Genomic DNA, 128,049 nt, shown 5'->3' on the forward strand with positions numbered 1-128,049 from the left:
GATTGCCAGATGTAAATCCATTAAGTTACTTCCTTTGAGGTTACTTAAAAATGTGTACTAAAGAGAAATCATGAATAAAAAACTTCTAAGCTGTAAAGCTTGCTATTATAGCTTGTAAATCCTTTATACTGACAATGTTACCAAATGAGCAAGAAAATGTTTTTTACGGGTACGTTTCTGTATATCAGTTCGATTAAATTTTATGATTAAGTGACCTTTATTTCAAATTTATAAAATAGTTTATCATAATTATGTATTAGCTAATATTTCGTTTTATAAGGAAATGAATGTTCGACATAGTGTTTAGAGCATAAAGCTGCATTATCTTTCTTTTATTTTTTGCATATGAGTTAAATATTAGTTTCACATTTTTCAGTTGAATATTTAAATCTATGAAAAAAATTGCAATAATGTTTTTAATTTTGTCCAAACTTTTCAGTTTTTTTCTGAAATAAATTTATAAATTACCCCTAAACATTTTAAATAGTTATGACTCTATTGGCTTTAATCATAAAACAATGGAATTTTTGCTCAAATAAGACTCATACGACAGGGAAAAAGAACTTGTAAAAGATTTAGAATCATTATTTTTTTTCAACATAACATTTATTGAATCAAATAAATATTTACTTCTTTGACTTTAAGTTAGCAGTATCTCCCTGCTATTAATAGTATGGAAATTAGCTATTAGGATAAGATGGGAGTGGATACTCTATTGTCAAGTCTTATGACGTTAAACTAAAATTTTACATAACTTTTGAAAATAATTTTTATTAAAATCTTCCCATTTACATATATTTAGACATTACAATTTTCTAGGGGGGAGGAGAATCTGACTGAAAGTTTTAGATTTTAATAATGTATAAAAAGTATTATGAAAGAGAAAATATAAATAGTTATCCAGTATTTTTCAAACATAAATAAGGTAAAAACTACAAGAAAATTGCCAAATTTAGAGACTACTAATATACGTTTTCCAGGGGACAAAAAAAAAAAAAAAAAAAAAAAAAAAAAATGTAATAATTGTTTCAGGATTTCCGTAGCAGAAACTACTAAGATCCAATAGTACAATGAAAGCACATTAAATTATTTCATTACTTAATCCTCCAGATACCTACAAAGACTTCTTCAGTTTTATTGCAAACTCAAAAGCAGATTACTCTTATTTATTTGCATATCTAAAAAAAATAAAAATAAATTCTACGGGTAAAACATGCTAGAGATATTAGAATTTTTATGGCATATCAGAAAAACAATTTTTTATTTCAATGTTAAGCGAAGCTTAAAAAATTCTATCAAAATAATTAAATGCTAGAAGGGATAAGTTCCACATTTAGAGATTTGAAATCAAAAATTAATTGCAGTAAGCATAATACAATATATAAAAAATATTATATACTAATTCATTATATCATCTGAATAATTATTTTATTAACATTGACTACAGCATACTAAAAAGAAAAATTAATTCTTTGGTTTAGTATATTTTATTTTCTCTAGAGCAGTGCAACAATAAATTACATTAACAAAAATGAACAATATGATAAAAATTATTATAAATATGTTTTTCCAGAAGTTACATGAAAAAAAATTATGAATAATTTCACAAGTAAGATATAAGGATGAACAATTCTGTATGCATAATTTTAGTAGTTCTGTGTAAAATACTGTAATACAATTATAAGACATTACTTAACTTCAATAACCTGATTATAACATTTGTCACATTTAATAATCGAAAACATAAAAATAGGTTTCAGAGTTTTTCTTATTTTACTAATAATTTTTTTTTGTTTAATCATTATTCAAATTCAATAAAAATAAAGCATAATGTGTTTATCTAGAGTGATACATTATACAAGGCAAATAAAAATGAATGATTTCAACTAAAATATTAATATAAGACTTGTCAGCAATTTCTTTACTTATGTCACAATACATGAAATTCATAATTATAAAAATATTATATTTAAAAAAAACAACCCTTTTCTCTTTTAAATTCAATTTAATGTTTTTTACTCTATTTAATTTTCTAAACAGTACAAAAATTAAACTTTATATGATCAACTTTCATCACACATATAAAATCCTTTTCTTCTATTTATCTTCAGTATTAAATATAGTAGATTAGTTGCATTTTCTGGATATCAAAACTGAAATATTATGCATGAGAAAAAAATCCTGATTATTCAGAAGTTTAATCAATACATATATTTCGAAATCTAATCACATGGTCATGGAAATTATGTGAGACACATTAAAAAGAAATTAATACTAATATACACAAAATTGATGAAATTTTCAGAAATAAAAACAACATAACTATAAAGAGATTTATTTCTATTTGATATCTATCACCATTAAACACTAAATTTTTAATTACCTTATTTTTACATATTAAAAATATACCCTTAATGATTGCTTATTGAATATTGTTAAACAAAGTTAGGTTGATTTAATTTAATTTTATTAAATCATTCCCACATTAGAATTATATTGCAGTTATTAATTAAATTTGGTTCAGATATATAATAAAATAAATAATACAATTTTCATACCTTTCAAAACCCTATGAGACCAAGATCATTAGATTTATAATAAAAATTGCTTACTGAGCATTTGTTCAACATATATGCCAATCAAATAATTAAATCTAAAATAATATGCATCTAATATGTATTTTGTAGTTTATTCTTGAGAAACAAAATTATTTCCTATTGATTGAAAAAAACTAATTCAACAATTAAGGTAGATTTTAACTGTACAACTTAAGTATATTACTATATAACGTTACTAAATATCATTATTATAACACAAGAAATGATAATTTCTGATAAACTAGAGAATGTCTGTAATTGATCAGTACTTCTGTATCGATTGATATCTGTAAATATCTATATCTATTGATTTCAGTATTTTAGAACCACACATTGAAATCTAAACCTAAGCCACTTGATCATTGACAATATGTTACAGATCAATAGAAATGAAATTTTTTTCTATTCTGTTATGCAAATCAATTTTTCATGTGAATTCTACATTCTAACAAAATCTGATAAGTTTGCTTTGTAAATTAATTGATGTGATACAAAAATATTATATCTATTGATTGTTTTGCTAGAGATTTTACATTAGCTGCATCATTGTCTTCAATAAATATTACAGTCTGATATGCAACCATGCATTTTAGGAGCATTGAGCTTTTTTTATTATGCAATGGATTGCCAAAAATTTAATTACTAGCACGATTTTCCTTAAAATATTTATGTCACAAATATCTAACTATATACTTTTATGAAAGACCAGTGTCTTTAATTCATGATATGTACGACACATTTTAATCAAAGTATAATTTTTTAAACATAATTTTATAGATTTAACAGTTGTGGACGGCATACTTTTGTAAAGAACTTTTAAATATTTTTACTATAAGATATTAGTTTTCATCTTCTATTTAATATACCTATGCATTTCTTTGTACAAAACACAGTTTCTTGTAACAGCAACGTTTTTAAGAGATATTTTTTGTGTAAATGGATGTCGATTTTTTGATACTATGGTTATTTGTTTCTTAACTCACTTTTCTTAGCATTTCTATCATGTCAAACTAGAACTTTGTATGAATTTCCTATTTAATGAAACTATATGATATATTGTTATCAAAATGTTATTAACTAAGCATACTGCTTTTTCAAAGAAACAAACTTAAAAATGAACCAGTTTAATATAATGGTGTAGGAAAAATATCAATTTATTAAAAATTGTAGATTTTTTTATATTATTTAATTAACTCTCAGCTGCATATTAAAGGAAAGATCATGATGAATTACTAATTTTGTTGAAACACTAATTCAGATATAACATAAGTCACTGCTTTCCTTTGTAGTTAAATCATTGAGAAAGAGAATGGTTTATGAAAAAAATCATTATATAAAAAAACATATCTTTGTTTTATTTCAAACAACACAATTAGAGCAAAAAATGGAAGACTACCAGGCTTCAAAAGTATAGTATAATTAAAAACGATGACTGACTATCAAAGATGACATTTATTATGACTAACAAGCATATTTCTGTTCAATAAGCAGTTGAACGTAGTTTCAAAGTTTAAGCCACATATACAACACAATATAGTTTCTAACAAATATGTACAATGAAATATATATATATATAATTTAACCATTCAAGAATGATAATTGTCAGAAAATATAGTCACAAAATGTAAACTTTCAATAAAAATAAAATATCCAATCAATTAATAGAGAGCAGTTTTATAAACATGGAATGTGAGAATAGGATAGCATGAATAAAGAAATGGAAAACAAAACAGAAAGCTTATAGCTGTGAGGATGATGAAGCTTTAAAACAAAGTAAAAGTATATTTACAATTTGTACTTAAATATAAATGTCAAATCATAAATGCTTTTAGATAAGATGAAAGCTTACAGCTTATCAAATATTTGTAAGTCAAATTTGATCACAACTTCTCCACATTCTACTTCATATAAGGTTAACTTTCGAATGACTGGCTCATGTGTTTCTTTGGTTTCTTTACAAATATCTGATACTTTTATTTCTGTCCTTCCAAGGAATTCTAGACGGGGGAAAGTTATAAAACATTTGAAATAATAAAATAATCATATTATAGTTTTAATATTTAGAAAATAACAAATTAGAGACAACAACATCTAAAATCAGTAATAATAATACATAAAAAAAATCAATAGGAGTCTTTATTAGGATGCATTAAGATAATGTAGAGAATATCTTTTAATATAAAATAGTTAAAAATTCGCACAATCTAAAAGTCAATACTTATTATAATTTACAAACTGTAATATGATAGTCTTAGTGTAAATCTATCATATCTAAAATTTAAGAGTATGCTATTTAAGGGAGTTGTATGCTATTGCAGTAGAAAAACAATATTAAAATTGATGCAAAAGCTATTCAAAAACTATTAGATTAGCGATGAAAATATATAAATCAATGAAATTTTTTTTTTATAATTTGTAAATATTTGAAAACAACTTACAGAAAAATTTTATTTTCAATTTATTTAACATATTTTAGACAATAATTTTAAAAAAAAGAGTAAGTGGTAAATGAATCTAATGATTCATACCTTTTCAAAGAAGAACCATATGTAAATATAAGCTTACCATTAGGAGAAAACAAATCTCTATCAAAAACAGAAATACAAAGGACATCTTCATGTAGATTCTTAACCAAGAATTGCATAGATGCATTCCATCTTGGATTCAAGGTATTAGGAATCACTTTTGTCTTGTGTTCTTGTGATCCCATGCTAACTTCACAGTAAGGGTTACTTTGGCCTGCAGGCAACAATTTTTCAGTATAATAATCAAACTTTAAGAAAATAATTATGACTATATATTATATTCTATGATAAATTTAAAATTGTGAATTTAGTTTTATAACTTTAAAATAGAATATGACTTCTTAAACTAAGGGCTGAGGTCTCAAATGGTACTGTGTGGAGAAATATTAGGTCACAGAGTCATCTACAGTTTTTAAAAAAATATGTATAAGGGGGTGGGGGGTCCATCTTATAATAGTCTTATGTTAAAAGATTTCATCAAATTTTTCTAAATAATTATCTATTTTCAATAGAATTTCCTTTTTGTTATGGTTAATTTTCCTGTTTATTTTCCAATTTCAGGGTCCTGAATGATCTTTCCATTAAAAAAAAGTGATAATAAGATAAAGCTTATAACTAATTTTACTTTTTTTATAGACTTAAAATAAAAATTATGCAAATTTCAACTGGAAACATTTTTATCTTAACATACAGGAAAAAATGATTTAAAATAACTTTTAAATTTTACTTAAGTACAATCAATCGAAATTACTTTCTGGAAAAAAGATTCAATGTATAAATTTTAATATACACAAATACATGCTGCAATTTTTCGTATCATTTTCTTATTGAAAACAAATTTGATTAAAAAGAAGAAAAATCGAAAAATTATTTAGAAAGTAGAATAATAGTAAAAATTTTTTAAAAACCTTTCATTATTTTATTTGTTGAAATTTAATATTTTTTACCATGTTTTTATTTTCCATCTCTTTCAACGTTTATTTATTATTATTAAACTGAACTTCTCTAACAAATTTATAGATTTCTATTTAAAAGTAAAAATTTATTACAATAAGTCTAAAGTTAAGTTTAAGTCTAATCTGGCCCGTTGAGCACCAACACGCACAAAAGTATGTATGCCCCCTCCACACTTTTATTAATAGAGATAGAGAAATTATTTTCTATAGAAAAAATTTATAAAAAAATGCTAAATAAATAAAGTTTCCCATCACATTAAAGAAAATATTTATCTAATAAAAAAACGAGTAAATAAATTTTGAGAAATCGACAAAAGTAAAAGTAATAATATGTGAACAAACCATTAGAGCAAGCTTTCAAGTTTATGCCTTCAACAACAACAACTAGGAGACGTCCTACTCCCTGAATAGCTTGAGATCTTACTGCAAGGTAGAATTGAATTAAATTAAAAAATCAATTTTGTATTAAAATCAATAAAATTAAAATAAAGGGAAGAATAAAAAAAAACTTACACATTCTTTGATGGTTTAAATTTTTCTTTTCTAATTCACAATAATCTTTAGCAGCAGATTCAATTCTTTTCATCCACAGCAATCTGAAACACCAATTTTAATTAAATATAAATTCATATAACAAAAATATATAAGAACTAAGCCATTTTAAAATTTTAATTCTCTTTCAATTAATTCTTTGAAAAATATCCAACAAATAGCCTATATTAATAATCAAATAAACACTTTTTAAAATTAAATATAAATCAATTAATTGGTGGCTTGCTTCAAATTACATTCTTTTTTTGTAAAATATTTTTCTATTTATAAAAATTACTGTTCACATAAATAGTACCATAAGTAAAATATAGCATGCACATTTAAAACATGCAGCTTTGGAGAATTTATTCAATATAGGTAATTCCTAAGCTTTTTTCTTTTACAATATATTGCCATATTTCACTATATGTTCTTTTTGTTACATGAACCAACAGTACTAAAAATCAATCTACATGCACATTAGCACTGACTGTGAAAGAAACGATAAAGGAACATATATTAGGGCGAAATTTGAGTCATGTCTAATTGTAAATTTCATCTCATATCATCCTATGTAAATTATATATATATATATAAAGCTTTTGCGAGTATTAATATCTATGGTAGTTTTATGTCCCCCCCCACACACAGCAAATGAGTAATATATATATACAAAATTAGGAAGCAAATTGTTAAATTGTTTAGACAAATGGTAACCAGGGATAAAATTTTATATCATGAAAAGCATTTTAGTGTAAATCATACCTTTTATGCCAAGTAAATTAATAAAGCTTACTTTTCAGTAGCACTCATAGTTCTGAAATGAATCCTTTCGGTGTCAGAATAAAAAACAAAGAAAGTAGTATCATCTTGGTTGTTTTCAGTATCAGTGGTTTTTACAGTCACATTATTCAGGAACAGAGGCTGAAAAAAAAAATATTAGTCTTGAGTATAGATTAAGTTTAACTTAATCTATATTCAATGGCCTATATATGGCCATATCTATTTAAATGTATACATATATCATAAAATTTTTTTTTATAACCATTAATATTTTTTAAAATAATGCACTTCTTTGAAACAAATTTTGTTGTTCTGATGAGATGGAATAGTAATGATTCATAAATTTTTAACATTTCTGTAAAATTTAAATTCATCTGACACTTTAACTTGGAGTTATAATTCAATTAAAAAAAAATGGGGATGTAAATCAATTTTTTGGCATTTAGAAATTCTTAAATATTTTATATGCTCATAAATAATTATCATTGTAATATGTATTTACAACTTTAATGGACAATATATTGGGTAAAGTGTTGCAAATGCAATCATGTTTGCTTGATATTAAAATACAACAGTGTATATAAAATGTAGATACAAAATAGTCTTACTTTTTTAATTTTGAATTATGTAAAAAATGTTTTAAGAAATGCCAATTTGAAATGCATCCAGAAAATAATTTCTAAAGCAGGCAACTAAATTAATTAATAATACACCATGTTTGCTATCTAGTCAAAGGATGAGAAGAAGGAATCAAACTATTTTAATGTATGAGAATATGTATTTCATCAAGAAAACTTTGGAATAATCTTCCAAATCTCAAAGTTACAAGTTCAGATTAAAATATCTAAACAATTAGTTCAAATACATATAATGTGGCTTTTTCTTATGCTTTTCATTTCATTCTCTTTTCAACAAAATTTCATTTGCCATTCCGGTAACAGTTCTTTATGAATTATACAGAAATTATATCTACAGCATGAATCAAATGAATGCTTCGTTTTCAAAATTTTACTACCGAACAGTAATTGTTGTAATTATTTCAAAATTACTTGATTCAAGAAGTAAAAAATTCTGGTTTTGAATGCAATAACCACAATTATTCAATTCATCTTACTTTTGCCATACAGCTACATCGTCATGCAATTCTTATCAAATTTTCTGTAGCATGATGCTATAGCAGCTGTAAATAAGATTTTCAATTCAGTAGTGGCTTTCAACAAGGAACAGCATACATCCAATCTTGCACAAATTGCCACAAACAGAAATACGTGCATATTGTAAAAGTAAAGGTAACAGTTTTCTACTTCTGTCAGATGAATGACCCAACTGTGAGCCCAATTGATAAAATTCAGATATGGTTACTTTTACTAAAATTCTCTATCTCTATCAATTACAGTCAAACAAAGGATTGATTATATACTATTATATCTGTTCATTTGTGGATGTGATAATTAATAACCACAACAATTTAAGTAAGTGAAATTAAGTATATGATCTCTATTTTATAATTCTAGAATAAAGACGTAGAATTTTTTTACTACATCCACCAACTGGACCGACTATGTGTATTTAAACATGGTAATCCTTGCAGTACAGGCTGGATGCAAGAGTTATCAATAAACATATTAACAGATGCATTCTTTTAATATATTCATTGAGGATTCTTTGATAGAGTGGTCAGTAATATCTACAAAAAAATGAAATAATTCTGGATTTAACATATTATCATTAATTTTAAGGCATTTCTATATAGAAATTACACACATTTTTAAAGACAGCCAATTTGCACTGACTATTGACACAATCACATGAAATCGGTAATGACCACTTAAACAAATAACGACTTAACTCAAAACTTTAATATAATAATAGCCAAATAATTATAGTAATTTCTTGCTGAGCAGGAAAGTTCAGAAATTAATTCAGTCTCAATATTTTAACAAATCAGAATAGTAAATGTTTCGCAAATAAAGGGGGAAAAATAGTGCTACTTAAAAATATGTTTTAGGTTGTAAATTATGTACACTTTACTTACATGTTTGTACATTTTATACAAAGAATTCATTGCTTTCTCTGAAGTGAAAACATTTGTTATCTTTCCTAGTTCTTTGAAAGGTTGAGTCAGGAGAAGAAAATCATTGAAGAGAAAAGCCATGAGCTCCTTATTGCTTTTTGCCTGATAAATACAAAATAAATATATCAATTTAGAATTTTATTTATAAGGGTAAAAAAAACATGAAATAAGTCATAAATCAATTCTAAGTATACCACCTAAAAATTATTATATAAAATTTTATACATTATAAAAATCAATAAGAGCAATAATTAGTGTTATTGATAAAGTAGCTTTCTATAAACAGAAAAAGTAATCAATCAAACATATTTCGCTTTTTGAATAGAAATGATAAGAATAATACAAAAGTAGAAACTTAATACAAAAAGTAATACAAAAAAAAATAGAAAAGGTAGAAGAATGCAAAAAAAAAAAAAAAAAAAAGTAAGAATAAAAATTTTTTAATTTCTCAGTAATAAGAAATGATATAAGATGGAACTTACTTTATACAATATCCCTGCATGTAAAAGTTTTCTTGGTCCCAAGCAATTTGTTAATGAATTGAAAGTAATTTGCTACAGATTACAAGAAAAAAAATTAGGAAGATGAAAAAAGTAAAAGAATTTTTTAAATGTAATATTGCTGAACTTAGTTAAAAAAACAATATAACATCAAAATAAAGGAACAATATATAAGGAGGTTATAAAGATATATATAATTTTAAAACAAAAAATATCAGTCATAGAATCCTTCAAAATAAAAAGTATACAAAACTTGTTTAAATAAACGTATAAACAAATAAAACATAACAGATAAATTTACATAATCAGGTGACTTTCAACAACAATCAAATTCTGTTAATATTAGAAATGAAAATTTTTACACATTTTAAAATATGAATAGGAATTAGATAAGTATTCCTATTCATATTAATTCATTCTTTAATTCCAACAGAAACAGCAAATTCTTACAAATTATTTATTTAGATAATAATTGAAAGGTATTTCTTTCACTTCATATACTCACTTCTGGTAGTCCATCACATAGAACATGATTTTGTACCCATTCCAAGCGATCTGAATTTTCTCGTTCCCTTACACCTTCATTTACTTGGTTACAAAGTTGCTGAGCTAAGTTTAGGGCTTCTTTTAGATGAGGATAATCAGGGTGATCTTCTGAAGTATTTTCAAAAACCTGAAATGTTTTAAAAAGTGGGATGCTAATTTTGTAATACACACTGAAAATCCAAAAATATAATCGAGGGATCAGACATCATACAAGTCTATAATGGAAAGATGGTTATTTGTAGAAGAAAGTGTATGAAATTGACAGATACATGAGCTCACATGGAAGACTTCTGTTAAAATTTTAAATTTCTGATCATATATATATTTCACCACATTTTAAGTAATCATTAGTTTCTACTTTTAATAAAAATATTTTATCTGAATAAATAATACAAATATATATCACTATTATTAGAACAATTAAAAATAATTATACAACATTTTTCAAAAGCATGAAATGAAGGGAAAAAATCTGAAAAACTAATACGCTATAATCCAAGAAACCTTTACAATTCAAAAGAATGCATTAAACAAAATATTGATTAATACTTGATAAAAGAGTGAATAAACATCCTCTAAAATCTATTTATCTTCTCTCAGATGTTTTGTTTCATACTAAGTAGCAGAATTAATAAAACTGCTGGAAATGATTTCTAACATTATCAAGATTGAACGTCTAAAAGTTAAAAAAATAATAAATAAATAAATAAATAAAAATAAGCCCTTGTTTCCATAGAAAATTTAATCTTATCTGTAGCTTGCAGAAGTTTTTTTAAAATCTTTGAAAACTACGGAGAACCAGGAACTGCTAGCACATATGAAATTGCAAAAGCAAATAATACATGTAACAGTGACAGCCAATAAAACAATGATTATATTCTTAAATAGACACAAGATCATTTTCTTCTGCAGTACTTCTAAATGAATATATGTTCCAAATACATTTGTACCGAAACATACACAAAAATTACGCTTATGACAAGTTGATTTGATAATTAAAGAAACAATTCTTCATATAACATTAAGAATGAAAATATTACTTTTTAACTTTATCAAGATCTATCATACTGCCATAAGAGATTGTCTTGATGTGCTGTTACTTGCAACATTAAAATGATAAAATCATTTGCAATTATACGACTTTAAGATGGGATTTCTTCAACAAATAAAGTATGTAGAATATTCAAATGCACTGTAGCAAATATTTCAATTAACCTTCATTTTAAAATTTATTAAAATGATCATAAATCAAATATAAATATATATTCTCAGAATTATGATTTGAAAAGGTAACATCAACTTCCAAATAAAGATATGTTCATAAGCCATAGAATCATTTTTAGAAGATGAAACAGCGAATTTTAAAATAGTCCCCCCCCCATAATTTCTAACATGTGTTCTGTAAAAGAAGAGAAAATTAATGGAATCCATAACTGAATGTTTAAGGGAGTTTTCTTTGGATCGAAATTACTAAGGATATGTTTTTTGAAAAAAATGCTTATTCCTAATAATTTTGATTGAAAGCTTAGTTTTGAAATCAAAACTTTCAAATAACTGCTCATCTCTTTTTAAGAGACAAGATAATTATTTTTTACAGTCACTGTGATAAATCACTAAGTAAACAAGATCTGTGACTATCTTGGCATCTTATGTATAACTGAGTTTGGCATAATTTGAAAATTGCCAAATAAAAAGCAAAAATGATTTAAAAACTTATTTTATAGCTTACTTTTTGAATAAGAAGAGGATATTTAGTAATTCTTTGCATGGGTTTTAGCAGAAAGCTACTTAGAGGCATTCCCTTTGTACGAGGATCTGTTGTACAATGCTGAAAATAAATTGTAATTTTGAAAGTAAATATGCATATTCAATTTAGAATGAAAACTGCTCAATTTCATAAGCTAACAAAAGGTACTTACTTTAGTAACTTCTTTAAACTTAGGACAATTATCAGATTTATTTTGGATCAAAGCTGCTGCATTCAATTGACAGCTGCAAAATCTTATGTATGGTGTAAAATGTGGGAGCTAAAATAATAATAATAAATAAAAATTATTTTTTTTAAAAATATAAAAATACTAGAAACATTCACAATATGTAGAAAATATACAGAAATGAATGCAATAAAAAAAGTCACTTAAAAGAAAAACATTGTCAGATACAACAATGAAGGTTACTTACATTTTCACATAATAAGTCTCCAATTTTCTGTATTATGTTATTGGAACTCATTCTGCTTCTCACTCTCATTGCTCTGAAAAGGTTGAAGACATGAATAATACATGCTGAACAAAAATACTAAAAACTAAGTATTTTTCAGTTATTTATAAATTTAAAACCCACACATACAGGCCATGCATTAAGTAAATAATAATAAAAAAAATAATTTTTGTGAATAGAATCTTTTACCATAACTGTGACAAAATATTGAAATTTAAAATTTATTGCTGAGTTAGGGCATAGTTTCAGTTTTATGGTAATTTTAATTTTTAATCTGTTAAAGCATTATTTTTGAAAATAATTTTTGTAACCAACTTTTTTTTATTCGATGACAGTATGGTATATCTTTATTGTATCAATTCAACATTAGAATTCTATATCACAAAAGTGAAAAAACAGTTAGGATTAAAAAAAAAAGTAAAATATGTTTAAAGCATCAAAAAAAATAAATTATGTTAAAAATTGCACACATGTTAGAGCCAAAGGGTTGCTATTGTGACATTTAATTTCAACCTCTCCCTGTATTACTGAAGTTCTCACATTTTTTTAATATTTTGTACTATATAAAATAAGAATAATACACTATGTAAATAAGAACATTTATAATTAGAGAATAAAACATTTTCAACATATTATTCAATTACATTCATAAATAAAACCTTTTTATTATAAGATAACTATGTTATATTTTGTAGTAAATAGTGGGTAATGTACCTAATAATAAACAAGATTTATTATTTATGAGTATTAACGTAGAGAAAAAAACACCTTTTATTGAAATCAATTTTAATATGTTGGGCTTTTTCTTCGTTTGTTTTAAGCATAAAGCAGGTTAAAATTGCAATAGTATCTTATATTTGTTTTTAATTAATAACATGGCTGATAATCTAGTTTTGCAGAGACAGGATGTATTAGAAAACATTAAAAAAATGCAATCATTTTCTTAGCGATATGTTTATATTCATCTATTTTTTTAACCAAAATTTTGCATTTATATATTTAAAAAAAATGTATTCATGAGATTTCTAAAAGATATTTCTTCCTTGAACTGAAACATCATTTAACATAATGCTGAAAATAGGAAAAGGGTTTCTTATTCAGTTTTCATTTTCCAAATTTTCTGGAAAATAGTACAACAGAACTTTAATTTGCAGGGCTCAGTATGGACGGCCACAAAAAGCAACGATTTAAGGAAACATGAAAATTATGGGCAAACACAAGAAAAATATGTATTTGAAGATTAAAACAAAATGTCAAAAGAATTATTATTTCACATTTATTTAAATGTTCTATGTAAAGCTGTTAACAGTATATGCATAATTGTTTGAAGAACCTTGCTGTAATGCTTAATTTATTTTCTAAACTAGTGCATTTCAAATTAGTGATTTTTGCAATTTTTTAATGCCCCCCCCCCCCAAAGAAAAATCCTTCACAAGTAAAAAAAAAAAAAAAAAAAGCTTTAATGATACAATATGGAATAAACAATATATTTAATTAATTCAACTGCAAAATTTCACAATCAAAAATATGCAGGAGGATATATTACATTTCCACACATTTAACAATAATGCAGATTGCAGGAACAAACTTTGAATATTGAAAGAAATATTGTGTGCTGTGTAATTGATCTGCCACAGTTTACATCATAGACTTGTCATTTTTGTTTTTTTTGTTTTTGTTTAAAGCAAGTTATCAGCATATGAAGGGAAAAGACAAACCTCTATTTATGTTTATATATATATATTATATATATATATATAATAGTATAAACTATAATTCAAAATCTGAGCAGTAGCCTACTATTTACATCACACCGTCATAGATATTTGTATGCAGTGAATTATTTTCCTTTTAATGCCTACTGCTAGACCTGATGAAAATGTTGCACCACTATATGGGGAAAATTAAGAAGTAATGGATTACAAAGTGCACTGTATTTTTAAAATAATTGGGATTATGAAAAACATTAACTTCTTCAATTGAAGATATTATTATTTAAATAAATTATCAAATAGACCTCATTTTTAAAAAAAGTATGATCACCAATTAGATAATATATTTAAATGGCAAATTTTCAGATTAAGTAAATTTTTTTGAACAGCTATTCGTTGAAATGTTTATTTGCTAAATACCATAAATTTATTGAAATAATATATTCAAACTATATATTTGTCCAAAGCTATCCATTATACCTTAATAGCTTTGTATTGCAAACAATGAGTTCTTTCCAATTCACAAATATCGAGCGAAGTTCCTCTTTATTTAAAACAGCTGACTCTCGCAGTGGTTTTTGGAAAACCTAAAATAAAATATTTCAGTTTATTGCAAAACAGAAAATAAGATCCATACAGAAATTTCAAAACACAACTACTAACTAGAATGATCGTATGATTAAAAGTTTAGATTTAAACATAGTTAAATTTTAAAAAATATCATTAGTTGTTTATTAAATTCATAAAAGGAAATAGAATGAACAGCACTAAGGATCAGTTTCCCTTATCTGTCCAAATTAAAATGGGTAGATAAAAGAATTATAATAATATAAAATCTAAACACTTAATTTTAATTGGAGGATAAAAGGAATGAAATTAATTTGTATTATATTTTTATGCAAAAAAGAATAATTGTTCCCCCCTCAAAACAATACAATGTGAAGAAATTAGTTTGCTTTCAAAAATAAGGAAAAAAAGTTATTATTATTAAAAACTTTTACTCTCTGAAATACTACAATTTGATATAACTTCCAATTACAAAGTTTTATTAAATAAAGTAGTTACTAGTATAGAATTTTATTTCTGTAGAACTTGTAGTAAAAATTATGGAAAAATTAATTTTTTATATATCCCCACAGTGAAAAATATACCAATAAGAAAAATGTTTCTCTTATACTCATCATATAAGCACATAAAGTTTAATGCTTTTATTTGCAAAATTTGCCAAGATATTTAAAGACAAATTTATTGATTTAGATCACTTTTCAAAACCTCAGATTAGTGTTTGATCAAATCTTTCAGAGCAAATTTCAGGGATTATATTTATATGTAATGATATCTTTTAATCTAATTTAATTCTTAATTATTTTCAAAATTTTTATCTTACTTTAGCCCATATTAATTTCATTCTAAAAATGTTTTCTTATTTCCAGAGCCAATTCCAACTTTTTTATTTAATTAATTATACATGCGCTCTATAAAACTGCAAACTTCAGCATTCTCTCACGCTCCGAGTGAAGGGATAAAAATCTTTAATGCTTGCAACATTCTTTTAAAGATACCAAAATTTCCCTATCCTAAATCTACACGTGTCAAAGAAATCCCTATCAAAATTTCATTGTAAAAACTACCGAAGGGAAAATTTCGGTCTCTTTTGCTCTTGTGTCGCGATGTAAACCGACATATTTCTTCCCATGTATTCTTGTACATAAATTATGCCTCCCGGGTTGGAATAAATCAAAGTTTTAAAAGTTTCTTCTTCTCGGCCACGGAACTGCTAACTTAGGTTTACATATATATAACAAAGGGTTATCAAAGAACACAATTAGAAGATAATAATGCATTAATAATTTTTTAATGTTCATTTAATTAAAAAAGTAAAATAATACATTAAGTGAAATGTTTTCGCAATTTTTCTTAAATCAGCCCTTTTGACACCAATACAAAACTGCATCTGCTTTCATTTAACAATATTTTCACACACGCAATCCAATTCATTACTTGTTATATTAAAACAGGTTTCTTAAATTAGTGGACAAAAATCTGCCTCATCTATAGGAAGTGATTATAAACAGAAGAATATAAGTAATTCAAAAATAGGTCAATACATCGATCCCTATTCAGAGTAAAAAATAAGAAATTCCTGAAAATGGCGCCCCATACATTAATAAAACATTGCCACTGAAGATGAACCTCGTATACCAAGAGTAGACATTTATGGTTCCGAAACTGTTCGTTTTGGCGATTCATGTTTTTATCTAAGTTAAAGCAATACTTATCGATCCAAAATACATTTCTGAGCAAAGAAAGATTGGATTCTGACTGTAATTGGAACCAATTGCAAAACTCTAGATGCCAGGTATGATCAAATTTTGTAATCCATGGAGCCCTCGAATTCTGTATGGATGCCAGTAATTATATCGAAGAGCTCTTTATGCTGCCGTTTTAGAATGTTGAATTCTGAATTGATTGTTCGTACGCAAGTACGAGGACAACATGAAAAATAAGTGAAAATGTCAATTTCTGTGTCATATATCGTTTCATTAAATAAGGAACCTGTAGTTTAAACCGTTCTGTAAATACACTTCAAAGAGGGATGCTGGGAATTCGAAAATCGAAGTTTTTCTTCTGTAACTAGACTAGCATTACAATAACATCGAGTATTTCAAAACGTTCTTTACTGAAAAGAATGAAATAAGTCATTCTTTTTCAATGCTTAATATTACGCATAGAGCTGTGAGCAAAATTTATATATTTTTTTGTTCCGTATTTCACTAACGCTCTGAGATATCTTGAACAATAGAAATTTTTCATTATTAAATAGATTTGCATTTCTGAAATAAATAGTTTTATTTAGTTTGTAAAGCCCCTTAAAAATTTAAAAATAAGAATATCTCTATAAATTTTGCAGATAGAAGCGCACAATTATCAGGGAGATAAATGCTTATTCACTTTTTTGGAACGTGTAATGTAGAAAATAAATGGAGTTAGTGAATAAAATAATTGGGAATTTCGATTATTCTACAATTAGAATAATTTATAAAACATTAATTAATAAAAGAATAATAATATAAAATTATTTTGATAGTTTTGTATTCACTTACATCAAGAACAATAGACATATCTTCAACATAAGATTCCTCGGTAGAAATCAGTTCACGGATGTGTTGCTGCCTCTTCTTTTCTTTTGGAGAAAGTGATTCAAAAGCAGATGTATCAAAGGAATTTAAATTATCTAAAAATGTGAAAAAAAGAAACCCTTCCTTACATAAAAGAAATATTCTAAAATTTAAAAAAAAGTAATAAATGAGTATACTATCATTTGCCAAAATGATTTTAATCCTAGGAAACAGGATAAAAATGTGATTTAAAAATCATGTGCTGTATTTGTTTATAATTAACTCAAGAAACTGTAGCAAAGTAATGTAAGTTCATTGAAATAAAATTAACATTATAACATTTTTGAAGGAATAAATTTGAATATAAATTGGACTCATTTTATATCCGATTGAAATAAAATTTTATTCTTATAAAATCTCCATTCCAGCAACAAGGTCAAATAAATTAAATATCTATATAAAAAGTTAATAAACTCAAAATTAATTAATATCTACTCAAAAATAATTTGATGTTACGATCATTATAATGATTTTTCAATTCAATTCGGCAAGATTTTTTTAATGATTCTCATAACAAAATGATGACCATTTCCAAACAGTTATATTTAATTAAATTTCTTTTTGCTCTTAAGGTTGAATAAAAAATTTATTTTCATTTTTATATTACAGTTGTGGCAGCATAATTGAATTTACATACACATTTGGATTAAATTTTCTTTTGCTTTTAAGGTTGAATTCATAAATAGACTTAATTTTCACTTTTATATTACAGTTGTGGTAACATAATTGAATTTACATACATATTGAGATTAAATTTTTTGTTTTTGTTTTTAAGACTGAATTAATAAATGGAATTAATTTTCGCTTTTATATTACAGTTGCCGTAGCATAATTGAATTTACATACAAGTTGGGAATAGCTTAAAATGATATACAATTGTAAAATTATAAGTTAGTGTATCCTGTCTCTCATAATAAATCAATCTGTCAGTCCAAATCAATAATAATGTCTATTAATAATAAATTAGAATGTATGTGTAAGCATTCTACAAAATATAAAGTTTGATCTATTGCTTCTACTAAATTTTACACTGATATATCTGAGAAGTAGTAAATGCATATTTCGATGTAATTTTCAGAAATTTAATGAATTAAAAATTAAGCAAGACTGTGGCATTTTTCTGCGATAATTCCCTAAAATATAATCTCAAAAAACTGATTTTTACTCCATTTTAAAGTTCAAAGAATTGTATTTTCAATTATACCGATTTCATTGTTGTGTAAATGTTTCGTGGATTTGGCAATCTCTAAAAATATAAACATTTCCTACATAATTTTCAACAATAGATTTTATTGCTGAACTGAAATTCAAACCGTTTTCATTGTTTTATCAAATATTTAATCACGTGATTTTTGTTCTACTGTTAAAAAGCTAAGGAAGAATGATTTGATAAATATCTATGAAGTTTACATAAAGTTTAAGAAAGTAAAGTAACAATACCATGAAGGCTGGAAGATAGATGAATCGAACAAGTATATTTTAAATTATAATGTCATGGGACTTGACACCATTAAGAAGATTCAATACAAAATAAGTAACACGGTTCTAATGCATATTATTATTAGAACCGGAAACTGGAAAATAATGTCGTTTCTACGCACATCGATCTTCGCTAATCATTTATCAGCTCATTGTGTAATTTAAAGTTTTGCCAAAGACATTTTAAGGTTAGAGTGACTTGTTTACTTGCAAATAATTAATTCTTCTTATTATTATTATCTGTGCAAGTTATGATGAAATGTTCAGCCAAATACAAGAGGTACATATCTGTAGCTTTCTGGGTTTCTACAAGGATAATAATGTAACAGTTGCTACCAAAAACATTTGCGCTGTTTATCCAAACGCATTGGACATTTATAAATGCCAAAAGCGGTTTTCTCAGGTCAAATCCGGCAATTTCGATCTTTCCGACTCATATCGATCAGGATGACCAACAACTTTAGACAACGGCATGTTAAGCACGGAAATGGAAGCAAATCCGGATAAGAAGATCAGGGAACTGTCAAACACTCGTAACCAACATTAGTTGATCATCCAAGAACATTTGCAGCAGATTAGAAAAGTAAGCAAAGCAGGTGTTTGGGTCCCACATAATCTGTCCAAAGAAAATAAAGCTAATCGATCCACCGTATGCAACTTATTGTTTTAAGAACACAGTACAGAAGCGTTTTTTGATTGCTTTATCACTGGAGATAAAAAATGGGTCCGCTATGTTAATTCAAAACGCATTGGCTCTTTCCCCAAGAAGCTCTTTTGTATGCTTGGTGGAGTATTCGCGGGGTCGTTCACTTTGAAGTGCTGAAACCTGGTCAAACTGTGAATGCAGACCTTTACTGTGAACAATTGGATAGAGTAAATCAATCTTTAATAGAAAAGGCGCACAGCGACCATCAAGAGAAAAGGTGTTATTCTACAACACGATAATGCAAGACCGCACTGCGCAAGAATAACCCTGGATTAGAATGAAAGAATAGGGATAGGAAGTACTGTTCGTTTCAATATCCTGAGACAATATTTTCGACGATTCTATCTCACCAAGGGGTGAGACATGAATGGTTGAGCGCATTTCCAGAATTATTTTTCCTTCGTTGAATTTGATTTCAGCCATATTTACATACTTTTTCGTTCAATTTTTTTTTCACGTGTATGTGAGTGTCATTTATTTATTTTATTTCCCCGAGTAATCCGAGTTTACTGTTAAATGTAAAATCTCCTCTTTTCAACTTTACTCTCACCCCTATTTTGACGAATTAAACCAATCCCAACGAATGCGCAAAAGCGCAGAGGGTTTTAGAATCCGATGGCAAACAATATGTCTCACTCATCATATTCGATCGATATTGAGCCATCAGATTTACATTTATTCCTGCGCAGAGGGTTTTAGAATCCGATGGCAAACAATATGTCTCACCCACCATATTCGATGGATATTGAGCCATCCGATTTATTACTATCACTAAAACATTTTCCAAGTGGCAAAAAAATTAAAAAATTCGGATGATGTCCAAAATAGTATCTCTAGATATTTTGCTCAAAAACCAATTGATTTTTAACGAATTGGCTTTGAAATTTGTACATCAGATGCCAAAATATTCTAATTGCTGATAACGAGACAGATTACATTATTGATTAAAAATAAAAAACTTGGTAAAAATTTATCTGTTTGAAATTAATGTAGAAAAACGACATTACTTTCTGGTACCCTTAATAAATTGATGCACAAAAAATATTTTTTCACATGAATTTTATGGAACCTTTTTAACCACCTTCATCTAAATCAAAGACAACCAATATTCTCAGCAAACCAGCTCGTCATTATAAGTGATCCTGTCTGTGTTTTTATAAATCCAATCATATCAGACAAATGAGCAAATATGTTGAAAAATGAATGCAGTTTAAAATTTTTTCGTCATCATTTAATTCTGAAGTCAAATTTTAGTTGCAAATAAATTAGAAATTTAAAAAAAATATTTTAAAAGCATACATTATTTTTAAACCTACTCAACATGGAAAAATAAATTGTATCTTCATAACCTGATCATCAGCATTGTGGGAAAAATCCAGGATGAAATATTAATAGCAACAATTAAAATGATTTGAGTTTGTTTTACTACAACATTGAAATACACTGCTGTTAAACACATTGAAAATACTTTTTAAAAACAGGAAATTAAAAAAAAAAAAGATTTGCGATAATAAATGAATAAATAATGTACAGTAGACTCCCGATTATCCGCGCCTGGCGCACTAAGTTTTTTTTTTGCTTCCAAGCAAAGAGAAAATGCTTCCAAAGCAAGAAGCAAACACAAATGACTGATTTCTTCAAAAAGGTGTAGTTTTACAGTTATGCTTTTGTAATTACATAATACATTACAGCACATATGTATTAAATTTTCTGTGTATCCTTGACGCCTCTCGTAAGTACAAAGCACTTTTCTGTTTTCATTAACAAAATGCATTTTAGGCTAGTTTTGAGAGATATACTAAAATATTAAGCGTTAGTTAAACATTTCCTGCTGTTTATTTTACGTTTTATTGTATATAAAACAATTTTTCAAAGTTGGAATGACTGTTTTCTCTTTTGCTATACCCGATTTTAGTTTTTTTCGGATTATCCGCGATTTTTGTTATCCGCGGCGGCCGCGCCACCCAATTCCGCGGATAATCGGAAGTGTACTGTAATTTAAAATTAATATTTTCATTTTAAGATATACAAATCCTTTTTATTGACAATGAAATTTATGCATAAGAGATTTAATGGAAACTAAAGACAGCAATAAAGTATTATTTAAAAAAATACTAGAATTTTATTTAATTTTTAATTAATGAAAATTCTAATCACAATTTTAAGAAAATCTCTCCAAAGTACACATTTTCAACCTCCAAAGTGTGTACCTTGATGGTTATACTTAAAGTACATGGTGGTCATAATTAAAGTTCCACTTTCAAATGGTCATAAAAGGAAGACTACTGGAGCAAATATTATCAAACTTAGTAATAATTTAAAAGATGCCATAAAAATTTCTTTTCAGCCAAAAGAGTTCAAAAACTCACCACCAGGAGTGAAATAGTGTTATATCAATATTGCTAAGCAAAATTAGACACGAAGACACAGTTTTAAATCGTTTCTGAAACGTGTTACAAAGCATGTTCAATTAGTTCTTTCAAAAGCACTGTTTATGGTGATAATCTAAACAATTTGGCAGAACTGAAAGATGCGATACACCGACATGTGCGTAACATTGCTACAGATATGCTAAGAGCTACTGTTGAGAATGCAGTAATACGATTTAGCTTGCTTTCAGAAAATGGTGGATCAAATGCTGGAAAATGAAAAACAAATCATCAAAAGTTTTTCTTTTTTGAAAATTGATTGTTATAATGTCACCTGAAATGGTTGATTAACATTTTTTGAGCTGGATTTTTTTTTGCTCGGACAAACAGAATATATATATATATATATTTAGAATCATTTCTGGTAATTTTTTCTTTCTGACAAAATTGATTTTTTTCGAAAAATTATGTAGACATTTATCTGAAAATTTTCAAAGGTATTCCCTCTTGTACTACATATACTTAGGAGAAAATCACAAGAATTTCACTGAAATTAATTAAAAAATTATTCCAGAACTATTAATTTGTACTAAGAGTTTGATGATTGTTTATCTAGGTTTTCCTCTCGGAATAACAAGCTTTTCATTTAAATGTGGAAAAGTTATTACAACTTTTACATCTTTATCCTGCAGCTAATAGGATGGCTGATTCAACAAATTAAACCAATGAAGTAGCCATTATGTATTTCCCTCCCATATTTTGATAGTTTTCATGACAATTCAAATGGAATATTAAGTGATAAGGCAATAAAAGCTCTCTCTCTCTCACACACACACAAGAAAAAAAAAATCAAAGGAAATTATATAATTAAAAAAAAGTTGATTCTCACTGTAAATTAAAACAGTGTTTAGCACAATTAAATCCTGACAAAATAATCAATTTATTACTTAATTGCATTATTATTTAATAAATAATAATCAAACAAAAAAACATCAATTCAGAAAGTTTTAGTTGCTTTTTAAATTCAAATTTGTTAAAAACATCAACACATTTCCCATGAAAATAAACACTTTACAATGCATTTAAGAGTAAGATAAAAAGTCTTAGCATGGATCCAGATAGTTTGCTTTAATTATATTTCATAATTTTTTTTAGAAATTAAATAAGTGGTTGCTTATCAATAAATCAGTTTCATCCCTTTTCTCAGTATTAATATTTATTGTAGCTAAAGTGGTATAAAAAATTAACTAAAACTAGTCAATTTCTTTCAACTACAAACTACCATTCAAAAACATTTTTTTTTTTTTTGTCAAGTCACATGGTGTTACACGAGTGATAATAAAATAGAAATCAAGAAATAAGAATTTTTTAAACCATATTTTATGGTATGGTTTAAAAGATTCTTATTTCTTTTAATTCACGATGATTAATATAGTTCAATAAATTAAATCATAAGATTTTAATATTAGTTTTTCTTTGTATACATAATAAAGGGAAAATATGTAAAAATAAAATTCAGTCTTTCCAATATGCTACGCTCGCAAAGTAGTAAAATTAATTGGTGTAATTGTTGAGGCAGGGGGCTTTGTCAAAATTTACAGGGCTACAGGTAATGAGCTACCATAAGAAATAAAATTTGGCAAAATCAATATAGAGGTCCAGAGAATCTTTCATGGTTTTTCGTCATGAAGAATGTATAAAGAATTAGTGCTTGGGATATCTCACGAAATTGGACAGTAGATATCTCTCCAAACTCTTGAGACAAGAGATTATCTAATGATCGTGGTATTTTATATGAAGAACAAATCGGTAAAATTGAACCAATGATTTGGGCTCAAGTCCGATTCTTTAATTTTGTTTATTATTTTTAAAATATAGTTATATGCACATTTATTATACTAAGCTATTTCAAACTAAATTACAGATTCAAACTTTTATATAAATATCACTTATCTGCCTAAGCCTTACTAAGGAAGTAATACTTTATAAGAGATAAAATCAGAGATTTTGCTACTTTGCAAAACTATAAAGAACTTTACTTGCATACAGAAAGGAATTGAGTAATGAACTTTTTATGCTATTCATTGATGGATTGTATTGTTGTATGAATAAGCACAGAAATCTTATTATAATTTGAAAAATTTACCTTATAATTTCTAATGTAAAAAATTTTAAATTTATAAAACCACACATTAAATTTGATAAAAAATTATCTTCATAAAAAATTAACAGACTGCAGCCTGCCATTTTATATATAATGAGCAAATTAGTTTATGAAATTATGGAAATGTATAGCATATGAATTAAGAACGAAACTATCAGTGTAAAAGTTATAAAATCAAATTTCTCAAAAGGTAATTTCAACATTTGCCTTAAAAACATGCAATTTAAAAGGAAAAAGAATAAATTTATAACATAAATTAATAATCATTCATATTTAACACAATATTTGTCTAATATCTGATTCTTTTTATTCTTTTAATTATAAAATTTTTGTTTTTAATAATATTAAAAACAAAAGCTTCTACAGTTAGGTTTGTGGAAAAGAAATTTTCATTGCTTCGTTCTTCAATATTTGCTTGATTATGATTTTATTTTTTCAATTGGACTTGCATCTCTTTAAGTTTGAATTCTAGAATTTATTACTTGCACCTACATTCATAAAATTAAACAACTGTTTGCTGTTTCCATAGATAGGATAAAGATAAGTAAGAAATTAATAACATAATAATAATTAATAAAAATAATTTTTTTTTCTATATCTAGTGGGCCTCTTGCCTACTTGCTTTGTTCACCAACACTTGCAATTTACAAATATTTAGCGGAATATTAGGCATTTATTTCCTTTATTATACAATGAGGCTTAGTTAAGACAAAATTATGATGCCAAATTATGACAATTTTTAAAAAGATATTTATAAATTGTAACAAAATATTTGATTAAACATTTTATTAGTTTTTAAAAACTAAAAGAGGTTTAACTTTTGGAAATTTGTACACGTGATTAAAATGCACACGAATGAAAAATATCAATGTGATAGAAAAATATTCTATAAACTTTGTTAAAATATTATTTTAGCACTAAGATTATTTTAACATAATTTTCAGTTACAATGAAGAAGCCACTGCATTGAAATAGAGTTTTATAACAATAAAAAACTGTTTCAATTAAATTTTGGATCTTAAAATTATATGTCCTGGAAATAGTTAAAGCAAAAGTCATGAATTTTTAACAGGATTTTATTTGCAAGCTTCAAACTTTTCATTTTCATAAACTACTTTACACTGAACATTTTTGCAACATTAATTCTAATATTTCCTTTGACATTAAATATCAACATTCACTATTAAAATAAGCAAAATGAATGTACAATATTGATTTTAAATCCACAACAAATAACTTGATGTTTTGTTGACACAAATACACATTTATTTAACAATAAACTTTAATCTACAATCATTCTATTTTATCACTTGAATTTCATCTAAGCATTACATTTTAATTAAATATTAGTTTTTAATATTAAAAAACAATATCTAATATTAGTTCATAAAATATTACTCACAATATAGTTCAAAGATTATTTATAGTGCATCACAAAAATAGTAAATTGCAAATAATAAAGTAAAGAATCTTACTATATTAAATCTTTAGTACTTTCTCAATATTTATGCTTATGTTTAATGATTTATTTTTACATTCAGAAGAAACGATTAGGCACAGTTTCATTAACAAAGACTGACCTTTCCCAAAATTTTATTAAAAAAAACATACTTTGTCAACTGAACTTTATTCTTCAATCATGAATCAATGAAAAAAAAAAAAAAATGATACAGATGAATATATATATATCTGATGACTTCTCTCCTATCTTGGTTACATTAACTTATAAATGTTAAGATTTATCTTCTAAATAATACATTTATTTTAATTATCGCTGATGAAGTACTATAGCACAAATTAGTAATAATAAGAAATAAAACACATCTGTCAAGAATTCAGAAACAGAAAAAGAAATACTGTTTTCTAAAAAGTCAAAAGACCATTTTCAATACTATGCAGTCTTAAATGTATTTAAAATGCAAGTTTAAAAACTCATTGAAAAAAAAATCACTTAATAACAATGGAAAAATTAGAGAAGCACAAAAAGAAATGACATTAAGTATTTAGAACTCTTACAAAAATATCAAAGATGCAATTTTGATGAAAAAATTGATGTAAGAAAATTAAAGGCACTAAAAATGGAAGATGAATCCAAAAAGTTCCAATAAACAATCCTTTATACTGGGCCCACTACCTAATTCTAAATCAAAATACTGAAGTAGGAAAATACTAAAATCAGAAAATGCAAAGAGAATTATATATGTGAGCTAAATAAATAATATTTTTATATTGAACTAATACAAAGATTGAGCAATAGGCTCCACACACAATTAAAAGACACAAAATTTGAACAACAAAGATTTGTCGAAATATACAATATTGCATCAAAAAATAATTTGACTAAAATAATTAAATAACCAGTGTAAAAAGAACTAGTTTAAATAACAAAATAAAGGTAGATCTTTTTCTAAAATGTTGACTAAAAATTTCTGTTTAGAGACAAAATAAACAGAAAAGTCCAAGTAGCATGGTTGAGATTCGAAGAGAAGACAGAAATAGAGAGGGCTGGTCTCGCAGCAGAGCAGGTAGTGGGTTTTCCAGTGGGGACATCTCCTGCAAAGGACAGAGGAAGAAATATTCAGTGTTGTGTACACAACAAAATGAAAAATAAAAGAAAAACAAAGGATGTCCACTGAAATATGGATGAATAATTTTTTACAATGAAACTAATTAGAGGATAAGACAAAAGTCAAAATGAAAAACTACCACAAGAAAAATTGAGATACGAGAGTAAACAAAGATATCAAAATTTTTTTTAAAGAATCTTTTATCGCAAAGGAACAAAGTTGAGAAGCAACCAAAGTATGTATTGATTTTTCTTTTAAATTACAAATATTAAGTTATAAATATCATATATCTTATAACAGATTTGAAAAATGTGCAACTTTTCTAAGCTATAGATGCCAAGAAGCATAGTATTAAGATTGTATAGAGTTCCATTGGCAAAATTATATTCCAAACCTAGCACTATTCATCATATTTGAAAGGTCACAAAATCAAATTAAACGATCCAATTTGCTATATTTCCTATTTTTATTTTTAATTTCTATAAAAACAAATATGGTAAGAATTTTAATCTTCAATCTGAAATGGAAAAGAATAAAGAATACAAATAAATAAATTCTTTAAAACTATTTTCACACCCAGACATTCATTCTGTTTTCTTCAAACAAAAACATTAATTTTTATTAATAAAATGATATACTTGGATAAATTTTTAGATTGAAAAACTTTTTATTTTAATTTTACATTTATATACAATGATTTCTTTTGAAGGTACTTTTGAGCATTAAAGTTTAGATAGATCAATCATATATATTTCATTATTTACAAAAATATGGAATGAAATCATAACATATACACTTTTATATAAGATACTTATTTTCAGAAAAGCAAGCAAAACAAACAGTTTAACATAAATGTAGAGATTTAATTAGTGGCCATTACTATCCCACTGGTTTGCCGAACACACCCAGATTTCAATTTAGTTTTATTGTATTGTAATAGATGGCACCATGGATTCTACTAATTCAAAGTCGCATGACCATAAGTTTGAATTAAAAGCAAGCTGTTGGCATTTTCTCAAAGAGAGAGAAGAGAGTGTTCAATAATCTTACGCTAATGCGGCAGTTAGTCTTGCTATGTGCAGACATCTTGTTAGGCTTTTCCTTTGGTGACATCTAAGTATTTTAACGCCTAACTTTAATGCAATTTACCTTTCCTGTCTCAATTGTTAATGTTCCGTTAATTTTATTTACTCTAAATAAATTAACTGTTTTTCTTTAAATGTTACTTCTTTTCTTAATCAACACCCTAGACACTGATCCAAATGGGATTGAAAGGGCATTTTGTCCCACCCAATCCTACATAAATTTTATGAAATATAAATATATACTAAGAAATATATTTCACAATTTACAATTTAAAAGCCTAAAGATAAGATTTGCAATTTAGAAAAATCTACTTGATCATGATTACAAAATATAATTAATTTTAAAAAATAGCTGGATATTTATAAGTATTATATATATATATTTTCCTCTTTAGAGCATATTAAGGACAATAAATTTAGATAGCAATATTGAATTTTAATACATGCAATGAAAATTATTGAGTGAATATATATATATATATATTTAGTTATTCAACTACCATGAATTTTAAATACATCTCCACCAATAATACAGTTAAATGAGTGCTTTATAAGCTAGACCACTTGATCTGCAGCTACAAGTAAACTGTTAAAGGTAAAAATTAAAAAAAGCAATTTTTTTAATTTTAATCAAATAAGATGAATTTTAAAGTTTTCCCATGATAATTTCTGAAATTATTGATGCACAAAAATAAATTTTGTTTCAAATTAAAAACAAACAAACAAAAAACAAAAGCGAAGTTATTTTTTAAAAATTTATTTTATTATTATATCACTTTCATAATTGTGCAAATTATTTTTGAATTTTGACAATTTTTTTTGTTATATGTATAAATATATATATAACCTAGTTTTCAACAACAGATTATACTGCTGTCTTAAAATTCAAACCACAATCACAATGCTTTAAATATTTAATTGTGCGATCTTCCTCCTAAATAAAGCTAAAGGACTTTACAATCTGTGTAAATTACACAGAAAAAAGTTTAGTTACACCACACAATTTAAAAGACTGACGAACCATACATTTATGTTCATAACAGCACTACAAGATCATGAGACAAGTATCCAATAGAAAAGTTCACGCACGTAATGAATATAAAATAAGCAAGAAAATTAAAATAACTCAGTTTTAACACCTGACAATTTCAGGACATTATGGACATGAAGAAATATATAAAGATTCAACAGATATTAAATATAATCAAAGGCAACTAATCAATGAATGAAATTAATACAGAAATAATAATAATAAAAAAAAGGTACAACTTGCAAGTACCTATGAGTAATTACTTTTTCTCACAGAAATAAAAAAACTATGACCAGAAATTTTAAATAAGAATCAACAATAAAGCAACATTTAAATAGAAAGTTAAATCTTAGTGAAATAAAAATTAGTTTTAGCAACCAGAAACAAGTTTTACACCCTTTCAAAGAATATACTAAAGTACAATTTAAAAAATAATGACTCTGCCTCTTTTTAAAAATCTGCATACAAAATAATGTTAAAAAAAATGTAAGTAGCTAAAATATGAAGTTTACAGATATATTACACAAATTATTGATGATTTATTAAAAGCTTTTGAGAGGTTACATTTTATAACTATAATTATATCAAATTAAAATTTGGAATTTTAGAAGTATACTTACAGTTATTTTGCGCAGAGACAGCAGATTTATTCAACACTTCAACATAATTTGAAGGGAATAATCCAACAGCACCATTGAGCTCTCCTTTCCACCAGGAAGGATCATCTGCATTAACTAAAGTTATTATGTCTCCTTTTTGGAATGTCAGTTCATCTGAATGCTGACCAGTGAATGGATACAAAGCAACAACTTGATCTAAAAAGCAAAAGCAAAATAATTTTTATGTTTAAACTTTCCTATCACACACACTAGATGGAGGGAAAAAATATACACTAAACATAAAATCAATTTTATGTGCTATTAAAAAATATGTTCATGTATTTTTTTAGCCTCAAATATAATGGATCTAAGTTCATGTTTCAAATAATATTGAAGCAACTTCCAAATTATCTGAACTGTAAGAGAGTGCCTCATGTACGAATAGAAGCAATTAGGAAATATCAATAAGCTAGAAAACAACTTGACATTTTAAGTCTCATCTCATCTTACCTTGGGTTTTTAATTCCTTTATTGAGATTAGTCAAAGTGATTATTGGCCACGTAATTTCTTTTTTCTTTTTATCTAGGAATGCAGTATATCATAAAAATATTGTTTGACATATATAGCCTTGTGTTTTACATAAAAGGCTCTCCCCAACCCCACCTTTATTATTCAACATAGTTACTTAACACAAATGAAAACTCCCTAAGACTATTCTTCTTCTAATTGCATATTATCTTTTGTGGCAATATGTAAACTATGTAAACACTTCTTCAATATGTAAACTAAGAAAAAAATAATCCTTATTCTTTAACTTCTACCAATGAAAGAAAATCCCATTATTTAATACCTGATGAAAAAACAAAAAAGGCTTGAATTTCATTAAAAGAATGAAACCTATGGGAAACCTGATGAAAATTATTACAATACTTTTAAAAATCATAATTATCAAATTCAAGAAAAAATTGTATGACAATAAAATTGATACCATTAAAAAGAAATTTTTAAAATAAAATGCTGTAAAACTATTTGAGCAGTTAACATTTTTAGAAGTTTTTGAGGAGAAAAATAATCTCACTCAATTTTTAACAAGAAAAAAAAATTTATTCAGAAGTGCATAATATCACTTCTCAAAGTATATATGTAATAAATTTAGTTGATTTCAATCTAATGGTTTAATCTGTAGAGTGTCAATTCATATATATATATATATATTCTGCTTTATTACTAGTAAATATTCTTAATTCATTCAGAAATGCATTAGCTACAATGGAATGTCAGATAACAGAATGGCAGTACATGACAAAATAAAACCATTTTGAATTGTGTATAAATTCTTTAGATTTGATTGAATAAATATAAATATATTTTTTTAAAAGAAAGAATAATTTATCCCAAATTGTGAGTGTTATTTTATTTACAAATAATGGCTTAAAGCATTTTTACAAAATAACACACCTGATTGTTGCGGCCCTCCATTTAAGTTTTCATTAAACCTGGAATACAGCATTGGTTCAGGAGTACTACGATTACTGCTTGCTCGACTTCCACTTAGTTCTTTTACATATGATGCAGGGAACCAACCAATTTGCCTCTTTTTACCTTTAACCTGTTTATAGATATACAATTATTAGAAATAAATTGTAATCTTCAAAATTAATTTTCTTCATATCAAACATTTAGGATACGAACAAACTAATAGTTGGAAGGCAAACAATTTTTCTCATTTTATTTTTCTATAAAAATAAAGTATATATATATATATATATATATATAAAACTTACTTGAACTTCCCCTTCCCACCAGCCATTAGGTGCTTTTTTACGAACTTGGATTAGCTGACCTTTCTCTAAAGATATTTGTTCAGGCCCTGTAGCTTTGTAAGGTGCAAGAACAGTAACAATTTCACCTCTTTTGAAACCTTTCGCACCCTAGAAAATATATGTTTATAAGCACGGACTCATAAAAAAATGAGTTTTAAAATCATAATTAAAAAAAAATCAGAATAAAAACTATTTAAGAAGTCTTATATTTTATAAATGGACTGACTAGAAAAGAAAATGAAAAAATAAAGAATTTTCATCATGCAAATGATTAAAAAAATCATTTTAATCTCAACCAATTTTGAAGCTAATGACAAATTATGAAAATTCATTTTCTATAGAATAATAGAAATGAGGGGGGGGGCTTCTAAAGGAAAGTGTAATGTTCCCATTGCTAAAATTAATTGCAGTGCAATGTGACAGCAAACCACACAGTAGTTCAAAATGTTCTAAAATAATTCTTAGCATGCAACCAGTTTAGGGAGCTTTAGTGATCGAAACAGTTTTTAGGTAATATGGATGCAATTTAAAAATGCAGAAAAAAAAGGATGGAGATCTTGGAAAATTTGTGTTCATGCAAAGATTAGAGAACCCAAGCAACAATTTTTTTTACCTTTGGTTTTGGACTATACGCAGACATCTCATACTGTAAGCATGTATGACAATTCAAAAGGAAATTAATGGTCAGCATAAATTTAATTTATTAAAAATAACTTGGAATGAAAGATTAAATTGCTTATAAAATTTTTAATTTGTTTAGACACATAAAAAATTATAAAATATAATAGAATTTTATAAAAAAAAATTATTACTTTCACTGAATTAAATTTTTATTTTGCCATAAATTTAAAAGTTTCTATAAAAAAAAGCACTATTAATACTATAAAGAAATTTTCCGTATATATAATTAGCTTATTACATATCTTTCAAATCAAATACAATACAAACAATTCTGATTATATTCAACTTTAAAATATACACTTATTACATATGCATTTATTGTGTGGCTCTAATTGTAATTAAGATTTGAGTAGTTAAAACAAACAAAATGCTCTTTTAAGTAATCTTGAAAGTAAGAGAGAATATATATGACAATATATATTGACATATATATATATTGACAATATATATGAGAATATATATTTAATATATGACAATAAAGAATAAACATTTTATTCACAAATTTACTTCAATTGGATTTATAGAATTTTTAAAAGACATGTCCGCTTTGACAAGTTGTTATCCTATTAACAATTTTTCGGATATGATTGTCATAGCTTAATTAAAGTCGTAGTACAAAATCTCATGCATATTAGCAGAGTGCTTAAGAAATAAAATTAATATCTGTAATATACTTTAAATATATAGTTACATTAAAAGTTTAGATTAATGCAGTAGGAGCTTTCTGTATTCATAATATTTACAAAGACTCAATAATAAAAATTGCAAATCTCAGTTTATTTTTATGCTGACATGTTTGCTACATTTCAACATAAAAAAAATAAAATTTAAACATCATACAATTTTAAATCATGTTTAGCTTTATATGTACACTATTCACTAATCAATCATTTTAAACATTAACAAAAAATTAATCCAGTCTGCTGGATGATATATGAAACATACAATAATGATGCAGAAGAGTGGGGATAATTTTAAAATTTGCCCAATATAACAATGGTGTGGACAACTACAAATATTGATTATACATCAGAGTACTATTATCAATCCAAAACAAAAATAAAAATAAGATTTAGTAGCTTTCAATGAAAGGTGAACTTTGTAAATTGGAATTCCTTTTTCTTCATAATTTATAGATACTGTTCTTTTAAATATAAATTTTCAGAAGGAATAAGTTCAAAAATTTCAAAGATATTGGGGAAATTGAATCATGAAATTTTATGTAGAAATGATTGATCCATAATAAATTTTTTTTTAGAAATCGAAATTCTAAAGAATTGTTTTTTTATTTCACATATTAAAATTCTTGCTGAAAAATAATGTAAAGAATATGGATGACAATTTTCTATGAGATGATTTTAAGTTAAAACCATAAAACAAAAGCAAGAATGCAATTCAAGTACCTCTATAGACATTGACTGGAATGATACATCATTTTTGGTTTCATATTCACTGCTCACAGATCCCTAAATAAAAATATTAGGCAATTGAAAGAATGAGGATAACAATAGAGGTGTAAAAACAAAACTGAATGAATGTTAAAAGAATTTAAGTTGAAATAAAGACTGGGTAAGATTCAAGATTTCCTTGGAATAAAAAACTTCATAACATTGCATTTTTTTTCAATTGTAACAACAAATATTACAGAAAGTATTATTCATCAGTATGCAAACAAACTTTATCTAATATCCAACATATTAATATAAAATGAATTAACTCAAATAAATTTTTCTCCCCTTAAACACTTTCTTGAATTTGTTCAGAGCCATTAAGTTATGAACATCTAAACAAATATTTAGCATTTATATGATTTGTTCCAAATAACTGTAACTTATTAAAAATAATAAAGTAAATTAAAAAGTCAATTATTTATGTTTACACATTATATTCTTAAAATTGCAGGGATAAAACATTTAAAAAATTCATTAAGTATGTATATATAAAAAATCCCTTTATTTATTAGAAAACTAGTTCATCAGCTCTTAAACTTCTTATATAAAAAATAATGCAATTAGGGAGAACACTAAGTAAAACTATAAATTTGAAAATGCACTTATGAATAAATGTAAAATATGACGAACCTGGCCTTCAATTTTTCTAACGTAATTAGAAGGAAATATTCCTGTTCTGTTTCCTATAGTTCCTGTCCACCAATCTCCTTCTTTTTTTGTCACTAATATAGTTTCTCCCACTTGGAAACATAAATCTCCAGGTTCTTGGGACTGATAAGCATAATTAGCTATATAGTATTCAGGAATACCTTCTGAAATATAGTATTAAAGTAATAAAACTGTTAAAAAGGTTAAAATTATTTATAATCAACATATCTTTTAGTTTAATACTAAGTATACCTATCATTAAATTCAAAAGATACCTTATTTTTTTTAAGTGAACATTTATGTAAAGGAAGACGGACTAATTTAATTTTAAGGGGGGGGGAGGGATCTCATATTCAAACAGAAAAGACAAAAGTTACACTCACCCCCTTTTTTATTGATAAAGCTATGAAATAAGATTTTAAAAAATAAAAATACTTCCTTTTTCTTTTAATTTCAGAATTCAAGTTCTTGAGATTAAAAGAAAGGAAGAGAAAGAAATAAAACAAAATAATAATAAAAAAAAATCTCCCAGGAAGATAAATATTTTTTTTTTTAATATGAAAAATATACCAGGTGGTGATGTGTTCACTTCTGGAGGTTCCTGCAATTCTGTAGCATCAAAAGCAATGTCTTGAAAGCTAATATGGAGAGAATAAATTTTCAGACTCAATGTAATTAGACAAGAATTATCACAAATGTATATTAAATTCATGCTATTAAATGCTCTATTTTATCTTAGACCAATATTTCCTATTTTTAAATGTGTTTTTTTCAAAAAGAAGAGTTTAGAAGAAAGAAGAACCGAGATTCATTAAATACAATATTTAAAAAATAAATATAAAATTATCATTTGAAGAATTTTACTTACTTGTCATTTAGTTTCATAGGACCAGAAATTAACTTGACATATGATTTAGGGAACCATCCAAGCTGCAAGTAAGAAATAAATATTAAATTATCAAGAACTTGTTCTCAGTCATTTGTCTGACCATAGTTTAAGCTTTTGTTATTTGACATATACAAGTACTTACTTTACCCTGGAATTCACCATACCACCACATATCTTGCTGTTCCTTGACATTGATTATATCCCCTTTGTTGAAACTGAGATGGTTTTCCTTTTTTGCCTTCCAAGGGAACAATGCTTGGGCTTGTAGACCCTCAGGAGCTACTTGACCCTAAAAGGAAAATCACACATCACATAAAAAAAACTAGCACCTAACAACCACAAAGAGAAATTTATGATTTTATATCACTTAATTCTATTTTCTTGTAAGTGCAAATTAGGTATTTTTACAAGCTGGGAAGAGAAGTGATTATAGAATAATAGATTTGCAACTTTAAAGACACAGGCAGTAATTTGATAGATTTGAAAATCTCATTAAATATATAGCATTGTTTTTTTAAAAGATAATATAAACATCTGTCAGCAAAAGAACATGCCTGATCTAAAATAAAGGTTTAAATGCATTTATATTACTATAGTAAAGGTCTCAACCAATAAAGATAAAAATTCAATCTATAAAGGCATGCCAATGATCTGTATTTCTATTTATTGCTACCACTATTTTGAAATAATATATTACAAAATTTATATGCACACAGTTGAACATTTGCTCATTATCTAGCAAGCACAGACAATGATTAGCAATTCCAAACAAGGATCTTATTTGGAATTGCTAACACCTTCGAGTGTTTGAATTGTAATGAAATAAATGAAGGTTTGAGATTTAGATAGTACGAAATTAATATATAACACTCAAGTCAGGGAGAATTGATTACCTGATCAGGAATGGGAGAAATGGTCTCAATTGATTTTTGAGGTTGTGTGAAAGATGAGTTTTCAGAATGCTGAAGAACATTTTGAACTGTGTTACTCACGAATGCAGTATCAGCAATGGCATTCTCAGGGGCTTCAGATATGCCTCTAAAAAAATTGGAAAAAAGTTTGTTATAATGCAGGCCACATTATCTAATACATAAAGATGAAATCACTTTTCTAGTAAAACAAGACAGAAATAAGTTCTTTAAATCAAAGCTCCCTCCCCCATAATAATTAAGAAAATATTTCAATTTTCAGCACAAATAAGGATTTCTTTATTAAATTCATAACCAGGCAATGATATGTGGAAGGCAGAAAGAAGAAAAACCAGCACATGGAAATATATTTAGAGCTTACAAAGCTTTAAAAAGAAATTTCCTAGAATTAAGCTGAGATAAACCTATAACAGGGTACATAGTGAAAAATTGCACAAAAATTAAGCCACTTTTAAACATTTTTTAAGTACCTTAGCCAATAATCTTATGTAATTAACTTCAAAGTTTCTAAATTATGGAATTAGGAAGCATGAATGCTAAACCAAATCTCAATCATGACTTGATCTAAAAATGATGAATTAATAAATTATAATACTATCAGATTATCATTGTACTGCTATAAATTATGCAAGAAATCATAGTGAAAATTTTTTTTAAAAAAAACAAATTCATATACTCCTATTATATTTGATATAAAAACAAGACAAACAATGAACTGGTTAGTTGACTCAAAATAACCTGTACAATTTAAAGTAGTATCCCTCCTAAACTAGACACAAAACTATACTTCAAACTCAAAGGAATTTCTCAAATGATCAATGATCCTACTTAGCCAAAATTTGTTCTTCAAGAATTTAACTATAAACATCTTGTGATTTATGTTATTGTAATGATATGCCTATATTAAATTGTCCATATAAGAGGGAAAATGAGATTGTTCATAAATGGCTTCATAATGGAAATTCCCTGCCATCTATTCCAATACTATATTCTTGTATAATGAAAGAATCTTACAAAAATAGGAAGATATTATTTAATGAAATTCATTATTCCCATTAAAATTGGAACATATGTGCAGATTTTCTAGCAATTGTCATTTTCACCAGTATATAACAAGTCTATACAAAATGTTCCTGTTTCCTTGCAAGTGGATTAAGATGCAAAATATTATTATATCAAAAATAAGTGGCCAGGGTACAAAAATTTTACAGGTTAAAAAACATACCTCTAATTGATAAAAAGAAAGTTACCCCCCCCCCGCCCGTTTATACATAAAGTTGGAAAAAATGAATTTTATTAAAGCGGAAAAGGGGGGGAAGGGTTGGATTTCGATACTTGCAAAAACTGTTTAACTGTTCAGCGGTTTTTTGCAAAATTGCTAAGCAATGCAAAAATTAAGGAGGACATTTTTATTACTCCTTAAATTAGAAATCTTATGAAGAACAAAATTTTTTTGGATGCATTATTAAATGATTTAGAAGAAACAGCTTAGATTGATTTAAAAACTATTTTGACATATTTCTTAAGAAATAAAATCCTAAACATGAAAAATTAATAAAAAACATTAAAAAAAGTACCAAAAATTAAGGAAGTTCAGTGTCATTAAGCACTCATTTTTTTAACAGGAAATTTTTAATCAGGAAATATTAAAAGTGATGAGAGTGGAGCATACTTCCATGAGGATATTCCTATCATGGAAGGCTAATATCAAGGCAGATGGTCCTTTATTATACTTGGAAATAATAATTGGAGTCATATTAGAGAAGCCACTGATTGTGCATAAATTGCAGTATCCCCAGTTAAGGCATTTATAGCTGCGTTATCTTATGAATATCATTTCTTCTCACAAAAATTTGGAGCATTTTTTTTTAAAACTTCATAAATAATATAATTTTTCAGTGTTTTACATTAATTCGCAGTTTTATAAGTGTTAACTCTTTATTGGTACTAAAATGCTACAATTTACATCATTAAATAATATGAATAAATACTGTAAAATTAAGATTTTCAAGGTTTTAAATTCAGTATCTTTTTAAAACACTTCCTAAAATATAAAATAAACACCTACTTAATAAAGAATAAAAATCATGTTTACAAGGCAATTATTTGTACCGAACTTCAAAAAGAAAAAGTTGTTTGCATTTGATTAAAGAAAATTTAAAAATGAATCCTTGCTATAAAATAATTAAATACTTCAAATAAACCACCAACGGTACCTGATTAAAGTAAATTTATTGTTACCACTCAAGTCAACTAAACTCTTTGAGGGCAGGGAACACATACCCAAAGATGAAAAAACTAATTGTCAGTTTTAAAGAGTAATTTTATATTTAATAAAGTTTGATGAAAACTTCAGAATTATATATTTTTCAAAGTATGCCTTATTTCTTCAAACAAACCTCAATCAACCTTTATACACTTTAACCAAAAGCTAAAAAAAATATTAAAGAGTTATATTTTTATAGTAATTGGTTTTCAATCATGATATTTCATTTGATTAATTGTTCTTACTCCAGGGTTCTCTTCATTTCAGTCCCTACAATATGTACTGTTTCAGTAGGTGCACCTATTGCAGCAGCACTATTGATGAAGGCATTTTCAATTTCAGCAGTATCTTGTGAGGGTTCGATTTTTTCTGCATAAGCCTCTGGAAACCATCCCTTTTTACCATGCAGTTCACCACCAAGCCAGCCGGGCTCAGAACTCTGGCCATCGGGAACCTGGATGGAAATTTTTTTCATATTATGTAACATTATATAAAGAAATTCAACAACGTAATATAGTACCTTTTTAAATGATTCACAGTTGTAGATAATAGAAGTGGTTTTTATACTTGAAGTTCTCATATATATTTTTAATGATGAAAATTCACAGATTTTATTAATTCAGAAAAAGGTTACCTGCCTTTGGAAAGTGAAGTTAAATAGTTATTCTAAGCCAGTAAATTTAACTGGAATTTAGAGAAAATCAACTGGTGCACACATGCACACGTTTAAATGTTATTTCTTAAAGATGATGCCATATATGTGGAAAGGAACATCTCAACACAATAAGAACTAAAAATGAATGATTTTTTGTCAGAAACATTATAGACACAGTAGACTATATCATTCCTTGGAAATATTAACAATGGAAAGGTAACAATTAAACTGAATTAATAATGGGAAGAATAGAAAAAATATAACAGATTATTTTTTTTACTCAAATTTAATGTTTTCGTCATAATTAAGAACAAAATTTAAGTGGCTTACTGAAATGTCAATTTATTAAATACAATTTGTTTTCCTATATATTATAGATGAGTTTAAAATATTTTCTACATGTATCTTTTTTAAAGAAAGTCATTTATTCCATTAAACATTGAAAAGCATCTAGGTTCATAAGTCACATAGAAGTTTTCCAAATTCTTTCATCTAGACTGAATCATGAACTAGTCAGTTAAAAATGTTCTGTAGATAAATTACGGTAAGTAAATACAATGCCATCGAAAATATTTTGAATTAAATAAACTGTACTGCAAGTATGTTAAATTTCTCACCTATTTTCTCAATGGGAAATCCAATTTAACGTTTCACTAAGAACTACAAAAGGTATAAATGGTAATATACAAGAGATGCATCTTTTACTATATTTCCTACATTAAATTTCAGAATGATTAACTGCAATAAGCACTAAATAATATTTACAAAAAGAAAACCAGAAAAAAAAATACCAAAACTATGTCACCAGGCATCACAGATAACTCATCTTCATTTCTAGCCTCAAAAGCATAAAGTATTCGATATTTCACCACATTTTGGTTTACATCAGCTGCAGGAGCAGGAGTATCTACAGTGATTTAAGATACTCAAATTTAAAAATGATAGATGATGTGCCAAATTATTTTTTTTATTGTAAATAATAGCAAAGAACAAATGCACATATACCTTTAAAAATGGAAATTCATTCAAATGACAAAATTTCCAAATGAAATGATTTATAAAAAATAGCTATTTTATTTAATATATATATAAAAAGTAGTATTTGCAATTCAAAACAATTTCACTTATACAAAAAATTCATAATTAGGTATCAGATAATTTGCATCAGAATACATTTACATTAAAAAAAATAATCACAGGTTAAAAAAAAATTCTTTAGATTTGAAACACACACACACACATATTATATATAATTTATTTACTTAAGGGATAAAAAGAATTAAACATTTTTTTAAAATTAAAAGTATTTAAGATTAATATACATCTTGTTTAACTATAACAGATTTTTACCACAACAAATGGCAAAGGACACAATTATAATGGAACATATCTCGGATACTACTATTTACTATCTTGAAATAAAGGAATTTTATTAAAATAAAATTATACATTTGTTCTAAAATCACCATTAAATTGCAAAAATTAACAAATATTTTTTGTTGAAAACGAAATAATAATTTATATAATATTGTTTCCAAAATTACAATTATCCTATAAAAGCTATCACCACACACATTAAAGAAAATTATCAATTTAGAAATAATAATATTAGTTATTAAATAATAAGTTTAAAATTATATAGAAACTAAATTTACAATTGGATTATGGCAAGCATGCTAACGATTGTAAAATTTTACACAAAAATTTGCATATTACTCATCTACTGCATAAATAAGAAATTCTCTTAAGTTGTTATTAATTAATTAAAAAAGAAACATACCATTCCAGCCTTGAGTATCAGTTGGCCCCCATGCAGTATCAAAACCATCTGCAATATAATGTTTTATTAAACTCAGATTTTGGCAAATAATTCAAAACAATAGGAATTTTTTTACAAAATTAATTACCTGCTTGTTTTTCAATAAACCCATTTTTACTTTCAGCTGCCTTCTTTTCAGCTAAAAAGATTTCTTTTCTTTTTTCATATTGCTCAAACAGATTCTTATAATTTTCTGATATATCTTTCAATTTCTCTTTAAGCTCCTAAAGAGAAATACAATCTTGAAATATGTTATATTATTTAAAGAATCTTACTTATAGTACATAAGTGAGGAACAAGTAACTGGCAAAACACACACAAAAAAAAGTCCAGGAGAAATACAGCATAATTCAGATGCTTTAAAACTGATATTTCTTGATAAACAAAAATGATATAAATGAATGCTGCTTATGGCAATTATTAACAAAAAAAAAAAAAAAAAAAAAAAAAAAGAATTATGCATGAAACCAAAATATTTATGAGAAACTAAATGCAATAGAAATTTTTGGTTAACTTTTATTTAGCTTGAAGATTGCTTTTTTTTTCTTTCTGATACAGAATATGTAGGAGAGGATGAATAAAAGAAATCAAACACACATTTTCCTCTTTATTTCAAAATGAGGAATATTATCACATATTATTCAATAAGTTAAAAAAAATCAACTGAAAATATTAATAAAAGAAATTTAAATGTCAAAAGTAAAATACTGTAGTAATATAATTGAATATGTAGATTCTCTTTTTAATAAAATAAAAAAAAAAATAAATAAATAAACAATAGCATCTTTTAAACATACATTTTGAACTCACATTTTTTTAAGAGAATGAAAAGAATACATAAATCTATTTCAATGAGCTCATTTACATCACATTAAATAAATAGCATGATTAATGTAATAGATTTACTCAATGGAAGTGGATTAAAGACTTGTGAAAAGTAAGTCACATACCTGAATCTGACTGTTGTTGTTTTCAATATCCTTTTGTTTCTGTGCAGTTTCAGCTTCTATACTATTCACAGTGCTTCTCATTTGTTCTAAAGCTGCTTTTTTACTATCAAAACTATGCAAGACAGTACTATATTCAGCTAAAACATATAAAAGAAATTAAGATGAAAATACATTTACTTGCATAATTGAGGAAATTAAAAAAAATATATATATATTATGCAGAAACATAAAATGACTTAAATAACATTGTACCTCATATATAGAAAATATCAGAATGCACTTTTTTTTATCATATAAATTTATAAATCTGTAATGATAATTACAAGGTTGTTCAATTAAATTATTGTTCTTAATATTTTTATAGCATTTCGGGCAGATAAAAATATTAAAAAGATAATACTGCTTTATTTCTTTTTCTGTGTACAAAATAAACATAATAATTCCATTGTGCACCAAAATAGAAAATTCACAAGTCATACTAGTCGTCATATTAGAGTGCACATGCACACACAAAATAATGTAATTACATACTTTTTTCAAACTGTAACACACATAAAATAATAAAGCTGTGTAGTTACTTTGATGAGAATCATTATTGCTTTGAGATAAAGGACAGAAATTAGCTTTACTCTTTCTAGCATTCATAAAAAATGATATTAAGTATTTTCAATTCTTCAGTATGATCAAAACCATCATTTGATTAAAATGTGACATTATTCACACAAAATTCACAGGCAAACTAAATAATTCAGCAAGAAAGATTGTTTTAAATTTCTGTAAATGCTACTTTTCAGCCATAGTGTTTCTGGAATAATGGAAGATTTTTGGTCTACAAAATAATTACACAAGTAAACTAACAGTCAAGTGACTGTGTTACCAGCTAATTTTCATTACAAATAAATATAGACATGAGCAAAAAAAATTACAATGCTATCGCAGTCTATATAAAAACTCTAAAAAAGGTTTTAAGAACACATTAAAGTGACTGAATAAAAAACACTAAAAAAAAGCTGTAGAGCAAAATTAGAAAAAAAAAAAAAAATGATGCATTGATTTTGATTTGATAATCAAATGTTTGTTTAGAAAATGTAAATGTGAGTCTCAAGGTTTGGTTCTTGAGAAACACAAGAGATTTTTAGAAATTCAACCTCCTAGCCACTTTAGAATAAATATAAAAAGGCAGAAAACTGCTCTGGAGTTTTTGTTTTTAAAGCAGTGGTCCAAAGCAATAAATATGGCAAAGCCTGGAGAATTCTCAGATATCTGCTTGTTATATAGTTTTAGTTCAGGCTCAGTTGCTATTACATTATGCACACACATACACACACACTTGAATTTAAGACTCCACATTCATCAAATTATCTTAATCCTAGGAATTTACATCCCCATTTGCATTTTCTTTCACAAGTGAAAATTGGTATAGGGTGTAACAATTTTTTAAAATTTTATTTTTTTATAATTCCAACTATGGAGAAAATGTTGATCACTGGCAGAAATTCATGATGGTACTATGCAGTTTAGTTACTGCTTTCCATACCATGCAATGTTTTAGCACATTTCTACATGAAATAGGAAATATGTTGGTATTTACTTGTAATAAAATTGGCTAGGAAAAGTTCTTGCAAGTTTTTCTTATATTAAGCTTAAAAAAAAAATACTTAATAATTAAATCAGAGGATAAAAGTATACTTTGGATTTATTTAAATATACAATTGATGAACTTCTGAAACTAAAAAAAAAACAAGATACAGCTGTTTATTAATTTTAAAAATGAACATTTCAACAAATTAAGGATTGGTTTGTTTACTATTTTGATTTTCTGACTATTCTAACTTTTAGATTAATTATACATACATATGATAGCTGAAAGAAATATATTTCAGAAGGAATAATTATTAAAATCATAATCTCTTCAGTAGAAAACAAGACAATTCGATATCCTAAAATAAATTCTTTAAGCTAATGTGAAATAAGCACAGTTCAGTTATAAAGACAGGAAGCAAGAGTAAAGAACAGGAGGAGAAATAAATAAATGTATGACCAAAAAATAAATAAAAAAAAAATTAGATAAAATAAATGGTTAAGTTAATTTTGTAGTTTGAGTGGACTTTTTAATTTAACTAAAGAATACTTTTAGTTAATTATTAGTTCACTTCTTAAAATTTAATATGAAATAAAAAATTACAAGATAACGACCAATTTTTAAAAAAATTAAAGTTTTTGAAAATTATTAATTTGAGAGAAAAATAAAAAATTCATACAATCAAGAATTGATTTTTAGTTCTGGCTAAAAGAAGTAATAAATAAAATAATAACTTTCACAGAAGTTATAACTTCTAGTAAGAATAATGGTCTATTTATTAAATAATAATAATAAAACTTACTTGATGGATTAGTTTGAGAAACAGAACTAAGTTGAGCTCGCATGCTAATTTTTTCTTGCGATAAAATAAGGAGTCTATCATTCATTTCCTAATAAAATATACAAGCAAGGTTCATTTTTAAAATCATACCAAATAAAGTGTTTAACAGTAAAGAGAAATTTCCTGAAATCTTACTTTTATTTTTGCCTTAACATTATTCATTTCTTCTAATTTGGCATCTCTTTCTGTTCTCATATTATCTATGGATGTTTTGACATCTGTAACATTCTTCCTTGTAGCACTAATTGTTTCATTAATTTCATTGATTTTCTTAGACTGCAAATAATAAGCAAATCAAAAGATACATTATAAATAAATTAGTCTGACTCTAATATATTTAAATTTTGTTGTTCTTAATATCACTGTTAATAAGTTTAAATTATAATTGATTGTTTATTTGTTACTTCTAAATTACAATAACACTATAAGAATAAATACAAGCATAACAATTAAAATACAATTAACTACTTCAAATTAACAGCTTATATACAGATTACCTCTCCCCCCCCATTACATATTCAATCCACAATGAAAGGAGAGAGGGAATTTCATAGCTATCCTGTATCAGCTGTCCCTTTAGCCCATTTTAAACCTTCAAAGGCTATAACACTTTCCTTGTAATAAAAAACATTCCCTTGTATTAAAGGGAAATGACCCATTTGGCAACTTCTTTCTCCTTTTAATGGCATACTATTTTTGATAGTACAGCAGAAACATTCTGAAAATTTATTTACAAACAAAAAATTCAATTATGAATTTAAAACTATTAAAATTACCCCTTCTGTTGTTCCATTATTTCTTTTAAAAAGTTACATATACAGAATTTATATTGTTCATTTCCTACTATTTTAATTTTGAAGATAATCAAATGCTAACAAAGCTTTTTACTATCTCAGTATATATTAATTTCTTTTTAATGTAAATCTTTTTTTAAAGGAATTTATTAAATAAGGAGAAAGATAATAGAAATATGTTTAAATGTAGAATCAGCCTACTGCAAAAATGCTTAAGTTTTATTTTTAGCAGTTTTTTCTCACTTTTTCATATTAAACAATGGACATGCTAAGAGAGGAAAGATGTAAAATAGCTTCAAATCATATATATATATATTTTATTTTTATAGTTTATCCCTATAATACACAATGCTTCACAACTAATGACAACAAAGCTTTCTTAAAAATATAACTGGCTTTATAAAGATATTAACTGTTACTGATATGAAAAAATAATTAAACTGAATTTTATAATCAACATGAAATGCCATGGCTTACCAGTTGTTCTAGCTCAAAAGTGAGGTTTTTGTTCAAGTTCTTTAAATGACAAACTGCTTCCTGTTCCTTCTGCCTTTGTGATATCAACTCTTGACGACGTTGTTTTTCCCACTCCAACTGTCTTTGTCTCTCCATTTCTCTTCGAGCAGCCTAAGAATAAACAGTAATATTTTTATTTTTTTTTTGGTAAAAATAATTACAAAAAAAAAAAAAAAAAAAGAGATGACAGTTATTACATCTGTTCAGATTTCAGCTGAAAGCAGCATTCTTACATAATTAAAACTATTTCTAAAAAGATGTAATTAAGCAACACAACTTTTTTTTATATTAAATAAATTATTTAACTCATGTATGCTAAATATAAAATATTTAGAAACTTATTTGGCATAAAAATGGCCACTGTCAAAAAATATACAAAGCATACCTTTTTTACCTAACAGAAAATATATGACTAAATATTTTTAATTATGCCAATACATGATAACTAAGAGCTTATCAAACTTGTAAAACAATAAGTAATTAAAAATCTAGTTCAAGAAACATAATTTATAACTACTTCACGCTGCTCTAGAGCTTTACGTCTTTGCTCTTCTTTTTCTTGCTCAAGTTCTCTTTGCTTTGCAAGTTGCTTTTCCAACTCTAATTGCCGCCTTCTTTCTTGTTCTTGCCTAATTGGAGATAAATATTCCAATTAAAAATTGTTATTATCACAATATATATAAATATATAATAATGATGACAAAATTTGAAGCAATATTCAATGAAAGTTATATCAGGGCATTTTATAAATTATAACACTTTGACTCCATGAAGGCAGATAAAGCAAGAAAGAGTTCGTAATTTTCAATAATATTTATTAAGAATGCATACATAAGATTTATGATTTTTTAAGTATACAATAAAATATTATTTACAACTCTGAGTCTGATAACAGGCCGAATTTAAGTTCACAGAAAATACTGAAACTTTAAATTCATCACAAAAGCAGGAAAACAAATTCTACTGTCATTCCTGCTTGCATATTTTTTACATATATGCAACAAAAATAGAGAATAAATCCCTTTAAAAATCTCTTTAAAGTTAAAAAATTCTCCATTTTCCTTTAAAAAAAATTCAAATTAAATTAAGAATCACTCAAAAATTCTAATTTAACAGAATTTTTGATTACAAATATTTTTAAGTTTGTAAATGCACATATATTTAAGTTTACAAAGACGAAACTCAATTTCATGAACTAAAAACCAATTCATCTAACAAACTCAAAAGTTGAGAATCTTTTAGGATAATGTTACTTCTGAATTGTGATATGAATATGTTATATTTTTATAGATGCTTTTACTAAGTAGAGTTATAAAATGGGATACTTCAACATAAGCAGCCTAGTTTTAAACATACCTTATTCTCTCTCTTCGTTCATGCTCTTCCCTTTCTTTACGTTCTCTTTCTTCCTGTTCTTTTCTTTGAGCTTCTAGCAGAGCCAGACGCCGTTTCTCCAATTCAGCCTGTCCTTTTTCGAAATTTTCCCTTCGCTTATCTTCAAAAGTAGCTATTAAACAAAATTTATCACAAACTTTTGATACTATTAATAGCTACATGGTTAAAATTCAAAAGTTTTTGTGCTTCATGTTTCTTTTTTAAAATTAAGTTAAAGCTTAAAAAGAAAGGGAATTGCATAATAGGTAAATAAGAATAAAATAAGCACTGAAAGATTAGTTTGAAATTCTTTTGATATTCTGCATTAAAAATTGATTAAAATATACCCTATATAAAATTAAAATAAATTAAAAAGTATTTCAGTTACATTACTTAATTCCATATTAAAAACCATTTTTTAGCTCTGTGGCATGAAGGAAGTTCTTATTAGTAAGGATTATAATTATTATTTTTTACCAATATTTGAAATGTCAACTATAGTGGCCCTATCTACTATTTGCTTTCACATTTTTTAAAAGCAAATAATATTCTGTTTTGAAGCTACAAGTGAAAGGAGACAGCAGCAAAAGTTTGGAGACACTTTCAAGATGGGTTTAATTTGGTAATATAGTTCTCTCTCTCTCTCTCTCTCTCTCTCTTTTAAAATAATTTATTATAACTATTATACAGAAAATGGGTAATATAACATAATCTTACTTTGTTGCTGGAGTGTTTTTTCATCTTTGAAATCACCAAGTAAATTGATGTCACCAAGTGCATGACTAGATGTAGAACCAGCTGTAAAATAAAATAAAAAAATTAAAAAAAAAATGCAAAATCTAACAATTAAAATTATCAAAATCTCTAACCAGCATGTTATATATATATATATATAAAGGTAAATCTAAAATAATGCAATAATTTTATGATTGAAAAATTAACAATTCTTTATGGATTTGTTAATGCATATATATGATTTTCTTTGGAAGCCACTATCATTACAATTTAAATTTCAATAACTTAAAAAAAAAAGGTTTTATTAAATGAAATTTTAGATACCTAGATACTTTATTAGTGTCGATAATTCATTTTTTTGATTCAGAAATAAAATTTATAACTAAATGAAAAGACGCAAGATGAAAAGAAAGATGTAAGAATGAATACACCACACCATATCATTATTAAAGACACTTATTAGTTTGGTACATAATAATATTTCTAAACATATATTTATTTCTCTTTTTTGCAAGATGCTCTTATTCCTATAGTACTATAAACTTTCAAATAAAGAATTTTATAGATTAAATTTCTATGAATCTTAAAAAACAATCAGAAATGAAATGTTTTGTAAATAATTTGTACATTAATGGGAAAAAGAAAATTCAGTAATTTACATTAATGCCAAATTTTTGATACACTTTATGAATAAAATCTTACATAATTCCTAATTAATAACACACATGCCTAAACAATGGGAATTTTTTTCAAAAAAGTTAAATTTCAAATGCTATTAATCTTTTAAAAACCAACTTTAATTTTTAAAAAGTTTAAAACATACTTGATTGAATACTTGTTGACCGTTTTCTCCTGTGAGAAGGAGGAATGAGTTCAGGAGGTAAGAAACTTGGTAAGGCATCACCTGCCTTCACACTTTCAGCTAAATGCATTGCAAGAACAAATTCTTCACATGAAAGTCTTCCATCACTGTCTATGTCTGCTAAAGACCTAAAATCATTCATTATCATAATTAAAAATAATCACACTAATAAAAAATAATGTCAACTTTAAATATAAGAATCTGTTTCCAAATTAGTGTGCCTCTTTATCACTTAAATATTTCTTTTTTCAATCAAAAAGGGGGAAAAATTAATATTACAGTTATCCATACAATTTAGCTCTAGATAGCATTTTCTTTCACTCAAATTCCTACAGCTATAAAATTTAAAGATCTAGAGTAAGATTTTTTTAAAAGAGATCTTTTATAAAGTAATTATTATCACTGAAAATTAACAGTTATAATTAAACTTTGAACAGAAAGATAAAGAGAATTAGAAGAAAAAGAAGAAATATAAAGAAGAAAACTTATTTAAAATTATTAAGTTATTTAATATTTTAAACTTGCAAGCATTTTCTGACTCATTAGAGGTCTAATATTGACTATCATTAGAGACAGCTATTAACATCATCTAGGATAATTGGTTCAAAGGAATGCATTCTAAAAACAGTTATCAACTTATAAATAATCATACAATCCCTTACATATGTTTCATATGGCCAGAAAATCAGGTACATATTTTGCAAATGACATTGCCCAGTTTTTAAAAACCAGGGATACTACAATCTTGTTTTTAACTTTATTTCTAAATAACTAACTAAAAAAAAAGATAAAGGTAATTATAATGCACAAGATTTTTTTAGGCTGTATAATTTAAGCCAAGAAGTTAATTTATTAATAAACATCAAAAGTAAATATCCTTTACCAATTCAAAAAAGTTATTCAACTATTTATTAATTTATATTCCATTTATATAAATTATTGAACTATTGTGAATGCTACTTTATTAGACATCTCAAACTAAAAATCCTTAATCCCGTTTCTTTCCAAAACAAACAGATAAAAAAAAAAAAAAAAGATTGTAAAGTGCCCATGACAGCTTTTTGGTTGTCTAGAATATATGATGTTACTTAAATTCTGAATCTAAGAAACCTATGGATTTTCATTAACAGAAAAGATCAAAATTTCACTTTATAAACTGGATAAGGGAAATAACTTATAATTACTAATAATTCTGATTCCGAGAACTGGACAAATTATGCTGATATAAAGAAAGAACAAAAACCCAATTTATTATTGTATTAGGAATATAAATATTACTATTGTATTCAAAAATAAGTCATACATATACATACAAATCATAAAAATGACATATTTTCTAAAATTAAAAACTGTTAAAACATGAATCTGTAATATTCTTAAAATGTCAATTCTAATTACTTTAGAGTGTAAGAAAAGTAGTTCCTTTCTTACCATATTTGGGCTAAAATAGGTTGACTTAAGCCTGTGTTCACAAGAATATTTCTTGCTTGAGCACCAGTAAGAAAGCCTGTCCTAGTACGGTCATACGAGTTGAACATCTGTGTGAATTTTAATTTGGATTGCTGAGGCACAGCCCATTCTATTAAGGAAGACGGTGGCACACCACTAAAATTACAATATATATAAAAAGAAATATATAAGTAAAAAATTTAAGAGATAACCAATATATATATATAGTCAAATATGAAAATTTGACAGATAACAATTTTAAAGCACAGATATACTTTTTCATTATTTCCTTACTAAAAAGAATTAGGCATAGTTAATTAATTTTGTTTAAAAATGTTCAAACAACAACAATTTTTCAAAATATTTGATATAATTTCCTTTTTTTTTTGCACAATTATTTTACATTTTTTTTTTTGTTGTTGTTGTTGTTCTTAATAAGTTCTGAATTGAACTTTCACACTTAAAAGAATTATATTGAAAATTATTCTCGCAATAAGAAATTTGAAGTTAAACTGGAATTTAATTAAAAACCTTACTTCAAATTATAAAAGGGATTCATAGAAATCGTTGTTTTGGTAAGTGCTTACTGCTTTTATTTGTAAATGATTTTTTATGTTGATAATAATCAGGAAAATTTAATTCCTATTTAATTTATAGTTCTTATGAATGAAAACAATGGTTACTTTTTGATTGTAATAGATACACAAATAGGTGGCTTATTTTTTATACAAAACATTTTGTTTGATACGAAGGATTTCTAATTCAGCATAAGAGAATAATGCAAATAAAAATCAAAGATACAGAAAAGTTCTTTATATACAGATATACATAACATCTTATAATTAAAATTTAGTTCATTATTTCCATTAAACATTAGTACACAAATAACTAACCTTAGCTCGCTGAGACCCTACTTCAATTGCTCAAACCCCTGCAGGGATTCACCTTTTGAATACATTGGTGGTATCTGACTACCATAAGAAAATGTTATTAGCAGAAGTCTGCTTCAATGTTATTACATTATTATTTTTTCCCTCTTAATTACCAGTGATGGCATATAGTATAACCACCATGAGCTCATATTACTTCTAAATACTTAAAAAAGTGATAAATTAACCAAAAGTGATAACCAAGAATTATATAAAGTGAAATTAAATTTTAAATGATTGCATATGCAATAATAATGTCGAATACACACCATTATTACTGAATATTGTCGTATATATATATATATATACGTTTGGCACATGCAGGTTCCACTATGTATATTTTTTACTTCATGTATATGAATAAGAAGAGAAAATAGACCATATTTTCTTAGATTTTAGACCATATCAATTGATTTAGAAATCAAGAAATAATTACAAATTTAACATGATGCAAATTTTACAGTTAAAAAATATGCAGATAATTGAAAATTTCCTCTAGATTATCAGAGATATCCAAAGAACTTCAAAAGTGAAATATAACAAGCAGAGAAAATTACAGAAATAGCCTCTGATAGGAGATATCTACTAGAGACAGTGTTTGTGAAAGGAAGCAATTCTTAAATTGATAAATCATTTGAATATATGTACTATAACATTGATAAATCATTTGATTATATGTACTATAACTAAAATGTACCATCTTGTAATTGAAAATTTTTTCTTCTGTAATTTTTGAAATTATAACTCTCCATTGGCTGATATACAGGTGGTTATCAAAATAATAGAAAAACCTTAGATTTATAAAGAATCCTTTATTAGTATGGTGTAGGACTGCCTTTGGCATGTAATACAGCTTGAATTCGCTTAAGAATTGATTCATACAAGTGTTGAATAATGTTTAGAGGAATATTGTACCATTTTTCCTGGAGATATTGTGGCATTTCCGGGAGAGATACTGGTGGAGGATATCGATTCTGTATTGAACGCTCTAATATAGACCATAACGGTTCAATTATATTGAAGTTGGGTGACTATGCGGGCCAAAGCAGATGTTTAACTTCATTCTCGTGTTCATCAAACCATGATTGAACAAGTCTCACTGCATGGATAGGTGCATTATCATCCTGGAAAATTCTATATCTTGCAGGAAACAAAGTTTGCATCATAGGATGGACCTGATTAGTTAAAATTTCTCTATACTTCTCCCCAATGATCCTTCCTTTCAGGGTTGCAATTGGTTCAACAGAAAACCCCGAAATGGTTTACTTGATAATTGGAAGGAGAAAATCATGATCATATGCTTGTGCATGTGTCCTCCAAACATGCACCCGTCATGTTGTAGGAAAAAGTAGGAAACATGATTTGTCAGATTATATTCCTTTCTTCCACTTATCAGCTGACCAGGTTTTGCAGGTGTGACACCATTGTAGATGACGTTTACACCTGTGACAAAGGCTTGGGAATTGCAGCTCTGCCATAAATGTTCTGTTTATGAAGGTGTCCTCTAACTATAATCACTGACACTGGAGAATCCAGATGGGTATTGAGCTCTGCGGTCACTTTTGCTGCAGTTGTTTGTTTTTTAGACATTACAATCCACTTCAATGCTTGTCGGTCTCTTTCACTAAGCTTCTCTTTCTGCCTATTATTTTGCTTTGTCGAGTTTGTCTTGCCGAGCTGTGTGTATGCTGCCATGACTTTAGACACCGTACTTCTAGAAATGCCTAAAAGTTGGAATGTTTCGGTCACACTTGCTCCAGCTAGACGAGCTCCTACAATTTGGCCTCTGAAAATCTGAGGTCAGACATTTTATGCTTTTGAAAAAAATCCAAGAATTGCAGAGTTTTAATAAAGCTAACACATACTACCAGAATATATACATTGCTATTTATATATATATATATAAAAACCTGGTGGGTATTATTAGATTTTAATGCTTACGAAGCACATTCAAAAATGTCACTTTTATTCACAGGCATTTTCATTATTTTGATAACCACCTGTATTTATAAGATGATCATGTTATTTAAAGATATAGATGAAAAAAAAATCTATAAAGATATCTTCCAAAATAGATAAAAAGATATTACATAAGGAAAAAGTAGGAAACATGATTTGTCAGATTATATTCCTTTCTTCCACTTATCAGCTGACCAGGTTTTGCAGGTGTGACACCATTGTAGATGACGTTTACACCTGTGACAAAGGCTTGGGAATTGCAGCTCTGCCATAAATGTTCTGTTTATGAAGGTGTCCTCTAACTATAATCACTGACACTGGAGAATCCAGATGGGTATTGAGCTCTGCGGTCACTTTTGCTGCAGTTGTTTGTTTTTTAGACATTACAATCCACTTCAATGCTTGTCGGTCTCTTTCACTAAGCTTCTCTTTCTGCCTATTATTTTGCTTTGTCGAGTTTGTCTTGCCGAGCTGTGTGTATGCTGCCATGACTTTAGACACCGTACTTCTAGAAATGCCTAAAAGTTGGAATGTTTCGGTCACACTTGCTCCAGCTAGACGAGCTCCTACAATTTGGCCTCTGAAAATCTGAGGTCAGACATTTTATGCTTTTGAAAAAAATCCAAGAATTGCAGAGTTTTAATAAAGCTAACACATACTACCAGAATATATACATTGCTATTTATATATATATATATATATAAACCTGGTGGGTATTATTAGATTTTAATGCTTACGAAGCACATTCAAAAATGTCACTTTTATTCACAGGCATTTTCATTATTTTGATAACCACCTGTATTTATAAGATGATCATGTTATTTAAAGATATAGATGAAAAAAAAATCTATAAAGATATCTTCCAAAATAGATAAAAAGATATTACATATATCTGGAATCAATCTTTAACAATGTAATATTTATTAAATAACTGAATAATCATCAATAGTCTCAAAGCAAGAATAAAGTTAGTGGTCAGAATTGTATGGTCAAAAATGATTAATCAAAGACTTTTTACCAAATGCATTTAAAAACTTTATAACATACATTTTCAAATAACATGAGGATAACAAGTCTGAAATTATTCAAGAGTTCAGTCCACAAAGCTTTTCAAAATACTATAATATTTAAAGCAGTCCTTCCCCCCTTCCTAACTGAACAAGCATATCCAAAGTGAAAGCTATCGTATAGTATGGATGATAGCTTTAAAATTTTTTGAGCAATCATATATCCATTTATGAATAAGACAAAAGAATAATTACGTGGGTGAATCTTGACTACTGACTGATGTAGTACGCTGAGGTTTGTCCACAGGAGAAGCTGACCTTCCAAAACCTCCAACTAAGTTGCCAACCGTAGCAGGGGGAACAATAGGAACAGGAGCACCTTAGAAAAAGAAATAACTATGCAAAATTATGTTAATTAAAAATGTGATAAGATACAATTTAGAGAATCTAGATTTTACATATATTTATACATTTATTTTTTGAAGTCTAAGAGCATAATCTCAACTACTTTACCACTGCACATATTGTTGTTTGATATTCAGATGATTTATAAATCAGCTAAAAGTTGCTATTTTCTTAAGAATTCAAAACTAAAAGCACAATATCCTCAAATGCTCTTACTCAGATGAATTTTTATCACAATAGTTAAAACAGAAGGGGGGGAAAAATTAGATTTCTCTCAGAAATAACGAACATATTAATTTTCTTTTAAGTATTCAAATTTAAAACATCTAGATGTTTAATTCTCCCATGAATACAATTAACCCTGCTGTTCTGTTAATTAAATCCATAGAATAAATGCATTGTATGCAGAAATATCAAGCATGTTATAATATACTATCATGGGCCAACGATTTGTTTTTCTTTTACAAGTGTATGTGCTTAAAAGTTGATCAAGAATATCCACAGCCCCTTTAGTTGAATTATAATCTAAGATCATTAATGGTTTTTCTCTTGTCAGGTCTGTTGCTAATTTCTTTGTCATGATGCAAAGTGCTCATAAGAATAACATTCTTGTCTTTTTTTTTGGAATGCAGTTTACAACTGTTGTGTCTTCTGTAAAATAAATTAGGGAGCAGTGAATTACTTTGTTTAGCATTTGTTCAGGAAGTTCTGATTTATTTTTGCTAATGATGCTAAGCATAGTCATTTTCCATTTTAGAAGAAGTTGTCCTAAGTTGCAAGATGAGAAAATATCATCACATGTAATATTGTGCCCCAAATGCCCATAAGTAATATCACACACTACTCGCATTCCCTGATTTTAGTCTGTCTTTCACCTTTGTTCTTTTCTAGTGTAAATTTGTGTTTTCAGTGCATACGAAGTTTTACTGTCGCATAAAGTCTGTATTTTGATCCCATATTTAGATGGCTTACTTGGTATATACTGTTTGAAAGGACATCGGCCACGAAATCCTACTAATTGTTCACCGACAGTAATATTTTCATTCGGATTATATAATTTTGGTAGAATTTTTATCCACTTTTCCCTGATCTCCCACACTGCAGCTAATTTATCCAAATTTTTTTTCTTGACGAGTGGATTTATTATCAAAACGAATAGCTCTTGATATGGTGTAAAATATTTTTAGGGACATTGTCGCACGAAATATATTACTGCCACTTTCTTTATCCCATAAGCTTTTTGTTGATTCTCCATATGATTTATAAGCAACAGTAATAATCCAATATATGCTTGAAAAGTTTTACATTCAATATTTTCCCATAAACCCTCTTTCAATTGAATACTATCTTAAATGCACTTTTTACGTCTGATATCCTTGACGCTGCATATCTTTTGACCTCTGAAGTAGTTTTTATAATATTAGCAATGGTTGATTGAGAAGAATGTGGCAGTGGATCACATTTCCACTTTATTTCAAGATTCTTGGTCTGAATACTCACTTTATAGTTCATTTTTTGAATATTGGTATCAAAATCGTTGTCAGAATTTTCATGCTCAATTTCATCACCTGTATGATTTTCATACTCCGATATTTCTTTGCTGTCAGAAGCTTCTATTAGTTTAGCTATATCAGCGTGACTCAAATTTCTACGATTCACCATTTTTTCTCTCACATTCGCAGGCACAATTATTTTAGTGTATCAGAAAGTGAAATACAGCAAAAATAGAAACGTTGTAATAAGAGCAAAGTGATTGGCCCTCTGCCAATCGTATCAACTTTTGGACCTTGCAAGCGCTTTCTTGTCATGTGACAAAACACATACGTCGATGAAACAGGTTTCAAAAATGGATAAATTACAAAAACTATTGTTATTCTTTTATTTTGAGTTATTCCAAATGAAATTGAACATATATGATTAAAAATAAATGTTTTTTTAATTTTTTACATTGGGTCATATTGACCCGAACGATACATTAGGTATAAATTGAAAAATATTCCTTCGAAATAAGAATAAACTTAAATCCCTCTAGGAGTTCGTATTTATATTATTTACCAAAGATGTCAAGAAGATTCATGAAAATATCCTTGTATTATATATTTTTACGAAGGTATAAATTTTATTTCGGGTCATTTAGACCCGAACAGAATAGTAGGGTCAAAAGAAAGCAAATCAATTTGTGAATTAATGTTTAGCTACAATGTTAATGTTAGCTACAGAATTAATGTATACCTCCAAGAGAGACTGGTGGGCGATATGCAGGCGCATTAGGAATTATAGCTGGAGCTGGCATTGCCATAGATGGTGGTAATGTTTTAGGTAATTCAAATCCTTTGAGTTTCATCTCAATGAGATGCATGGCAACTGCAAACTCACTGGCATCCATTTTTCCATCAGCATCCCTATCTGCCAAAGCCCTAGAAAGGAACTGTATACTTAAAGTATGGACAAAAAGTTTGATATGGTAGCAACTTTTTTAAAAAAAATCTTCAATGCTAAAAGATTATGATACACATTACATTAAGAATTCAATATATCTTAAGATAGTTAGAGAATCAATATATCTTATAACAGTTAAAGGATTGAATTCTTTTTTTTAAATGCATATTTTATGGCTGTATATCAATTTGTGTAAATTAAAATAATCTTAGCCAAGAGTTATTAGTTCAATTAGATAATCAAAATAATATTTTGAATAATAACATTTTTAAAATTTTTTTTATTTATAGCTAATTAAAAAAACAAATTGAGTAATGAAAGTTCTACTGATAAGAATGTTCACATAGTAATTTCAACAACACCTTACCCCTTTCATTACAATTTTTTAAATACTACAAACATGCTACAAAAATCTCCTACTGTAATTATGATTTTTAAGCTCATTAATTACAATCCAAATTATCAATTCTTTTGTCCGTTTAATATATCAGATTATTGCATGTTTAAAAAACACTAAAGCATACTACAAAAATCTCCTATTGTAATTATTATGATTTCTAAGCTCATTAATTACAAACCAAATTATCAATTCTTTTAATATATCTGATTATATCTGATAAGTCAAAACACCTACAATTTGTTATATGGTTGTACAAAACCACAATTTTAATTGATGCCAAAAGAAAAATCATATTGACTTGTATTGTTATTTATGATTAAAAATATCAATATTAAATATGACTAAAATATTTCAACCACATTAGTAATAAGTTAATTTAAAATTAAAGACTTCTGTTTTTAAATGACAATTTTTTTTAGGGAATATAGCATATTCTAAATTTAAATTTGGCAATAAAAAAGAAAATTTACCAAATATGAGCCAAAATTTGGGGAGGTAATCCAGACATGAGGAATAAATTCTTTGCTTGTTCACCTAAAATGTACCAAAATAAAATAAATGAATTTCCATATAAAAAAAAACATATAAAAACCAGGGGAAAGCTTTTATTAATGCAAACTCAGATACATACCTTTTCTAATTTAATAGAAAATATATACTACTTCATAAGAAAGAAATACTTTATGTGGATTTATATGGGAGCTCTAAAGAGATTGGTTGCATGCAGTAATGGAATGCTAAATAATACAAAATAAGAATGGAAGATTTTCCATATTTTAATTAGTTTCATAAATGCCTTTAAATTGATCTTCAGTTGAAAAGAATTTATTTTTAAAATCATAAAAGACGTAGCTAATTGTATATTGAATGTAATAAATAAATTTTAACTATTATAATAAAATAAAGAAATTAGTTTGCAATTTTACATTTAATGAGGAAGTTTCTTAAACTATATAAATATAAGGTTATTTTATAATATTTTATTTAATATTAGATACAGGGTGATCATATTAACAAAGTTGCCACTCAAATGTGGGGAAAAAAAATCCCTGTGTTTTTCCTGTATGTATATTCAAGATAGGAGGAAATGTGCGAATAGCAGTTGTGCTAGTTATAATGGAATATGGTTTTAAGATGCAGAAAAAGCAAGGAAAGGAAGCAACAATTTAACATTATTCAAGACGGCATATTAAAAGAAGGTTTATATTTGTATACAGAAAAAATAAAATTATCTTTATTATCCAGAATTAACAAGAAAAAATTTATATATTAAGGGACAGACATTATCTCTCATGCTCTTAAACTGTCATACAAAATTAAGGACTTGGGTGAAATAAAACATATTTGTTATCATGACATAAAACATTTTTGTCATAGTGATACAAATAATTTAATGATTACTTAACCCAAAGCCTTACGAAACAAGACTACTTTTTTTAAAAAATTATTTTCACTAATTCAAGTATTTGGGCATCAATTTCTGCAGATTTTTCAGCCATCAGTGTCGTGGAATAATCCTTAATAAATAAGATATGATATTTCTGCATGGTAACATAAAACTATTTCACTTTAAGTGAACATATTTGAAAATATTTCTGATATATCATTAAATACATTAAAGGATGAATGTGACACAACTGCTATTTTAATGCCCATAAAAATTCAGCTATAAATTATTGTTCTTGAACGAGAAAGTTCAAAATAAGTTTATTTTCAGACATTATAGGACTTGTCATATCACCTTCTCCTTCATTCCTTTAGATAAAAAGTCTAGTATTAAATATGGCTTTTTTTACCTGACATGGCAATTTTGTTTCCCATTTTTATCATGACTAATAAGTGCCTTTTTTTCTATATTACTTAGACTTATCAAGTAGATGCACCAAATGGATTTTACAGAACTTATCAAACCTATTCAGAAAAATCAGAATTGATTTGTTTTATTCATCCAATTCCTATTAAATAAATTTTGAGAAGCTCATTGTTGAAAAAAATTCTTAATCTACTCTGAATAAGCTCACGATGTCTTAAAAGATAAGGACACCATTCAATAAACTTATGTATGAATGACTACATACCACCATTATGCATCTGCAGATTGAATGTTGCTATTCCCATCAGAGAGATGTATTATAATGTTTCACATAATTACAGAACTCTCATGCATGCTCATTAGCTGCAATTTGGGAATCTTAAAGAGAAAAAATACCTGCCTCATAAATCGAAACTGGGAAAAGGGGGAGAGAGTAGAAACGTTGCGAGTTACTGCATTACACAATCGTTAATAGTACTGTTTTGTTTCAGAAAGCGATGACCACAATCTTGAGAGATCAGCATGCTTTAGATGAGGAAAAAAATAAGAAATTTAACGTTCCCTGTTTTTATGAAAATTTTAAATATTCCCTGCATTTTCCCAGTTTTTTTTAGAAGATTTTTCAATTCCTTGTGTTTTCTCAGTTTTCCAGTGGTGTGGCAACCTTATATTAAACAATTGAACGGTTTATTCTTCAATAAAATATGCATACAAGCGAAAGCTTAAAGCAAGTAACTATAATATTTTTAAGGTGCGTATGTGTGTGTGTGGGTCTACCTGTAATGTATCCATTGATAGGCTTCAGTTGAAAGAACTTTTCATCATATTTTAATTTTGCTTCTGGACGAATCTTCCAGATGTCTCCTGATGCAAGATGCATTTTGATGAGATGATAGTACTACGACATAATCTAAATTCTTAACACAGCAAAATCAAAGCTGTAAAAAACAGTCTTGTTAGAAAAAAATTACATGATGGAGAGAGAGAGAGAGAAAAAAAAAAAAAAAAAAAAAATCCACTGATTTTTAAGTATGATAAAACAACTTATATATACTCATATTTTATGGATAAAAACACAGATTTCTGTTCTTAAAACACTTGCATTTTCAGTAATATAGTATGCTTTTGAAACGAAATTTTGAAAACTACTAATTTATATCATATGTAGGCGATTGATTTATTTTGATTGTTTACAAATCTAGCAACTATACTTGATAAGTTTACTGTTGCCTACAAAAATGACAACTTTAAAAAACACAATTCATACTTTAAATCAGTTCTTAAGAAAAAAGTCAACTTTAACATTTTTTAACCAGTTTCATAAAAGACATATATTCAAACATAAAAAAGAAATATTATACATGAGTAAAAAAGAAAAAGTTAAAGAAAAAATGCAGTACACAAAACACATCTTCAAACCCAATTTTAAATGGGTCTTGTAAATACATAATTTGATGAAAATATTGACTACATGATATAAGCATTATGCAATAATAATTTATAGATAAAGAATAGCAGAATTCAATAAATGAATTACAAAAAATATATATTTATATATAAAGCACTGCTTTTCTTTAATATTTCATCCAATTTTTGTTGAATGAACTGAATTGCTCATGCCTGAAAGCAATTGTTTAAATTTTGTAAGTAAAAATGAATTTGTAGTTTGATTTTATTTAAGAAAGTGGAATTGGAATGAAATAGAAATCAATACATTTCCCTTGATATTTATATTGCATTTGTAATGACATTCCATTAAAAAGCAGATATCAATACTTTGCTTTAGTACAAATATGAAAACCATTTGCTTAATAAAATGAAATAATTTATTTTTGGGTTTATATACTACATGAATGTTGTTTCATGAAAGAATAAAAATAGAAATTAGTAACATTAACTTTTAACTACATAGGTTAGAAAATGATTAGCACTTATAGGTTAACTGTTATAATATATTATGTTAGGACATTACATCTTATGAATAAATCTGAATTCTGATAATAAACGGAAGTGAAATATAAATTAAGAGGTAACTTATACTATATCAATGTGAAGATACACCAACTTAAAATTCTACATCATGCAACAATTTCTGTAAACTTTCAAGTAATCTTGAATAGTTTAGTGTTAGTTAGTAAACAAACTTGAAGTAAATTACTAATTTTTAATTAATTTTATAAAGGATTTAACTTAAAATTAATTTTTTCTATTATATTTGTTACAACCCATATTTTCATTCACAAAAATTTAGATAATTATAATAGAACACACACGCTTAAATTTATCGAAAGTCAAATTAAAAAATGAGTGATTAATGATATTTATTGGAATGAAATAAAACTAGTTAAAAAGAAATATTCATTTTAGGTTTTATTTTGAGCAAAGAAGATCAGTTTTTTATTTTTTTATATGTTTGTATATTATTAACTAAAGCAAAGATGAGATGGGCAGAATTCCCTTTTGATAGGTTGAATTCAAAATCTGATACAAATCCACTTTTTCAGGGTCAAGATTTCACATTAATTTTAACCTCCTAACTATTTTGATTTTTGAATTATGTTCATGTACACACTTATAGGGACATAGTTTCCAACAAATTTTTGAAAGAAATGAATGAAGAAATTGGGAAATCTTACAAAAAAAAAAAAAAAAAAATTGATTATTAGAGTTCTTTCTTATTTAATATGAATTCTTGGAGGAAAGAAAAATGATCAATATACTACTTAAAAGTACTATATATACCTAAAAGTGTACTGAGGTGTTTTTCTTTGTGAATATACTAGCCAAAGCTTTTTAAGAACTCCCATTCAAATCTTTTACATTTTATTTTTAATGGATAATACAACATTAGGGAATGGATCAGCTTATTTGATAAACATCAAAACTATTTATGTCTACATCTCCCAGCTCTAGCTACAGCTATTTCTTCATTGCCTTAAATAAAACTGTAGAGACAAAAATTGGGATTGTGGAAATTTTTTAAGTAATTCTTTTAAGAATTCAAAAAGTTTGTAATAATAACATGTTTAAAAAAATCAATTTGAATGGAGAGAAAAGATATTTGAAATTTATCTGCCATAATTTTTTTTATCTATCATTAATCATATTTCTTTATTAGTTATTTTCAAATTTCATCTCGAAAAAAATCTGCCAAAAAAGAAAAGTTTTAACTGCCAAAAACAAAAATGTAGAGCATTTTATTTCTTACAGTTCTTTTCTCATTAGATGCTTTACTGGTGGGGAAAAGAGAGAGAGAGAGAGAGAGAGAAAAAAAAAAAAAAAGGAAGATAAGATTGCTTTATAAATAAGAGCACACCTCAATAGTAGCAACTGGGAAAAACAGAAATACTTGGAAGGAGATAAATTTTCTCAGGTTAGAAAAAGGCAATGGGAAAGGAAAATTTATTCAGTGGGTTTTCAGGCATCTATTACGAATGCCATTCATTCAACTTATAGTTTCCACTATATTTAGCTGAATCAATAAACTGTTAAGTGAATAAGACATCACATTTTTGTAGACTTTTCTTTATCTTTAGGCTAAGATGGTATCATGGTTTATATTAAAAAAAAATGCATTCACTATTTTAATCACTCATTGGTGGAATTAATAGGAAAATTGAAGCTTTTCTATTATAAATGAATAGGGCAATGAATAGTTCTGAAAAGAATCATCTCTTATTGTTACTTCCTTGATAATAAATATCGAAGTTCATTTAGCTTATTTCGCTATGAGAATTCTCTGACTAAATGGTAAAAATTGGTTATGGGTAAACCAAATTCAATAAAACACAGTTTTCTCTCAACACTCTTGTACAATATGCATGATAAGAAGAATTGCTTTGATGTAACTAAATTATGCAAACCCACTATAAATCAGCGGAATAGGTAAATTATATAATTGTAAATTAAATTTATTTAAAAGTAAAATAACTGAATTTTACAATCAACTTTATTAAGCTACAATTATTTCAATAATAAAATATTACCAATCACAATTGATGAAAAGAAATAATAAACATATGCGATATAGTATTCATGTAATATATTTAGCTACTCTAGAAGAACTTATCAAATGTGCCCTAAACTTTTAAATAAATTGGTACCAAAATTTTTCAGATTCTACCTTCAGTACTATGCAATCGGGAAACATATATATAAATATTTTATTTTCTTCATTTTTTTTTCTTTCACCTGCTTTTCACAGTAAAAATAATTTAATTTCAAAAGCTTCTCAATTTGTAATAGTTTTTGGATAAAAAAGTCGTGAAAAAATATTGATTAAAATAGTTATTCAAAGAGTATTCATATATTATATTACATCAACCCCTTGACATATGAATTTACTTAACTTTCTAATTAGATGAAACTTCCTATTTGGCACTATTATTTAAATCTTTAGAATAACGCAAAGAATGGTTCCACATAACATCCACGGTTGTTGCATGTTATACAGACATATTGATATTTTTTACAGACATATTTCAACATTTCAATGAATTGAACATAAAGCATCAAGATACAAATAAAACAATTATCGTCATGATGGATCTCATTCACGCTTTTGAAGCTGGATTGCATGTTTTAAGAACGATATTATTAAAAAAAAAAAAAAAAAAAATTCAATTACAAGTAAGATTTAGATGTAGATAAGAAATCAGGCGAAGGAAAAGTTATTGAAGAATTTATTTCCATAATTGATTTGTCAATCTAGGAAATTTCATCCAGATTTTCTCAGTTCAAAGATATATCAGAAACGCTCAAGTTTATTATGTACCCAGCCTGATGTGACTTCATTTGATAAACTGAACTTGTCTCAATTCAATTAGTTGGAAATTGAAGAATTTAAAATGCAACAGATTGATTTCCAGTCTAGTTGAATATAGATTCAAAAATTTATTGAAACAAGAAAAAAGTTGGAATGGATTGAAACAGAAAGATTAACAAGTAATATATGTAAAATTGCCAGTAATGAAATTTTGGAAACATGGAATTTGATTCCAGAGACATTTAACAGTTTAGAGAAGCTGGTCATGCTATTTTGACCATATTTTCATCTAACTATGCCTGTGAGTCATTATTTTCAGGGATGAATAACATTAAGACCATTTGGCTTAGAAACTGTTTGGCAGATGACTCAAATTCAGCATGTATTCTATGAAAAGTAACATCTTGCAATCCTAATATAAGTTGTCTGCAACAAAAGAAGTCACACTAATGTTACTTTAATTTGAATTACACATATAATTAAAATCTTTATTACTATACAGTGCAAAATGCAATTTTTTGTAGTAAATAAAGAGTTGTTAGTATTTAGTTTTACTATTTTCCCAATAATCACGTCAAAATTATTTGATGGCACATCTGTACCTCACTAAACATTTTTTTAGAATATATGGCATGCTGATCCATAAAAGTTCACCACCCCTGCTATAGTTCAAACAGTCAGCTTGCACTCTTTAAAAGCAACCTGCTTGACTTGGCACATACAGTGGCTCAAAAAATTGAGAGTACAGGTTACTTTTACTTCATAAATCCGACTTTCAATATAAATAACACATTACCGGGAAGTGCAAACATGTTTTTATTTTTACAGATAACAAATGGTTTAATTTAGAGTAAAAATAAAAAAAAAATCAACGAAAAATTTCTAAATTGAAAATTTTCAGAAGCTTTTTAAATAAACCTACGCAGAATTTTGCCTCAAAAAATTGAGAATACACCAATGAAATTTTTACAATATCACGCATAGAAATAAAGTGTCACTATTAAATTGCATGTCTTTTGGCTCTTATAATGGCCTCTAAACGTCATGGTACCGATTTGACCAATTTTTGGTAGTATTTGATGATATTTTATCCCATTCTTCTTGTACCACTTGTTTTAAATGGGTTTTGTTTCTAATTTTGTGTTTTTGAACCACTTTTTCGAATATGGCCCACGAATATTCAATGGCATTGATGTCGGGGTACTGTGGTGGTGTGTGTAACTGCTATTTATGATGAAAAAGACACCATATTTTGAAATTACGTGTATTCTGTTTGGGGTCGTTGTCTTACTGAAAAATGAAATTTCCATCTAAACCCAAATTTTTAGCACTTTTCTTTAGATTGCTGCGAAGTATATCCAAGTAAACCGTATCATTTATAATGACATCTATAAAAAATAAATTTCCTACCCCGGATGAAGCCATGTAACCTCAAATCATCACGGAGTCACCATCATGTTTAACTGTAGGACGTAAATGTTTTGGATACAAAGCAGCATTAGGCTTTCTCCATACAGTAAGATGGTTGTCGCTGCCAAAAATGTTGAGGTTTCTTTCATTACTAAATATAGATTTCTTCTAAAGGTTATTGGTCTTCAATTGATGAGTTTTTGCAAACTTCCAATGCTTTTACTGAATTTACAGGTTGATGAATGGTTTCTCTCTAACAATGCTACTTTTATATCCAGCTTGTCTAATGGCATTTAGCACAGTTTCAGGACTTACACTTCTGACTATGATTTGAAAAGTTTCTGCAACAAGTTGGATGAACCATATGGTAGCAGCAATCTAAAAGAAAGTGTTAAAAATTTGGGTTTAGATGGAAATTCCATTTTCCAGCAGGACAACGACCCCAAACAGAATGCACGTAATGTCAAAATATGATGTCTTTTTCATTGTAAACAGTTACACACACCACCACAGTACTCTGACATCAATGCCATAGAATATTCGTAGGCCATACTCGAAAAAATGATTCAAAAATATAAAATTAGAAACAAAACCCATTTAAAACAAGTGGTGCAAGAAGAATGGGGGAAAATATCTTCAGACACCACCAAAAATGGGTTGAATCGGTACCATGACGTTTAGAGGCCATTATAAGAGCCAAAAGACATGCAAGTTAACAGTGACACTTTGTTTCTATGCTTGATATTGCAAAAATTTTATTGGTGTATTCTCAATTTTTTGAGGCAAAATTCTGCGTATGTTTATTTAAAATGCTTCTGAAAATTTTCAATTTAGAAGATTTTCCTTGGTTTTTCTTTATTTTTACTCTAAATTAAACCATTTGTTATGTATAAAAATAAGTTTGCACTTCCCGGTAATGTGTTATTTATATTGAAAGTCGCATTTATCAAGTAAACGTAAGGTGTACTCTCAATTTTTTGAGTCACTGTATATAGTTTCAAAGATGAGAACATGCATCTAGAAGCAAATTAAAAATTTATTGACAAATTAAAACTAAAGAGAAATTTTGATGTTTTAACAGAACAAATCCTGAAAACATTATAGCACAAAATTGAATTTCATATAATTTTACAAATTAAGTCCTTCAAGATGCTAATTTAGTTACAATGCAATTTTTCTAAATTTTAGCATTTTTTTAAAGATATTTTGTAACAAATTCTGTTGATGCAAAGAAATTCAAACCATTTTCTTCAAATATTTAATCACTTGATATATTTTTCATTATTCAAAGTAATTCTGTTTATCAACCGCACAATTTAGAAAAAGGAGAAAAATGTGAAATTAAATTATGGAAAAAGCAGCTTACAATTAGAAACAGATAAGTCAAACACTTATTTTTAACAACACAATGCCATGGGACTATTTCATTGGGAAAGTTTATATACACAATAAATTGAGCAAAAGTACGACTATTAAAATTTAACAACAATTTAATGTTTACCACAATTATGATCATAAAAGATCTTGATGAGGGAATCCCAAAAGTTTTATGCAAGCAATTGAATTGAAATTAAGTCCAGTGATTCACAACAAAACAATCAGCTGATTGCAAAGGCCACTAGTCATTAATATTTTAAGAACCAGCCTAAATAATACTATATAAAATAGATAAAACTTTTCCAGTGTTCAAATATGTATTAACAACAACAAATAATTAAATGAGATAATCATTAAGAAAAGTTAATATAAAATAATGCTGATTTTTTTAAAACTAAATTTCAATTCTCCAAAAATTTAAGCATTTTCGCATAAGGAAAAGTGAAACAAAAATAAAAACAACACAATTCATATAAAAATACTACTGAACTTGCATCTTCAGAGAAGTGAAAATGATTGTTTTCAACTAAGAATAAAATTTTTTTATAAATCGCAATCCCATAGAGAAAGTAACTGAAATTTTCTCTTAGCTAAGGACTTGATTTCAAAAATACAAAATTCAGGTTTAATACCAGACAGAAGGAAGATATTTACACTGAGAGGAACAAACGATAATAATTTTACAGATCAGTTGTTTTCAACAATCTATTCAAACAATTAATTTAAACGAGACTTCGAAACAAACAAAAAAAAAATATGGTCAAGTCCCAATTAAACGAATAAGTAATTATTCGACACTTTATATATAACAAAACTTATACTAAAACACAAATAAAAATATTTTATTAAAAAAAAGATGGGAGGAACACTTTCATTTACCTACAAAATATCCACAATTACAATGCGAAGAAAAATTTTCGCATATTTAGTTAACTTTTCATCGAAAGGATTAAAACGAACTACTTGAAATCATTCCAAAATAAAATATAAGCACAATAAATCAAACCGAAGATTCAGACAGAAACTTCAACCATCCACCTGAAGGATTTAAGCGGACCATGTTTGCAACTTGATCAGTATTAAGAAATTTTCACGGTTGCAGGTTTTGCACGTATAGGTCTTTCACATTCTTTTTTATTGATCGCCATTGGTTTTTCATTCTTTTTATTACTCAAGTTACGGTATTTTTAATATTAAGTTTATAAAGAAGTAAAATTATCAGATATAGAAAATAGAATAAATTGTTGCGTCTTTAAAATTGTTTTATTCAAAAGAATATTTTCTTCAAGAGGTGGCAACATCTAATTAGAATTGCCAGCCAGCTGTAGTTTGTTTGGATACTACACAATCATGGTGATTTTGTTCAAAATTTGAATTGAATGTTAGGAAGACCTCGGGATTCTGTAAGTTCGACTTTTGTGGAAAGTTTAAGGTATTAAAATTTGTCTTCTCGCCTGTTATTCTTTTTAGGATACATTTCTGGAAGATTTTATTGTTTGCTTTCTAATGATTTCTTTTAAAATTCTATTTGCATGTGGCTTTTTCTTTATTTTCCGGAGTCGATCTCTAATCAAATGAATATGATTTTTTTTTGCGACCTATTTTTAAAGTAAAATATTTAAATGTAATCTCTTTTGATTGGTCTTAAATAATCCGGTATAATTTTGTGTATTTATAATGATTTCTTTACGAGATTAGCTAAACAATCGGTAATGCGTTTGTGGTGTAAAATTTGCAAATCTCATTCTCAATTTATATTAATAATTTTTGAATTCATCTGAAAAAATAGTATTTTCGTACTTTGAAATTATTTTTAGACCAATAATTTTAAGATTATTTCAAAATCAGCGTTTTAATTAGTCTTGTATATATGTACTCAGTGGCTTATCACACTTTTAGCAGTAAGCAGTGGCTTGAATTTTTGAAATATTTCACTAATTCTCCGTATTGTTTTACCTGTCATATTTCTTCTTGAACAGAAATATCATTAAGCATATTTCATATATGTAAAATTTATATTTCATTTATGCTCTAAAAATTCCTATATACTTAATATTTAAGTTGTTTTCCTAAATTTTTTTTCAAGTATGATTGCATCTTATTGACTAAGTTAAAAATTATCTCTTGCCTCCTACAATATTGCTTATTTTTTATTTTATTTTGATTTTTAGATTGAATATGTATTTGACTGTAAAATGAATTTTGAATAAAGCAGCAACTGACATGTCAGCCAAATGCATCCATGCATAAAATTTTTAATTTTTTCTTTTATATTGTAATTTTGCTGTCTTCATTTGAGTTACTTCATATATTCAATAAATTTGTATACTTTGTGACAATTGCAGCCTGCTTTTAAAAAACTAATACCTTACCTTAATAAAAGAAACTGTTATTTCCAGTTGGGCATTTTATCCAAATTAAATTATGGGTAATTTATAGTTTAAATTATAATGAGTTTCTATGTACATTCACTTATGAGCTGTTCATAATGCATAATTTGTTTATTTATCTTTTTATTATCTTTTTTTAAAATTAATTATTACATATGCCTTCTTTTCATTCATGCAGGAATTACATTTCTGAAACATATTTGAAGCAATTATGAATAAAATTTGAATCTTAGAATTTATTTTAGCATGACTACAAATTGAATTGTTAATTTATGACTGATGATAGAAAAATCAAATGAAGTTGAGCATATTTTATTAGATAAAGAATAATTCAAGTTGACTCATACCGGCTGACAAAGAATAGACTTGCCAGCATAGAAGAAAAGTGTTGTTGGGTTAGAAATATTCCTTTATTATGTAATAAGTATTTTAAAATATACTTCTGATATAGAGGCCTATTTTTTATATGAAACTGTACATTTGTTTTGAAGTTTGTGTGTTATATTGTTTAGTTATGAATATTGTGTATGATAAAACAAAAATCAAGAAATGAAAGCATTTGTAAACATTGACCTTATACATCATAATTTTTTAGGAAACTTAAAAATTCTTAGGAAATCTTTTCTGTTTGATAGTATTTTAGTCAAAAATCAGCACAAATCAATGTTAAATTAAAAGTTATATATATATGTATAAAGTTAGAGAAAAAATTTAAAATATGAAAGAAATGAAAACAATTATGGTTTATAAAATGGTTGCTACTGATTATTTTCTCTACTAATATTGAAAAAAGAAATTCAAATCTATGCTGTTAATAGTTAAGTTAATAGTTATGCTGTTATAGAAAAGTTAAAATTCTTCTAATTAATAAATTTAGGTTGGTATCACAGTTGGGTAACTTTGTATAAAATATATTGACAAATAGTTTAAAGCAGTGCTTTGCTATTTATGTGTTTCTGAAAATTTTCTTCTTCTTTTTCTAGGTGTCAAACTGTAATCTCAGATTCATTTTTATTGTAAAAGAATGCTTGCTTGGATTTTCTTCAATAAAACAAAATGACAAAAAAGAAAAATAATAGACAGAAACGTCAAAAGGATGTGAATGATACTTCTGAAGAAGAACTTAATGAAACTCCTTTTCAAGGTATAGTACTTAATGAACATGTTTAAATTCATTCCATTATTTTAAACAGATATATAAATTTTGCATTTTAAATTATTTGTCACCTTTTGCTGATGTTATAGTAAAATAACATTAAGATCTTTTAAGTTTTTTCCCTCCTATAATTTAGAGATAATTTTCTTATTTAATATTACATATATGAAATTAAAAAAAATTTGAAATAAGAATGTTGGCACCTGAATTGTTAATTTCTTAATGAAGTTAACAATTCATAGATCATTCATTTAACAATCAAGGTTAATTTCTTAATTAAATTAACAATTCATAGATCATTCATTTAACAATCAATGTTAATTTCTTAATTAAATTAACAATTCATAGATCATTCATTTAACAATCAATGTTAATTTCTTAATGAAATTAACAATTCACAGATATATGTTTTATATGAATTAAAAATTTAATATGTACCAGCTTGTATTTCCTGCATATTTACTATGGATGGTCTGATTTCTTTATCTTGGATACCAGCACATATCAAATCTGAAGGCTGAGACATGTTAATTTTATTATTATATTATATATTAATACTATTATTATAGTAATAATTATACAATTATTAACAAGTATTATTGATAATTCTACCATTCCTGTATATGTGATGATGGTGCACTATTTTGTAGCATTTTATTGTTCACATAAAACTCTTAATAAATTATGAGAAGAAAGGATACTATCCAATTAAGTGGCTGCAGTCGAAATGAATTCCAGAATTACCAAATTTTGTTGCAAAATATGAAATTTTTTCCCACTCCAATTTTTCAATTTAATATAGAAATTACACTGAGCATGTTTAAACATATTTTGGTAACTACCAAGAAAAGTGAGCATTAGGTACCAATATTTTAACTTATTGAGAGTTTCTCGGAAGGTTATAATGAAGCATTTAGAAGTTATTAAAACTATTAATAAAGCTTTATTATTTTGATTTTTGTTATCTTCAATGAAGAGGAAACTTTAATTTGTTATGACTTATAGTCTATCTTTAAATATTTTGATTTTATGTGCAATTGTATTTGTTTTTTTATTGTGTATCTGTAACAAATATTACTTTTATAATGAATTTAGAAATAAGAATTGATAAATAAAGAATAATAAGTTCATTAAAAGATGCAGGGATCCCTTATTCAATATATAGGATAAAAGACTCAAGTATTAATTACTTTGATCATTATATATTGACTACATGCCAGAGATTAATTGCCAAAAATTGCATGTTAAAAGGTTTTTTTTTTTTTTTTTTTTTTGTAATTAAAATTTGCTTGTGTTTCCAATGTCATATGATTAAATTTAAAGTTTATCATTGGCTTGCAGATTAACATGCATATACTATTTCTTCTGCTAAATTTATTTTTGTTAATTTTGAATTTAGTTTAATGCTTGCTGTATTTTTAATAAATTTTTTTATCAAATTATTTAATACAATTTTGATTTCAAACCACCTAAAATTTTAAATATAGAAGAATGAAACCAAAGTTTCATGAAAAATTTATCTGCAAAGGTTATAATTATAGGGCTTAAATTTACTATGGATTGGAAAGCTTTGGAGCTATGAAAATAAAAGTACATAAAAAATATGTTTTTGCAAAAGTCCCCATCTGCTCTTTTCATTAGACCAGACTCGCATCAATAAGTTGTTCAATCCTCTGTTGGAGTTATATCATTATTATAAGTTTTCATTTTTTGCCTTTATTGAACAGTACAGTTTTATTAGTAATGTAAAACTTCAAAATGATTGTTTATGAATTATGTGATTCCTGTATAATATAATGTATTAGTTTATGTGAACTGTATGAAAAAGTCTTTACTTTCTTCCCATTTCATGTGAAACATTTGGTCATGCAAGTCTCATTCTTTTATACAAATAATCAATATTGTTGAACTGGCAAAGCTAATGCTGATTTTTATAATGGCTCAATCCATTTGTTACATCATTTTTTTTTTTTTTTCCCAACATGCTCACTGCATTACAACAAATAACGGAAATTTTCAATTTTCTTAAACTTAAAGCACCAAAATAATTTAGATTGTAAGTTACTATTATGAAAAGTACTGTGAGAAAATAAATCTTTTTATTTTCTTTTAATATAAAAATGAATTTGCACTCTTATCTATTTCATGAGAAAAGGTGAAAGTATGAAAATGAAATTTAAACATTTGATACTTCACTTCTCAATTAGCATTGAAGAGTACGATTTATATTTTGAAAGTTATATCATTTGAAAATGCACTAATTGTATTCTAATTTCCTTCCATTATTGTTTTGAAACTTTTAATCAAATAAAAATACTCCAGCTATATCCATGTTATTTTCTTTTCCGTTAGTGATAATTTTACTATGTTGAGGCATAATGTATCTTGTTTTGTGAATAAATATTCATTCATTCAATATTTTTATAGGAAAAATTTGTCCTCATATTCCTAGAGCTGTCAATTTGGGTCGTGTTAAGCGAGTTTTGAAGAATGCTGGAAATCTTTCTGTTTGCAGTGTATGTAAACACATTTTAATCATTATGCTTTTTTGGTGTAGAAATATGAATGAATATTTTTTACATTACTTATAATATTCTAGGGCTGTTTACAAAATGAACCATCTGAGGAAGCCCATGTAGAAGTGTGGTTATGTCTTCAGTGTGGATATCGAGGATGTGGACGTTTGTCACCTGCGAAACATGGCCTCCAACATTATAAAACAATTCATTCAGATTGTCATTCCTTAGTTTTAAGTTCTTCATCTGGCATTGTGTGGTAAGTTTTTATATATGCTTTTTTTTAAAGAAAAATATTGTATTTTTCTAAAATAAAATTTAATTAAATACTCTGATTGTTTCCACATTAAATTATAATTTAGAAATCTGAGATGCTCTCTATAAAAATAGTTTATTTAGGGAAAAGAGGCCATTAAAAAGAACACTGCCTTTAAAGGTTTTATTAGGACAATAGCCCTTATATATTTGAGATTTTCAATCTTTTTTTCTTTGATGATTTAAAATTTATGATTTTGAATCTAATACTAAAATTTGGGTTTTAGGAGTTTTTACATTTCAGATCATAAAAATATTCATTCTCCTAACCCTTATTCATTTGTACATAAAATAAATTACTGAATGCTTATTGCTGAATACTTATGCTTATTCCATTAATTCTTTTAGTAGTTGCATATATTAATATAAGCTCAGAAATTATATTAATATATATTTAAAGTTTTATATATTACATTAAAATAAATTTTAAGAGACTATTATTTTGTAGGTGCTATGACTGTGATGATGAGATACAGCTTGAATCTTCTCGCAACCTGAAGCAGAGTGTAGAGTTTATTTTAAAAATGAACACAAATAACAGCAATGTTGTAGTTGCCAAAAGTTAGTATCCTTTAATAATTTTATATTTTATGCATTTTAAATTTCATATCCATATATTCTTATTTATTTTATTTATTATAGATGAAAAGAAAATCTCTTCAAATCAACCGAGCTTAGTAGAGACTGTTCTGAAAGAGCAGAATAATATAAAAAATAATGAAGTTGAGGCTTCACCCAAACAACCTGAACCAAAAACAGAAAACAAAAATAAAAAAAGTGTAGTTCCTACTAAAAATTGTGTAAAGGTGAGAAATGTTTACAAATTTTAAAATGTTTTTTTTAAAAACTGAATTGAAAAATGTACTCTGTATTATGAAATCTATAATTCAAAATACTAAAGGCAACTCAAGCTTTTAATCTGAAACAACCTACTATATTAATGTTTAAGGCTTGATTAGTTATTCTTTATTTTATTTTTAAAAATTTACTCATCTTTACAATGATCCTTCTGCATAAAAAATTAGTGAAATTCATATTGTTTATATATATATATGTAAATATTGTAAATAATATAGTGAATAGTGTGTTATAAAAATATTTTTTGAATTATTAGAATCTATAATAATGTAAAATATTAACATACATGGCATAGAAATTGCACATATTACTTATTGCCAAATGACAACTGTCTGCAGTTTCTTCGAACAGATCTCATTGAATGTTTTTACAGCTGCATTATATCCAATGCTTTGCTTAGTCAATGAAGGGGGCTTTGCAAAATATTATTTAAAATGTACTGGAGTAATTCCCCATATTATCAAAAAGTACATTTAACAAGAGGAGCAAAAATATTTTTTTAAAAAAAATCAAGAAATAGGCTTTAAATAAAACCAAGCACAAAGGGATACTGCACTAGAGGAATAATTGTTATGACTTGCCTGCGGGAAATGATGTTCACATCTTCCAAAACAATCCTCTTACAATAATAGTCTTTGCATTATCCTCAGACTCAAAAATTTATATTTTTAATGATATCATTTCATTTCTGCACAATACCCCTTGTAATTTTAATAATATTTTTAATTTAATTTGATAGGCTATCTCTAACTGTTTTTAAATGCTATGTATTAATTCAAACTCATTCATCATAACAATCATTTGCATGTTTTTACTAGTGTCATTAAATTCCTAGCGAGATTTTCATTTCCACTTAATTTTTTAGAAATGTGTAATTAAATGATTCAGTTAAATTTCTGTTTTTCAGTCATATCAAATAGCGAGGCGGGATGTTTATAATTTTTAAACACATTCCATAATTATTTACCAATTATTAAAATTAATAATGTATACAAACAAATTTGTTACTAAGGGCAGCTAGTTAGAAATAAAATTATATTCATATAAAAATCACTATTACTAAGAAAGTAAATGTCTTTAATTTTAAACTAGTTTTGTTTTCTTTTTTGTAATACTCAGAAGTTGTTGAGAAAAAATGCTAGAATTTCAATTAATTTTTAATTAAAATTTAAAAAAAACCCCATTTATTAGAGAATATCCAGGAGTAGCTGCATGTCAAATTCCAAAGTTGTGTATCCAATAGTGTGTTCTTTTAGCCATTTCAAAAGAATTTTAAATTACTTATGTCACATAATGGTTTGCACAATTTATAGATCATATCCAACCTATAAGATTTATCATGTTAACAAAGCAAAGTATGTTTATCAGGAGGGCGTTGCCAAAAAATTTTATTAGAGTTTTCAAATTGATGCATAAATAAGATACGTTCAAAATGAATGTATTTTTTTTTAAACCTTTGACTTATTTTTAATTAAAATGGTACTCAATTTCATAAGCAAAATGTTGATGTTATTTTATTATTAATTTTTTATCTGAAAATTTTTTATTTAAGAAATTTTTATGAAACATGCAAACGTGAAAGTATTAATAGATTAAATTTTTCAGCATTGTTAGAATTTAAACCATGATGTTCTTTATATTTCCTCTGAAAATCATTTGATCAAATTTTGCTTTTGAAAAATCATTTAAATTAAGAATTAGTAATGACATGAAACTTTTATACTTATTAGTTGTTAAGCATAATTGTTTTATTTTGCCATATAATTTGATGGTAAAGTATGCTATCACTCTCTTTAAAATTTTATTTATTAATATGCGCAATTTTTTTTTTACTAAGTCACTGAATAAAATCTCATATAAATTATGAAATATCTTCTGCAATACACAGACGTACATCTGTAACTCTGAATTATTTTATTTATTTATTTTTATTTAGCTTCCATTTTATTGAATTATTTGTTAAATTTTCATCATATATATTTTTTTCATATATATTCCCAAACTTTATTTGATTTCAGACTCATAATACAAGGAATGTACATTAAGGTGATGGGAAAAACAATAATTTCTTTTAGATTTATGTTATCTTAATAAGGTTCAAAAGTTGCATCTTTGCATATCAATTAACTGAAAAATACTGATAAAAGATATGCCTTGAATCTACAGATCTGAGAAAGGGCTTAGTATCTAAAAAGAAATATACAACCCTCTCTCCCTCCTTCACACACATTCTACCATTATTCCACAAATTTGTTGATTTTGTATTTTAATATCTACTAAGTATTTAGTTTTAGCTGCCTGCTGGCAGAAAAATTATATTTAAAGATTATGCACTACATTTTAAGTTTGTGCTTTATTGATAAAATTTTCAAACTTTTGTGAAAATTAGAATTTTACTAATATAAATAAGTAAGATTCTGGTACTATTTTATTAAGCAGGCTGCAAGGTACGATATAAACTGGCATGTATTAAAAAGCACAAGAAATGCATTAGTGGTAGAAAAGATACTGAAGGAGGAAGAATATAAGTTAAAATGTACCGAATAGATTGATAGGCAATTTGTTAGTCATATCACAGTAAGTAATAAAATTGGTATTAAAATTGCTAAGTGCAATGAAAGCAACTTTGATTCATTACCTGAAGCTCTTAATTATGAAAGCCTAATATTAATCAAAGGGTGGAAAAATGTTACTATCTGCAAAGGGAATATTTAGCAACCATTGCAGTAGTTGCTGAATTAGCACTCAATCTTTTATGTGAATACTTGAAAGGAGAGATGATAAAATCAGCATCATTCTCTAGGAAATTGTGCAAAGAACCATTTAATTGTGAGAAAGTACCTGTTTTTAATTTTGATTAAAATTTAACAAAAAAAAATGATCTTAGTAAAGACCTTTAGTGCCTTTTAAATGTTATCAAAGTGTGATCATCATATCACCATAACAAAAGATATTGTGAACCTTTTAGTCATTTTTGATGGTTGACTTGGGCAAATCTTATCGGTCAGTTACTCATTTCCATAATGAATCCTATATGCAAACTGATGGTGATTCTAAATTACAGTGTGTTGGTTGTCTGAAAGATATCAGTCTGAAAAATAAGATTTTGAATATATTTTGATAGCTGCTTTAGAAGCAAAGTAATAGTTAAACTGATAAAAAAAATCTAAGTAAAATAAGTTTTCTGTCAGTCAGAAAACATATTTTTATTCATGATAGCAGATAAAAGATGACATATGAGTTACAAGAAAGTACTAAAAAAAAAAAAAAAAATTGCAAATCTGAAGTCTATAAGAGCTCCTTTAAAAAATTGTTATATTACAGGCTACGTTGAGTTGCTAAATTGGATAAAATGTAAGCTGTCGCCCTCTCCAGTGATGGAAAATTTAACATATGATACTATTTTGTTGGTTTTGCAAAATTGCTGAGTTAGATTTTCTTTCTTTCTTTCTTTTTCTTTCCTTTTCTTTATTTTTTTCCTTGTTTTCCCCCCCCCCCCCCTCCTTGTATGAAATAAGTAGCTGCAATCAATTTGTTCTTCTAATTTAAGATCGTATATTTGATTAAATAAACATAATCTAATACAGTCTGAAGATAGATTTGCATAAGTTAATTGTTGTACAATAGTTGTCTTTCTGTTATTTTCCCGATATTGTCCTAATATGAACAATTGAGATATAGCCAGGAAAATGGCAAATAATTGTCTCAGTGGGACAGTATCTACCATTATCTCATCAGGATCACATAATTTTCTTGAAGTAGATGCAACCTTTTATTACATTGCTGTTTCACTACATGTGAATGATGCTTAATTTATTAGATAGGGTATGGATAGAAATTAAATTGCAGTGACCACCTAGTTCTGAGTAATGGGTCATTCATGAAAAGATTATGAAATCAACTAAGAACTGCAAAAAAATGCATTCTAATCACAATAAAAATCTATAAAATTACTTACATTAATGAATTCCCCAAATGCTAGTATCTGTACTACAGTACTAAAAATATCAAATTTAAGTACTGTAGTACAGATGTTCTTAAAATAATCAAAACATGAAATAGCCATTTAAATTTTAAAACTTAAGAGCTATTGTGTAAATTTAAAATATCACACACACAGTTTATATATTAATAGTAATTTTTCTGTTTCAAGACAACTAAAATAAAATATGTAGTAGCTTATATAAACAATATATATATATATATATTTAATATAATTGGATAATTTTTAGGATAGTTTTTTAAGTCATATTTTCCAAAGTGAATTAAAGATTTAAAATGCAATTCCCCCTTCCCCTCCATATCTTTATATCAGTTAGCATGTAAAATACATCTTTTGAGTCTTTTAAAAATTTTATACTCTTTTTTTTTTTTTTTTTTGCATTATCTTTATGTACATGGGCATTGCTAATAATAACTAGAACACACATGTAATAAAGAGAATATATCTAAGGTCTCTAAAATAGAAACATTAAAATGTCTATTATAGTTTAAATGCAAAGCTATGAATAAAAGAATGATTTTATATTAAACATAACCAATATTCTTAAAGAATGAGCTAAACTCCAAAGTATTAAATTAAATATTCTCTATATATTCTCTTATTGCATTTTTCTCTGCATTAAGAATTTAACTGTTCCTTTGTTGTTGTATGAATAATTTTACTATTTGATTTTTTTATGTGTAATGATACATTGTGAAGTTTACAGATATTTATCATAAATCATGAAGTTTATTTTTAAATGCATAAAAATTGTCTTTCAGGGTCTTAAAAACTTAGGACATACATGTTACTTCAATGCTGTTATGCAGGTAATTTTTTAAAAATATCTTTTTATTCGTTATCTGTATTCAGAGTTGAATTAAAAATTTTGGCTATTAGTTTTTTTTTTCTTTTTTTTTTTCTGTGGCTATCTATTGAAAAAAATAAATGCCCCATTTTTTCTATATTTCTGTGTCTGTATTTTTTAAAAAAAAGTCTACCATGTTTTGCTTTTTCCTCCTTATGATAATTTTTTTTAAATTGAATTTAATACTTTGCATTATATATAATAAATCAACGGCACTTAAAAATTTTAATTTTTTTTTTAAAGTTTCTGTTGATTATTTGGAAAACTGGAACTATGAAAATAAAAGTTCAAATTAAAAAAAAATGTTGGTTTAATCATTGGATTATTTATAAATTAAAAGAAATATGATATATTCTTGTACTGAAGTTCTGAAGATATATTTGTCACAGTCTGAATGGAATATTGCTTAATCATTAACCATATTTGTATATTTGCAGTGAATAGAATATTTTGATTACAATTTTTCATTATATCTGGACTTGCAAATGAGTTTTATTTATTTATTTGTTAATTCCAGTAATGCATTGGAATTTCAGTCAGCTCCTTACTTGTTTTATTTCATACTACAGGGTGCTAATGTGAAATTATAATGCACTATTTAGTTTAGCCCATGCATAAATCTAGTTGGTAAAGGATTTAATATCCAATCTGATATTTAATATTCAGTAGAAAATCAAAATATTTCTATTCTGAAATTTGATCTGTTCTTGGGTCATGTTTATAATTTAAGAACAGGTTCTTTAACTTTGCAATATTTAAAATATATTTGATTGATGAAATCTGTTAAGATATGCAATGTAATAAAAACACATATGCAGATTGTTGTGTGGAGAAGCGAGGATAAGAAGATTATTTTTTGTTTCCAATCATGCACATAAAAAAAATTTGGGCATTTTAAACAGTTTTGTTTGTAATGAGCATAGTCAAGATGCCAAGATTAACAAATTATTGGGCGAAAATCATAACTATAGACGATGAGAAAGTGAAAAAATATGATGGAAAAACATAAGTTTCTGAAAATTAAAGCTTTATTTTTACATATTTGATAGAGAATCAGAACTTAAGAAAGATAAAAATAGTTTCACTTTCTCTATTTAAAAAAAAAAAAAAAAAAAGAATCTTTACAAAATTACTTTCAATAAAGGTTTGGACTGATACAATTTTTTTGATGAAATTAAAAAGTCTGATAAAAATATTAAGTCAACAGCAGAAGCTTCAATGAAGGAAGCTCTTGTGAAATTTAAAGATCACTTGGGAATAGTTCAATACATAGCTCTGAAATTAGCATAATGAAGTATAAAAATATAGTTGTATAGTTTAATCTAAGAGATACCTTGAATTTAGAACTGTAAAGTAAAAATTCCTAAAACAATGAAGAGTTTTAGATATGATATGGTGATTCACCTTGCAAAAGGTTTAGAAAATAAAAATCATGTAATATATTTTGATCAATTTTGAAGTGTAAATTTATAGCTGGATTTGTGTGTAAAATTTCATCCACTAACATAGTGGTGAAAATTGTTTACATAAAAAATCGGGTATGAACTTCTTAATGAATTTCAGAATGAAGATTTTATTTTTAAATACATATTAATATAAAGCAACATATTGGCAACTATGTAAAAATATTAAATTAAAAATAAGTAAAATAATTTTTTTTGTTTTGAAAAACTGTGATTATTTTAATGTTAAGTATTTTTCAAGAATTTTGTATTAAGTATTTTGCTTGCAGTACTTTTCTGTTTCATTTTAAATTCTGAAATTTGTAATAAATTTTAGCTGTTTTGTTTGGAATTTTTAAAATTTTTTTTTATCTTAATAAGTTTTCTTATATTTAATTTTTTTTATATCTTAAATTTTTTTATATCTTAATAAGCTTCTACATATATCTTAATAAGTTTTCACCTTTGGAACATTATTCTCTTTTGATGTTAATAAATAAATATAAACAATTCCTTTGGAAATAAATTTGTTTATATTTAAATAAAAAAGTTCTTTTAAATTTCACTAATATATTAAAATTTTTACTGTAAGTTATCTTGATTGATAATTCTTAAAATGAAAAAATGGGAGTACTTGAATGATTAAATTTATGATGCAGAATTGATTTTAAAATTTAATTAACATACAGCTTACCTTTTTATAGTTATGTTTCAATATCAAATTTGGCTTTTGGTAATTAACAAGTTATCTTATCTGGTGGTAAAAAATGAAACTTTTAAAAAATTATTTGGTACTATTTGATTTTAATAGTACATAAAGTACTATTAAAATTTGTACATGATTTTTCATTAGTTAACAATAATTTGTATGTTGGAAATATGGAGATAAAAGAAAATGAACAATTATTTGAAAAAAGAGGAATAAAAATATTTAACTTATATTGCATTTACTTGGGATTGTTTTAGATTTTAAAAAAAAAAATACGTTTCAGAAAGCACAGGAATTAAAAGGGTTAATAGTTCTGGTCCTAACTGTAATTTTATTCTAAATTGAACTTCATTATGTATATTTTCAAAAAGGCATACATAAACATTTTTATGTACTGTATTTATTATTATATATTCTCTTTATTTTAATTATTAACTAATTTTTTTGGTATAAGACAGAAATTTTATTGAAATTTTTTCATAGTTATATTTTTATAAGATAGATTATGATTTAAATTACATATTTATAATTATTATAAGTTATTTTATAATTTCATTTTATGAACAGAGGTGTAATTTTAACATACTTTAAATTCTTTTCAGAATTTAAGCCAAACAAAACTTCTCTATCATGCATTAGAAGAATCATGTTCACCTTCTTATAAATGGGAAATACCTGAATTAGTGGTTGAAGATGATATTGTAGTAGAAAATCCAAAGGTTGTATATTGAGAAATTTTTCACTCTGCTTTGTACTTTCTTTTGAGCTATCATATTAGTATAATTTTAATAAAGTTAATTAAAGTTTTCTAAATAGTTTGCATAATTATAGAAAGTGAAAAAAATATTTATCCAACCACTGTGAATATTTAATTCTGTAGTATAAACTAACATTTTTATTATTAAATTGTCACAATTTTGAATAACTTAGGATAGGTTATGATCTTAACATGCATCTTACAAGCATATATTGTTTAATATAATGATAATCTTATCAGGAACAATGATGATGTTTAAATTTCTCTTCTGAAATTATATAATCAGAAAGTAAAAGTCTTATTGTAGTAATTTAGATTAAAAAAATATTTGACTCTTGTGTTTTATATACTTTTTATTAAGAGAAATGTAATATTATTTACAAAGATACAGTAATAATTAGATTCTTTTTCGAAATAAAAAAATGACGATAAATAGTATTAAGACAGTAAGCTGTACATGTATTAGAAAAACCGTGTGTGTGTGATGTTTGTCTCTGGTCATGTAATATGTATAGATACTTTAACTGACAGGACACTCTTTATCTTAATTAACTCTTAATTTATATTTATATACAAACAAAAGAAAAGGAAGGAGAGACAAATTAATAGAAATTATTATATTTATACTGTAATCAAAATAAAGTTCTTTGAAAAATGTTAAAATCTTGATGGTTCTGGTATTTTATAAAAAATGAAGTCATCTTCGGCTAGCTTAATTTTATTTTAAAGCACATTTAAGTGATGATGCATTAATAAATTTTTCAGTAATTAATAATTTAGTAAGGAACTTATATTGTTTGTATGGCTTGAATATCTTTCAAGTACGTGTTTTTTAATTATTAAGTACGTGTTTTTTTTTGTAATTATTAATTTTCCCTTTTGCAGTAATTTTTTTATATTATAACTTCTTTCTATAAAAACATTTATTTCTTTATATTGATAGGAAATTCTGAAGATATCATTACCAAAAGAATTCCAGTTTGTCCATACTTTTGCAGAATTTTTAAAGAGAATGAATACACATTGTCAAAAATCTGAAACCATTAATCCAGATGACCTTTTTCGTGATTTACAAAAAAAGTAAGTTTCTTTTTTTCCTCCTTCTGTTTTCTGGGTTTTTATTTTAAATGATTTATAGGTAAAACTATAAGAACATATCAGGTTAAATCAGGTTCCTCATAATGTGATTACAAAAGTTAAGCAGAAAATTCCTTCCATTTGAGATTCACTCACAAAGTAAACATTTATTATTAATTTTTATAAATGTAATACACCTTATTTGTTACTATTGTTTCTTCTTTATTATTATTATTATTATTATATAGATGACTTATTCCTAAAATATTTTTTTCGCATTTATTTTGTTGGTAAAATTCGGTTACTTTTTAGTTTGCTGCATTTTTTTTTGAATTTTTAAATCACTAATTACATTAACATTTGAGAATTATGTACTTGTATTTATTTGTAGGTCTCCCCAGTTTCAATATTTTATACAACAAGATAGTCATGAATTATTAAGACAGTTCTTAGATGGTATAAGACAAGATGAAGTAAAGGTAATTTTGTTTCTGTAGTTTTACTCTGAAGCATTGATTTAATAAATTATTTTAAAAAAAATGTTTTAAAGATCTTACTTACGAAGTAAATGAAAAAGAGTTGGATATTCATTAGAACTTTTCTTAGTAAAAAACCTTTTTCTGTATTTACTTTCTTGAACTTTTAATTAGTTTGTTCCAAAGTTTGATTTATCCATTTTGCTAATTATTTTTATCTTGATTTTAAGTAACAGCTATCATTTTAAAAATGTATCCAAATTATATGCACATTTAAATTGTAGTAAAGGTTTTTTCTTTTATAATTGTAGTATTAATAGATTTATTTTTCTATAATCATGCACTTATTTTTAAATGTATTTATAAATTGTATGATTTTTCCTATGAGTTAATAAATTGCTTAAGTTTGGTAAGAAAAAGTGATATTATTGGATTTTTTCATTATTTTATATAGATTTGAACTATTGTTATTAGTATAGTTATTAACCATTTCATGACACAGAATGTTTATGTTTCTCTTTTTTAAGTATAGCAGATTCTTGTTACTAATTTTTTATGATATTTACAATGCATTTACAGATGTGACATAAAATCTATTACTTTAAAGTTATTATTTTTTTGTAGTGATTTTGTTAATTCAAACAAGTTAATGTCTTTAATTTATCCAATAGTGCTCCACATCTAATTGTTATTTTATTTTGTGAAGCCATTTTGTAATGAAATAAAAATGCTTGAAATTTTTTTTTTTTATATATAGAGGCAAAAGAAGGCAATTTTGAGATATTTTAATATTGTCAACGTGAATCCTGAAGAAATTGACGAAGATACAAAAAAATTGGTAAAAGGTAAAAAAGAGCCTCTCTCTTTTTTTGTAAAGACATCAGTTTAATGAACAGTTTATGTTTAAGCAAAAGTAATTGCATTTGATTTTATTCATATTTAGTAACTTAATTAGCACATTTTTATTGGTCAAGGGTATTTAATATTTTATGAGTGTTTGTGTGCTATGGAAAAAAGAATTATGCATATATTTTATCAATATATGCAATATATACATGTATAGTTGTAAAAATTAAATTAAAATACATCTATCTATCTATTTTTGTATATATAATGTTAACGTACATGGCACATAGATCACCCTTATTGTTATTGAATGGCAAATAGTCAAATATAAGCTAAACATGGATTTCATTGCGGCATTGAATTCAATGCTTTGCTTAGTTAATTAAACTCCAAAATATTATTGGAAATATTCTGAAGTTGATTCAGCATGTCACCAAAAAGTACATTCAGTCAGAGGAAAGAAAATATGAAAAAGAATCTAGAAATAGGCTTCAAGTAAAAAGTTTAATCAAGCACAAAAATAGATGATTGCTGCCAGATGGGTAATTGTTATAACTTGCCTATGGAAATTTATGTTCACATCTTTCAAAATGATTATCTTACAAAAATAGATTTTGAATTATCTTGACTCAAAAAATTACCTTTTTACTGAAAGAAATTTTTTTTTCCCATAAAATCGATTATAATTTCAATACATTATCTGATAAAGTGTTTTTAAATATTATGATAGAATTCAAACTTATCCAACAAAGCATTCATTCGCATTTTTTTAATAATCATTAAGTTCATATTAAATTTTTCGCATCTGCTTTTATTTCAAAACATATAAACTTTTTCATATGTATTAAACTGATTCAAATTCTTTTAAGGGTTTTAATCATATATAACAAAGTATTTTTTTTTAAATTTTATATGTGCATTTCATATTAATCATTTAATGCCTAAAAAGTCAATAATTTGAGCAAAGAAACAGGTCATTAAATGTGGCTAGTATATTAAACAGTAGTGTATGGGCAACCAAATGCAACCAAACCAGAGCATTTTATTTGCATTGAAGCACATTCTGTATAATTAGACCTAAAGGGGTCAGTATAGTTTAAACTATGTTTCAAATTTTATTTAATGTCTCTTGGCTTTGTCTTTGCCCTCCAGCATGTAATTCTCCCTCTATTTAATCTTTGTTTTCTTGCAATAGAATCTTCTCCATCTGTAATATTAAAAAAATGCTCAAATCAAAATTAATTACTGAAATCAGATAAAAAATAATAGTGATACACTAATATAAAAACATGTGATGTCAAAATTTTTTTTTAAAAAAATTATTAGTAATAATCTCCAATTTGTCTCCGAGATGAGAATATAACGAATCAGCATAAATGTCACATAATAAAAATTGGAGATCTCAGGTTACTGACCTTTGCTGCAATGGCACATTTAAAAAAAAAATGTAAATGAAATGTGAAATGTGCAATATTATAATTACTTTTTATTTCATGAAAAGTAATTAGACTCTAAGCCTTAGGTAAACACTAATAAATCTATCTAAATATCTTTATATATAAAAACATAATGTTTGGTATTATACCTCACTCATTAAATTATATTAAAACACTAATGTCTGGCATTAAATCATACTTATGCCAAATTACAGTAATCAAATATAAACAAATCATTATGGGTCCATTTTATACCAGTTTATTGAATGTTTTTACAGCTGTACTTTATTAAATATTTCACTCAATTAATTAATGGAGCTGCAAAATATTATTTGAATCTAGCTGATCATCTGCAAAATAGATTGCATATAACTGGTATAGATTATCAAATACTAGCTATTCATTGAACCTTTAAACTGTGTATTATAAAATTTTATTGTTGAAGTGTAAAGTGGAATCCCTGAATATAAAAGTATTTTTAAAGCTTACATATATTGAATTTTTTTTTTCTTCTTATGCGTGTGATTTTAAACTTACAATGTTTATTTTAGGATTTAATTTGTAATATGAAATACATAATGTATGCATGAGCAGTATTGTTAATAACTTCTAACTAAATTAAATGGTTAGCCAAATAGATGCCAGATGTCTGTGTTGCTTGAATGCTAAAACAGAATGGATTTTGTGTCAATGAAGGCAGGGTATTTTTAATTCTTTCCCGTGTTACAGATTTCACTGAGATGCTTTACTCAATATAGATTTAATATCTATACCAGCCTTATATTGAATGTTTCATATTCTGTATAAGATGGGATTTTGGAAATAAATTTGTAGATAATTTTATTCTTGTCCTCTGGCAATCTTCTTTTTACATGCAAACATTTTAAGAGGCCTTTTTATGCCTTTGACGTTTCTAACAGTTTCTGAGTGTCTAGTGTTTCTCAAAATATATGAATTCCATAATTAATAAATAATTTAAAATAATGTTGTATAACTGACAGAAAAGAAACTTAAATTAATTTCATAGCATTTTTTTTCTTTTTTAGCTTATGGATCTTATGCTTCTCATACAATTGTTGATAAAATTTTTGGTGGTCTTCTTATAAGTACAGTTTTGTGTGAAGAATGTAAAATGGTAAGTTCTGCTTTAATTTGAAGGATTTCTCTTAAAAATATTTTTTTAATTGCATGTTTATTGTGATGGCTTGATGTGTTTCATATTTGTGAAGCACAATGGAATTATTTTCTTATCGATGTAAAATAATTTACTTAAATTAAAAATAATTCTTTTTTGTTATTCTAATGCATAAATTGGGAAATTTTAGATTTGTGACACCCTAGTAATTGATACAGATTTTGTTTTTCCTTAAAATCTGACATGCAAAATAAACTTAGTCTACATAAAATCTGAATGTTGATAAAGCTTCAATATATAGTTCAGATATTTGGGGAGTGAAATCCCATTAAAAAATGTCATTTGTGTATGGTTCAGAAATATGAAGCTTATTCTAGCCAATATGTTTTTTAACATGGAACTTATATATATATATATATATATATATATATATATATATATATATATATATATATATATATATATATATATATATATATATATATATATATATATATATATATATTGCAGTATATGTATATACTTCTATGCCAAGTTTTTGTTAGGTTTTGAAAAATTATGTATTAATTAAATTTGCTATAGATATTTTTGAAAGGATTATTATTATTTTTCTTATAATGTTATTTTCACTCTAAATTGTATTATTGACCAGACTAACATTTCTTAATTTATTTTTCTCACACTAATTAGTAAAATTAAATTAATAATTTAGATGTGATTTTCTTTTTTAGTCATCTCAAGTATTTGAACCGTTTATGGATATGTCATTACCATTGTTTGAAGAAAAGGTAAGAAGTTTTTTATTCTAAATGTGCTACTTTTGAAGACAAACCTTTGTGCTTTTATCTTTCTTCTTTTAACAAAGGCTTAAGCTAATTTGTTCTATATTCAATATATGCTTTTAAATATTTTTTTTTCTTACTAATTATTGAAAATACTATCAATATAAAAAATGCTGGTTAAAAAAAAAATGTTTATCAAACACTATGAATAAGCAAAAAAAAAAAAAAAAAGGCTTTGATGAATAAAATAAGATTTATATATTTATGCATCTGACCATTTTTTGTTAAAGTTTAATGAAATAGAACTTTAATGTTTGAAATTGTAGAATTCTTAAATCTGTGAGGTATATTTATAAAAATATATTGGATGATGGATATTGTTTGATTTTGAATCTTTTTAAATAACTATTATTGCTATGACTAGATTTATTTTTATTTGGCAGCGAAGTGATGGGAGGAAGGACATGTTACTTCAGAATAATAAATGTCTTCTCCCTTCAAATAATTTTTATGGGCAATTTAAATAATAACTTACGATAAATAGTATAACAATATATAAAATCAGAAAATAGATTTATTGCAATTAAGTATGAAAAGAGGGATTTTTTAAAAACTTTTTAAATTTAGAAATGCTATTGAAAATCAATACTTTTACCCAATTCTCCTGCGAATGAGTTCCATGAACTAAATTTAGCGTCATTTTTCAACAGCAAGAAAGTTGCGACCTACCTGCATTACTTGATGGAGGAAAGCAAGCAGATCTCAAGGTAATTCTATAGAGCATCTTAAGGAATGATGAAGATTTAATTTTTTGTTTCTATTCGAAAGCTGTGAACATTAGTGGTATTTTCTAATATGCTGTAATGAAAGGCACAAATGGATTATTAATTAAATTATATTGCCTGTTGCACACAATAATTTTTATTGTAAAATAATTTAGTTTTTTTGTTTCTTTAAATATTTTTTTTTTATAATTTTGTTAATAAAAATACATATTAATGAAACTGGAAAAATCTGGTCCATTTTTCTAGTTGTATTATAAATGTTTAAAGAAAATTATCACTCTTCACTTCAGTAACATTTTGAGAACATTTAAGAAATAATGTTCAGTGTGTTTGTTATTTTTGAACTTTGAGCTGAACTTTTTGCAACTATCATCTAAAATCATATGTTTTGATTATTTATCTGCAGGAAAGTTATGCGTATCTTGTAGCATTCCTTTTGTCTTGTGTTTTGATATGTCCATTACTTGAAATAGAAAACTTATTCTTTTGAATTTTTTCTTAGTAAAAATATAAAGAAAAGAAACTCAGTTTCTTTTTTAATATTTTATCTGTACTTACAAAAGGAGATATTAATATTGTTCAGACAAATCTTTTGCACTTATAGTCATGAAATTATATATACAATTGTAATATTGACTCAAAGTACTGTGAAGCTTGGATTTTAAAATTTAATATACAAAATTTTTATTCTTTCTGCTTATAATTTTTTTTTGTTCTTTTATATTTTGTGTTCTAAAGGAGGATTTTTCATTCATATTTACCCATATTATTTCTAATGATTACTGGCAATAAAAGAAAATTAGTGCACTATCAAATATATATATATAAAAAAATAGTTGGTTTTTAAGAAACTTGTTTTACGCTTCTGATGTAATTTACTGAATATAGAGAAATTAAAAAAAAAAAAAAAAAAAAAAAAAAAAAATATTATTTTTACCAAAAATTTTAAGATTTGAAACTTAAATTTTTGTATCCAAAACTCCTGCTACATTTTGTATTTACAAATCTGCTAGTATAAGACTGCTATTAGAAGTACAAATTAGCTACTAGAAGTTTTGCTTCTTTACTGATTTGGTTAGGACCCAAGTGAGCTAAGAATCATAATAATTATTATCATATAATTTTAATTTTATTGATATCATTTATAAAAAACTGTAATTGAGCTTATTATCTCTCACTTTTTCTTAAGTACATTTTCAACTATTTTTTGCACTTTGTATCAATTATTGTTCAGAAAATAAATATGCTATATATATATATATATATATATATATATATATATATATATATATATATATATACACTCTTTATAATTTTTTTTCATGTTCTTGTAATGCAGTTACAGTCTTTTATTAAAATTAAAATCATCACATGTCTGTCACCTGAATTGAAATGAGCATTAAATAAAACATATTTTATAACTTCTTCTCATACAGATTTTCAAGCAGTTTGTTCATAAATAAAAATTCAGAAGAAAATTGAATTTCCAAAGAGTATTTTTATAGGTAATCGCCTAATTTTGAAGCATATTGATACATTGTTGTAAATTTTCTTAGAATTTAGAAGAGGTAATCGTGTGTCTTGAAGAGTGATGATAATTGTTATTAGCAGTCAATCAAAAGCTGGAACAAAAATTAAGGATTGAACTCAGTGATACTATGTGTAAATTTCATGGAATAATTGCAATCATTGTATCTACATAATGTTTATAATTTTCTGAAATCTTATTCCTTCTTTAAAAAATCACATACAGTTATAAAGAATAGCAGAAGCATTGAAATATGGAATATGCAAATAAAGCCATAAAATGTGAAAGTTTAATTGAAATCTTATAATTTTGAATGGTTTTGTATTTGCTGTTGCTTGTAGTGGTTTATCCATACAGTGAGGAAAAATTACTAGGATGTAAAAATATTACTGATAAAATTATGTTTGAATTTATTACACTATTCAATTAAAGTATTGAGATTAACTGAATGACAATCAGTATGAATAGTATAAAAGCAGAGCTAAGGTCGACTTGTGAGGGCTATCATAGACTAGGGTGCAAACTTCTCTTATAAAAATTGCATTTCATCATTATGATGGAGGCACCCACAATGACAATATTGCTTTTATTCTTTAAAGAAGAAACAGACTATTTACTTATCCAGTAGCATCTCATCCATGTACTTGATTGTGTAATAATATCAAGCCCCCATCTCTATTTAGACCTATGGTTTAGGTGTAATATAATTATGTACTCTAGTCATTTAAAAAAACTTGAAGAAATAAGTTGTGATAATTCATCTAAAATATTAAAATACAATACATATCAGCAATGCTTTATGCTCAAACTATTTTTTTTGAAATAAGTGTTACACCTGTTTTCATAAAGCTAACAGTGACCAAATCAAAAGAAAAGGGCATTATTATGTTTTTATTATTTTAAAATACTGCAAGAAGATTTCTAGAGATTGGTAAAAAGTAAAATTGCAATTTTTAAATGTTTTATATTAAGGCTATATATTACATAATAATACTTTATGTAAACAATAATAAATCATTCCTTGCTTTGCATTTTGCATTCTAAAGCATTCCATTTTCTTGACAATATGCTGAACTTTATTATAATCTAAAGCAAAATTAGACATATTCATTAAATTAGAGATTTTTATTTTAGCCCATTCGAGGTCGGAAATCGGATCAAGATGAAAATGAGGAGCAGGTACTCAACAGGACTAAAAAAGATTACTCAAAACCTAGCAAACATCAAGAAAAGAAGATGAAGCAAATGGAAAAGAAAGAAAAGGTCTCTATGTTGATTACTCAGCATAGTATCTCTTTGTTAAAGGTTGCAGAAGCTTTTGTATTCTTATGCAGATTCATTTATCAACTTTTCTTTACATCACAAGTAATCTAAGTATTTTTCCCTTTCATTAAAAAATATATATAACTATATCTTTTTAAAAAATCATATGCTGTTATTGTAATTATACTAAAAAAGAAAAAATTATTTCTCCTAGTGTGTATAAAAATGAAGTAGCTGATCATTCATTAAATGGAAGGATACTTTTTGAAAGAAAAATTAGTCTTTTCAGAACAAGACACACCCATTTTTTTAAATAAATTGTATCTTTGAATTTCTGCATATAATAAATATTTTTATATAATTTTTATGATTATAAAGAAATTTAATGTGAAAAATCAATTTCATAATTATAGTTTCAGCCATTTTACAATACTTAATGAAAAAGTTTTTGATTTTTTGATGTATTTTTTTTCTTCTATTTATGTCATCAGAAACCTTATGTCCATTAAGTATTAAAATAAATATTCGTAGAATATGGCAGAAACCCATCCAGAATTATTTTACTTTTCCATGAGTTCAGATTGTTTTAATAAACAATCTGTTATAATGATAATTCCTTTCTCCTTATCATTTTAAGCAAGTTTTTGCATGATGAACTTAAATGCAATTCAATATAAAATTGGAGTTGTGTGTTTTTGAAAAAATTAAATATGTGAAATCTATCTCTCTAGAATTGTAAAATAAATAGATATGTTTTTAAAATTTATTTTACAGATAGTAAACAATTTAAATATTTACTATCAAAGATAGTAAATGATTAAAAAAATTAACTAATTAAAATTTTTTCTAAAATATTACCAGCATTAAGGTTAATTTTCTTCTTATTTCTAGAAATTTAGAGTTATAATTTGCATCTAAAGAGTAATGCTAAAATATAATCTTTCTTATTTTAGAAAAAACTGAAAAGGGTACAGATAAAAAAACCAGTTGAATTAAATGGAAATTCGCCAGAAGAAGTTGACACTTCTAACTTACCTGATACTGCAGTTGACAATGAAGAGGAAATTGACGAAAATGCTGAGATTGATGTTGAAAGTGATGAGCCAAGTCAATTAAATAATGAATCCACAGTACTGCCACTATTGAAGGAAACATTACCAAATGGGGACATATTAAGTGATGATGATTCAGATTCTGAGAAAATGGAATTATTAGAAAAAACTTGTGAAATAAGTCATACAATTGACAAAGAGACTGGTGAGAGCATTCCTGTGCATAAGAATTTTTCCCCAGTGAAATCTGGCCAAGTTGAATCTATATTATTATTTGACGATATTGAACTATTTTTGAGTGATGAAGAAGATATTGATGGTCCAGTTGAGCATTCTGAAGGTAATTAATTTTGAAGTAATTTTTAAAGGTTTTAATATATTTTTGGTCTCCATTTTAATACTATTGAGATACTAAAAGATACCAAATGATTTAATGCAATTTTAGCAACAACTACAGATATAAATATTTTTATTGTGTAAATAAATGAAACATCCCATAATTTTTGTGTGAACTCTTAATATAGCAGAAGGTTAACATATTATGACTTTTATGTCTTTCAGTTGCTCTAATTATTAAATTAACTGATGCATTTATTTTATGTAGTTTTAAATAGTTCCCACAATCCTTGAAAATTCTTAAAATCTTCTTGATTTATATTTTTATACTTGGAACTCTTGGAAAAGTACTTGATTTTGTTTCCGGGTCCTTTTAGAATCCCTGAAAAATTGTTGAATTGTGTATCTATTATTTGTAGGAGAGAATGGGAGAAACAGTTTGTAACATTGGTTTTGAATATTTTATTAACAACTATTGGGTATTGAAATGAGAATACTGCCATTATAAATCATTTCTCTTAGGATATTAAGAGAGGAGGGAGCAAGCAGGATCATCTCCAAAACTGTCAAGGAATCTTTAAAAAGCTCAGTGAATGATTGTCCTTTCATGGAGTGATTTATTCCATACATTATGTTTTCACACAATGGATGGTGTAATCCAATGTGTCATCATACAATATGTGGATACAAAACGTAAATGGTCTTTGAAGTGTGGGAAGGAGTTATTTGTATAGTTTACTAGGAGATTTCAAACTTATTCCAAGAAATATTTCAAAATTGTTGAAAAGTTTTCCTTAAGGCTAACAAAATGTTCTTACTTTATTTCATGTAGCATAACTTCATGATAAAATAAATTAATAAATTTCTGGCTAAACTTTATGTGGATAGCCTATTTGACGAAACATTCAATAAATTGTTACTAATGGATTTGCGAATTTGACTTGAAAGGGGAAACAAACAAACAAACAACAACAATAATAATAAAACGAAGAAAGAAAGAAATTGAAACCAGATATGTGAGTCATTCCGTGGACAAAGATATTTTGCAGGAGTTTCATAATTCTGTAGAAAACTGGATTTGAGAAAGGTTTCCATATATTTTGATATATAGATAATCAATAATTTGGAAGTTGATTTCATTTGTTGAATGATAAAAAAAATGCAAAATAGAATTTTTGATATTGCTCATAAATGTAGGCAGTTATGGCATGTTATAGCTCATTTTGACATAATGAAATAATATCCACATGAAATATGGATCTATTTTTATCTTAATATTATTTATTCAAAGATTCACCAGCAATAAGGGTAGTTTTTGTAATGTTTTTAGAAAATACTTGCTCAATCTTTGTAGAACTAGAAGGTTTTTGAATGCTGCTGCTGCTGAACATCATCAACTAACTATTCCAACCTACCAGTAGGCATATGGAAAAACATGAATGAACGGACCGCTGCAACAACAACCTTGTTGGGAGCCATGGTTGAGTCCTTAGGACCATCACCGGCCGCAGTACAACTTTTGCCTAAGGAAGTACATTCGGACATTGATGGGAGATAGCTACTCCCACCCTTTTGTATACTCTCAAGGGTGGCGAGAACCAAACACCATACCAGAAGCTTCTCACCCACAAGTACAAAGTGCCCTCCCCCCCCATGCTTTGAACATGTAATTAAAGTGTGGATTGACTTGGTGTTATATATTAAAACGGAGAATTTACTATATTAACATTTAAAACTATATAAATTTGTTGCAAAATGTAGGATTTTCCTGTCAGTGACCAAAATTATCACCTTAAAAAAACTATCCACCTAAACCATTTTTGGTGAAAGAAATAAAAATAATTTTTTACCAGCTGTTTGAAAACTTTTAAATGCTGTGAAAAATATTATTCTTGAAAGCATAGCAGTTGTAAATACCACTTTCATGTTTTGTTTACCAAAGTTCCGATTAGGAGCTGAGAAGGGATGCAAGCACATTGCATAAAAAAAACTTCCTAGTTTCCAAACAAATACATATGTAACTGATACAAATTCTTTGAATGATAAAATATTAGGATTATATTAACATTTTATAAAGCATATTTGGACAAGTGTGTAGAGTTTAAAGAGGAATGTGATTTTAATTATTTTGAATTTGATGCAGTTCTTAATATTCTGGATCTTTGTTTTAATACTTATAAAATGTTTTTGTTTCAACAAAAATAAATTAAACTGAACTACAATAATTTATAAATGCGTAATATTGGATAATGATAACATAAGCAAAATAGTACTTCATAAAATGAAATGATCAAATCTAAAAATTCATAAAACATTTCCTTGGTTGATTACTTTTCTTGAAAATGAACAATATATAATTATATGAAATATATAATTATATGAAAAGTATTAATACATAAGATACTATCAATGGAAGGGAAAACATGAAAAAAAATTAATTGTAAGTTTTTTCTTATAAACTCCTTCCAATTCTGAAAGAAAGAAAAAAATTATTTATCTTTGACAGCGGTACTCTGAAGAATATTAGAACTCCCATCATTTCAAGGTAGGAACTTTAGATGGAATAATTTCCCATTGATTCTTTCTTTTTTTTTTTCACTCTTCTTCTAAGACTGGAGCTACCTGAATCCTATCAATTCTTTCTTTTTTTCACTCCTGCTTCTAAGACTGGAGCTACCTGAATCCCATTGATTCTTTCTTTTTTTCACTCCTACTCCTAAGACTGGAGCTACCTGAATCCCATTGATTCTTTTTTTTTTCACTCCTACTTTTAAGATTGAAGCTACCTGTCCTACCTTGAAATTATATAGTTTTTGCAGAGTAATTGAAGTAATTAAAAGAAGAAAAAAAAGGAAGAGGAAAAGAAATATATATATATATTCTCTAATTGCATATTTATAATACTGAAGATAGAATCTGAAAACTTTTGATGCTAATTTATTTAAAAGGTTTAGTACACATTTAATAAGCTTTTAGTGTTGTTAAAACAGTACCATATCACAAATATTTAAATTTTGTCGTCAGTTGCAGTCGGTATATTTCATTAACAATTGCAGCCTAATAAATTAGAATACAAAAGACAGAGATTTTATTGGTGAATAAACTTAATTTATAATTATGCAGTTCACTTACTCTGCTGATGTATAGTAAATTCACATAATTTGGCTACATCTAAGTAACTCTTCTTTGCATTACATATTGCATAAGAGTGGTGAGAGAAAAAGATTTTTTATTAAATATAGTTTATCTATAAACCAGATTTTAGTCAGATAATTATCATATTGAAATAAACTTACAAATTCATTAGCAAGAAAGTAACAATTGAATGAATAAAATGACAATTCTTTTCTGAACCATTCATAGCCCTATTCGTGTATAATAAAAAAAGCTTCTATTTTCCTAATAATTCCATTGACAAGAAATCGAAATAGTGGATGCAAACAATTTTTGTTCCATAAACAATGATGTCATTTTAGTCGAGAGACAAAGAACAGGAGACAAAAATGTGACATCTTATTCACTTACCAGTTTGTTGATTATTCTGCTAAATGTAGTGAGAATTATAAGCTGAATGGCATGTGAGTCAGATGTCGGAAAATTCACAAACTTTAACGTCTTTGCAAAAAGACTTTAACGTCAACATTTATTGCATTTTCTTAGTCGGCTGACCAATAATTGTCGTCAAAATGCGATATCTTATTCACCAGCCACCTTGTCAAAAGTAGTGCAAGTTATTAGCTGAATGAATGTCATTTGAATCTGGTGTCTGTAAATTTGCGGACTTAACATTCGACATTCGATAAAAATTATCGGCAACATGTGACTTATAGACTTGCCACCTTATTGATTATTTTGCTAAATGTAATCAAACTGTTTAAACCTTTACTTGGACATTTCGACTGTTTACAGTATATTAACTTTAAGAGGGGTTTCAAATTATCATATTCGTTAATACCCAGCTCTCTATAACCATCTTGAAGTGGTAAAAACTTTGCCAACGGAACTCTCAATCTCTCACTGATGGGAGGGGGAGGGGCGCTAGCGGTTGCCGACAGGGAGGCAATTGCCCCGCTGCTAACGCCGCCTCTATTGCTATTAGAAGAAGAAAGCCATTCTTTCTGTATACGTGAGTATAAGAAAGAAGAAAAAATGTTATTTGAATAGAATTTTACAACTTTTTATGGCGTGCAATTCAATAAAATTTTAGGAGTTTTAATCCCATTAATCAAATTGATAAGTTTTTATCAAAATATTTTAAAAGCCAAAGGTCGTGTCAGATGATTAAGCCATAGTTAAAGGGGAATTTCCCTTAAATAAAAATATTGAAGTTGAAAATCTTAAAAAAGAAACAGATATCGCAAAATGTTTGATTTTAAATGAATTGAAAAGAAAGAAAAAAAATATGTTAAAATAGATAATGTCTGCATTATAAAAGAATTCAGGTCATCTGCAAAAAGTCTGCTCAAAAAATATCAAAAACTTAGATGAGCAATAATTGCAATTTCAAAATTTTGAAAGGAATAGGGAAACACATTGCTGGTGAACTAAATGATTTAAAATAAAAAAGAGTGAGAATTTAAAAGACTTTCTTCTTAAAAGTCTGTGTGCAAACCAATTGAAAAGGCAAAAAGAAAGAAAGAGATTTTCAGTGCATAGGAGAATCAAATAGTTTAGGAAAGGAGGTTTTAATGAATTATTTTAATATTAAAATTTAAAATGTTTTAGTGGCAAAGTGTTTCCAGTTTCTTAATTTTAAATGTAGATAATGGTTTGCTGTTTTGTATTTATATTTCTCTTATGTTTTTCTCTTTATTCTGTCTAGTACTTTTAAAAATAATGAATGAATATTAGAAATTCTTGTAGGATTAATATTTTTGATGAATTTTGTTTCAGTTAAAGTATGAATAAGTTTGTGATAAAAACAGTAATACTTTGTATAAAATAGTATCTAGTGGCTTTAGATGACTTTATATGAGATGTACTTATCTTGAAATTCATATTGAATTTTAGTAGTGGTAAGATGAAGGTTGCTTGCTTATTATTTCAAATGCAGTTAGATAGACATAACAAATCTCTTTAGTGTTCTTCATTTGAGCATTTAGAAGTAAGCAAAAAAGTAATGGCAAATTTTTATTTTTAAAATGCATAGTTTTCCCATTTTTGAATTTTTTTAAAAAACTGCCCAAGTCTGTCCTCTCCCCCCTACCGTTAATAAGAGTGCATATCTCATGTTGACATTTAAAAATTAAAATGCTTTAAGATTTAGCTTCTGTCTTTTCAAGAATCAAGTTATTATTTATCTGATTGTTCATATAATTTCTATTATAGCTTTAATTTTGTTATTAAAAATTTTTTTCTTGAATGCAACAAACAGATACTTACATGAAAATTTTTTTAATAGATTTATAACTGTTTTTATCTAATTATTTTTATATTTTTTAAAATCATATATGTTAATTTAATTGGATTTTTATTTCTTATTGCTGTAGATGCTTCAAACTCTTTGGAAACAAATAATTCAAATGTTGCTATTGAGGTTGAAAGCCTCGATGATTCGGCGGTGGCTGATCTATCAAACAGCATTGAAACTGTTACTATATCTGAAGTAAATTCTGGATTGGATGAAAGAATACATGCACTTTCTATGCAAGTAAAGGAAGTCAGAATAAGGCGAGATAGTGATAGACAGGAAAGTATCCTGTCCTCTTCGCCAAATGCAGATGATTTTGAAAGTTCCAAAACTGTTCCTGGATCAGATGACAGTCCAGATGAAAAAAGTACTAATGACCAGGAGGGGGATCTTTCACACAATCTGACTGAGAGTGAGACAAAGGAATGGATATTGAAGTCTTTGTCAACACTAAAGCCACGAAAGCATATGGCTGCCCTAGAATGCTCAATTGATACTTGTCTCAGCCATTTTACAAAACCAGAACTTCTGACTGGAAACAATAAGTTTAGATGCGAAAATTGTAGTGAAATAAAGCGTAAAAAATCAGGTGAGTATTTTGTCTGCAGTTATGTTAATTCAAATTTCGATATCTCCTGTCTTTATTGATATAATGTACATGGATGGTAATTCTATAGGTCTTTTTTCCATTTTAGGAAAAGTGTGCAGATATTGGAAAATTTTTCATTATGCCTAACTTTCTGAGATTATTCAATGCTTGTAGAAAAAAATTGTTAATAAATTAGCATAATTTAAAATATTATAATAATTTTTAGGAAAATGAATAAAAATAGATAGTTAGGTCATTGTTGTTTTAAATTAGGGAGAAATGGTTCAGTCATTTTCTCAAATTCAATTCATTTATTGGATGTGGTAATTTTATTTTTAATTCCTACAGTTTATGACAAAACTGATTAGATTTTGAAAATTTTGCAAAATTCAATAAAATATGGAGATAAAAAAATTCATTATAATAACAACTGATGCAATTATCAGAAATGATATTTTGACCAAATACTGTCAGACATTGTCTCAAACAACATGAAATATTGAATAAAAATTTTAAAAATTATATTTGAATATTTTGGTTTTAAGTGTATTGAGTCATCTTTGTAACTAGTATGTATGCTAGATTTCATGGCTGTAAGTGCCATAAATTCACCTGGATGATGCTTAGATGCTCATAAATTTCTCTGAATATACATAATGAAATTTAGATATATTTCCAATTTCATTTTGATATATTTGCAATTATTATTATTTTTAAAATATTGGCATCAAGTATAGGCAATTTAATGTTCTTTTTTAATTACTAAAGTTATTGTGATCTTCTAAACATTTCATGAACCAAGAAATTAATTTTTGAATCAGCTCATAAATTTATAGAAAAGAAATATGACTGTAAATTATATTTTGAGCATATTGTTATGTATGTATGCTAGTCTGAACCTTATTTATCACATGAACTGTTTCTTTTCAAACATTTTAATTTCCACTTTCTTACAAACATATAAATTATTAAAACAATTTTATGAGGAAGATTTTCATTATGGTAGAAAATATCAGACAAAAAAGAAATAAAGAGAGTAAAAAATTATAAGTAATTTTTTTAAAACAAGAGTAATATAATAATACAGGTTACTAGTGAAATAATAAGTTCTTGGGTTCATGAAAATAAGACATTTCAGAAATAAATGATTTTATGTTAACATTTCAGAAGGATACTTATTTACACAAGAGACTTATTTATTTATTTAGTTTAAGATTAGTAAAAAAGTTGTGGAAATTAAGTATATAATAGCTAAATAAAAATAAGGGTTCTATTATTCTTTTCATGGCTATCCATTGTGCTTGATGCTAATATATTTAGAAAGAAACATATAGAAGTTTCAAATTGTTTATATTATAAAAATTTCAGCAAACTTTTTAAAATTTGAAATGCATGAATTTAATAAATGTAAACTCGCTTTATTTTGAATAATATGAACAAATTATTTTGAATATTCTATCATTAGATTGTCTTAATCTAAATCCTTTTTTTTTCTTCTTCCCCCTATAATCCTATTAAGAACCATGTGAACTGATTGTTTTTGGTATTATTACATACATCATACAACTTGTAAAGTGTTTTACATTAAAAAATTATTTGTCAGGATTATTTTAATCTCAAGACTTAAAGTGAAAGGATGTGATCTTTAAATGTTTTTGTAGATTTTTTTGAGAATTTATTTCTTTATTAGTGTAGAATTCTTTTATACCATTAAAAATAATAGTACATCTTAGATTGGTATTCTTAGAAAATTTTCTTTTGCTATTGCAATGTACACACATTCATTATGTTTATTTTTAATATATCTTTTATTTATTAAAAGTATTTAATATTTATTTTTTAGAAAATTTAACTTTTTAATTTGTTATGTAGGTGATAAAAAGGCTGTTGTTTATAGCAATGCTAGTAAACAACTCTTAGTATTCAGTCCTCCTGCAGTATTGACTTTGCATTTGAAAAGATTTCAACAGGTATGTGAAATATTCATTTAGCTGCCCTTGGGGACCAATTAATTTGAGATTAATGGTTGCTAAAATTTTCCATTAATTATTTAATGCAACTTCTTCTAATAGCCCGCATAGCGAAATATTTTTAGTCTTCAAATTTTAGTAATCTTATAACTTTTACTATTTTAGAAGTTTTACACTATTATACTTTACATCTTCTAATATTTCTATCATCTTCCCTTAAATATGAACTTTAATTTGAAACAAAAGTGATTAAAGTTCAACCAAATCAAAAATATTTTCACTGAAACCAAAAATATTTATTAAAAAATATGTGTACAGAAAGAAAAATCGTTCAGTATTGGAAGCTGTATGTGTATTGTAGAATATATTATATAATATTTGCAATATCTCAGGGGACATTTTAAAAGAAATTTCTCTGATTCTATGTAAAATGCAGTTTGTCGCATTAAGAAAGAATTTATTGAATATATCTCATAGTATCAAATGTTCTGGATAAAAATTAATTATTCATCAGATCATTATTGACAACTGCATAAAATATAATTTGTTTAGACTATTTTCCCTATTATACCAGTTGCTAATGGCTTAGAAATTAGTTTGCCCCTCGATTTGAGTAGATATCTTGTTTGTATGAACTATGTTGCCTTAAATACAGAATTATTAGATCAATATATAGATATTTTAAAAGGCCACAAAAAATTTCTTTTGCTTTTGTTTTTTTTTAGAAAATTTTATTTTTATTTCATTTTATTCAGAAATTGAAATAAATATACATGCTTTTTTATGGCTAATTTGCAATGAGAATTTTATCTTTTAATTGAGCTTTTGTCAGTATGACAGCAACATGTTGATGAAAATGCATTTTTTTTTCACGTGTGTTTAATATGCTTATGTAGGTAAATAGCAACACACCAAATACCAATGAAAAACGTTTATTTAGCAATTTGCAAATTTGGCTCAAGGTGACCATCAACTTGATGTTTCAATAATTGCATGTGGTACACGAGGTTTTCGACGGTAGCATATCGGCATTTATTCGTCTGACATGTAACGTTATTTGATCTTTTAAAGTAGGAATGCCAGGAACATGTCCTTGACACACAACGCCTTTCAAGTGAACCAGAACTGTCTCACAACCAGAAATTGCCAACATACAGATCAGTGTCATCAGTTAATGGGTGTTATCTTATATGGATAAAATTTCAGAATCTTACGCAATATCTTCTGCATCATCGAGAATGGGGTATCTGTTTGTTTCGATATTAAATGTGCACTGCTGATAGCCTGCTTATCAGCTATCGCCTGATCCATAACGGTAGTTGCAACTTCTTCAACTTGTTCCTGCTTGATAACTTTACGTCCTCGGTCTGGTTGCACATAAAAAATTCCTGTTTCAAATTTTTCAACATAACTGTTTTAACCGCCGGTATTCACGAAGAGCAGCACTGGCATTTTCATCTTGTTGATAAAACAGCTTGAATAATAAGACACGTTCTCGTAGTAACAACGCAATCGACGGGCGAATACTGTCAGAATGACATAAATTCCTGCAACCCTTCCCTTTATCTTCGATGTCATGTCACAAAGTACCGTATAAGCAAATTACATAATAAAGTTTTTGATTGCAGCGCCAGGATTTCCCCTATTGGCGTTTTTTGGTACTAATTTTTTTTTTTCTTGATAAATTGAAACCACATACTTTAATGTGTATGGTGGTCAAATTTTGTTATATTTTATCATGTGCATAACACGCTACAAGGCTCTGAACACCTCCTGTTATTTCTTGATCACTCTGTATATAATATATAGAGTGGCAACAGACGCAGATATATATATATATATATGTTAATTTTTATTATTAGCATAGATAATTTACAGACATGACCCATTTCTGCAGAAATGTGAAATTTAGTAATTTTGGAACCAAATTTCATTATTCTTGAGATCGATTAATTTTCTTTTGTGTAAAAATTCTATATTTTTAATATGCTATGCATTTTTTTTTATATTGATATATTCATTTTATTGCTCAGTTAATCATTTTTTTCTTAATGTTTATGTTTGGTATAATTCATTATTTTTTTATGAAGTTCATTTTTTTTTCGTTTCGGGCATTTGTTATATGAATTTATCAATGTTAGATCCGTTTTGATTTCAATTTGATATTGTTGTATGAATTCATAATTTCATGTTTAGTTGTGTTAAAAAAATTTTAGATAATTATCAACTTTACAGATTTAAAATTGAATTTCTTTTATTGTGTTATGACAGAATTCAATTATTCTGATATTAATGAATTTTGATTTCATTATTGAGTTTTCTAAAATTATTTAGAGACATTGAAAAAATCTATTGTTATGGAGTGCTGAGAAATTGTATTATTAACTGTAAAGTATAAAAGTTAACAAATTATACAGTTACAGAGCTTTCAATTTATAAAAAGAAATTGAAATATATTCTAAAACATTTGAAATTGATATGCTGTAAACTTTAATGGGATGAAAATAGATTATAAATGTTCTTTAACATTCTTTAAAAATTTTTCTATTATTTCAATTTGTGTTTATCAAATTCTCCTCTTCCAAATTGTTTCTTCATTTGTACTAAATATTTTAAATTTTACTTTCTTCTTCCTTGTGATTATATATATCTAATAAATTACATATGAATCTGCATAATAATTTATTTTTGTTGTCATTTTTAGATTGGATTCAGTTTAAGGAAAGTGAATAGATTTGTGGAATTTCCTTTAACGCTTGATTTAACTCCTTATTGCAGTTCTGCTTGTTTGGTATGTATTGAAATTAATTTATGTTTAATTTAATGTTACTGTGCTCAAAAATAAACTTAAAGTATTTAGCATCTTTTTAATACATTTTTATTTAAAAATATTGACAAAATCGTATGTGAATCATCAAAAGATATAAGATAAAGTAACAATTGTCAGTTGATAATAAAATAATTGTCAGTTGAAAAATAAATCTAAATTGTATCTTTCTGTAAAAAGAAGGACGTTTTATTTTCATAATAACATTTTGTTTTCTTTTACCAATGTGTTCAGTTTTACTAAATATTTATTACTATTTTTTTTATTTAACATATGAAATATAAAAAAAAGACTTTGTAAATCTTTTAATATATATATATATATATATATATATATATATATATATATATATATATATTAGTGATACATATGCATGCCATTTTCTTGATGTTCAATAATTTCTAGATAGAATTTATTTGCATTTATAAATATTTCTAAAATTTATTTTTGATGAAATGTATTCTTTATTATCATTTGGATTACTGTTAAATAATTTGTTAGTATTCTGTGAATTAAGTAATAAAGAAAATTTAATTATTTGCATTATTTATTATTATTTTTTTAAATTTAAGGTTTACTTTTTAAGGTTTCATTTTCATTTAATCAAAACTAAGTAAAAAATCTCGAAATATCTTATTTTTCTTTATTCTATATGTGTAAATCAATTAAAAAGTTAGTTGCATTTTTTTTATTAAAAAATATTGGTAAAATGATATTTTATTAAAACTTTATGGGAACACTGTAAATATTTATTCTTTACTCAGGACATAATGGGTTAAGTGTGACAAAGTTAATTTTCTTTCTAATTGGTTATGAATATATCTCATCAGCAGCTGGTGGCATTCAGATTCAAATATGTGCTGTGATTTTTTTTTTCGGCATAAAAAGGCTAGACCATGCAGAAATTTATCAATAGTTATTTAGAGAGTATGATGAAAATGCAATATTGTGTGAAGCTATTGCTAAGTATTGCAACATATTTGAGAACAAACATATTGATATTGATGATGCTTATCATAATAAAAACTATTAACTGTGACAAATGCTAGGATTATAATAAGGAAACATTCTTGTTAACAGACATATAATGCTAATTAATTGGATGTTTGAAATGAAAGTAAGCATAAAATTATATTAAATAATAATAACCTGAATTCTCTGAAGTTTATGTTCAATGGGTGCCTCATCAATCCGGGAAAAAGAACCATTTTGAAAGCATTTTTCCATTTTTTTTTTATCAACTGAAGGGAAATAAGTTTTTGGATAAAATTATGATTATGAACTATAATAACATTATTGTATAGTTATTATAGTTCATAATCATAATCATTCATGTCTGTTTTGATTTCTGAAGTTCTGCAATTAACTTTTTAATTGTTTCTGATATTTGATAGTATTTTAAGCTGTGTTTTAATTTGCTTGATTTTTTAAAAAAATATTTTTATACACTGTTCTAAATAAATCTTATATATTGTAATTATTTCCAATATTTTTTTTTTCTTCTTCAGATACTACCTCACATGGCCACAGTGAAGGATGAGATCTTGTATTCATTATATGGAATTGTTGAACATAGTGGTCATCTACGAAGTGGACACTATACGGCTTATGTGAAAGTTTCAAAACGACAATTAAATCAGTCATTTATGTGCAACTTGCCATTAGCTCAATGCAATTTAGAGCAATTGTTGCGCAAATTTTCCAAAACAAACTCCTCTTGGGAAAATAATTCTGGAGAAGAATTGAATGATGAAAGACGATGGTATTACATTAGTGACTCTGTTGTTAGGGAAGCATCTGAATCTGTTGTTTTAAAATGCCAAGCATATCTGTTGTTTTATGAGAGGATAAAATAATTAGTTCAAACTTTAGCTATGTGTAATTTTTTTTTGTATTTGTGTGTGTGTGTTTTATTGTTGATAATAAGTTTGTGCTACAATGACGATATTTTCCAATTACTCTAAGTAATAAAAACTAATTCTGTAGTTAATTTATTTATTTTACTTTTGCAGGTATTGTTTAATAACTGTATTACTGCTGTCGTGTGACAACAAGTAACTGTACAGTGAAACTCTAATTATTATTATTTATTGAAACCTGAACTGATTTAAATAATTGAATATTTGATTAATTGATGAAAAACAAATCATTTCTAAGAAAAAATAGAATTTTCTTATATCAATAAATTTGTGTACTTACATGGCCTTTTAAGGTATCACTATCTTTTCTAATTTTTACCTAGGAAAATTTTGTTTGTCTATTTATTTTTCCCAAGGTTATCTAAATAATTGGTCCTCCAAATAATTGAATTTCTACTGTAAATCTTTCATGTGTGTAATAAAAAAAATGCATATGTTTTAAAATATTAGGTAATATTTTAACAAAACCTTGTGCATAACTGAGTGTAATCAATAGATACTTATCATTCATTGAAATATTATTAAAATTTATAATTAGATGAAAATGATAAACTATAGTACTGCATACATATTGGCGTTTTTAAACACTTAATAAGTAAAATTTTAAAGATATATTTTTTAAACATGTGTATAAAACATAGTTTTCAAATAGGTTTTTATTTTGTTATTGTAAAATTATTCTTTTCAAACTTGACACTTTCCTAAAATATTTTTAAATAAAAAAAAGAAAGAAATTTGTCAAGCTTACTATATGGTAATAGAAGCTACTTTTAGTAAATTTTTAGCTTCAGGCTTTGGATTTGAAGAAAACATGTTAGTAAGAGTGGCCTCTTTTTATTTTCAAGTTGACTGACTTCCAAATTCTTCACTTTTAGATTTCCCATGGTAATTCTAGAATTATCTTATTGATGAAAAAATTGTTTTACTTATTATAACTGTTGCTAGAGAATACATTTTTAACTGGGTTGGGGAATGAATGTTAGATGCAGTTCTTTGAGGTTTTGAAAAAGAAGGGAGGGGGGGGGTGGGATTGGTAGTAGCAAATAAATATCTAATGATGCATAATTTTTGTTACTTTTACCCTGTGTCCCTTAAGCAATAATGATATTAAAAAAATCTGTATGTTCTTCAGTTAAATTTATGATTTACATTCTTTTTAAGTGACAGAAAGTGTAATAATTGAGTATTACTTTTGGAAATATCATTTTTTTGATGTTAACTTTCAGCCAATAGCTAATTACTTTATTTTTTAACCATAAAAGACTTTAACAACCAAAAAATACATATATAAGTAATTGTGTTTTTTCACATCCATTTTGATCCAAGCAAGAATTTTAATCCCCCCCCCACCCCACCTATTCTTTTATTATGGTAAAAAATATAAAAGTATTTATTATATCAATGATATTACATTTAATAATTGTTGTTTTATCTCTAATTTAGTCTATTATTTAAATAATCATTCTAAATATGTTTTTCATAATCTTATTACTTTATTCTATCAATAAAGTAATAAAAATAGAATAGCTTATTAATCTGTAAATGTATTTAAAATGACAATCTACAATCATGAAGAATGTTTTAGCATATTTATTAATGGGAATATTGTTGTTAATATATATGTTATTTTGGCAGCATTTTAGGCAATTACTATTTTTTATTGCAGCTTTTAATGTTAGTTTACTATGCAATTCCTTCAGAAATCAGTACTGAATTTTGGCTACTTCCTTATGAGTTTTAGCCATTCTAAAGTGAGAGAGAGAAAGATATATATTGGGAAATTTTATTGATTTAAATAAGTATAAAAGTATATATAATGGTGGTAGTCAACTGATAGTTGAAATGTGAAGTAAATTACATTTTACCTGCAAAAGTATCGTAATTTGTTAACTATTAATCAGAATTCATTTTTTGAAAGAGAGGATACAAATTTTGAAATATAATTTTATGCAAAAAGGGCAAATAAGAAATAATTCTATCTTATTTTAAATATTTACTCAATAACTTTTCTTTAATAATTACAAATTCCTTAGAGAATGATCAAAAGTACACATTCATTAAATTCGATCTGTTTCTTTTTATATTCTTTAAAAAAAATAATTGCTTATGTGAAAAAGATTTAATATGTTTATGCTGCATATATATGATGATATATGCAGTGATATGGTATTAACAAATCTCTTTATGTTTGACATTACATGAAATAAGAAAATTTGAGCATGTTAATCGTTCTTCACTTAAAGTAATGTATGCATATGAGATGGAGCTTGACATTATCTTGCCCAACTTCTTTAAAATGAACTCTGATTAATAATTATTCCTAAAATGATATTTCTTTTTGAAGTACATAAATCTTTTATTAATTTTCAGAGTATAAATTTTCATTTTCATAATTGCAGAACACATTTTTAAACTGTGTACTGAATATCATTGTTATAGCTCAAGAAATGTATTTTGATACATTAGTGTTTGCATTGCACATTGATTGTATAATAGATTTTTCAAGTGTGATTCATAATTTTTTTGATTTTTTTTATATTTGGGAAAACAGAATTTTGTAATCAATTTTTAGCTCACTTCCTGATGTAGTAAAATCTTGAAATTTTGAATTATGAGTTCTCAATGACAGTTTACTATTTTAATTTGTTCTGAATTAAATTATTTTATAATCATTAAAATAATTAAATTTTAATTCTGTATCAGTAGCAATATTTGTTTGCTAGTTTTAAAAAAATTTAATCTCGTACTTAATGCATTGTTGATTCCCAATGAGATGCTGCAGTTGTGAAAACACAAGTTAAATCTTGATTGATCAATAATGTGTTAAAAAATAGAAACTAATTAAAATATTTCTGCTATTTAATTCATTTATAAAATTGTGTTTTTAATTATTTTTTTAATATCTAGATTCTTGCATTATAAGTTTTTATTATTTAAAATGCCTAGTAATCAATTAGTTTACTATGTCACATATCATAACTAACTTTCTTATACTTACTTTGATAAGATTGAATAAACTTTTAAATGTCGGTTATATGTGTGAGACTGCATAAAATGAAAGCATCATTCTTTTAAATTTTGGAATGTTCCTGATTATGATGTTTATTATTTTTCTTAATAAATGAACTAATGCATTGAATTTCAAATTTCATCAGTAGATAAAAGTAACATTCATTCAGTTTCATATTCTGTGTTTATTATTATTTTAGTGATATTTTTTTTATTGATTTTTAGTCATTTATAGAAGTACAGTAAAATTAGTTTACAAAACTGGTTTGTATTTTCATTTATTTTTTCTTTCAAAAGAATGTTTAATTAATGCTCGCAAAGCAATAAAAACTAAAAAAAATAGTCGTAAAAGGTTCCTTTATCTGTTAAATTGTACAAAATATTCTTTGTAGTATATTAATTTATTTTATATGTGAAATATCTACGTATATCTTGCATGGTTTTTCTTTATAATAAAATCCATGCTTACACCATCTCATCATGTGTCACATTGGTTTAAGTTTTGTAATTCATTGGCCAATTATGCTTGGAAGAAGAAAATAAAGTTATAATACTTCAGTAGACTGAATGGCAATTAGATATTTAATGATGGGTATATGGTTATGTTTATCATTTGACTTCACATGAATTTATATCTTTGTAATTCCATTTAATTATTTGTGTAGTTTACTAATACTGATGGTCACAAAATATTTACTTATCTACTTTTTATGAAGGATTCTCTATTTTTTTTCTCCCATTTTTGTTATTAATGTTTATAGACAAAATATCTTGAATTGATGTTAAAAGAAACGATATAGCAAGAATGGTAACAAAAAATATCAGATATTCTTAAACCGTCTAGTTGGGAAAGTTAAATTTTGATTACATCATTATGACATGCCATTCCATTCGAATGATTTGATATTTGCTTTGAGATATTAAATACAGTAAAACAATTGTTCATGATGGATCAAGGGAATGATTTCAATCTGGGCATATAAAAAGATATTTAATTGAAATTTTAATAAACAATTTTCATTATTACAAATTCAATACAAATTTATTTAAAAGTAATAATTTTAAAGCAGCTTTAGTATATTGCTACATAGTTTTGAAATCAATGATAAAATTTTGAAATTAAGTATCAATCATAAATTTAAAATTCATTCGTTTATTGTATATTTGGTACTAATTATACATTTTTTTATATGATTTATGTTTGCGCACATTGACATTCAGTTAAAAAAAATTCTTTAATCATCATCTTAGGTGCTAATTGTCTGTAAGATTTAAGTTCATTATTATAAATCCAGTTTAGTTCATTGAATGTTTTTACCATTAGAATACTGACAAATAAAATAACTCAAAAATAAAATAATTTTTCGGTAGAATCCAGAAAGATGAAATAATTTTTTCTACTACGAAATTATAATATCGGCTCGCAAATCAATACTCTTTGAAGAGGATTTCTGATCTCGGGAGATTCAAGCCTTCATCAACTCTGAAAACAACGTATTACCTTGCTTTTACATCGTATAAATTAAATCATAATCATTATAATGGTTATTAATGAATTGGGATTGTGATGAAGCGATGTATAACTGATAAATGTATAAACGGTGCTTTACGAACTATATTTATTTATCTTTTGCTCTTCCCACAATTTTTGGTTATTAAGTTTCTGAGGCAAATCTACTTCGTGATTAGATTGAATGCTTAAGTTTGTTGATGTGATGAATTTTATAATTTGATACTGTTTTGTTATTGACTCTGGATATTTCTTTTTTAGTAGTTTGTAAAATGTATTTTAGGGAATCATTTTGTAAAATTTGCATAACATATTTCATAATAAAGTTGAGTTTGTCTTGGATAATTCATTTAATGATATATGTCATTTCTTCGTGTTTATATATATATATATATATATATATATATATATATATATATATATATATATATATATATATATATATAAAATCAAATCTGTTTGTTTGAATCTTTTACAATTCCATATCCCTTGACAGATTCAAACGAAATGTATTTCGTTCCATAACTAAAACACATTCCTTACCGCCAAGAAGGAAACGATGTTGTTAAAAGGTTTCTGGAGTTTCTAAAGGAGGTGAAATGGGAGTTGAAAGATAATATATTTTCTGTTATTACTTTAGAATAAATAATCATATAAGAATATTTTTACACCATAAAATTTAAAAATTAGCTATATATCAACAGTTTCATATCCTTACTATTTTGATCTAATTTTTAATTTTTTTTCAGTGTTAATTTAAACATAACTTTAATCAGATTCGTTTTTTGTCGAAATATTAAACCTATTTCACAGTATAATCACTTGTATCATTCGTGCTCTTCTGCCATTATTCATGTTGAAGTGCTATATTTGATATTTTTATTTTTACTTTTAATACGTAGAGTAAAAGCAGTAATAATTAAGCACTCTCGTTTAAAATTGTTGCAATTTCTTTAACGCTTTGCACAAATATGAAACAAAATTAAATCATGTTAAACATTTTTAGTGCGTTCAGTTGATTTATCATCGGCGTAAACGTAGTAAATATAGAAATCGTTAAAAAATTCGAACTCTAGATTTTGAAGAATCCACTTTTTAGACATCCCTGAATTCGAAAACACATTTTTGGAAAATGTCCATCTGTCTGTGACAAAGATAACTCGAAAATCCTTTGTCTAGAAGGATCAAATTTGGTTTACGGTCTTCATACCAAATTTGTAAATTTTTATCAAATTGTGAGCAAACTTGGCTTGGAGGAAGGAAGGCTGTCTGTCCGGTGTTCGAATACAAGTTAACACGATAACTACATAATGAAGAGAACTAGATAGATGGAATTCTGTATGCAGAATCAGCATCTATACTCTAGATACCTTTCAAATTTTGAGCCAAATTCAACGAGGGATTGACTTCTGGTGGATTGTACTTTCACAGATATGGAAATGTGGTAATTCAAAAACGCAATGACAAATATATCGAATTTGGTATAGAATGTTGTGATTACAATTATAGTTCCTTGACAAATTATTGTTTCAATAGGTTGGGAAAAACGAGTCTAAAACACAAATTCGTTTTTCATATTTTATGAACTTTATGCCAGGGATTAAACGCCAAATAACTCGCCAAGGATTACACAATAGATTCAGTAAAAATGCTATATTCATGCCAAAAGTTAATATTTCTTAACTATTGTATGCCAATGTCACGCAAGGCGTTCTCTGGGCTAACACATTTATTAGAAAGTATGTGAGAAGATTTTGGGAAAATTTATTTTTTAAAAAACTTTTTAGCTTAAGTTCACTGAATAATATTTTAATTACTTGATGATTTTATTTTTATTGCATTATTAGGTGACAAATGGCGAAACTAAAACTGCGGTTTATTTATTCCAAAATTTTGTGTTCTAATTAATTTTTTAATTATGATTCAGAGTCCTATAAATTCTTTAAAGAAATGAATATAAGAAATCGAAAATTGTAAGACGTAAAAGTATATATTTTTTCTAATTTAAAAACAAACAAACAAATCGAACAATAATAATTAAAAAAATAATCGATGCTGATTGTCCACTGGCTGATATTTTTATAATAGATAAATGAATTCCATTTAATTACTCCTATTCAATTCTGGATCCTTTTGTGAGAAAAATGAAATTTGTTTACTTATGCGCAATTCATTGCGTCAATTTTATCTTCAAATTAGCTTTAAAATGTTTTTTAATATTTTACTTAATGTTGCTTAATAAAATCAGCAGGAGCTTTCTGCTTGACTTTCTCGTACACTTCCACAACATCCACGTTCCCTGTTACTTTTTATAGCACAGTAGAGAATCGAGTATACATCAAAATCTCGAATTTGAAATTTTCTATGATCGATAGTTGTTTGTTGTTATATTTTGCATGGCAGAAAGTAAAGATATATAGTTACTAGCCGCCATTGGCAACCAGCTGGTTCGACGGAATTATTGAATGTGAAAATTTATAAAAAATATCTTTAAGCCTTATTTGGCTTACTCAGGAAAATATCTTTAACTTTTACTTACTTATTAATCTGGCACAGTCATGTTCATTGTCCTGTGTGCTTTTTTAATTTACTATTCTTTTTATTTAAAATACGAACTTTAATTTTAAATTGGGGAGCAATTAAACCACAAAAATCCAGTTGCTTGCTGGAATGAATTGCCTCATAAAAAAATGCAATTCCTCACTTCTGAAATTGTGTGTGTATTACAGAATATATTTCACTAGTTGCCTTTGGCGACTAGTTGATTCGCCCTGATTATTAATTTTTTAGGCTGCCAAACGATTAGTATGGGAAGCATTTTTTTTAAAAAAATTTCTTGTTATTTTATATGAACTGAAAAATAAGAATTGGATCTATCTGTTGCAAATTACTACGCAAATTAAAAAGTGTATATAATATAAAATAAAAGCGAAAGGGAAAATTCTATTTCGGAAATAAAATGCAAAATAAATAAATAAATCTTAATTCTAGCATATGCAAAAGTATGTGAGTGAATGTCTTGAAGGGATGAATTTATATTTTATCATATTAGAAATATTGTCACAGTCTATACATTAAATAAAATTTTAAAAAATTCGCCAGAAATTAAAAAAAAAATTACACAGAAATGAAATTTATATCATTAAAAAGGCAATTTTTGGGGGGTGGGTGGGGGGGCAGGTTAAGAAATTGTAAAAAACCATTTTTGTGAGAAAATAATTTTGGAAGATATGATCATCAATTTCTATAGATAAGACATATTGAATGCTCATCTGGGGATAGATAAACCTATTTTCACGCTCGATTGATCTTTCTGCTTGACATCTATTCCTGAATTCTTTTATATCTTCTTTCCTTTGACAAAATGGAGCTCTGGGAACCCGGCGAGCCTCTCTAGAACATTTCTAATAATCTTTTGCAACTCCGTTAATTTACGAGGCGTTGAAGCAAGTACATACGTAAAAACGTTCAATCAATGAAGCAATCTGAAGCGTTTGTATAGCGATTTTTGTACATTTGACTTTTGCTATTTGCCAATAAGTAATAAAAACGATTTTTATAACCCATATGTTAACATTTTATATATGTATAATTTATGAAATATCTCAGAAGATGATTTAATAAAAAAAAATCAATGTACCACAATAAGAAGGGGGGGGGGAATGCCATTGAATTAGGTTAGATAAAAAAAAGTTTATTGAATGATTAGATGAATTGTTTGAAAATAGATGAATTTAAAAATGTTTTCACCATTACTTATCTTTGAAGTTAAGCTTAGCTGTATTATATCCATGAAATTAAAATATTCTAAATCTTTGTTAAAAGCTTTAAACAGAAATCTAAATAGTATTGAAAAATAAACCGAATTTTCATTCCAAATATCATTTATAATAGGAAAAAAAAAATTAGGGTAAAAAATATTTATACTTATAAAGTAAATAATTAAAGTTTTATTTTATCAATGAAAATATTTTTGTAAAATATACTTAAAAGCATCTTAAAAATTAATTTTAAGAGTGTTGAATATTAAGTTTAAAATGACTGAAAAAAAATTTGTTGTTTAAGACAAGCTATGTGTTCGGTATTTATAACGGGAAAAAAAAGAAGCAAAGTACCACTTAATTTAATTAAATAAGATTTTAAAAAAATCGGGTTACATATTTCCATTTGTTAAAGTATATTTTTTAAATCTAGTAGCTCTAGGTTAATAGATTTATCCTGTAGAACATAACGCGCTCGTATACACTATCGCACATGCACGCACGCACACACACACATACACACTCATATAATCGTCCTGCCTTTGAGGTTTAGATAGTAGGAACGCCATCTATTAATAGATAAATTAATCTTTCTTCAGCCTAATTGATGTATGAGTATGCTCTGTGAATAAAAATCGGTTAAGTATTTTATATTTTAAGTTGCTGGTAAGCTAAAAAAAATTAAGAAAAACTAGAAATGCACGCAAACTGAATAAAAGCACAGTAGATTCAATTACTTTTTGATCACTTTAATCTAGTATACGCTGTACATTAATTTTCGAACTTCTTTTAGGGCTTCCAGCTCTTCTTCTGTTGGGGAGTAGTGTTCCTTCTCTCCATTTTTGTGCACATAAACGCCTGGTTCGAAAGTGCTGAGGAAACGAGAAGTCTTATCTTTAAATCGGAGAACATCGCAGAAATCACAGAAAAGTCGAAATATCACTCGTTTGGCTGTTCGAGGAAAAATAAATATATTAAATACTTACTCAAATCATTTACTGAATATTATTATATTAAGCACGGTTAATAAATATCGAGGCAGGTGATATTTCATAGTCATTGATTACTTAACGAAATTTAGAAGCGTTGTTCTGAATTGCTTTAAATTAGTATTTATCTATTCCCCTTATGTTATAGAAGAGTCAATATTAAACAAAATTGTGGTGGAATGAAGATCATTATGATCCGTGCAGTGGAAGCAAGAGGGCCCATCTTTTCGGGAACAATTGATTTAATGATTACATTACTTTAATGATTACATTTCATAAAAAACAAACACAAAACACGAAGACAAAAAAAAAAAAAAAACATTAACGCACTTACACCTCTTCAGAACAACATTACATCTCATTATTTATAATCGCAATGCAATGTGGGATGCATACCTAATCAGGCAACGCCATCTATTATCCAAAAGAGAAAATAGAGTAATGCAACTGGTACAAAATCAGATTGCATTACTTTTCGAAGAAAGACTAATTGGAAATGTCTGTAAATACCTTTTTTTGTCTATTGGAGGAAAAAAATATCTATTATGAAAGTATTTTACAATTTTAGATGGTTTTTATATATTAAATTTCCGAAAATCAGCGGGAGTAGTCTCCTTACAAATTTCTCGCATATACTCTAATAAAGGTGTTACCTCCCCACATAAAAAAGGGGGTGGGATTATTTAAAAAAATCGAAATAGATATTGAAAGTATCAAAATACTATTATATAACTTTTCTTGCTTTTAACTGAGAGAATTCGATACTAAATTTTTCATAATTCAATTCCTGTACTATGAAATTTTCAAGAAATGAAAAAGACAGTTCTTTAAAGTACATTTGACTCATACTATTTTGCAAGCAGTTCTTGATGTAAATTAGAGCGGGAAAAAATATCTGCTTGCATTACAGGTTGGAATAAATTTCTGCTAGATTTCAGTTTGGAAAAGCAAAATGTAATTAATGAATTTTCATTCAAATATTCAATCACGATATGCAATTTACTTCATTTAGAAGTTTTCGCTGATTTAGAAACATGTTAATTTAAGTGACTTGACGTTATTAAAAACTGAAATACTCCCTCTAATCGCTATGACACCTTTGAGAAAAACAGAATACCTCCAATATCGTAAATAGTGATTTTAGAAGAAAATCAGGCTCCGTTTACCGGAAACCAATGATTGATGAAGTCATTCTACTTTAAATTTATCCTTCATATTGGATAAATAAGAAACTGACATTGCTTTTTTAGCTTTAGTCTAAAAGATGTTGCTGATTTAATAATACCGGTTTTTGTTATTTCGTATAATTGTTAAATTTTAAGTATTTCTTGAATATCATTGCTTTTGAAATAACTACCCCCCCTTGTGTTTACCCCTCTGTTTCCTTTTTGCTTATTTACTTTCTCTTTATGTTTAGCCCTTTTCGCTCATTTTCTTCCTTTCTTCCTTTTTTATTTTTATTTTAAGAAAAAAACAAGGAGGGGGGGGATTTTCTGTGAATATAGGTAGTAGGAATCATAGTAGCAAGTTTTCTGTCAACTGCGATATATGTCAAATAGATTCTAATACCCCCCCCCCCCACACACACACACACATCAAGACTAGAGGCTTCCAACGCCTGTATGGACAAATGACAGTCAACGTAACCGAAATGAAGGTACAGAATCAAAATATTCTAAAGATGTCACAAAGTCATGGTTTTCTACAAAATTTTGATGTATTTCTATAATTCTATAGTAGAACATGAAATTCTAACGTATAAGTCTATAATAAATAAGTATATTAACTAATTCTAAACAGTGGGGGGTAGTCACCCCAAAACTTTCATGCATATTCTCCAATACAGATCCTAACCCCTTCTTCCACATAAAATTGTGTACCTTGGGTAAGGCAGCTAATATCTGCATGGCAATGATGAACGATAATTACGAAATATACATCTTTGGCTCGAATCTAGAATGTCTACTGAATCTATTGCGAGAATATGTATTTTGAACGTCTTTTTGCCGGTCGAATGACACCAAAATCTGGCACAAAACTATAGTTATAGCCTTTTTGTTGTGTGACTATTTTAAACCAAATTTTGCGCAGTAGCTTCTGAGGGTAAAAACCCCTGAGCACTCGAGGGTAGAAGTCTGACATCTAGCTCAAATGAAGATAGCACAAATACACTCGCTTGCACAACCCCTTTTTACAAGGGGTCTCATTCAAGCACCTCACAGAGAGAATAACCATGCCCGAAAGAGGACTCGAACCCGGAACGCCTAGATAACGGGGAATACGCGCTACCCCTTGGCCAGGATGCTGACTTTAGTTGTAAGTCATAGGATAATATAATAAATTTCGATGATATAAGTCGCTGTGTTTATGAGTTATAGCGTTTACATTCATGCGAAAGTATATACAGATAGACGGTCACCCGTTTAAGGAAATTGGTTAAAAATTTGATAACTATCTACATTTTAGATACTAAATCTGTGTACGAAATTTTACCTTCCTAGTTTTTTATGTCTTGTAGTTATCGAGGTTACATGTATGCGAGCAGCCATACAGACGGACTTCCTAAGAATGCATTTCGTTCTAAATTTGACAGAAATATATAAATTTAGTCGTAATTTTATATACCTAATTTCAGCTATCTAACTCAAAGTGCTTTTGAATTATCGCATTCGCAACAGATAAACATAATGCCAAAAATTTGCTTTTCGAACTTAGAGAGGTATAAAATGTGATTTCGTGGAAATCGTGAGTTCGAATTTTTTTACTATTACAATATTTTCTGTATATTTCATCTACGAGTAAGTAAAAATGTTACTTCCCTCACTTAAGTCAGACTAAAATGTAAAGATATTATATTAACTAAGCCCAATTTTATGACAATTTCAATACTTTCTCCTTATATGCTTCATACATGAAATAATAAAAAAGGGTTTGAAGGCATATTTGAAAGTTTCCATAAACTAATTAGTAAGAGATCTTTTAGGACCAATAAACCGGCGTCCTAACATAGGGGTAGCGCGTCTTCCCCTTGATCTGGGCATCCCGATTCGGGCATGGCTGTTCTTCGTCTTCTGTGTTCTATCTGTGAGGTGTGTGAATATGCCGCCCTGTAAAAAGAGGTCGTGCAAGCGAATGTTATGAAATGAAGCAGCTAAGTCGTACTCTTGGCCCTAGTTGGCGCTATTGAAAAAACAAGAGAGTTCACTCGGCTTATCTGTCAGTGGGCTTGTAAAGTGCCGTAAGTCACACTCACAGGATCAATAAACTCAACGACAACGTCAGTGCATACACACACAAAAGGAAAAGTCACAGTTAGTACTTGATTTTTTTAATACTCTGATTTCTCTTTTTCCATCTAATAAGGTTTCCTATATTAATAGAATGTGAAAAAAGCATGCATCACTTAATGCAATTGTGTACTTTTATTTCTTTATTGATTTTTCCAGTGGCTGCTTTTATCCCTATTTTTTGAAAAACGTGTTTATTTTAATGCTATCTTTTTACTATACTGAGTTGTATCAAAAACGCATTTCATATTTTTAATGGGGATTGCATTGAAGCAAAGTGTTACACTCTAGTATTTTGTGCTGATATTGGCCAATATTTTGATATATTCTTATTCAAATAAAAAATCCCGCCATTATTTGAATTTTCTAGTAAGTAGTTCTTTCATGAAATTTTAGGATAATAACCAACTGCAGAAAGTCTATCATAGCATTCATGAGAGATGCCAGAACAAGAAAAATGTCTGTTGTCGATTATTAGCACTTAACATTAAAGATTTAAAAATATTTTTATCTTTATACATAATCGCCGTTAATCTTTTAACATACTACTTCTGAAAAAGATATTAATACTTTCACCTTTTCTCTAATAAGCAATTTGATTAGATTTTATTTTATTATATTGCTCACAATAATTTGAATCTAATTCAAACAAAATGATCTTACCAATAAGTATGAAAGTGAAACAGGTTGCACTGCTTTTGAAAATAAATATGACTTTTCAAATTATTCCATATAAATTTTTAATCTGTGCAAATATTCGAGTATTTTGTGTTATATATAATGCAACGAGGTACATAAAGAGAAAATAAATATGGCCTTTTTAATCGTTCCATATAAATTTTTAATCTGTGCAAATATTCCAGTATTTTGTGTTATATATAATGCAGAGAGCGACATAAAGAGAAAATAAATATGGCTGCTTTAATATTAATAGTGTTGCATTAAAAAATTGATTTTATGTTATGGCATTCATGTAGATCGATTTATTATTATTATTATTATTATTACCTAATACGTAGACGACGCAGGTTACGACAAGAATTCCAACGATCCACGTTCCAATGATGAGTCCAGTTTCGAGAGCTGCTTTCTTTTTCTTGTCAGATTCGCGTTTAAGCAATTCTTCTTCAGTTTTGTTTGGGGTTTTACTTAGAAGCTGTAAGGAATAAGTTTTTAACAATTTAAATAATTAATAATATTTAAAAATGTACAAAAATTTGCAGTAGGTTGTAAAGATCAATAAGTTTAATAGGGATTATCCAATAACTATCTTAAGTTCAATGAAATTTGAAATTTTAAGGTCTTTGAAGAAATTATTCTAAAAACCAAATATATTTTTTGAATTAATTCTTATACAACTAAGAGTAAAATTGGTTATAAGCAATAATGGTTTTCGAGGTCCCAATTTCTAATTTATATCACTTATATTACATATGTTGAGATCCGCAATAAATTTTTCTCTATAATATTATTAACCGTTGAATACCTCTATTTATTTCATTATGTAAAACGTTTCATTCCTAATTATCACAGAGAAAATTTCTATTTAAATTCTTCTAACTGTGTCCAACCCGTTTCTGTGGCTTTATAACGCCTGATGTTAATTTTTTTGGATCACTTATGATTTAAATTTGAAATCAGAACATAAATTTTTAGCAACAATTGAAATAAAGTTTTCACAATAAGAAAAAGAATTCCATTTTAAATATATTTCTATTTTAGCTGATTTATATTACATTATAAAATATTCAAATGTTGGATTTCTTAAGGAAAAACAAAAAAAAAAAAAAAAAAAAAAAACTAAAACAAGTGACTAGCGAACCTTAAAAAATATATGTCACATATTTATTCTGGAATTAGTTGCCCTTGGAGATCAACTAATTCACTGGAGTTATTGGTTATCTTTAATTTCAATCAAATTGTTTAGATATAACTTCGTGTCCATGATTCTGTCAAACATTTCAATTGTCTTGCATTGGCTTCATTATGTACATGAACCTTTCTGATAGAGAAGACCAGTCTCATAATATCATAACGTTATTATGCCTAGTTCATCTATTTTCAGTTTTCACTGCATTGTAACATATTAACATTACTGATTTTTTCGTCTTGTAAAATCCACACTCTTTAAATAGAAGCCTTCTTCTTAAGTTTTCACCAATGAAAGAAAATCGCATCATTAAATTTTTGACAAAACTATCAAAATGATTTGAATCTCAGAGCATGAATACAATCTGATATTGAAATAAAAGATTACTGAAAATTAAACAAAAAAACATTTTAAAAATTACCAAAATGAAGAAGAAATTTTCACATACATCAAATTAATACCACTGAATCTTTTAAAAAGAATTTATGATGATGTAAAAAAAACATTTTTGCCCTGTAATAATATCTGAAGTTATGATGGGAAAACATCAAATTTTTGGTGATTTTTTATTGATTAAAATTTTTAAAAAATCCCTCCGAGGTATACATTTCCATTCTTCAAAGCATGTGTGTGCAAAATAGTCTGGGTTGTAGAACGCCACACACACACGCACGCACACACACGCACATGCACACACACACGCAATCTTTATCATTAATGGAGATGAAGAAATAAATTTTCACTAAGAATGATGAATTTTCGTAACAATATTTACTTGATCGATTATATCTCCTTTGGGTACACGATCTCCTGCGATACTCAGTTCTGCTGATTCATATTGTGCATAGTATTCCTCTGCCCATTGACCATACAGATCGTAGTCCGGAGACCATTTCGCTTCCCGCTTTTTACGGATGTGACTATTTCCTTTTGTATTAGGATGATCATCTGAAAAAAGGTGAAACTGGTGAGGATTAGAATATTGTTTGCATTTGCAAAGGAACATACATTATATTATGATACGTTTTGAATTCAATTGCTAGTTGTGATTCAAATATAATTCCTTTTGTGTTTGGTGATTCCCGTCACGATTCGTTCTTGAAGCTACATATTAATCCGCAGCAATATATCGTTGCTGTATCGAATCTGTAATATAATTTCCTTGCGCATGTCTCGTAGCAAGGGAGAGAGTTTTAAAGATGCTTAAATGGATGCCAGGTCAATGTCCTTCAGTTTTGATGATAAACTTGGAGACTACTTGATGACAAAAATGAAGGTTCTAGAAAATATAAGAATTATAGCGATATCTCTATTTAAAAACTGAGTCACAGAGTCCCGTATTTCTGGCTGAATTTTCGAATAACTAGTAAGTGAAAGGATAAAGAAAATCAAGAGAATTTTCTCTTTGGTGTTGATTTAGGCGTTAGTTCTGTAGTGCACTCTGAGAGTTTTGTGCCGTTGCAGTTGTTTAATGACGATTGCTGCTTTCTCATGTATCGTTGATTTCTGCAAGTGATATTTCATAGTGTATGCTGAGTATAGTTCGGCTGAGATTTCTGTCTGTGTTATGTGTTTCATGTGGAATAAATATTATCTTTTACCGAACTTGTTGGATTCATGTTTATCCACTGAAAACTTTCCATACCAATGTCTACATATTGCTTTCGATTTCTTTAAAATAAGTATCAGATGGTACTACTCTAAAATAAATTTATGAATACTTATATTTATTCTCAAGTAACTATTAATATTAAAAAATATTTTGATACCTTGTTCAAGATCTCGATAAGTGTAAGATGATAGTTGTATTTATTATTTCAAGAGTATCATTGGAAAGGGCGTATTTTCCGATGAAGACTATTAGTATGAAAATAAAGAGAAAAATTTTAGCATAACTTTGATTCTTAAATAAGTATAACAAGGGTTTATAATATAATAACATTATACACTTATCAACGATGTTTAATTACATAAAGGCCTTTTCCCAAGATTTATAATAATAATTTTTGACTCAAAAAAACACATTTTTTATATGGAAAGTGTTAAGGGAAAACTGTTTATTTTTTCTAATTGCAGATTTGTTTAATCAATGCTTTTTCGCTTTTTCTTCTATTAATCAAGAAATAATATTTTTAACAAAAAATACCCAAAGCGTATGAAATGTAATAGTTTGTCAAAAGTTTAGAGTGCAAAGTTTGATAGGCAGTATTTTATGAACACATCGCAATCAGAAAACTGTTTAGCAATGATTAAATAAAGAACATTCTGTATATAATATAAAAGAAAAAACTTTGTTTTCATAATTTGAATTTACTTTCATTTCTTAAATTTTTTAATTTAATCGAAACTTTTTAATTAAATAAATATGCCTTTTCCCATGATATGATATTTCCTATGTAATTATACAACTAAGTTAGGACATTAATATTTTGAAAGTGAGCTTTTAAACAAACTTATTATCTAAATTATGCAAACCAACTGAAAAGAAGATTTAGTTACACCCCAATTTTGTATGCTTTATCTTTAATAAGTATTTAAATATGCAGAATATTTAGAAAAATATAATTGCAATTCATTTATATATATATCCCCAAGTTTCTATCCAGCTAATTATTTTTTAGAAACAAAAAGTAAAATATGGAAAAGTAGTTTTCTATTAGTATTAGGTGTAAATCGTTGTAACAAAAATATTTTTAAAATTATAATAGCAGCATTTTTTTTTAAATGAAGTTAAATTATGCGAATGGTTCTCATTGAAGTAAATGTGAGAAATGCTCCCGGTATTTTCGATCGCATTTGACAATTGATCTTACAGTGCTGTAAACTGTTTAATAATAAACATACTCACCCTTCGGAATAAGACCTTTATTAGTATCGTTTTTAATCTCGTTGAATGATAAAATGCTTCAAATAATTTCATTGTTGTCCTGTGTGGATTTAAAACCCTTCATAAATATTTTTCATGATTTTCACTGATGAAATGCCATTTAAGATTTCTTCTCCAATGCAAATTTTCTTTGTCTTAATATTTACTATTAGACCTATGAATTGGCCCCCGAAGTATCGGTATTTTCCACATGTAATTTACAAATAAAAAATATATCTTTTAAATTGTCACAGAGTCGTTTCGAATAGATAAAACTAGTGTAATGTTATTCATTTCAGATATAAATAATTTTTAAACGAGAAAATTCAAATACCGTAATCATAATCATATTCTTTGACATCATCGTCATCTTCATTACTGGATATTATGAGACTTTCACGATGATGGAATTCAAAATTGATGGGATGCAGAGGATTTGCTGAAAGATACAAGAAAGGAAATCCAGTGAAAAAATTAATCCACATAAACGATATACTCAGTCGCAGACAACTAGTAAGCATTTCTATTAAATCTAAAGACGTCTATCTGATCTGCTCTTCAAGATTCGTTACATTTAGTCTTCATATCGATACATTTACATTTTGTTCTTCATATCGATACATTTACATCTTATTCTTCATATCGATACATTTACATTTTGTTCTTCATATCGATACATTTACATCTTATTCTTCATATCGATACATTTACATTTTGTTCTTCATATCGATACATTTATTTTCATATCAATACTTCTTCATTATTTATAGATATAGAGATTAATTCATCTCTATATCTATTAATAAGGAAGAAGATTTTGTGTGTGTATGTCTGTAGGCACTACACGACAATCATTTGACTAAGAGCCACTCAAATTTGATGTAGTTTTGGTGATGATGATTTGGTACAATTTTGATGTAGCGAATAAGAATGAGCATTTTAAAGCTATTTTTTGAAAATGTAATAATAATTTCAAGTAACTGAAATTTAAACGGTTTTGTAGCTTTTTTCCATGTCAATTTTCGAAAATATCATTGCACAAAAATGGCTTTTACATTTTGCATTAGCATTTTTGATATACGCAGTATATCAAAAAGATATACTACGCTTTTTTTTTCTTTTCAAATCTCACAGCTCAATTAAATTTTTACTCAACGAACTTAAATTTAAAAAAAAATCACGTTTTCTGCTGTTTTTATGAAAAATATATCATTAGAGGAAATCTATGTCATATATAAGTTTTAAACTAATATAATAATGTGTAAAATAATTCATTTATCATATTTAAGAAAAATCATAGTTGTTAATCCTATTTAATAAGTAAAATCTAACCATTTTAAGATCTGACTTTTTTGAAATTTCAGGAGTGGCGGGACGGAGGGGGGGGGAGGTAAAGGAGAAGCTTCCTCTTCAGAGTTCGACACTTTACGAGTCACATTTAAATTATATGTAAATTTTTTCTTCTATTTGCCATTTTTTGGTCTGATTGCAAAGGACTAAGATAACATTATGATAATGGCAGTTCACCAGGAAAATTTTGACCTTATTTCAAAAAATTGCTGCAAAGGACAAATCTGGCTATTCCAATTTATACCTTTATTCCACATTTGGGGTCCTACATCTGAATAAAAGTAAAAGAAATTATCGCTTTCCTTTTGATATAAAGCCGTTCTAAATAGTGGCTGCTCATCAACTTAGAAATTAATAGCTTTAATGCAAAAAATATCTATCAAGATAATGAAATTTTGAAAAAGGCTACTTTATCCATTAGCAATCTAATATTTTTAATTTCAAAGCCAGATATAAAGATTTTTGAATTTCAAAATATTAAATAATTGGCATATGATATAAATTCCTTATAATTTTGTCATTAGAAAATCATGTCAATGGTAATGAATGAACAGATTATATTATCTCAAACCATACTCATATATACCCCCACATCGCTTGATAATATTTGTCCAAATACCATATAAGACGAATACCATATAAGACGTGCAATAAACTTCTGCAATGTCCATAGCATTAATAATTAATAATAATTGACACTTTTTAAAAAAATATTCATATGAATAACATTTTAGAAAATAAACCAGGTACATTTTCTCTAAGATTAACCTCTATTAAAAGAAAATGAGTGTCCAATAAAACAAACGCGTTTCTTCCTGGACAGTAAGAATTACAACCACAACTTATAAATATCAATAAAAGTTTAAAAAAAACTGAGACAACAATTAAGAGGAAAGAAGGAATCAGGTTGCCGTCTTCTTAGCCGGGTCTAGTCTGATTGCAGCTCTAACGCCTTTATTAAAACAATTAATCAGTTGTGTGCACTGTGGATTTCATAAGATACCCGCAAATTAACCTTCACTTAGCTAGGTTTTTTCTTTTCTTTTTTTTTACTTGTTGACTCATTTCTAGATTTATTTTCAAGTTCTTTTTTTTGCCGCCTTTTTACTCATTAATCACCGCATTCATAGTGTGAAAAAGTAAGTAAAGAGCATCGATCGTTCATAGTAGAAAACACACAAATTAGACGAAAAAACGAAAATGCAATTCTGGTTGAAACTGAATATAATTTGACAAAAACTAAAAGTTATCACAATGATTTAAGAATTTATATATATATATATATATATATATATGAAGTGAGGAAATGTAAATTTTTTGATAACAGATTTGAAACAAACGAAAGAATCCTTTCCTTTAGATATTAATGCACTGTAATGTTATAAATTAAAATCAGCGTTTTCAGTTAAGAGTACTTTGTTTCAAAATAGATATTTAATTCTCACCTGAAGTTTCCAAATGCACATCATAAATGACAATAATACTTATCAGCCAATGAATCATCTCGAAAATCGATTACACAGTAAAAAACAAAGGAAAAAGCTCTATAAAGCAATCCGGCCGATAAAAAATGATGAAGAAAGCAATCATTGTTGATAATATTAGCGCTATAAAATTAATATTTAAGTAAACAATGCATTATAATTAAGAATAAAAATAAGAACAATAATGAATTTTAAACAATACATTATTGAAAATTGTCATTCACTAAGAAGTGAACATTACATTTTTTTTATTTAACTGCAATCAAAGCAGACATTTATTTTAATTTTTAGGCTTCTTCATAAAAAGTTAATTTTGTAGAATAAAATTTGAAGAATTATTCTCCCTTGCATTTAAAACTTTTGATAGAATTAAAATGGAATAAACTGTAAAAAAATGAGATATTGGGAAAACGAATACCTGATAAAAAATTGAGTATTTTCTTTTATAAGAAAGCAATGAAAGTTAACATGTTGAATTTGCAATGATATGGTCTCTGAGATTCGTTAAATGATTCTTACATTTTTTTTCAGGCTGTCGCAATTGAACCTTTTTAAATGGGAGCTCATCTGTTAGGCTTATTAGGCTATAACACTGCAGCCCAGCTTGAAATTATTTTAAATGCTAATTTTTTAGTTTAAAAATTATTTGGCTATTTTCCCAACTTAGAGTTTAATAAATAACGAAAATGGTGAAAGATAAAAAAAAAGTAAAAAAAATAAACGAAGAAAGAAAGCAAAAAAAAAAAAAAAAAAAAAAAAAAATTAATAAGTAGAATCTTTATGTAGATTTGAGCTGTGCACTGAAAATCTCTCAAATTTTGCAAAATTCACTTACTGCACAGTTAATGAGATATTGGAAAGCGAATAAACAACGCATCTGAAGACGAAAAGTGGCGTTTTCTCTATTGATTCTGTTGCTGTACTTAGCACAAGGTTGATGCACATATAATGATGTGATGTTTCTTTTCCCCCTCCTTTTGACACAAGGGTTGCCTTCATTTTCTCTATTTGTTTCATTCTTTGTTTTTTCTCGTATGCGAACTATTAGTTTCCGATTTTGAACTGCCCTGAAAGAAACACTTATCTAATTTAATACATATTCTTTTTGTTAGATGTCGCTTTTCAAATCTGTATCTACATCTTTATTGATATTGATATATGACGTAGGCAGCTATGTCTATATCTATATCTATATCTATATCTAAATCTGTATCTGTATCTGTATCTGTATCTATCTATATAATGATATCTCTATCTATATTAACTTAATTCTAAAATGTTTTCTTATTTCCTGATCCAATTCCACCCTTTTTATTTAATTAACGCTACAGAAATTATGTAAAAATACTTAAATCAGCAGTTCTCACGCTCCGAGTAAAGGGATAAAACTCTGTTGATCTAATCAAATTCTTTTAAAACATCCTTATAATTCCCCTTACCTAAATCGACACGTGTATAGCGATCCCTATCAGAATCTCATGGTATATAATCATCGCGAAAAATATTTCTGACACTCTTTCGCTCTTGTATTGTGCTGTAGATTGACTTACCTCGTCCTTCTTGCTTATACATAAATTATGCTTCCAAGGATGGAATAAAAGCAAAGTTTAAAAAAATTACGAAAGTGTCTTAATTAGTTTAGTTTAAAAATTGCACACACACACGCGCGAGCGCATTATAAATTTTTGAAAATGCAGTGAGTAAAATAAGAGAGCAGATTTAAATTCAATTGAGATATTTGTTCAAATAGGGCCATTTTTATCATCTAATAGAACACACACACACACACACACACACACACACACACACACACACACACACACACACACACACACACACACACATACACACACACACACACACACACACACAATAATACATTTATGACGATGTTCCTGGAAGAGAAAGAAAGATAATTAATCGCAAAGTAAAAAAAAATAATTAATGGAATCAATCATATTGAAATAGTTATAGGATTTAAATGTCAGATAGGTAAAACTTTATCCTGAGAGATAGCAGCGAATTTAATATGTTCGCTAGAAGCAATAGACAAGAAAGCCAGTTTCAAGTGAAATTGCTTTATATTTCAAATAATGCTAATACACAATATCAATAAACTTACCCCAATTAAGTAATATTACAATATCTTATAAATGCATACGTAAATCGACGAAAAATTATTTCGAAATATTGGACAGAGGGGGCATTTTTTTTTTATCTACTTATTATTGACAGACTCTCTATGGGCCTTTAAACTATTTGAATTTGTGGTTACTTTTCAATTTATAAAACTAAAATGTTGTATTGATTTTAATATATCATCTATATAACAATATTTAAGTAACAAATATTAAGAAAAAATAATAAAATATTAATTACAAACCATCTTCGACGTGGTTTCAACAGCTCATGTAGAAAACATTTAAATTTTAAATTAGGAAAATAATTTCAAACTAAATAACAACAACAACAACAAAAAAAAAAAAAAAATCAAGAAACTTTTTAACACACGATAAATATCTAAATATAGAGCTATTATTCTGTGAGTCAGTCAAATGATTGCAAAACAAATGAGGTATTCTGATTGGAAAACGATTTTGAAAACATTAAAAAACTCATAATATTTTGAAATTTTTAATGACACCTGTTTTCAATTTCAGTATGTTTGAGCATATAGCACCTGCATGTAAAATAAATTCACAGGATTAGATAATCTTGAAAATATAGCAAAAAGCATCTAGTCCCCAGTATCCTGCGGGGCCCGTCTCCAGTTGTGGAGCCCGTTAATGGTTAACTACATCTCATATTTAATAATTAGGACCCTGATAATTGATCTAAAGTTATTATAACTGCTCATGTATTGGGATATTAAGCAGTGTATCATGTATTACTTTAATGATTATTCAGATAAGTTTTAAAAGGCTATCAGCGTATGTTTTGGTAACCAACCATAAATAAAAGCAAAGGTTCTCCACGCGGTGTCAAGCCATCAAATGTTCGTTCAACATTTCCCGAACGGAATCGATTGCTTCTTTTCACAGACTATCCCTCCCTCACTACAGCTAGTATCAGTCAACTAATGAAACCTGACCGATGACGTCATTTTAT

The 128,049-nt window shown here is 26.6% G+C and overlaps 2 protein-coding genes across 7 annotated transcripts; one reads left to right on the forward strand and one right to left on the reverse strand.

Annotated features, from left to right (window-relative positions):
* Positions 1-2,478: 2,478 nt before the first annotated feature.
* LOC129963239 (intersectin-1-like) lies at positions 2,479-67,553 on the reverse strand. Of its 2 annotated transcripts, XM_056077457.1 has the most exons (41): positions 67,271-67,553; positions 59,617-59,777; positions 57,497-57,560; positions 56,420-56,604; positions 54,038-54,161; positions 49,870-50,043; positions 48,400-48,566; positions 47,559-47,639; positions 46,824-46,974; positions 45,985-46,096; positions 45,429-45,578; positions 44,293-44,433; positions 44,119-44,206; positions 41,735-41,871; positions 40,873-41,008; positions 40,746-40,793; positions 39,757-39,872; positions 38,556-38,764; positions 36,009-36,153; positions 35,258-35,404; positions 35,095-35,156; positions 34,797-34,864; positions 34,209-34,390; positions 33,531-33,593; positions 32,060-32,092; positions 31,408-31,554; positions 31,082-31,232; positions 29,644-29,838; positions 17,549-17,679; positions 14,925-15,031; positions 12,694-12,766; positions 12,432-12,539; positions 12,242-12,340; positions 10,472-10,639; positions 9,949-10,020; positions 9,428-9,568; positions 7,406-7,533; positions 6,592-6,674; positions 6,421-6,501; positions 5,163-5,336; positions 2,479-4,594 (listed from the first exon to the last, which is right to left on the reverse strand). In XM_056077457.1, exons 2-41 carry the CDS (start codon positions 59,717-59,719, stop codon positions 4,443-4,445), a joined length of 4,896 nt encoding a protein of 1,631 aa, XP_055933432.1. In that variant the 5' UTR covers positions 59,720-59,777; positions 67,271-67,553; the 3' UTR covers positions 2,479-4,442. The 2 variants fall into 2 exon arrangements, with proteins under 2 accessions (XP_055933432.1, XP_055933433.1); XM_056077458.1 differs by lacking the exon at positions 32,060-32,092 and having other exon boundaries at positions 2,484-4,594; positions 67,271-67,484.
* A 137-nt stretch (positions 67,554-67,690) lies between these two features.
* LOC129963240 (ubiquitin carboxyl-terminal hydrolase 45-like) lies at positions 67,691-109,633 on the forward strand. 5 transcript variants are annotated; one of them, XM_056077461.1, is made up of 21 exons: positions 67,728-67,823; positions 69,027-69,176; positions 69,765-69,925; positions 72,365-72,453; positions 72,537-72,712; positions 73,217-73,329; positions 73,411-73,574; positions 78,391-78,438; positions 81,230-81,346; positions 82,328-82,464; positions 82,853-82,940; positions 83,695-83,782; positions 86,266-86,354; positions 87,086-87,142; positions 87,847-87,903; positions 90,584-90,712; positions 91,666-92,104; positions 97,590-98,099; positions 99,972-100,069; positions 102,774-102,860; positions 104,405-109,633. In XM_056077461.1, exons 3-21 carry the CDS (start codon positions 69,838-69,840, stop codon positions 104,750-104,752), a joined length of 2,922 nt encoding a protein of 973 aa, XP_055933436.1. In that variant the 5' UTR covers positions 67,728-67,823; positions 69,027-69,176; positions 69,765-69,837; the 3' UTR covers positions 104,753-109,633. The 5 variants fall into 5 exon arrangements, with proteins under 5 accessions (XP_055933434.1, XP_055933439.1, XP_055933436.1 ...); XM_056077462.1 differs by having other exon boundaries at positions 67,743-67,823; positions 69,101-69,176; XM_056077459.1 differs by lacking the exon at positions 69,027-69,176 and having other exon boundaries at positions 67,691-67,823.
* The last annotated feature ends 18,416 nt before the right edge of the window (positions 109,634-128,049 follow it).

Source organism: Argiope bruennichi, chromosome 3 (genome assembly GCF_947563725.1).
Source record: "Argiope bruennichi chromosome 3, qqArgBrue1.1, whole genome shotgun sequence".
Taxonomy (NCBI): domain Eukaryota; kingdom Metazoa; phylum Arthropoda; class Arachnida; order Araneae; family Araneidae; genus Argiope; species Argiope bruennichi.

Coding starts and splice junctions, on each gene's coding strand:
- LOC129963239 (XM_056077457.1), bottom strand. CDS start 59,719: ATGCATCTTGCATCAGGAGACATCTGGAAGATTCGTCCAGAAGCAAAA. Junction 57,561..59,616: donor TATCAATGGATACATTACAG/GTAGACCCACAC, acceptor GGTACATTTTAG/GTGAACAAGCAAAGAATTTA. Junction 56,605..57,496: donor CAAATTTTGGCTCATATTTG/GTAAATTTTCTT, acceptor GTTCCTTTCTAG/GGCTTTGGCAGATAGGGATG.
- LOC129963240 (XM_056077459.1), top strand. CDS start 69,838: ATGACAAAAAAGAAAAATAATAGACAGAAACGTCAAAAGGATGTGAAT. Junction 72,454..72,536: donor GAAATCTTTCTGTTTGCAGT/GTATGTAAACAC, acceptor ATAATATTCTAG/GGCTGTTTACAAAATGAACC. Junction 73,330..73,410: donor CAATGTTGTAGTTGCCAAAA/GTTAGTATCCTT, acceptor TATTTATTATAG/ATGAAAAGAAAATCTCTTCA.